Source organism: Vombatus ursinus, unplaced genomic scaffold (genome assembly GCF_900497805.2).
Source record: "Vombatus ursinus unplaced genomic scaffold, bare-nosed wombat genome assembly UNPS02014794.1, whole genome shotgun sequence".
NCBI classification, from domain to species: domain Eukaryota; kingdom Metazoa; phylum Chordata; class Mammalia; order Diprotodontia; family Vombatidae; genus Vombatus; species Vombatus ursinus.
Genome location: NW_020954572.1, coordinates 371,445 through 515,623, shown reverse-complemented (window position 1 = coordinate 515,623; position 144,179 = coordinate 371,445). Strand labels below are relative to the sequence as shown.

General features: G+C 37.9%; 2 protein-coding genes across 4 annotated transcripts in view; both read left to right on the top strand.

The window, feature by feature from the left end:
• The first annotated feature begins 56,184 nt into the window (after positions 1-56,184).
• On the top strand, positions 56,185-118,108 carry PPP4R3A (protein phosphatase 4 regulatory subunit 3A). 3 transcript variants are annotated; one of them, XM_027869938.1, is made up of 15 exons: positions 56,185-56,353; positions 79,343-79,398; positions 90,097-90,195; positions 94,705-95,322; positions 99,710-99,787; positions 99,871-99,987; positions 100,772-100,927; positions 102,506-102,637; positions 102,769-102,871; positions 103,702-103,860; positions 112,410-112,579; positions 113,318-113,460; positions 114,424-114,614; positions 115,332-115,558; positions 117,361-118,108. In XM_027869938.1, the coding sequence occupies exons 1-15, from the start codon at positions 56,257-56,259 to the stop codon at positions 117,469-117,471; spliced, it is 2,457 nt and encodes an 818-aa protein (XP_027725739.1). In that variant the 5' UTR covers positions 56,185-56,256; the 3' UTR covers positions 117,472-118,108. The 3 variants fall into 3 exon arrangements, with proteins under 3 accessions (XP_027725739.1, XP_027725738.1, XP_027725737.1); XM_027869937.1 differs by lacking the exon at positions 56,185-56,353 and adding an exon at positions 56,891-57,096 and having other exon boundaries at positions 100,772-100,888; XM_027869936.1 differs by lacking the exon at positions 56,185-56,353 and adding an exon at positions 56,891-57,096.
• Positions 118,109-132,278: 14,170 nt separating this feature from the next.
• LOC114048982 (heat shock cognate 71 kDa protein-like) overlaps positions 132,279-144,179 on the top strand; it is a 19,590-nt gene continuing 7,689 nt past the window's right edge. Inside the window, 4 exon segments of the mRNA XM_027870176.1 lie at positions 132,279-132,471; positions 132,474-133,873; positions 139,401-139,523; positions 139,690-140,034. Coding sequence (XP_027725977.1) covers positions 132,279-132,471; positions 132,474-133,873; positions 139,401-139,523; positions 139,690-140,034 — 2,061 coding nt within the window.

Sequence of the window (144,179 nt, the reverse complement as noted above, 5' to 3'; positions counted from 1 at the left end):
ATGAACTGTCTTTCCCACCTCTTGGGAGAGAGGTGATAGACTAGAGGTTCAGACTAAGGCATACATTATTAGACAAAACCAATAGATGGCTTTGTTTTGCCTTACTATATACTCATTTGCAAGGAAGACTTTTTTTCCCCCCAGGAGCAAAGTTATTTGGGAGTGAGTAGGTTAAGTAAGTAAAGTAGGTAAAGTAAGATTTTTAAAAGGATGAAATGAAATCAATGGATCATTTTTAAAAATACACAGAGGAGAACAGAGACATTCCAAAGAAGTCAGTGATGAGGATGATGTTGGAACTACCATAATAAGCTTGAAATATACTTTTTAAGAAACAAGCTTTAAGTAGTAGAGATTAATGGTTTCATGAAGATTCCTCTTTTTTCTTCTTTATACATGAAAATATTATTTTTTATTAAGTTCATAATGAAAAAAATTTAGAAAACCAAACAAGTAAAAAAAGAAACTTCATATAATTTTGACATCAGCAGTTCCTTGAATTTGCCACATTTAGCTAATCATTGGATTGCACAGAGGAAGAGATCACCTCACAGATAAGTTAATGTAGTCATAGAATTTGATCACAAATAATGAATTATTAATGCATTAACAAGGTAATCCATGCAGCTAGATGGTGCAGTGGATAAAACACTGGGCCTGGAGTCAGAAAGAACCGAGTTCAAATCTGTCCTCAGACACTTAATAGCCATGAGGCATTGGACATGTCACTTACCTGCTTCCTGCCTCAGTTTCCTCAGCTGTAAAATGAGGATGGTAATAGTACCTACCATCCAGGGTTGTTGTGAAGATAAAATGAGATAATATTTGAAAGTGTCTGGCATATTATAGGTGTTTAATAAATGCTTATTTGAAGGGGGAGGGACACTTCTCAGTCTCATTCTTTCTGAGCATTGAGAATGTCATAAAATTTCCTACTTTTTCTGAATAAGTAGGAGCTCCATTGCACTGAACAAAGTCTGATCCAATAGGACCTGTAGAAAAGGTTCTTTATTATTCTGTCATATCAGTTTCTTCATCTCTTAAGTGAAGAGGTTATACTCATTCTCTAAGGTTCCTTCTAGTTCTAAATCTATGATTCCATGCTTTTCCAAAGCAAAGCAAAACAAAACCATAAGACCTCAAGTTCATAAGATTCTTCGAGTATTTGCAAAAGCATCACACATCCATGCATTTCCATGAACAAAATAGTGTAGACATGGTAGCCCAGTGGCAGTCTTAACTACATTTGACCAACCTTTCTGTCTCTTTCAGTGCAGAGATGATGCATTTACTTGTGTGAACTGGGTAAAAAATATGAATGCTAAATTTGAAATGTGCTACTAGAACTGAGGAAGTGTTAACAATTTCTATAAATGTATAATCTTGAAGCAAGAAAGCTAGCAGTCCTGAGATGTGTAAATTTGTCTACATCCTCTTCTCCTTATGCTTTCAGTGTCTGTTTAGATGAAACAACCAGTCCTGAGATTTGTCTCTATTACTTGTATGTTTGTCCTTCATTCCTGAAGAGGACCATGACATCAGGGAGATGATAGCATGACTTGCAATTGACTTTGATTTGAGTGAGGGAGTGTTGTGCGAGGTCACCAGCCTCACTTTCTCCTCCAAAGCCATCAGGGTCCATTGGCCAGATATTGATCAGGATGACTGGAGATGGCCCAGGATGCAGTGGGAGACCTTGGTCCTTTTAACTTAAGATCTTTTCAGGTTCTCACTTTGAGTGAGACAATGCCCATTCAGTGAATAGGCCTCTTTAAGAAGTGAGTCAAGGGATAGCCTATAATAAAAAAAAAAATCAAACTGGGAGGGGAAGACCCTCAGGGTTGCTGGCCCGAAGAGAAACACTTACTATTTACATTCACTCAGCCAGGAGGGCCCAAAAAATAACCATTACATGATGCTTGGGCAGGGAGCTATTGTTGTCCAATCTATGAGCTCCTGAGTGAAGTGGGTTTAAGGCTTGGTCTTTGAGAGAGAAATCACTACTCACAACCTGTGAGTAGTCCAAGCTGCTGGAATGGGGACCCAGCTGGCCAACTGCAGTTGGGTAACTCAGCTCATCCTCTTCTCTCCTCTCCTTTCCTCTTACCTGAGGGTGTTCAACCCAAAGGAACGTAAATTTTGATGGCCAAAAGCTACCTACTTAACTTGGGGTTTACTGGCTAGATTTCTCTCCCTATGACTAGTGGATTAGGAGAGTTAAGAATTTGGGCTTTGTTATATCCCATAGCAAGTCATCCTCACAGTGTTTTATCTGCTCTTCCCTCTGAAGCTTATTTTTTAAAACACATGGAATAGTTACAGGAATCTGGGCTGGGTCTTGACCTAAAATAGAGTATAGGTTTCCTAATTTTCTTCCAATCCTCACCTGGCATTTGTAGTATGTTCCTCATTTTCGGCATTTAGTTATCTCCAAAGATTTGTGAATCCTCAATATGATATCCCTTTTCTCTTCTTTCTGAACTCTGGTAAGAGTCCCCTTTGATTTCAGCTAGATTTTGAGAGTGGAAAGACTTCTAAATAGCACAGCTAAAGACAAGAAGTATAAATTCTAGGAAATCCAATCTTAAGTTAAGAGTTTTGACCCGGAGAAAAACCTTTCTAGCCATGTACCAATAAAAAATCAAAATCCTGAAACATTAGTACTAATGCTCTTTAAGGAAAGATTGGGTTGAATGCAGGTCTAGTTTTAAATGAGTAGATACCTGAAGAGCAGAACAAAATTAGAAAAAATAGAAGAGGGGGCAGAGCCAAGATGGCAGAGTAAAAAGAGTGACTTACTTGAGCTTTCTCCCAAACTCCTCCAAATACCTGTAAAAAATGACTCTAAACAAATTCTAGAGCAGCAGAACCCACAAAAAGACAGGGTGAAACAAATTTCCAGCCCAAGACAACCTGGATAGTTGATTGGAAAGGTCTATTGCTCCAGGCTGGGAAAGAACCACAGTTTAACTTGGGTGCGCAAGCAAAGACCAGGCCTCAGTGAACCTGAAGCAGTCCTCAGGGGACTGAATCAAGGGCGGTTGTGGCAGTTTCCAGACTTCTCAACCCACAAACACCCAAGACAACTTAGAAGGTCAGTAGGAAAGGTCTGTTGGACCTCAGTGAGAGAGGAGCTCGAGTCCAATCCCAGTCCTGGTGCAGCCCCGGGGCGGCGGCTGCTTCCTGAGCTTCTGGAACACAGCCTGAGAGGGAATCAAGTGGCTGATCAGAGGGGGATTGCAGGGATCTCTTTGCTAGTGTTGAGGCAGGATTCTCTTGCTTTGCCTGTGCTTGGATCTGGGTTGCAGTTCTGGGTAGCGGTCCTGGGACAAGGAGGAGTGCTGGCGTGGCGGAGTTTGTGGTCGTGGTGGAGAGAGAATCCTTCTCACAGTTCCAAGGCAGAAAAGAGTGCTTGTGATCACTCCTGGCCTGAGCACAGGCCAGGAATGGAGTAAATATGTCTCCTTAGATCATACCACCTTGGAAGAACTGAAAATTTACAGATCCTAGAAGTATCTCTGAAAACAGCTGCACAAAACCCCCAAAGCTTGGGACAGTACATTCTCCATACTGGAAGCAGATCCCTACCTTAACAAAGAATTTATAACTCAAGTAATTGGATGGGATCATAAGAAAACAGTGCAAAAAAAAAGTCAGACCATAGAATCTTACTTTGGTGACAAAGAAGATCAAAACATACAACCAAAAGAAAACAACAAAGTCAAAGCTCTTACATCCAAAACCTCCAAGAAAAATATGAATCAGTCCCAGACCATGGAAGAGCTCAAAAAGGACTTTGAGAAGCAAGTAAGAGAAGGAGAGGAAAAACTGGGAAGAGAAATGAGAGTGATGCAAGAAAATCATGAAAAACAAGTCAGCAGCTTGCTAAAGGAGACCCAAAAAAAATGCTGAAGAAAATAACACCTTAAAAAAGAGACTAACCCAAATGTCAAAAGAGGTCCAAAAAGCCAATGAGGAGAAGAATGCCTTAAAAAGCAGAATTGGCCAAATGGAAAAGGAAGTCCAAAGGCTCACTGAAGAAAATACTTCCTTAAAAATCAGAATGGAGCAAATGGAAACTAATGACTTCATGAGAAATCAAGATATTGTAAAACAAAACCAAAAGAATGAAAAAAACAGAAGACAATGTGAAATATCTCGTTGGAAAAACAACTGACCTGGATCCAGGACAGAGAATTTAAAAATTATTGGACTATCTGAACGTCATGATCAAAAAAAGAGCCTGGATATTATCTTTCAAGAAATTATCAAGAAAAACTGCCCTGATATTCTAGAACCAGAGGGTAAAATAGAAATGGAAAGAATCCAGCAATCACCTCCTGAAAGAGATCCCCAAAGGAAAATTCTTAGGAATATTTTAGCCAAATTTCAGAGTTCCCAGGTCAAGGAGAAAATATTGCAAGCAGCCAGAAAGAAACAATTCAAGTATTGTGGAAACACAATCAGGATAACACAAGATTTAGCGGCTTCTACATTAAGGGACCGGAGGACTTAGAACATGATATTCTGGAGGTGAAAGGAGACAGGATTATAACCAAGAATCACCTACCCAGCAAAACTGAGTATAATCCTTCAGGGGAAAAAAATGGATATTCAGTGAAATAAAGGACTTTCAAGCATTCTTGATGAAAAGACCAGAGCTGAATAGAAAATTTGACTTTTAAATGCAAGACTCAAGAGAAACATGAAGAGGTAAACAGGAAAGAGAAACCATAAGGGACTTATTAAAGTTGAACTGTTTACATTCCTGCATGAAAGATGATATTTGTAATTCATGAAACCTGTGTCAGTATTAGGGTAGTTGGAGGGGAAAAAAAAAAAAAATATATATATATATATATATATATGTATGTATAGAGAGAGAGAGAGAGAGAGAGAGAGAGAGAGAGAAGGCACAGGATGAGTTGAAGAAAATATCTAAATAATAAAATTAAGGGGTGAGAGAGGATTATACTGGGAGAAGGAGAAAGGGAGAGTTAGAATGGGATAAATTATCTCACATAAAACCAACAAGAAAAGGCTTTTACAGCGGAGGGGAAGTGGGGAAAGGTGAGAAGGAATGGTGAATCTTATTTTCATTGGATTTGGCTTAAGGAGGGAATAACATACACCCTCAACTGGGTATGGAAATCTATCTTACCCTACAGTAAAATGGGGGGAAGGGAATAAGAGAGCCAGGGGATGGTAGAAGGCAGGGCTGATTGGGGGAGGGAGTAATCAGAAGCAAACACTTCTAAGGACAGACAGGGTTAAAAGAGAGAATAGAATAAACAGGGTGGGGTGGGATAGGATGAAGGGAAATATACTTAGTTTTTCACAACATGACTACTATGGAAGCATTTTGCATGACTACTCATGTATAACCTGTATCGAGTTGCTTGCCTTCTCAATGAGGGTAGGTGGGGAGGGAGGAAGGGAGAAAATTTGGAACCCAAAGTTTTAAAAACAAATGTTAAAAATTGTTTTCACATGCAACTGGGAAATAAGATATACAGGAAATGGGGTACAGAAATCTATCTTGCCATATAGGAAAATAGAAGGGGAAGGGGATAAGAGAAGGTGGAGAGAGATAGAAGGGAGGGCAGATTAGGGGAAAGGGTATACAGAATGCATGCCATCTTGGGGTGGGGGAAGGGCAAGATTGGTAGAAAATTTGGAACTCAAATCTTGTGGATGTGAATGTTAAAAACTAAAAATAAATAAATTTAAAAATATCTAATATAAAAAAGAGTAGAGAAATTAGTCATAATGGTATTCAGATCATGCTCGGTAAGGAAATACCATACAACCTTTGGGAATAAGATTGACATTGTCATAAAGAATAATCTTGCCTTTAAACACAATGTGATTCATCAGAACAAAGACTGTGACAGGGTTAAGATCTTGGGCCAAATCTGCAATTTTCTTTTGGGTCATCTTTTCCATGGAATCATTAACCTGCTTCAAGGCCCCTGAAATTAGCAAAAAAGGCATCTGACCCATACAGCATCTTGGTGTCTCCCAAAAACTTCTCAACAAACTTATAGTCAGATAGATCCTGGTGCTGAGGTGCCTGAGGTCATGGCTGAGATGCTGGAGGCTCTGATGGAGTCATACCTTTGAAATCTAAGGGTGGTTGAATCCTAGACACTCTAAGAGTTGAATTTAGTATCCAACTGGTCCCTGAGGGCTGGCAGCCTACAGGAGGCAGAGATGCTAGCTGGGGAGAAAAGAGCATCCATGGTATTAGATCTGAAAACTGTTTGTAGAAAAATCAATGTGACTTGAAAAGTATCAGGGAAGGCTTCATGGAAGGGGCTAGACCTAGGGTCATAACTGGGTTGGCAGAGAGGAAGGAAGGGGGAAGATAGTCCAAGAAGGGGGAGAGGCCTGGTTAAAAGTGGGGTGAAGGCAGCACTAAGCAGGTTATTCAAGATCCTGTAGCAGAACAGGATGGGGAAGATTTATCCCCTGAGTGACTGGACGTGTTGTCATGTTGTCTCCTAGGATGATATCCTCTGCTCTGACACTGTGGCTGCCACTGGCCAGGCTGTGGGCTCTGGCCCCTGGCCACATATCTCAAAACCTCTAGCATGACACCCTCCATGATACCACTCAACAAAGCCCGAGGAAGAAGAACTTTACAGGCAGCAAAATAGCCCCTGATTCTGTCGATTTTGCTTTCACTTTCTACAAGCAGTGAGTACTTACCTGTGTATCCTCAGATTTGAACCTGAGGCTTTTCACAAGGTAGGCCATTACTGTGTGTTCATTGGATGGAATGCATTGGAGTTGAATGAGTACTATAATCAAGTATGAGATTGTGTGCTGGAGGCTTTAAATGCTAAATGATTTCAGAGGAGGGAAAAATCCTAGAGGACCTGACAGTCTAGTAGAGGAGATGATATATAGACACAAATCACTACTCTACCAAATACAGTAAAAGTGAATAGGAGAGGGACAAAGTGCTCTCATGTCCCAGGATGGATTCTTTCCAGCTTTTGGGAAGAGGAAAAACTTTATGGAGGAAGTAGCATCTGAACTTGGTCTTTAAGGATAGATGAGATTTTAGAATATGGTTAAGGGCCAAGGAGAGGGGAGGAAAGAGGTAGTATGCTTTCTGGCTACAAGGATTGAAGATGTCAGCAGGACACAAGAGGCAGGAAAGCTCAGAACAGATTCTGAAACTGGTAAACAATTTTCCTCTCAGTCTTTTTCCTTTCCATCTCTGTGTCTTTCTTTGTCCTGCTTTGTATGCCATCCTCTCTATGTTTCTCTCTTTCCTCCTGTTTGGCCTCCCTTCTGCCTCAGGTCTTCAGTCTTCACCCTCTCCCCCTCCTCTCCCTATCGAACCCCTCTCAAAAAAGAATTAAGGAAACCCACTCATAATAAAGTATAAATTATCCACAAAATGAGCACAGTGAGCAGGACACACAGCTACCTGAGGGTCTTAGCTCCAATGACCCAGAACTTCCCAACTCTCTTGTAGCTAATAGCAGAGCAGTGTGGACAAGTTGGGGTACCTGCAGGACCCTGATGATCCTGGCTACCAAGCTGACCTTCCTCTCCTTTCTCCTTTCAGTCATCCTTCCAATGATCACTTCTTTCTCCCACTTTCCCCAGGCAGCCTTTGCCTACTGATCAACAATCTCTGCCCTCATCTTCCAAGCTGTGCTAAATCCTTGGTACCTTTAATATGAACAGGGGAACAAGGGAAAATGGTGAAATATATGTTAGAAAATAAGGTTTGGGATGAACCCTTGGCTCCTGAATCCTGGGAAAAGGGCTCCCCCTGGTGCCAGGAAAGAGAAGTAGTCTAGGGGACAGGAAATTTCAGTTCCTACTCTGGTTTTGCCATTTATATTAGTTGTGTGCCCTTGGGCCAAGAATGTCCTGGGTCCTATTCTACTATGAAAAAAAAAACCAGATCATTAAATCTTCAATGTGAGCATTTATACTTTAGAGTTCCACAAATGCTACAAATAAATTCTTGATTTATTGCTGTGTTGATTGTCTACACTTAAGAAAATGATGGGGCAAATGTTAATAATGCAGATTAAACTTAAATCTGTGTCCTGCATATATTTTTAAGGAGGAAAGAAAAAGGTAAAAAGGAATACACTAAGGAAAAAGTGAAGAAGAAAGCCAAGGAGAGATAATTTAAGAATCACTAGATTCCCTGAAAACCATGATTTTTAATTTTTAAAAAAGTCTGGACACTATATTTCAAGAAATCATAAATGAAAACTAAATATATTAGAACTAGAGAGCAAAGCAAAGACAGAAAAAAATTTACTGATAATCTCCTAAAAGGAACCCAAAAAAAGACAGGTCCCAGGAATATCATAGCCAAAATTCAGAGCTCCTGTATATTTAAAAAAATGCTGTAAGCAATCAAAAAGAAGAACCAGAGGAGATCTTGGAATACAATATTTCAAATGGCAAAAGAGATAACTTATAACCAAGAATATAACTTCCCCTGTGAATCTGAGTATAATACTACAGGGGGAGAATGGATTTTTAATGGAATAGGGAGCTTTCAAGCATTTCCTGATGAATAGATGAACTTTGAAATGCAAACATAAGAATCCAGAGAAACCCAGAAAAGTAAATTTTTCTGAGCAGTTGAAAGGAGCTGTACAACGATGTAGCATCCACATTCTAAGGGGGGAGAAGAAACTAGTGTCCTTTAAGAACTGGAGTGTCTTCAAAGGATATTGAGGGAGTTAAATAAGAAAAACAGATGGGGTGAAACAAGGTGGTTGGTTCTGATCTGCAGGTTTGAAGAGCAGAAATAGAAGGGAGGGTAAAAGGAGAAATACACTAAGATATGAACAAAGAAAGAAGGAGGTTAAACTTACTCTTTCATGTGATTAAGATTTGTGAGTAGGATTATACAATATGGTGGAAAGGATGGGGCCAGTAGGCATCAGATGAAACTTCCATGAGAAATGGAAAAAGGAAGGTTGAACCCACACAAACAATTTAGGGTAGAAACACATCAAAAGTAGCAGGGAGACAAGTGTGGGTAGAGACGGGGGATGTTAAAAGGGAGGATGATATTAGGAAGTGAATAGTCACAAATCAATCTATTTCTTCATCATTAAGCAGGGACTAAAAGAGAGATGAGGTGGGGAAGAAAAGAACTAGAATATAAGATGGTAGGTGCCTTAGATTACTTCTTAGACAATAAGGGAATAGCTAAACCAGTTTTGGAATATGAAAGTAATGGAATATGATTGTGCCATGAAAAATGACAAGAGACTATTTAAGAGAATCCTGGGTAGTATAAACTAGCAGAGTGAAGTGAGCAGAACAAGGATAACAATTCATACATGGACAAAATAAATTGTAAAGAAAAACTGCTTTGAAAGTCTTTAAAACTCTGATCAAAGCATTAACTGTATCTCCAGAGGAGCTAAAATGAAGCATGTTATCATCTTCTAACAGAGAAGGTGATGGACACAAGGTGCAAAGATATACATTTTTGGACGACGCTACTATGTGGCTTCATTTTGCTTGAACATCCTTATTTGTTATAAGGGTTTTTTTCCCGCATTCTTATTCTTAGTTAATATGGGATATAGGTGAGAGGGATAGAAATAGTAATATCCACCAAAAAAAGAGGGGCTTGTAATGTTTTTAAATGCATAGAAGGAAGTTCAGAATACATAGATAAGCTAGACAGTTTTAAAAGTAATATGTAGAACTTATATCCTTTTTTAAAAAGCAAGCAATATGAAATGGAAATTCATGGTTTCACATAGAATTCTCTTGGGTTCTGGGGTGTGTGTGTGTGTGTGTGTATGTGTGAAAATGTTCTTTTGGGGTATTTACAATTCATTATAAAGAAGAAAATTTTTTTAAGAGACAGAAGGAAATGAATACATGTTGGGGTTTTCTCTACCTGTCATGCTATATGGCAAGGAGCAAGGGTAGGACATGATGCCCTGTTGGTTATGAGCAAGGAAAGGTGAGATAAGACAGGAATAGAAGTGAGATGCTTACTTGACAGGGGGGGTTGGGGGAGTGGGGGTGGACTGGAGCCAGTTGGAGAAGATGAAAGTGAGGCAAAACCCAAAAGAAATGGGTGGGATAAGTTTAGGTCAAACTAGCTGATTCAGTTGATGAGAGCAAGCAAGATCCAGTCTATAGCTCCTTTCTCCCCAGTGCTTCCCTAGAGTGCTGTCATGAGAGATGCTCCTGCTCCCTTTACCTGCCTTTTCACTTTCCTTCCTGATTCCCTTCCAAGCAGGAAGGAAGAAGGGTAAGAAGATAGAAAAAGGAAAGAAGCCAACTCAATGTGATTGCATCCTGTCATACTTCTTCAATGTCTATCTGTGCTTTCTATGATATTTGATAATACTGATAAATCACATGGTCATTAACTGTAAATTATTAATCCTATAATTTCATGTGGTTGAGATTGAGGGAAGCAGGGAAAAGGGAAGGATGAGTGCTTGAGCTAATTAGGAAGTGCTTTCCATTTTAAAAAATATTTCCAAGTATATTCCAGAGCATAATTGGTAGATTGTCTTTGAACCCAGAGAGAAAGAAAGCAAAGAAATAAGTCTGGGTGGCTGAAGGGGTGGGGGAGGAGAGTGGAAGATTGGCATCTTTTTAGCTATTTGACATTGCATCTAGCCTAGTACATGACACATACCTGCATCAACACATGCACCCTTCTTCACAAGTAATTATTTTGTGTAGGATAAATATAAATTAGATTTGGTAAAGTCTACAACTAGGTCCTGACTGTTTGAATTCTGTCAATCAGTCAAGCATTTATTAAATGCTTACTATATTCCAAGCACTGTGCTAAGCACTGGGCATACAAAAAGAAGCAAAATACAGCAAAATGCCCTCAAGGAGTTCACAATCTAACGGGGAGACAACAAGCAAACACGCATATACAAAGGAAACTATATACAGGATTAATAGGAAATAATTAGGAAAGAGAAGGCACTAGAATGAAGAGGGGTTGGGGAAGGCTTCCTGTGGAAGAAGTGATTTTAATTGGGACTTAGAGGAAGCCAGGGAAGCCAGCAGGTGGAGATGAAGAGGGAGAATATTCTAGGCACAGGAGACGCCCAGGGAAAATGCCGAGAGAAGGAATGTCTTGTATATGGAATAGCATAGAGATCAGTATCACCAGATCAAAAAGCATGCCATGGAGAATAAGCTATAAGAAGACTGGGAAGGTAGGAGGGGACTAGGTTATGAAGTACTTTGAATGCCAAACAGAGGATTTTATATTAGATGCTGGAGACAATAGGGAACCACTGGAGTTTACTGAGTAGTAAGGTGAAATGGTCAGACTTGTGCTTTAGGAAAATCACTTTGGTGGCTGAATGGAGGATAGACTGGAGTGGGGAGAGTTGAGGCAGGCAGACCCACTAGCAGGCTACAGCAATAGTCAGGCACGAGGTGATGAGGGCTTCACCAGAGTGGTAGCAGTGTTAAAAGAGAGTAGGGGGAGTATTTGGGAGATGTTGCAAAGGTGAAATTGATAGGCTTTGGCAACAGCTTGGATATGGTGGGTGAGAGAATATGAGGATGACATCTAAGTTGTGACCCTGAGGGACTGGGAGGATGGTTGATTTATCCAGTAATAGGGAAGTGTGACATTTAAAAGGTTTGAGAGATGTATTTATGGGTAATTAGTCATTTTAATAATCATACTAGCAATAATTAATTAAAGGGGTCAGTGACACTCTTGAATGCCAAAGAGTCCTTATGGAACCCACTCAACACTTACATGTGGGTGTTCCTAAGGCAATTGACTCTGATTAGCTAACAAGTAATGAGAGAGAATGAATGTTATAATGAGAGGTGGACCTATTTTAATGAGGGGCTGGGGCACCTGACTGATTATATCATTTACTTCCAAACCACCCCCAGACTTGGGCAATTTAATCACAGAATTTATCTCCACCCAAACCTGAGTAGAACACATTCGGCTTCCTCACCTGGGTGGGGTCTGAATAAGATTGAGGAGAAAGTTAATCCAATGTCATTATTAATAGTGTCTTTCAGATGCTGGCTTGGCCTAGCAAAGACTAGGGTTTCAGAAAAGGATATATCTTGTGTCTCCCCAATATTTGGGGGGGGTGTGAGGCAATTAGGGTTAAGTGACTTGCCCAGAGTCATACCGCTAGTGAGTGTTGTGTGTCTGAGGCCAAATTTGAACTCAGATCCTCCTGACTCTAGGGCCGGTGCTCTATCCACTGCACCACCTAGTGGCCCCATGTCTCCCCAATATTAACAATTAGTTATTTAATAATCATTTCTCTTAGAAGACAGAAGAGGGCAGTGTTTGGGAAGAAAGATAATGAATTTGGTTTTAGATATTTTAAATTTATGATGTCTACTGGACATCCAATTCAAGATGTCTGAAAGGCAATTGGAGATGCAAGATTGGAAGTCAGCAGAAAGATTGGGGCAGAACAGGTAGATTTGAGAATTATTAGCATAAAGATGATAATTAAATCCATGACAGCTGTGGAGATCACCAAGTGAAGTGCTATAGAAGGGGAAGAGAGAGGGCTCAGGACAGAACCCTGAGAAATACCTACAGTTAGAGGACATGATCTTCATGAGGATCCAGAAAAGGAAACAGAGAAGGAGTGGTCAGATAGGTAGGAGGAGAACAAGATGAAAATTCACACTATATATTTCTACGGGGCTAGAACTAATCACCATATTTTCAATATAATATAATTTCAATATAATTCATATATAAAATATAATATATGTAATATAATTCAATAAAATTTCAAAGAATGCAAATTCAAATACATAAATTGGGACCTCGCTGTACTAGCTGCATATATCAAAAGGATGTCTGGAGCTTGAAATCTCATAGGGCAGAGAGGAAAAGAGAGGCATGTGTTTGCACTCCTGATACCTATGTGAGTTTGGACAGTTCATTTAATCTCCCTAGGCTTCATTTTCCCTATCTATAAAGTGAAAGGGTTGATCTGGATAGGCCCGAGGTTCCTTCCAGCTCTAGATAACATAATCTTACGATTTATTCCAGAAGATTTCCACCTTATCTCCTGCCACTAAGGGATGGCTGCAAGGAGGAGATTTGATAGAGGGAGTTTCAGAAGCAGCAGGAAGTGGCCAGAGCACTAATATATATTGTTGAGTAGTTTGGAGGCCGGCCAGGATGTTGTAGGTGTTCACCACTGGGGTGAGCGCCTCCTGAATGAGTGTTTTTGAACTTGGGGTATATCCTGAGAATGTGTATTTTAAAATTTCCCCGAAGGGTGAAAATAAGAGTGAGTGAGTTAGCAAGGAAGTTAGGCGTTTAGACCCATGTGTGGATGCCAAGACCCCTGAAGTTATGGTGTGGACTGAGAAGTGTGAGTGAATTCAGAAGCTCTGGAGGGAGAGGATTTGTGGCTTCAGGAACGGCGTCCCTTATATAGTGTATATCAAAGTGAAGCTAGAAATGTTGGAAGGGGGAAAAGTTAGATTTTGTCCAGTCCTACTTCTTAGTCATGGGCAGGTGAACTCACTTTCAAGTGGAGGAGGGAAAGCAACATAACAAGAGAAGGTAGGCAGATAAAAATCTTTGTGGTCACTTGCAAATTTTGTGCATATCCTGTGCTTATGTCTACAGTGGCTGGCTCAACTAGAAGCACAAGCATTTCCTCTTCTGCCTCCCACCGATGTCTGCTTTTCTGCCTCTTTTGCTATTTGGTTGTGTCTCTACTGAAGTGAGCTTATTTTAGCTGTCGATGTCTGCAGAACACGGGGATCAAAACCAGTGAATCTGAATCTAAAACCCATGGCAGGGGACTCCAGAGGGTAGTTTCCTGGATTTTCATAGATAGGATTTAGAGCTGGAAGGAACCTTGGAGTCTAGCCCTCTCATTTTAGAGATGAAGCCCAAAGGGAAAAGTGACTTACTCAAGGTCACTGAATAGTAAGTAGGAGAGCTAGAATTTTAATCTAGGTTCCCTGATTTCAAATACAGCACTATTTTTACTACACCATACTGCCTGCTTCATACCATACCATATTAGCAGGTTCAGACATCTTAGAATTCAGTGAAGCCACTTAAAGAAAGTTGAAAGAAAGGATGAGACCAGGAAACGTAGCTGGCTGCCTGTCAGCCTTGAAATACTCCTGAAAAGGACTCCTGGTTAAAAAGGAAGCATGAGGGGTTACACAAAAGACCAACTATTCCACTTTTACTCTAGCAATGATCAAGGAAAAGCACCAAATTGAACATTAATCAAGAAATCCAAACAGAAATATCAGAGTTCTTTCATCCAGCCCAGGAACACACAAAAAGATAGCTAGAAGCTGTGGGCACCATAGAGAGGTAACACAGAAGTACTCCCGTAGAAGACAGGACCAGCACAGTTAAAAAGAGCAGAAACCTGCAGCACCACCCTGAACTAGGAAGTCCACAGCAGCATCCTGACCAGAAAAGCCTTAAAGCAGAAAGAACCCCGCCCCGCCCCCAGCACCCTGATCAAGGAAGCCCTAGAGAGGACAGAAGGCTGCCTAGTGCCATGGCAATAGGGGAAACCCCGGATGGTACAGAAGTGGCAGCATCTAACTGGGGAAGTTCTCAGGGGAAACAGAAGATAAGTCAGCACACCGACCAAAGAATCTGAAGGGGAGGAAAAAACACTCTTCAGGGCCCTGATAAAGGAAGTGCCAAGGATGTCAGAGACCACCCAGTGTCCTGATCACATCATGACTTCTCATCTCTGGCCATCATTCTCATCTGCCTCCTGTCAAACCCTTGGATTCCATCTTTGAGTCTCCTGGCTCTGATAAGGGGGCTTTCACTTACTTTCTCTTGCCAGGGCCCAGGCCTCTATGCTGCTTCCGAGTCATCTCTTCACCATGCTGCAAAGGGTGCTGCCTCTCACTTCCCAACACTCCTATATGTGTATGTAGTCTTCAACCCTTAGAATGTAAGCTGCTTGAAGGCAGGGATTCTCCTGCTTGCTTGTACTGTATCCTCAGTGCTTAGCATGATGTCTGGGACAAAATAAATGCTTAATAAACTCACTTTCTCTCTCTCTTTCCTATCTGTTCTTCCATCAATCTGATCAAGAAAGCTCTGGGGAGGAAAAAAAATCATGCACAGGAGGTCCTGGGGGAGGACAAAAATGACCCATGATCATTACATGATCAAAGAAGCTCCAGGGGAGACAAATGGAAACTCAGTGCCTTGATCAGGGATAGATAATTATAGAACTTGTCCACAGTCGGTGAAGCCTGACAGTGCTCTGAGAGGAAACCAAAAAAATGTCAGCCAGAGAAACAGGAACCTAGGAAAAGAATGGCAGGAACAAACAGGGACTAGCTATCCCATTTAAGAGTTTAGGAAGGGAACAGAGTCTGGCCCTAGCACAAAGTCTCATATGAAAAACTAAAGCTAGAAATATGAATAAGCAAAAGACACTAAACACCAAGAAGAAATATTATGAGTCAAGAACTACCAAGAGGGACCCTGGGCAAGTCACTTAACCCTGATTGCCTCACAAAAAAAACAAAAAACAAAAAATAAAAAAAAGGAATTAGAAAACCCAGAAAAAGAGAGTAATACAACAACGCCAAGCAGAATGTCAAAGATGAAAAGGGCTTAGCCAAAAGGACTACAAAAGTACCTGGAAGATGTAAACCAAAGGATAAAAAATGAAATTATAAATTAAATGAGAGCTAAATAGGAAAGAATTAGGAGAATGAATAACTTAGAACAGAGGGTGGTAAACTTTATCCAAATAACAGACTCCCTGAAAATTAGAGTGGAACAAACTTAAATCAACAAGTATAAGACAAGAAGTATTGGAACAAAATCCAAAGATTGAAAAAAATAGAAGGAAATATAAATATCTATTATCAAAAACAATTGACCTGAAAAACATGTCAAGGAGAAATTATATAAGAATCATCTAACTGCCTGAAAACCTTGACCAAAAAAAAAAGCTTGGATACTACATTTCAAGAAATCATAAATGAAAACTACTCAGATTTATTAGAACCAGAGAACAAAGTGAAAAAATTTTTAAATCCAGTGGTTACCTCCTGAAAGAAATCCCTAAAATGAAAGTTCCCAGGAATGTCATGGATAAAATCCAGGCTTTCCAAGTCAAAGAGAAAACACAACAAGCAGCCAGAAAAGAATTCCATTAGGAATTCAAAGAACTATAGGCAGGATCACACAAAATTTGGTAGCTACTACTATTAAAGAAGAGAATATCTGAAATACAACATTCCAAAAGGCAAATATGGTCTTAGTAACTAAACCAGGGAGAGACAAAGCACAGAAAGAAAATATAGACACATATTCTTAATGTATATAAATAAAAAAAAGGATTAGTTAAAAAAAAAAGAGGATACAGTAACAAATTTAAAAGATTTTACATTATGATCAGGTTGGATTTATACCAGTAATTCAGGGTTGGTTCAATATTAGGAAAACAACATAGAATATTAATAGCAAAAGCAATAATGATTATATCAATAGATATAAGACTTACAATCAACGTGTGGATTTGTTTGTCTGACTGTTTATTTGTTACATGACAAGAGCATTTTGGGACAGAGGAGGAATTGGCAGAAGAGGAGCTAGTTGCAAGGATGCCAAAGAAAACAGAGAGACAGAGAGAGAGGGAGAGAGAGAGAGGGAGAGAGAGAGAGGGAGAGAGAAAGGGAGAGAGAAAGAGAGGGAGAGAGAAAGAGAGAGAGAGAGATTAGATAATGCGACATTTAAAAAATTTTGAAATACAATTTCAGGGTAATTTATCATTTTATTAATAATGCTAACACTTTATTAACAAAAGGAATGGTTGTTTGCCCATCTCTCTCAGACCAAAAACAACTCATGGTGGTGGGCTCAGAGTTTATATGCCCCTGGAAGAGTGACAACCAACTCTAATTGGCTAACAATTAATGAGAGAATGAATATTACAATGAGAGACGGACACATTCCAGTGATGGGTTGGAGGAATATAACCTTGATTATGTCATTTATTTCTAAATTGCCCAGCGTTGGGTGATCTAATAAAAGAATGTATCTCCATCCAAATCTGAGTAGAACACAATGGGTAGGAATTCACCTAGATAAAATGGTCTAGGTGAGGTAAATTTTTGGCAGAGGTCAGTAATGTCCTTCAATGACTGGGCTTCGAACAAGGAACTAGGACAGGGAAAAAGCCTGGATCTCCCTCATAATTGGTTATTAGTCATTTCTTTCAATGAGCATCAATAAAGTATTAAAGAAAGTACAGAAGAGAAAAAAAAAAGAGGTTCAGAAAGAGACCTAGACAAGCATAACAATGTTAGGAAACCAGTAGGCATAGTGGATATTCACAATTTCTTACACAATACTCTTTTTCTGTTCTTATTGTTATATGGAAATGTTTATGATAGTGCATACTGAGTTCAGAACAACAAAAAATAAAAATAAAGTAAAATAGTACAAAATTAGACTGGTGTCTTAAATAATTTTGAAGTACTGATGGCCAAACTTAAACTGGAATTTCAAGTGTGGTTTGTTTGTTTTAGTTTTTATGGCATGAACCCAACAAGCAGATGTGCTTGTTCAAAAAACAGAGCAATTCAAAAAAGGCATTTGCCATAGCTATCAAGAAACAACACATTATCCTGCATATTTGATAGAATATGTAAAAAACATTTAAGGCCCAAAAAAAGCGATACATACTCCAGCTGTTGCCATGGCAAGAACCATAGGAAATAAAATAAAACTATCAAGGAATACTCCTAAGAACTGGAATAAAAAATGACCATGGCAGAAATTATTTGAGAAAACTACTGAAGAACCATAGAGAGGCACTGGGTGATTATAAAATAATATCTAGTTGGTCCTCATAGTAGATTGGGTGGCGCACTAGATAGAGCATGGAGCCTAAAGTGAGGAAGACATTTCCTGAGTGAATTCAAATCTGGCCTCAGACACTTAGTAACTATGTGACCCTGGGGCAACTCACTCAACCCTCTTTGCCTTAGTTTTCTCATCTGTAAAATGAGCTGGAGAAGAAAATAGCAAACCATTCCAGTATCTTTGCCAAGAAAACCCCAAATGGGGTCATAAAGAGTCAGACACGACTAAAGCAAGTGAACAACACCACTCACAGTAGAAAATTGAAACTCTATGTAGACAACAATTAAAGACAACAAGGGGGTACCGAGGTGGCCCAGTGGATGGAGCACGGCCCTGAAATCAAGAGGACGTAAGTTCAAATTCGACCTCTGTGTGACCCTGGGCAAGTCACTTAACCCTAATTGCTGAACAAAAAAAAAAAGACAACAAAAAAGGAAATATATAGAAAGGAATATAGAAAACAAAAGTATACTGGGAATTCTAGATTCCCCTAATTAGCAACTGAAAACAAAAATCAAAAGGTTAAAGTGATACAAGGAGTTAAAGCAGCACAAAGAACAAAATAAACAATTCAACATCATTCAGACCCTTTTCTACAGAGTCTTGACAAGAAGAAAGAGGAAGAGCAGGAAGAGAAAGAAGAAGAAAACCCCAAGGATACAGGATGTGGAAAACTGCTGGTTGCCTATATGGTCACACTAAGTCCAACCCAACAAAAAAGCAAGGTGGATCAAATAAGATACAGAAAACTTGTGCACTATTAATACATGGACAACGGAAAGAAAAGCCAATGGGGCCTAATAAGCTCCATAATTACTGACTCAAATGCTTCTAAGTGGAGCGTAAATTATTGGTGAAGCACTTTACCAGCTTCTTCTCACATGCAAGTCTAACTGTATCTTTCTTTTTTTTTAATGTGTAATAAATTTATTTTACATTCTAGGTTTTGTTACCCAATTGCAAGGAAACCAAAGAATCCAGTTTAATCCAATTCAATTCAATAAACACTTATTAAGTACCTACCTTGGTTAGACACTCTGCTAAGTGCTAGGGATAATAAAAAGAAAGACAGTCTCTGCCCTCAAGGAGCTTACAGTCTCATGGAGTTCTCACCCCTGCCTCACATAAGGAGATAGGAAAGCAGGATAGGGAGTAGAAAACAGGGTAGACTATATCTTTCTTTTTCTTTTTTATTTATTTTTAGTTTTCAACATTCACTTTTATAAGATTTTGAGTACCAAATTTTTCCCTCTCCCAAGATGGCATCCAATCTAATACAGGCTATACATATATAATAATATTAAACATATTTCCACATTAGTCATTGTGAAAGAAGAATCAGAACAAAAGGGAAAAACCACGAAAAAAAGTGAAAATAGTATGCTTCCATCTGCATTCAGACTCCATAGTTCTTTCTCTGGATGTGCATAGCATTTTCCATCATGAATCTTTTGGAATTGCCTTAGATCATTGATTTGCTAAGAAGAGCTATGGCATCCCCTCAATTTCTAATTCTTTGCCACCACACTAAAAGCTACTATAAACATTTTTAGTACATGTGGGCCCTTTTCCCTTTTTTATGATCTCTTTGAGATACAACCCTAGTAGTGGTATTGCTGAATCAAAGAGTATGCCCTTTGGGTATAATTCCAAATTGCTCTGCAGAATGGTTGGATCAGTTCACAACTCCACCAATAGTCCATTAGTGTTCCAATTTTCCCACATCTTCTCCAACATTTGTCATTTTCCTTTTTGTCATATTAGCCAATCTGATAGGTGTGAGGTGGTACCTCAGGGTTGTTTTAATTTGTATTTCTCTACTCAATAGTGATTTAGACCATTTTTTATATTATAGATAATTTCAATTTCTTCATCTGAAAACTGCCTGTTCGTATCCTTTGATAATTTATCAATTGGGGAATGACTTGTATTCTTATAGATTTGACACCTTTTTCTATATAATTTAGAAATGAGGCCTTTATCAGAGACACTGGTTGTAAAAAATATTTCCCAGCTTTCTGCTTCCCTTCTAATCTTGGTTGCATTGGTTTTGCTTGTACAAAAACTTTTTAATTTAATGTAATTAAAATTATCCATTTTGCATTTCATAATGTTCTCTGTCTCTTGTTTGGTCATAAATTCTTCCCTTCTCCATAGATCTGACAGGAAAACTATTCTTTGCTCTCTCAGTTTGCTTATACTATCAGCCTTTATAGCTAAATCGTGGACCCATTTTGACCTCATCTTGGTATATAGTATAAGATGCTGGTCTATGTCTAGTTTCTGCCATACTGTTTTCCAATTTTCCCAACAGTTTTTGTAAAAAAATGAGTTCTTATCCCAGAAGCTGGAGTCTTTGGGCAGTAGATTAGTATAGTCAAACAGTAGATTACTATAGTCATTGACTACTGTGTCTTGTGTACCTAACCTATTCCACTGATCCACTACTCTATTTCTTAGCAGTACCAAGTAACTGTATCTTTCTTTTTTTTTTTTAAGGTTATACATGCTCGACAAACATTTATTAAACACCTATTGCATGCAGAGTGCTAGATAAGGTACTTGGAGAGATGCAAGGTTAGATAACACAAATACAGATAACAATCATCTAAAATATTCTGGGACAAGAAGTAGATTTCAGCACTGCAAAACTAAATGCTATATGAAATCCATGTCACTCTCCGGGGAGATCAGGAAAGGCTCCATGAAAAAGTAAGTAATTGAACTTGGTTTTAAAGAATGGGTAGGAACTTGTGTATCTTTCTTAAAAGAAGATATCACATATCTACTATTAAAAGATGGTAACACCAAGGACCCCTATAAAAATAGACCAACTGTGTGTTTATGTACTTTCCACAAAGCAATATATTGATTGAAGAGCAAAAAAAGACTGCCAAGAAGTCCTCAAGGGTGCCAAAGGTAACTTATTATTGATTCAATAATTATTGAACAGTACCTGAAGGTACATGTTTATACTGCCTTTGTTGATAACTGCAAGGGCCTGACTCAGCCCCATATCTATGACTTATCATGTACTGCAAACATATAAAATAGATACATACATAGTGAAAATGTTAGTGTATTTGATGTCCACATGGAAAACCATTCTCTATTTAAAACACACCAACATGATAATGTCAAGAACAATTGACATAAAACATGTCATTTTTTAGGGAGAGAGCGTAAGCTCATTATATCTTTTCCTAGCCTTAAATGTACTATCAACGTTCCTAAACAGAAATAAATATGGCTTCCAAATTAAAGAGACTAAAGAACTAAAGTATCTTATTAATTATTTGATGTACATGGATGAATCAATTATACGGCCCCACAAGAAAAAAAGGCAAATAAACATTAAACAGCTCATTCTTCTCATGGAATCTTTCTCCAGTGACAGAAAAGTGTCATTTGAACCTAATAAGTATAAAATTCTTAGTATACACAAAGGAAAGATAGAGTCTGAAGATGTCAAGAATGAATCTGGAGGTCACACTGAACCAACAGATAACTCTTCCAGAAAATACACAATGAGCATTAAGAGGTCAAGAAGAAGACTATAACTGAATGTGTTAAGAGGTTTACTGGTATGGTACACATACTCTGGTCCCCACTACCTAAGTGCTGAAAAGACCATATCTCCCCTCAGGGTTCTATGAAATAGTATAACTCTTTTGGAAAGCATTTTGAAATTGTGCAGATAAAGTGACTAGGATGTCCATACCCTTTGAATCATAGACTCCATTACTGGGCTTATACCCCAAAGAAGTTATTGATAAGAAGAAAGTCCCCACATACATCAAAATGTTTATAGTAGCACTTTTTGTAATAGCAAAGAATTGGAAACAAAGTAGTTGTGGCATGACTAAACACGTGGTATATGAATGTAATGGAATATTAATGTGCTCTAAGAAATGATGTAGGTGATGAATATAGAGAATCCTGGAAAGATCTATATGAACTAATGCAGAGTGAAGTAAGCACAGCCAAGAAAACAATAGACACAATATCTATAATATAAACACATAGAATAACCACACACCAAAAAATCAAAAGTAGATGTAATGAAAGATCAAACATAACTTGAATGAACATATATGAGAAGGCATCCCCAACCCATTCCGTCATGGAGGTGGGAGGCCCACAGATGTCACATGTTGTACATGTTTTCAGACTTTTTCAATGTATCAATCATACTGATTTTTTTCTCTTTAAAAAAACATACTATTAATTATATAGAATGACTTTCTGGGAGAGAGCAGAGGAAGGATATTTGAGATAAATGTGTGATGTAAGAAACAGAAAATATCAATAAAAACAATATAATAAGAGTAAACATGGCTCCCTGGGCTCTGCCCAGCACTTCAAGGACATACTTTTCCTTACACCACCTTACTCTCTGAGAGAGTAGGCTTGAGACTTAGCTCAGTTCCTACATAACACTGGCCCCTCTAGATGCAGCACCAACTTCCAAATGAGTCCACATCTCAGCTACCACTGGTCAAGGGTCCCAGAGGTCACTCTCAAAGGTTGCCCTTTGGGGCACTGATGCTGTGCTGACTGAGAAACCTGGCCTGGAGTCTGGCTCCTAGATTCCTCTGGCTTACTCTCCTGATCTTTCAAAACTCCCCAAATCAGCCTGACTCTTTACTAGATGCCATGAGCTGAAGTGTCACAAAATGAAGCCAAAAGAGAATGAAACAACAGAGGCTGAAGTTGACAGGCCTTTTGGAAGGCCTTCACAGCCATTAAAAGAGCCCCTTTTCCAACACATGGTAAACCAATCAAAACCAGTTACAGAACATTCACATTCTCTCCAAAGCACTTCCTTTATGCATCATCACAGTTTTCCTAGGTCTTCTATGTGGAGAGACACAACAACAGATCCTTTGAGCGTGCACCAGATCCTCATTGCACTGGCATTCTGAAATCAAAACTAAATGAGAAGAATACATTGAAGGCAACGAACACTTGTGCAACACCACTAGCCGCCCAATGAGGATATAAGAAAAAACAAAACAAGCTTCCTCAACAGGGAGCTCCCCAGACGTATGCAGTGACTTACTATACCAGTTTATGGCTAGGAGCTTGGAAGATTCGGCCTTGGCAGTGACCATACAGAGAAAGCGGTGCGGTTTGAGGGATATGGGGAAACCATCAAAGGCAACGGACACAAAGCATTGGAATGGGAACTTGTAGATTGGAGTTGGAGTCCTGACTTTGTTATCTACTAGCTGGATAAATTTAGTCAAGTCGCTCCACCAACATGGGTTTCTGTTTTCTCATCTACAGAAACTGATCACCTTCAAAGGTTATTTCTACCTCCAACACTGACTCTAGGTCAGAATTATAGAATCATAGATTCAGAGCTTGAAGGGACCTCAGAGACCATGTAACCCAACTTTGGCACTTTACAAATCAGGAAACTCAGACTCAGGAAAATTAAGTGATTTGCCCAAAGTCACACAAGGACTAAGCATCAGAGGCAAAATCTGAACCCAGTTCCTCTGACTCCAGACCCACACTGTTTGAGCCTGAGGGTGTCTCTGATTTTCAGAGCAGTCAATTGCATGTTTGGGCTAAATAAATTGTGAGTACTTTGATGCTTTCCATGATACCTAGTTTGTAGTTGGTATATCTATATCTATATATAAAATAATTCTATAATAATGATATAATATATACAATAAACATGTAATGGGAGGGTGGGACGGGGAGAAGGGCATTGGTCAAAAGGGCCCAGTCCATAGAGTATGAGCGATATTTGCCTGCTGCCAATCCACATGGAAGTTTAGAGAACCTGCTTCTAGTAATACTTAATGAAAGGACTTCCTCCTTTCCTGATTTAGAGCATGCACAAGCATAATATGACTATTTCCTGTTGACATGTTGCAAGATGATAAAATGCCATTCAGTGGGCTGTTGAGCTGGAACTAAGTGTGCATAGAAAAGGCTCCAATAAAAGACAAAGTCTCTCTCCTTCCTTGGTAGTGAGCAAGGCAAGAACTGTTCTAAGAGGCTTAGAGGGGAAGAGGTGGTAGAGACAGAAGCAACAGCATCTACCTTATCTCCCCCTTGTTGCCATGGGTCTCTGAACCCGTGCTGCTGCTATTTTTTCTTCCCCTTTTGTGTTCGTTCTTTCCTGATCTCAGGTGAATGGGTGTCAGAGATGGAATGAACCAAGTGACAGCTCTTTGGGCCTGGTGCCAGCGGAGGTGCAGCAAATGTAGTCCGTGTGGCCAGTAGCCACAACAACCAAGTCTGATGAGAAGCCAGCCCTCAAGAGCTGTCAGCAGGAGTCTACTAAGCACCTGCCATGTGACAGGCATTAAGGTTAAGTGCTAAGGATACAAAGAAAAGCCAAAATAGATCTGTTCCTTAAAGAGTTCATAGTTTAATGATGAAGAAGACATGGAAGGGACCATGTACAAATGAGATACATGGAGGATAAATTGGAGAGACTTACAGAGGTAAGGTATAAGCAATTAAGGGGGACTGGGAGAGGCTTCTTGCTGAGGGTGAGAGTTTAGCTGAGACTTGAAGGGAGCCAGGGAAGCCAGGATGGGGAGATGAGAATGGAGAGAATTCAAGGTATAGGAGATAGCCAGTGAAAATGCCCAGTGTTGGGAGATGGAGTATCTTGTATGGGGAACAGCAAGGTGGCCTGTGTCACTGGATTCTAGAGCACAGGGAGAAGAGCAACACATAAGAAGGTTGGAAAAGTAGCAAAGGGCCAGGTTATGAAGGGCTTAAGAACAGAAGATTTCATATTTGATTCTGGGGGTGACAAGAAGCCACGGGAGTTTATTGAATAGGGATGTGACGTAGTCACACCCAGGCTTTAGATAGATCATTTTGAAAGCTGGGTGGAGAATGGACTGGAGTGAGGAGGAATTCAAGGAAGAGAGACCAACCAGAAAATGATGAGGGCCTTCACCAGGGTGGTGGCAGTGTCAGAGAAGAGGAGGGGGCCACAACAAGAGACATTGGGAAGGGGGAATCTACAAGATTAGGCAACAGATAGTATGTGGGACATGGTAAGAGAGTGATGAATCAAAATATGACAACTAAGTTGTAAACCTGGCTGACTTGGAAAATATAGTAGTGGTAGGAAGAGGGGAAGTTTTAGGGGGAAAGATATGGTACATCCAGTCCAAGATGTCTGATAGGCAGTTGGAGACATCTTTGAGGACAACACAGCGCTAAAAGGTAAGTGGGAGGGGCACAAACTACAAATTAGGGAACCCATAATCTATTTTAGGTCATGACTCAAGTCTAGGGCTTAGAATTCCAATGGTTTTAACATATTCCTGACTGAATAGTTCATAAAACTATCCCATATTTTAAAAAAATAAACTTCACAGGGGAGGACAGATAGAACATTGTGGCAATATGGGAGACAGAAAGACAGACAGAGGGAGAGAGAGAAAGGAGAAGGAGAAGGGGTGTGTGTGGGAAGACTGACTTAAAAGCAAGATTCAGATTCTTCACACTAACAAACTCATATATTGGTGTACAAATTCACAAAATCTGTTAAATTCTTCACAGTTAATCACATGCCAAAATTTGTCCTCACCTACATAAGTATACATATTGTCAGATTTCAGTAGACAAACCAGCTAATTTTTTTTTATAATCAAAAGTTTGATAAGCTTTGACACATTCAAGGAATCAATGATGCTACAATTATAGTTCGCTGAACTATCACCTTCTTTCTCCCATCCCCCTAAACACATAGAGTCAGAAGGAGATAACTTGTTTTTCCCTCTTAGGTCTTTTGCACTTGGCAGCTTGCTAGTGAAAGAATAAGTAAATCATTAACCCAAATTAACTCTTAAAACATAGGGAGAACACATTTAGCAAACTCACACACATTTTGACACAGTATACTACACACACTAGACTTAATACTAAATCATATGCAGGCAAACTTCTACAAAGAGCCTTTCCTGATCCCTTCTTAGAGCTATTATCTTTCCTTTTTTAGTTATCTCCAATTTATCCTGTGTATTTTGCTTGTACATAGTTGTTTTCATGTCTCTTTCATTAGACTGTGAGCTCCTTGATAGCAAAGGACTAGCAGATAGTAGGGTGGATTAAAAAACAGAATCCTACAATATGTTGTTTACAAGAAATACACTTGAAGCAGAGTAAAAAACAGAATCCTACAATATGTTGTTTACAAGAAATACACTTGAAGCAGAGAGAGATACACACACAGAGTAAAGATAAGGGGCTAGGGCAGAATCTATTATGTATTAACTGAAATTAAAAAAAAAAAAGAAAGCAAGGGTAGCAATCATGATCTCAGACGAAGAAAAACAAAAATAGATCTAATTAAAAGAGATAAGGAAGGAAACTACATCTTGCTAAAAGGTACCATAGACAATGAAGCAATATCAATACTAAACATGCACCAACTTGTATAGCATCCACACTCTTAAAGGAGAAGTTAAGTGAGTTACAGGAGGAAATAGACAGCAAAACTATAATAATGGTGGACTGAAACTTTCCCCTCCCAGAACTAGATAAATCTAATAGCAAAATAAACAAGAAAGAAGTTAAGGAGGTGAACAGAATTTTAGAAAAGTTAGATATGATAGACCTCTGGAGAAAACTGAATAGGCATAGAAAAGAATATACCTTTTTCTCAGCGGTACATGGCACTTACACAAAAATTGACCATGTATTAGGACACAAAAACCTCATAATCAAATGAGAAAGGCAGAAATATTAAATACATCCTTTTCAGATCATAATGCAATAAAAATTACATTCAATAAAGGGCAGTGGAAAGATAGATTTAAAATTAATTGGAAATGAAACAATCTAATCCTAAAGAATGAGTCAAAGAACAAATCATAGAAACAATCAATAATTAAAGAGAATGACAACAATAAGACAACATGCCAAAATTTATGGGATGCAGCCAAAGCAGTACTTAGGGGAAAATTTATATTTCTAAACACTTACATCAATAAAATAGAGAAAGAGCACATCAATGAATTGGGAATGCAACTAAAAAAAAAACTAGAAAAAGAACAAATTAAAAATCTCTAATTAAACACCACATTGGAAATCCTGAAAACCAAAAGTGGGACTAAGAAAAATTGACAGTAAGAAAAATATTGAGTTAATAAAATAGGAGCTGGTTTTATGAAAAAAAAAAATGAGATAGATAAACCATTGGATAATTTGATTTAAAAAAAAAAGAAAGAAGAAAACCAAATTATCAGTATCAAAAATGAGTGAAGAAGTAAAACAATTATTAGAAACTATTTTGCCCAATTATATGCCAATAAATCTGATAATCTAAGTGAAATTGATTAATATTTACAGAAATATAAATTCCCCAGATTAACAGAAAAGGAAATAGAATACTTAAATAACTCTATCTTAGAAAAAGAAATTGAACAAGCCATCAATGAACTCCCTGAGAAACAATCCCCAGGACCAGATGGGTTCACAAGCGAATTCTTCCAAACATTTAAAGAACAATTAATTCTAATAATATATAAACTATTTGGGAAAAAAGAGAGTAAATAGGGGCAGCTAGGTGGCACAGTGGATAGAGCACTGGCTCTGAAATCAGGAGGAGTTGAGTTCAAATCCAGCCTCAGACCAAACACTTGACACTTACTAGCTGTGTGACCCTGGGCAAGTCACTTAATCCCAACTGCCTAAGGGAAAAAAAAAAAAAGAAAGAGAGAGAGAGTAAAGGACTGCCTGTTGCCCCTTTTTGTATCCTCAGCATAGTGCCTAGAATATAGTGGGCACTTAAAAAATATTTATATAATAACTGACTGACTGACTGACTTTTCCAACCCACATGTAATATATATGTGGATGAGCCATCTAATATAGATTGCTGGCCTGCATGTGATATAGATAGATATCTGATCTATCTATCTGATCTATGGGATCTGGCCCATGCTACCTAACACTGTGATTTCTACTTCCACAGAGAACAGCAGAAGGGATCATGCAGGTTCCAAGATAATCTCTCCTTCGCTCTCTACCTTCAAGAGGGATATCAGGCTAGAACTATATCTTTCCACCACATATCAAATATCTGTAGTCTAGAGGTACAATTCTTTTGAGGTTTAAGATAAAAACTTCTTTCCCTGGTCACTCTTATGGAGAAGGCAACAATTTACTCTCACTATTTTAGCTCCCTTCCACCAAAAACTTGTTACACAAAAGACAATCACAAATAGTTGGTAAACTTCTTTATTAAAGAAAATAGTAAATAGAAATTGGAAGTGTTATATGTATTAGACTAGACAACAGAATACACCAAGCCAAGTCAACAAGTGTCTGGTAAGCACCTACTACTTACACCAAAGTAATTCATCCTTTGTTTCAAAGAGGACCAATGACATGATGGGATGATGGCTTGTGTGTGAACTGGATTTCAGTGAGGCAGAGTTGCACAAAGTCGCCAGCCTCACTCTCTCTTCCAGAGTCATCAAAGTTCACTGGCAAGACAAAAGTCAAGATGACTGGTTGATGGCCCAGGATGCAGGGGATGACTGACCAAACTCTAAGCACTCCATAGCATGTGCTTTAGCAGCCTTTGTGGCCGTTTGAACAAATTGTTCTCATCTACCCATTCTGCTGGGGGAAGTCTTCACATGGGGTAGACATCCCCCAATTAACCAATGGGTTTATGGCTCATTGGTTACCCTCAATCTGATTTAGCCCATCCGCCAAGACAATTTTACCCTGCTGTGGCTGCTGCTCGGGGTATAGCTTCTTGGAGCTATAGGTGAGTGTTGGGTGAAAGATGGACACCAAAGGTGGATGGGTAACCCTGAAAAGTGCTCAGCAAGCCCTCATACCAGATGTTTTAGTCCTCTCTGAATACCCCATACATCCCGGAGTTCATTTATCGGACTAAATGGTAATCAAGGGACATGTTAGAGGTAGCCTTCCTCCAGATGCCTATTGCTCCAGAAAGATTTCCTGTGCTCCATTCAAAAGTTGGAGCTCGTCTTTTCTCTTTTGATCCTGTCTCTTGCCAGCACCCTGTCCACTTCTCCCAGTCACTTCTCTGAATCAGAAGAAATCTTTTCTCTACTTATACAGAGCATGACTGGCTCCAAGATCTCACAGCAAATTGAGCCACCTCTCCCTCTGTGTACTCCGTATGCAGCATCACAGGGCTGTCTACATGGAGTCCCGTGTGCACAGCACAAAGCATCACAGTGACGTCCCTCAGGAAGCTGTATCAAGCTTGGGGCAGAAGTCAGGTTACACATAAATCCAGCTTTCAAAGTCATTGTTTGTTTGAGGGAGGTTAAACTTTATCCAATTTTTCTAAACTAATATCACTCTTCTAGTTTTATTTTCCTGAGCTTACTTTTGCTCAATTCAGTGTTTTCTCCTACCTCTAATCTGGATTTGAATCACAGGGTGGAAGAAATTATTACACAATAGAAACATGGTTATGGAGTTTATTGGAAGGATACACAAGCCTTTATGTGATGTCAAGCTCATGGTTAAGACATCTATATTCTCACTCCTGATCTCCTTTACGTGACCAATGTCCTGTCCAAAGCAAATATCTTTTATCTTTCCTTAAAAGACCTACAGGTCCCTTATAACTCCATTATTCTACATTCTATTCTTTCTAGAAGTTCTAACATTCCATAAAAATACCAAGTCTGCAGAGGGCTCCTGTATCAACTATTGTTGCTCCACAATTAGTAATTTCAGTCAAACAGCAAGTCACCAGGCAAATAGCTGATTGATTTGTCGAATCATCCTAGCAAAAATTGACTGAATTCCTACCATGTGCTCAATGCTGTGCTATACCCTGCGGAGATCAAAAGAGATGTACATCATTGTCATCAAGGAATTTATGATTGTTAGAGACAAAACACCTAACAGCAGTAAAAAAAAAAATCAGAGAATGATGACATGAGAAAATGTAATAAAATGCAAGTTTATATGGCTCGGAATACAAATGCTAGAGGAGTTTAGAAAATGCAGAGATTCATGTGTGTTGGGTTATAGTAGTCAGGGAAGGTTTCCTTGAAGTGGAAGGAATTGTTCTTGGCTTTGAAGACTAAGTAAAGAATTGAAGGAAGGGAAAGAGATGTTCAGAGAACTGGCAACTTCCAGCCCCTAATTCTGCCCTGTCCTATTGGTCTAGTTTGTGGACAGGGTGGATTTAACCAATTTATATAGCTCTGGATCCCCCATCTCATAGGGAAAAAAACCTCCTCTGTCTTCCCTGTACCTATCACTGAGATCTAGTCACATAAGTAGGACTTATTGGAGTCAGACACATAGAGAAGTATGTTTATTTTACACTTCCCTAGTCTATTCACCATCCCACTAATCACAGCAGCTTTTCCAAACCTTTCATCCTTCCTTAAGCCTTCCATGGCTCCCCTTCCCCTCACCCTCTCAGCTAAGAACAATGCTTTGTATTTCACTGGGAAAAAAAAAAAAGAATGAAGATATTTTCCAAGAGTCCCCTCTCCTCCTTACCTCACATCACTCAGATGTCTTCGGTCGCAACCTCCTCCTTCACCCTTGTCTCACATAAATCAGTGACCCTTTGGGGCCAGGCAAACGTCTCTCCAACCACAGGTGATCCCAGTCCTGCCTAATTTCTCCAGCAGACTGCCTCTTCCACCACGCTCACTCTCTCACTGATATTCAATATCTGTCTACTTGCTGCCCACAAACATTCCCAAGTTTTTCCTCCAGCCTTAAAACAAAACAAAACATGGCTTAAGGAGGGAATGACATACACAATTGGGTATGGACATCTATCTTACCCTACAGGAAAATAAGGGGGGAAGGGGACAAGAGAGCAGGGAGATGATAGAGGGAGGGCACATTGGGGGAGGGGGTAATCAGAAGCAAACACTTCTGAGGAGGGACAGGGTCAAAAGAGAGAATAGAACAAATGGGGGGCGGGATAAGATGAAGGGAAATATACTTAGTTTTTCACAACAGGACTACTATGGAAGTGTTTTGCATGACTACACATGTGTAACCTGTATCGAGTTGCTTGCCTTCTCAGTGAGGTTGGGTGGGGAGGGAGGAAGGGAGAAAATTTGTAACCCAAAGTTTTAAAAACACATGTTAAATAAAAAAAAATTGTTTTTACACACACACAAAAAATTAAAAATAACAATAAAAAAGAAAAAAAAAAACAAAACAAACAAAACAAAAAACCATCATTTGGTTTGTCCATCCCAGCTAGCTATCATCCTTCATCTCTTCTCCCTTTTGTGGCTAATCTCCTTGAGAAAACAATCTATAATTGGTGACTCTATTTCCTTTCTTCTAACTCACTTCTTAACTCTCCCCAATATAGCTTCTGAATCTCATCATTCAATTGAAACTGCTTTTTCCAAATTTATCAATGATTTTTTAATTAACAAATCTTTTTTTAAGACAAGATGCAAGGAACTTTATTTTTTGAAATTGTTATTCATTTTGAACTTAAAGACAAAAAGACAAAAAAAAAATTTCCATGTACACAGCACAACATAAAAGAGGATTCAATATAAAGCCATGAATTTCAATTTCACAGTTAACTTTGTTTTGAAAAAAAAGAAAAACCGGGGCACCTAGGTGATGCAGTGGATGGGCCCTGGATTCAGGAGGACCTGAGTTCAAATCCGGCCTCAAACACATAATACTTCCTAGCTGTGTGACCCTGGGCAAGTCACTTAACCCCATCGCCTAGCCAAAAAAAAAAAAGAAGAAAGAAAGAAAAACCCACATAATAATTACTATGCATCATTTTCAAAGCTATCCTGCTTTTCTGTGCTTCCTTCTAAGTTTTCTTTTGTTCTCTGCTGTGCACTTTTTATTTTTTTCCTCCCTCCCTCCCTACCCTACCCCAAAGAAGGCTACTATTAGACACAAATATATGTAAAACCATACTATACATACATCTATTTACCAGTTCTTTCTCTGGGTATGGATAGTATCCTCCTTCACAGATCCCTTGTAGTTAACTTGGGTATTTATAATACCCAAAATGACTTAGTCTTTCAAAGTTGTTCTTAAAACAATATTGCTCTTACTGTGTACAATGTTCTTTGGGTTCTACTCATTTCATTCTTCATTTTTTCACATTAATTGTCAAATTTAATGTCCTTTTCTCAATCCTCAACGTCTCTCTATAGGCTTTGAAACTGTTGATCATCCTTTTTCTCTTGATACTCTCTTCTCTCCAGGTTTTCACGACACTGCTGTCTCCTGGTTGTCCTCCTATCTGTTTCACCACTCCTTTTCTGTCTCCTTTGCTGGATCTTCATTCAAGCCCTGCAAGCTTGGGGTGTCCCCCAAGCATCTGTCCCTTGGATCGTAAGCTCCTTGAGGACAGGGTCTGTCTTTTGCTTTTTTTGTATCCCTAGCACTTAGCACAGTGCCTGGCTCTATCCATACTTTCTCCAAAACCCTTGCTGCTTATAACCCAGGAATTTCAGGAAAGGCTCCGTTTAGTTGTCTAATTCTGCAGGCTGCTCCTACCTATGGTGAATGAATAAAGTTCTTACAGTAAAACACAATTCCTAAATGGTATTCCATTTGCTGCTTCCAGGAGGGTCCATGTCACATTAACTGAGGGACTTGAGAACTTGTAGAGACTCAGCACCTTTTCTTAGCCTGTGGTGACAGACTCAGCAAACCCTGTAACAGAGAAAAGATGCTCGGGTTTGCTTTCTTCTCGTCTATTTCTCTGCTCCAGTTCCCTCCAAGTTTCCTTACTTCCTGTTCTCTTTATAAATTAACTCCTCCCCAAAGCACCACAATCTTAAAATGGAAAAAGAGTCGCTATGCCAGAGCAGTCTGAGTATCATGGCCACGCCCATCTTTGAGGCTTCATGAGCAAGGGGCCACCTGAAGCATAGAACCTACCTGGTCAAATGGGGCATAATAAATAGACCAATTAACATATCTACTATAGTTTATCTGTTTTATATCCCCCTAATAGACTATAAGTTCCTTGAGGGCAAGTTCAGTGTCTTTCTTTGCATCACCCTTAATGGTGTAATACAAATCTTTGCACATAGGATGTATGAAACAAAACATTCATTGGTTACATTAAGGGAATTCCAACAAGCAGCAACAAAATCATAATTTCTATCAATGAAGCCATGTGTGGCCTTTCCCCAGATTAATACCCTCAAATTCCTTCCTTATATCCAGGGCTGTGCTGATGTCCCATGATTCTGAACTTCCTTTTTCTTTCTTTGCCCCCAAACTGTTATGTGTGTTTCATTTCCCTCTAGGTACTACATATGGTTATGCAGGACATCAAGGAAAATGAAACTGAGGCTTCAGGGATCACCTTCAAGAAAGAGTTTTCCAATTCTGTCTTCATCAAATTCCACCATCCCAACCCAATAATCGTCTGGGAATAGAGCCCACAGAATTGGTACTAATGTAGAAAGCTGTGAATCCCAGGAAAAAGTAAATTCTGGAATATTAGAGTTTCTAGGTTCCAATATTTTACTCTTCCCCTACCATGGAATAAATAAGAAACATTTCAATACATACGTGTTGTCCTCAATGAGATTTTTAATATTCTCTATGTCACATTATTGTTTGTCTTATCCTAAGTAATATCTCTTTTTAATCCCTTTTTTATTATGAACTTTTCAAAACAAAAACAAACATGCACAATAGAACAGAAAAGTATTATATATAAAACTGTGAATCTCTATTACTTATAGATTCTTTTTGAAAGTCTACATTGTGATGAATAAAAAGGCTCGAGAGACATAGTTTCTGGGTAATTTAATCATTTTATTAATAAGGCCACCACAGCATTAATAAAAGGCTGGTCATTTGGCTGTCTCAGACCAAAAACAATCATGATCGTGGGCTCACAGTTTATATACCCTTCAAAGAGGGGCAGCGAGGTGGTGCAGTAGATAAAGCACCAACCCTGGAGTCAGGAAGACCTGAGTTCAAATGGGGCCTCAGTTTACTTGACACTTACTAGCTATGTGACCCTGAAAAAGTCATTTAACCCCATTGCCCCTTCCATCCCCCACCCCCCTCCCCACAAAAGAGAAAGAGTAGGTGTTCCTGAAGGATGGCAAACAATTCTGATTGGTTATCACAATGAGAGGTGGGCTATATTAAAATAAGGGGCTGAGAGTGACATTATGTCACCTGTGTACTGATTATCTCTATACCCAGACCATCCCCAGCTTTGGGCAATCTATTCAAAGAATTTATACCCCACCCAAACCTGAACAGAGCACAATAGCTACCCTACCAGGGTGGAGTCTTAGTCTAATCTCATTATCAGCACTGTCCTTCAAGAGATTGAACTTTTAAAATTGGGACTTTAGAAGAATGGACTCTGGATCTCCCTAAATTATTGATAATTAATAATCATTTCTCTCAACATTAAATTTTACACAGTAATGCCAACACTGCCTTGTTTTTCATATATCCTCAATGTGAACTTTTTATTCCTCTCTTCTTGTTCTCTTATTTTTAAATGTCATGGATAATATTTTCTTTCTTTTCTTCTAGTTCCTGAGAGTCACAGTCACTATCTCTCTACTCCCTTCATAAATTGTCCCCTTTCCCCTCCCCCCAAAACTCTCCCTTGTAACAAATAAGTATTTGTTGCTGTTTAGTTGTTCAGTTTTGTCTCATTCTTCACAACTCCATGGACCATACTGTCCATAGAGTTTTCTTGGTGATGGGGTGGGATCTGAACCCCAGAAAGGAAAAACCCTGGATTTTCCCACATGGCCAAATCTCTGGAGTTCAACTGAGGCTATAATCCCATCAACTGGTCTATACCCAATCTCCCAATTGTGTTACCCTTAATCTAGCCTAGCCCTGCATTGTCTTACCTCCTTATGACCCCCACTCACTTCCCACCCTTAATCCTAGCTAGGCTCCATTCTTCTTTGGCCACGTGGTCCTGGTCACTGGCATTCTATTACCTCACAGTCCCAGCAGACTACTTGGCCACTCCTAGATCTCTCTCACAGTCTTTCTGTATACAAGGTCCATTTTGTCTCCATTAAACTGCTCAGATTCTTAAAATCTAGGCAATAGCTCACTAATATTCAGACTCCTTAAGAGTCAGGCCAATATGACAGATGTTATAATAAACCTTGTCCTTGGCTAAAAGAAGGCTTGGGTCGAATTCTTTCAGGCAGGACCTCCATGTTCTTATTTTGGGGTCCCAGCACTCCTAAACCCCTAAACTTCAACATTGGCAAAGATACTGGAGAGGTTTGTCATTTCCTTCCCCAGTGAACAATAAATAAATAAATACAGTCAAGCACAATGAATCCACACATTGGCCATGTAAGAAAAGGTATGTCTCATTCTACACCTGTAACCCATCACTTCTCTGTCAAGAGATAGAAAGCATGTTTCATCATCAGTCTCCTGGAGTCATAATTGGCTATCACACTGTTCAGAGATAGGTCATTAAAAGTTGTTTCCAATCACAATATTGTCATCATTGAACATATTTTTCTTCTGGTTCTGTTTACTTCACTCTGTACCAGTTCATACAAGTGTTCCCAGTCTTCCCTGAATCCATCCCTTTCATCGTTTCTTAGGGTACAATAACATTCCATCCATATTCTGCAAGTTTGTTTAGCCATTTTACAATGGAAGGGCACTTATTTTCTTTCCAGTTCTTTGCTACAAGAAAAAGTATTGCTATACATGTTTTTGTACATATGAGTCCTCTCCCTCTATCTTTGATCTCTTTCAGACTATGTGCCTAAGAGTAGCATCATTGGGTCAAAGGGCATGCATAGCTTAGTGACTTTGTGGGCATAGTTCCAAATTGTTTTACAGCGTGATTGAGACAATTCATAGTTTCACCAGCAGTAACTGAATATACCAAAATAATCATTGCAACACTTTTTGTGACAGCAAACAAAGATAACTAAGGGGAATAGCTAAACAAACTGTGGTACCTGAATGTAATGGAATATTACTCTGTTTTAAGAAATGATGAGTATAGTGAATACAGAGAAGAATGGAAAGACATGAGCTGATAAAAAGTGAAATAAGCAGAGCCAAGAAAACAATGTACAAAATGTGAATGGTAAAATGTGAATGGCAAAAGCAACCTTCAAGAAAATAATCCGAGGTGAATGTTATGAAATTATAAAGAACAAATTTGGCCCCAGAGATGAGATATAAGAAGACACCTTCCCTCACTCTCTTGCAGAGGTGGGGGGGTGGGGGTGGGGAGTGTCCACAGTTGTGGAATATTACATATAACATCCAGGTTTTTTATATATTGATCAGTTTTGCTGACTTTTTTCTTCTTCCTCTTTTTCTCTTAAAAAAATTTCATATAAGGGATGTCTCTCTAAGACATGGTAGCTGAAGGTTTACAAGGGAAATCTAGATGATATAAAAAAAATCAATATCAATCTACTTTTTAAATCCTTATGAGGACAATCTACTCATATATCAAGTATGTTCTTGATGAACATGTGAAAAGGGAGCAAATACGGGCAGCGAGGTGGCGCAGTGGATAGAGCACCAGCCCTGGATTCAGGAGGACCTGAGTTCAAATCTGGCCTCAGACACATAACACTTAGTAGCTGTGTGACCCTGGGCAAGTCACTTAACCCCACTACCTAACCGCCCCCCAAAAAAATAGCATTAGAAACAGACCAATTAAAAAATAAAACAATTTAAATTCTAAAAAAAAAAGGGAGCAAATAGCCTTTCACAAACTATATTCTACAACAGATATCATCTTCATAATCATACAACTGACTGAAAAGTTAAAAAAAAATAGATCCCACTTTGTCTATAGCTTGTTAACTATATTTCAAAACAAACATGATTTAGTTGGCCAAAATGCATCCTTAAAATTTCTCTTGTAACAAGAGATCTGCCATTCCTATGTTAATACTACTCAAAACAGACATGAAGCTCAGGCAAACTTGGGTCCCCCTATGGACCCCTCATTACGTTCCAGGTTCATTACATTTTTAGGAGTTTGTATCTATTTAAATCCACAGCTCTGGGCCCCCACCAGCGAATGGCTTTGTGCCAGGCATACCAGGTTATTAATAAAATTAAAGCAAAAGACATTAAAACAGAATGTAAGTTAGAAAGGATTATAGAACTGGAAGGGATATCAGAGATCATCTAGTCCAGTGGTGTCAAACTCAAATAGAAACAAATTCTGCAGGTCACATATTGACTTGGAAAACCACAAAGTAACATTATCTATGTCGTGTTGTATTTTTAAACCACAAAGTAACATTATCTATGTCGTGTTGTATTGTTAAACATTTTGCAATTACACTTATTCTGGTTCAGCTGCTCTCTAGAGCAGGTGCAAGGTTGGACATCTCTGATCTGGTCCAACTTCATCATTTTATAGATGAAGAAACTGGGGTCCAAGAATATTAAGCAACCTGCCCAAACTCACTACACAAACAGTTTACCATCAGATGGGTTATTTGAATCCAGATCTTCTGACACTTGAGTTAATGTTTCTTGAATCCATTTTTGTCCCCAACAAAATGTGGAGAGAAACACAGACCACTCAAGCCAGGATGTTAGAGTTTAGCATCTCTGGCAAGCTCTGCTTACTCATTTCATTTTCAACACAGCAACTAGTGAATATAGACTTCTTGAGAACTAGAGGTCTAGAATGTCTGCCTTGGGTCCATAGAACCTACGCCTCTGTCTCCATCTCTACCAGTTGCATTGTCTTCACTTCATTGTTGTTGAGTCATTTCAGTCATATCTGACTCTCTGTGACCCCATTTGGGGTTTTCTTTGCAAAATTACTAGAGTGGTTTGCCATTTCCTTCTCCAACTCATTTTACAGATGAGGAAATGAGGCAAACTGGGTTAAGTGACTTGGCCAGGGTCACATGGCTAGTAAATGTCTGAGACCAGATTTGAATTGAGGTCCTCCTGACCCCAGGGTCAGCACTCTATCCACTGTGTCACCTAGCTGACCCCTTTCAACTTCATTAGTCTGCCTCTAGTAATTTATATCCCTTTGCTCAGTATGATTTAGATGCAGCTGCCATTTTATCTTATCCCTATCATCTCCCTTCCTCTCCCTATTCCTTCTGGCTCATTCTATCCATGTCTAGCCAACTGAAGAAGACTTTCATATCCTATTAAAAAATCCTGTTTGACCCCAAGTCCACACCTTCATGGTGGTCAGAGGTCCATAAGTGTTACACATTGCACATGCTTTTGAACTTTTTCACTGTATTGATCAGTTGTACTGATATTTTCCTCTTCTTTTGTCTTTTTTTTTTTAATTTAAAATTGCCATTTGTTAAACAGAATAGCTCTCTAGGAAGGGGAGGGGGAGGGGGAGGGATTCTGGGAATAACTATGATGATGCATGATGTTTAAAAAAGAATATATCAGAAAAACTTATTTTTAAAAATCATGTCTTGCTTGTTTTTCTTTATTTTTTTTACCTTTTTAAAATTTATATATTTTTAGTTTTCAACATTCACTTTCACAAGATTTTGAGTTTCAAATTTTCTCCCCATCTCATCCCTTCCCCTACCCCAAGATGGCATGCATTATGTATATCCCTTCCCCTAATCTGCCCTCCCTTCTATTTCTCCCTGCTTTCTTTTATCCCCTTCCCCTTCTAAAATGAAACAATTATTGCTCTCAAAAAGCTTACATTCTTCTCTCTCTTTTTTTTTTTTGGCTAGGCAATGGAGGCCAGGGTCACACAGCTAGTGTCAAATGTCTGAGGCCAGATTTGAACTCGGGTCCTCCTGACTGCAGGGCCAGTGCTCTATCCTCTGTGCCATCTAGCTGTCCCCATTTCTTGCTTTTAAAAAACAGATATTCACAGTTTCATATATGATCTTTATTGTTCTACTTTGTATATTCATATGCTCATATTTGTTAATGATTATTAAGTTCATAATAAAAAGAACATTTAATAAAAGAGTATGATAAATAAAATAACAATATATTCTTTAGCAAAAAAAAAATCATGTATTAGAAGCACTTCTACGAAGATAAAGTCAAGATAGTGGAGTGAGAGTCAGTATAGTTCCCTAGCTCTTCCAATAAATCTCCCTCTACAACAACCTAGAAAATGCACCAAATTGAATTCTGATCTGGAAAGTCAAGAAAAAGTAAGGAGTCATCTTTCAAGCCCAAGGTAGCTTAAGAAAACAGACAGAGAGGTCTGTGGACTTTGGGGTTAGGGCTAGTGTTACATTAAAAATAGCATTAATCCGTTCTGTTCTTATCTACCATTTTGTAAAGTTTAGTTTCAACTTCTTGGAAGTCACCTAATTTTTGAGCAAAACTCAAAGTCACAAAACTACTCCCTCTCCTTCCCCCCACCTCAATATCTCCCCATTACCCTCCACCAATAAGAAACCAGGGGTCTCAATCCCTTAAATCCCATTTTTCCACTCCCTTCAATTACAGAATAACTATAGAAACAAATGGTCTGGATCCTTATGCTACTGAGAGCCTAGAACCTGATTTGTTTCTGCAACTGCATGCATTGCTAAATAAATCATTGTCCAGATATAACTATTCAGTGTCTTTATTCTACCATAACAGTTATGGTGACCACAAACAGATGGAGACTGAGAGTGACAACTAGCTCTTTGCCAAAGGAACTCTAGGGTGCTCTGGTAAGACTTCTACCAATGGACTTTCTAGTAAAGGAACACACATCCATACAGACCTTCAAAGTCCTCCCATACCACATCCACATGAAGTAAGTAGCCCTGACCAGGGTAGCATGGCTACTGGCTCTAGTAAACTGAGGGATACCCCTTTAGGAAAGTTAAATTTCCCATTATTGGCTTGGGATCGGAGAAGTTTCCCATTCAGAAGGGGATAACTAAGAATAGGGCTTTCAAATTATGCAAAGATTGGTCTAAGTTACATAAGAATCTTCATGTATCCCAAATTTAGCCTGAAGGAACTTTCAACTGCTGCAAATTAAAGGCTTTGAGATTGCTTTTAGAAAATTGTGTGCATTGACTTTTTGGTTAAACTTTCAGTGAGAGATTAGAAGGAAAAATTTCTACAGCAAGTGCTTCTATATGTCCGTCTTGTAGTATTGTTTGTGTTTTGTATCTTGGTAAATCAAACCGACTTCTTTCTGTGGCTTGATCAGTCAAAGGAAAAAAGTGCAAATGGTGAAATGACAGAGATAAAGACAGAGGGAAAGTAATCTTTCCCCCCAGCCTACAGAAATTCATGGCATTATAAGTTAATTAGAAACTAAATGTAAGTCCCCACTGTAATCACATTAACATAATTACATCTATAATAATTACATTACTGTAATATAAGTTCTCAACCTGTATATTTCCAAATTGTGGTTTCAATGTTTATTTAAATGCTGAAAAATCTTAGTGAGTTTGGGGGTACATTCTGTATTAGTATACTGTGTGGTACAGCGACTCTAACACAATTAAATTCAGAGACTTCTCAAGGTGGAAGCAAAAAGTTACTCTTTATTACAATCTCACAAGAAGGGGTATCTACTCCTCCAGTACACTACCAGCAGGAGAGAGGCGAGGCACAAAGTATAAAGCAAGGTTATATATCTTAACACAAACAAGAAACTCCCACCCCGCCACTATCCCTTACTCCCATTGGCTGAGAGCCAGGCTTACATTCTAGGCACGAAAATATTTCCCATTCCCATTCACTGGGAGGTGGGCTTACATTCTAGGTGCAAAAATCTTTTCCATTCCCAAAGAACAAGGAAACAGGGTATAGCCAATCCAAACATACATGTCCTTATTTAGTATATCTAATGCTGACGTGGCAGTGGCAATCAGGAGGGAGTTTTTAGGGCCGAATTCCTATAGGTTTAGGTAATTTAAACTTATGGCCTGTTGGTTCTCTCAGAGCCTATCTCTAGTTTCGAGACAGTCTTTTCATCACCACCCTGAGAAGTCTTCATAGAGGTTATATCTCATTCATACCTTTGGTCTGTTGATGGCAGTGTCCATATCAAGTACAGGGTTTCAGCAAGTGGTATGTAAAAACTGAAATTCTCTGAAGTTTTGGGTGAATTTTGGGTTCCTAATTTGATGTTCCTCTTATGGTTCTGTTGTTAATTGTATCAGAACCACAAGGCTTCAGATGGTTTTCACATGAACTAGTTGTTGGAAAACCAAATTTATGAGATGGTACTAAATTGTATTGAGTCTTTTGCAGGCAGATTTTTGTCAGAATTACCTAGGAATCTCTGCAAGGGACTTGGAACCAGATAAGTAGATGTACTAGGAGAAGCACCTTTCAGGGTTGCCCTGAGAATGAGACCTATTCCAGAATTTCCAAGATAAGATGTTTCCAGGACTAGACAACTAACTGGGACATTTGGGACTCAAGATGAAAGGAGCTGATTAAAAAGACACTGGTAATGAAGTCTAGAGGTTTAGGGGTGCTGGAACTCCAAAATCATGACACGAGGGTCCTGCCCAAAAGAATTCGACCCAAGCCTTCTTTCAGCCAAAGACAAGGTTTATTGAAGATCTGCCATATAGGCCAGACTCTTAAGGATTTTGTGAATCTGTGAGCTATTGACTAGATTGTAAGAATCTGAGCAGTTTAATGGAGAAAAGACTGACCTTAAATGCAAAAAGACTGGTAGAGATCTAGGAGTGGCCAAGGAGTTTGCACGGACTGTGAGGTAATAGAATGTCATGGACCTGGACCACATGGCCAAGGAAGAATGGAGCCTAGCTAGGATTAAGGGTGGGACTTGGGTGGGGGCCACAGGGAGGTAAAACAATGGAGGGCTAGGTTAGATTAAGGGTAACCAAATTGGGAGATTGGGTGTAGGTGTTAACAGAAAGCCAGTTGATGGAATTATAGCCTCAGGCAAACTCCAGAGATTTGGCCCAGTGGGAAAATCCAGCGTTTTTCCTTTCTGGGGTCCAGATCCCAACCCCATCATTGTGAGTGGATCACCAAATTACAAGGAGATTTGATGTTATTTAATATTGATGATCATTATTGTATTGCTTTGGCTTTCTGTTTCATAGTGTTTATATTTGCTAAATTTTCTTGGTTACTTTGGTAACATGTAAATCTCCCCTTTCAAATTAGTCTACGGTGAAACCTATAAGTAGTTTGATGGGTAACCTGATTTAGTTTACCTATAGAGTCTATTTGTGAGGGACTGTCTGATGTTGGCAACTGCCAGGTGGGCGCTGTAGCAAGATTAGGGTAAGATCTGGGTATTCTGGAAGTCAAGGCAGGGGCTATGGTAGGCGGAGTTGTGGTGGACTGGGATGGGCTGGGTACGGAGAAGCCCTGAGGCAGTGGGCAGTGCTATGTGAGATAAGCTGGGTGCAAGGAAGTAGCCGGAACATGTGCTCCTGAGGCAAGGGGCGGTGCCACGTGGGAGTGGGACGGCAGAGGACAAGTTCCCTTTGCTTTGTCCCCTCCCTATTTGCAACATCAACCCCAGACGCCTCCTTCCTGTGACCTTCCTGACTTCCTAGGTCACGTACTCTGTCTATGCACTAATCCCAGACGCCTCCTTCCTGTATCCGGTCCTAGACTCCTATGTCACTCCCTCTACCTTGGTGCGCTAAACTCAGACAGCCCCTTCCGGTATCTGACCCTACAATCATTGGCTAGTAAGCGGGCTGGGGAGGAGGGGCTAGGTAGGTACTTAGGAACGAGCATGGTCAGATCACGCTCTCTCTCTTGGCTCCTGCTCTGTTGCTCTGGCCTTGCTGCTTGGGCTTGCTGTGATGGCTTGCTGTGATGGCCTCTGAATAAAGCTCTGGTGTTGGCGCCTCCCGATGGCTCGTCTCTGTGTGTTTATCTGGTTGAGGACCGAAGACTTGTGAGTGAGTATGACTCTGGCAGCCTGCTCCTTATAAGAGGAGGGTACGGCGCGGCCGGCATAAGGTCGGCGCGGCTGGTACATCTATTTAACAAGGTTTGTCTCCTTAGGGGATATATAAGATTATGACTCTCATTATACTCTTTGTGCCTCTCACTCCACCTCTTTGATGCTCCTTAAGGTAGACTATCATTCCATCCAGAAATCCCTAATAGGTAAATCATTTAAATAAGCCATCCTAGGGGCTTATTAAAGGGGTAAATGTTACATTAAAATAGCATTAGTGATTCCATTCTGTCCTTATCCACCTAGGTGGCACAGTGGATAAGTCACTTGGCCTGGAGTCAGGAGGACCTGAGTTTAGATTTGGCCTCTGTTACTCACTAGCTATGCAACCTTAAGCAAGTCACTTAACCCTGTTCGCCTCAGTTCCTCATCTGTAAGATGAGCTGAAGAAGAAAATGGCAAACTACTCCAGTATCTTTGCCAAGAAAACCTCAAATGAAGTTACAAAGTGTTGGACACAACTGAAATAACTCAACAACAACAACAATTTGCCCTTCTCCACCATTTTATAAAGTTAAATGTAAACTTCTTGGAAATCACATGATTTTGGGAAAATCACAGGACTGTCACCTGATTTGAGAAGATCACAAAACTACTCCCTACCCCTCTCACTTCAATGTCTCTCAATACTGTCCACCAATAAGAGACCAGGTGTCTCAATCTCTACAATCCTGTTTTTCCATTCCTTTCAATTATTTAATAACTGTAGAACCCAATGGTCTGGGTCCTTGTGCTACTGAGGGCCTGGAATCCAATTTGTTTCTGCAACTATATACATTGCTAAATAAATCATTTCAGGATGTAACCCTTCAGTGTCTTCATTCTACCATAACACTAGCCAGGAGCACAGCACGGTGGCAATGGCAGCAGCTATGGGATCCAGTATGCAGAGATGGAAAGAGAACCAAAATAGAGCACTAGGGAAGGAAGTACCAGGGCAGAAAGAAATCCTAGGGGAACCTCTGAACTGGTGCTGAGAGCAGGAATGAGTGCCACCTGACAGCTCTGTCACCCATTACCCAGTTCTGAGTCACAGATCCAGAGCAGAGAAGAACGGCTGTGAGCAAGTGTGGAGCCCAGCTGAGTACTGAGCGCAAAACGAATTCCAGAAACTCAGCTGTGTGTCTCTGAGAATAGGAGCAGAGCAGTGACTCAGTTCTAACCTTCAGTCCCACACATAAGCCTGTAGTCCAAACACTAGGCTGGAAACCAAGACCAAAACGGAGCCAGCAGTTCAATTGCTATCAACCTGTAGAAACTCTGAGTGGGCTAACAGTAACTCAGGCCAGCAACAGTCTCATGAAACTCAACTACACACAAACAGACTCAAGCCCAGGTCACTAACTTGTAGAGCTCAAATCAGGAGGGCAGTGAACAGATCTCTCCCTGGATCATACCACTTTGGAGGCACTGAAAACTTACAGGCTACCAGCCCTAGCTGGGAAGGCAGCAGAAGCTCAGGCCAGACATCTACCCCGCTTCCCTCAGAAGTGAGCAGAGCCTAATGCAAACATAAAGTCCAAAGTCAAGACGTAGGCTGAAAGAATGAACAAACAAACAAAAAAGAATCCAAGCATAAAGAGCTACTATGGTGACCGGGAAGCTTAAGACTCAAACACAGAAGAAAACAATGATTCAAAAACATCTACAAGAAAAACCTCCAAAAAATTCAGACTGGACACAAGCCCACCAAGAGTTCCAGTTAAAGAAAGAGATTTTTTTAAAAAGAGCAAAAAAATCATTTTAAAAACCAAATAGGAGTAGTAGTGGGAAAAATTGGGGGAAATAGGGAAAGAAATTAGAGCTATTGAAGAAAATTATAAAAAGAGATTTAACAGTTTGGCAATATATATATATACATTTACACACACACAGATATATAGTTTTATTGAAGAAAATAACTCCTTAAAAATTAGAATGGGCTAAATGGAAGTTAATGACTCCATGAGACATTAAGGAATAATAAAATAAAGTCAAAAGACTGAAAAAATAGAAGAAAATATGAAATATCTGACAGGAAAAACAACTGTGGTGGTTAGAAAATAAATAAAATATATCAAAATATATCAAATATATCAAAAAATAGATCAAACTATACTTAAATAACCCAATCTTAGAAAAAAAAACTGAACAAGTCACAAATGAACCCACTAAGAAAAAAAAAGCCAAGACCAAATGAATTTACAAGTGAATTTTTTAAAAAAACAATCAATTTCATAAGCATTTACTAATGTCGACCTGAAAATTGGTTAGAGACAACAAGCTAGGTGATAAGTAAATTCATATTGTTTTATTCCCTTAAATTAGCAGCATGTAACATGTTACATGGAGCCAGAGGTTTAACTCTGACTAAATCAAGTAATTTTAGGAGGACATTTAAACTTTGACTCAGGATGTCTGCATTACTCCAAAAAAAAAATAGCCTCCATATGTTTTTTAACATACAGCATGGGAAAGGAAGTTTCTCAGTTGAATAGGTTGTAAATACAATAAAATAAGAGAATGTCAAAGTGTCAATTGAAATTATAGATCCAGGGTATCTGTGTTTCCACTACATAACATATGCCCATAGGATACCAAGGAAAGAAAAGTCCCACTATTCAAGAGAGTATCTGGTCCCAGGTATCCTGTCCTTAGTGATCACAAACAGGAAGAACATTTAAAGAACAATTAATTCCAATATTATAATAACTGTTTACCAAATTCCTTCTATGACACAAATACCTAAACCAATGAAAGCAAAAACAAAAAAAGTATAGACCAATTTCCCTAATGAATATTGATGCAAAAATTTTAAATAATCAAATATCACACACTGAGACTAGACTAGATTTATATCAAGAATTGAGGGCCAGTTCAATATTAAGAAAACTGTAAGCATAATTGATGATATTGATAACAAAAACAATAAAAATCTTATGATTACATCAATAGAGGCAAACAAAGCTTCTGACAAAATATAACACCCATTCCTATTAAAAACACTAAAGAGTATAGGAATAAATAGAGCTGTTTTCAAAATGATTAGTAGTATTTATCTTAAACCAAGAGCAAGCATTAGACTAGAAGCCTTTCCAATAAGATCAGGGGTTAAGCAAGGATGTCCATTATCACCATTATTATTCACTATTGTCCTGGAAATGCTAACTCTAGCAATAGTACAAAAAATATACTGAAGGAATAAGCATACACAACAAGGAAACAAAACTATCACTCTTTACAGACGATATGATGGTTCACTTAGAGAACCTTAGAGAATAAATTAAAAAAAAATTGAAACAAGCTAACAATTTCAGCGAAGTTGTAGAATATAAAATAAACCCACATAAATCATCTGCTCTTTTACAAATTACCAACAAAACCTAGCAGGAAGTGATAGAAAGAGAAATTCCACTTAAAATAACTACAGACATTGTAAAATACTTAGGAATATACCTGCCATCACACAAAGGAATTTTATGAATAAAGTTACAAAACACTCTTTATGCAAATAAAGACATATCTAAATAACTGGAGAAATATTAATTGGTCATAGGTATATAATAAATATATAATCACATACAATAATAAATATAATGAAATTATAATTTAACATAATAATATAACATATAATAAAATATAATAAAAATTACAGTTCTACCTAAATTAACGTACTTATTAAGTTCCATGCCAAACAAATTATCAAAGAATTTTTATAGAGCTAGCAAAAATAATAAAATTCATCTGGAGGATCAAAAGGTCAAGTATATCAAGAGAATCAATTTTTTAAAAAACAGGAAGGGAGACTAGCAGTACCAGATTTCAAACTATATTACAAAGCTATAATCATCAAAATAACTTGGTACTGAGTGAGAAATAGGTTGTTCAGTGGAACATATTAGTTACATAATATACAGAAGCAAATGAGCACAGTAATGTAATGTTTGATAAGCCCAAAGAGCCCAATTTTGGGGGACTCACTATTTGACAAAAATTGCTAGGAAAACTGGAAAGTAATTTGGCAGAAACTAAGCATAGATCAACATCTCACAACGTATACCAAGATAAGTTCAAAATGGATACATGATTTAGACATAAAGAGGTTTTCATAAGCAAATTAGAAGAACACAGTAGAAATTACCTGTCAGATCTATAAAAAAGAGAAGAGTTCATGACCAAGGAAGAGATAGAGAGGTATGCAGGAAGTTAAATGGGTAATTTTGATTACATGAAATCAAAAAGACTTTAAACAAACACAACCAATATAGCTAAAATTAGAAGAAAAGTAGAAAACTTGGGGGGGGGATCTTTTTAACAAGTTTCTCTGATAAAAATTTCATTTCTCAAATATATAGGGAAATGAGTCAAATTTACAAGAATATGAGCCATTCCCCAGTTGATAAATGGTCAGAGGATATGAGGCAGTTTTCAGAGGAAGAAATAAAAATTATTAATAGCCCTATGAAAAAATTCTCACTAATAACTAGAGAAATGCACATTAAAATAACTGAGTTACCACCTCACACCAAGCAGATTGGCCAAAATGACAGAAAAGGAAATGATACATGCTGGAGGGGATATGGTAAAATAAATACAGTAATGTACTAGTGGTGGAGCTGTAAATTCTACCATTCTACGGTCCACATAAATTAAATGATTTACCCATGGTCACAAAAGAGATAAACAGGGAAGCTTGGATTCATGCTTAGACTCTCTAGCTCCAAACTCATTGTTTGTACAAGTATACTATCCTGCCTCCCATCCCTATTTGTGCTCTGCTATAATACAGTGATGCCCCAGAGGTTTTGAAATATGTAGGTTTGTTCCTACACTCAATGATCTCAGACTGCCTTTTTATACATAGAATGGGTTCTATACATAGAAATCTGTTCTATGAGTTCCTGTGGCCGTGATTATCTGGAATAACAAATAAAATGGAATCAAATGGAAAGAGAGAGTAATGACAGGAGTGTGTGAAGGTGGTCCTTGCTCCTTAGCCAATTCTTGATGGAACTGGAAAGAACAGCTTTGATGAATATTCTCTGATATGATTAAAAGGGGCCAGTTTATCATAATGTAATAAAAGTTCCCATTATTATATAACCAGAAAGTTCAACATTTTAGCAGAACACGGAAATGCCATTTTGTGTGATTCTCACATTTCCCAGAAATCTCTGACTCCTTGGAAGTCAATAAAAACCCTAAACTTTTAAGCAATAACATTAAAACATCATAATTTTAAATAATGGATATGAAGGGAATCAAGAAAAGTGGTGTGGTGTTAATGAAAAGTACATTGGATTCAGAAGCATAAGAGGTAGGTTTGAAATGTGCCTTTGGTTCTTATGAATCTAACACCCACTCTCTCCCAGGAAAGGTGGATGGTTTTTCTGAGCTCTGTGACATGTGTTGGTTCCATTAGGAGATATAACTCCTGATTGGCTTAGAGAACAATGAGCCATGACACTATGAAAAGAGAAGGGATTTACTTCAGTTTGTTGGATACACTTCCACGAGAAGACCTCAAGACCTGTTTAGGGAGGCGAGGCATGAACTTCTGAATGGCTAATGAGAGCCCCCAGAGCTGCAGACATGTGGGGAAGCTGGCCCCCATCAAGTCCCTTGACTTCCATATTGGCAATCCTAGAGAGCAGACATCCCTTGGTAAGAATATTCCCACTCTCCTGGTTTGAGCTGAGATCTTTTCTCACTCCCAGCTGAAGGGATCATTTACTGTTTTGCATTCTTGTAGTCTGTTCTAATCTGCTTAACTTCTGTGATTTCTGTTTCCTACTTTTTTTGATAAAGAGGTTTACTATCTTTTCATGACAATCTTTTCAATTATCAGCATTTGGTGGGAAGGAGTCAAGTTAGCAGGTGTAAGCTAAAGCCTATCCTCCTCTGAGAGTGATCAGGAAAGGAACTTTCATTCTGACCAGATCCCTTTGCATTATATCCCTAGATCAGAGATATCTGAGGTGCAGCTGATTGATATTCCTGCCCAATAACCCCCTTGCTGGAGGAAAGATCATCTGGCCTCAGCCATCTTGGACATTCCTGCCTTGCTCTGACTCCCCCAACTAGGAAATTAGCAGTGAGGCAGGCCAGATCTCAGATCATAATTATCCATACTACTTGTGAACCTATATGTTTAAATAGCCTCATCTACATATATGTATATCTTATAGTAGTATTCTAGTATAGTTCTTTTTAGGTGCAGATGTAAGATGCAGAATATTTGAGGTATATGGGCATATCCATATCAATCCCTAGCCCTCTCCATTACTGGATTAGTTTATTAAAGCAAGCTAGGTGCAGTAGTGGGCCTCAGATACTTGGCAGCAGTGGGACCTAGAGAAGTCATTTAAACGCTGTCTGCCTCAGTTTCCTCATCTGTAAAACAGGGGTAATTGACAGTACCTGTCTCCCAGGGTTGTTCTGAGGGTATAATGAGACCTTTGTAATGCCCTTTGCAAACCTTAAAGCAATATATTAAGTCTCTTTTTTTCCAGATTCAAAGGCAGGCTAGTGGGCATGCTCTGGAATATCCTCAGAAATGACCAAAAATTGGAGAAATTCTTTAATTGACTAGGCCCCCACCCCAGAGTAAAATCAAGGAAATCTCTTCTACTATAGTCTAGCTTCCCCTTCCCAATCCCAAACCACAAACTCATACAATCTTGGACAAAAATCACTGTTAATGTAATTTATTAGCAGTATTAATTAACTTAGAAATGAAGATAAACATTTAAACAAAATATAGAAAACTACAACAGAACTCAGGGGTTACTATTTTTCTCCCTCCTCCCACCCTACTTCCAGGTAGTCTAAGGGAGACAGGTCTCCAAGGAAAGAGTTAAAATTTAAACATTGGGTGAAGTTTTCCCAGCATTAACCCAGGTTCAAAAAAAAAAAAGGGACAGGGAAAAGAAGAAAGGATCTGTTGACTAGACTTCACTCTAAGCCACAACTGCCAGTTTGGACTGATCTTAGCTCCAGTGCACTCCTGCCTATCAGCCTGCTGTATACACTTACCACTCTTTCCTCTCTACCCTCCCTGTCTGCTGTCCCAAAACTTGGAAAGAAGCCCCTTTTTCAAGGTTGACAGAACCTCAAAACAAACAGCTTTCCCAAATGCCTGTGAATAGTTCATTCCAAGAATTCTCCATCAGCCTAGGGAGGTCACCAGAATTCTCCCGTGATCCTGGGCCTCAGCAACTCAGAGCTACACTAATGTGATCCTTATTTCACCTGACACTCAGTTTCTTCATTCTTTAAAACCAATAAGCATTTATTAAGTGCTTACAATGTTCAAAACCTAAACTAGACGGTACAACTACAAAGTCAAAATGAAAAGGAGCTAATAGTCTACTGGGGGATGCAACATTTACATAGGAAGCAAGTACAAAATAATTTGAAGAGGGAGGGAGCACTGACAAAGAGGGACACCAGGACAGGATTCCTGTAGGGAGTGGCACCTGAGGTGAACCTTTAGAGCTAAAATATTCTAAGAGTCAGAGGTAAAGATGAAGTACATTTCAAGTATATGGAGCAGCCTATACATACGCACTGAAATGGGAAGTAAATTGCAGAGCTCAGGGAACAGTAAATGGGCCAGTTTGGAAGGAACATAGAGACTATGCGTGGCCTGTAATTTTAAATATCTGGAAACGTATGATGGAACCAAACATGAATCGCTTTAAATGCCAAGTGGAGGAGTTTCGTGATTTATTCTCGAGGGAATAGGAAGCCACTAAAATTTTTTGAGCAGAGGAGTGACGTGGTCATATTGGAGCTATAAGACTATTTTGGAAGTGGTATGGAGGATGAATTAAAGAGAAGGAAGGACTGGAAGCAAGGAGACCAGTTAGGAAGCTATTGTACCAATCTAGGAAATTAGGGCCTGGACTAAGATGGTGGCCATATGAAGGGAAAAGATGTGAAATATTTTTAAATTTGCATGATTTGGAAACTGACTGGATTGAAGGGGGCAGTGATTTACAACGAAGTGTTTGGATGACCCCCATATTATAAACCTGAGTAACTAACTGGAAGGATGATTTCAACAGAAACAGGAAAATTTGGAAGAAGAACAGGTTTAGGAGGGAAGATAATGAGTTCTGTTTTAAATGTCTTGAATTTGAGAAGCCTACAGAACATAAATCCGGGTGGACGTGTCCCATTGGCAGTCTGATGCCAAACTAGAGCTCAGGCGGGAACTTAGGGCTGAGTATATAGTTTTGGAAATCATTTGCAAGGAAATAATCATTGAACCCCTGGGAGCTAATTCAATCACCAAGAGGGAGGGTATACATACAGAGAAGAGGATCTAGGACAGAGCCTTGGAAGACACTTCTAGTTGGGACCATAATGTGAATAAAGATCCAATCAGGAAAACTGAGAAGGAAAATCAGTCAAGTAGTAGGATAACCAGGAGAAAGTACTACGATGAAAACTGAAGGAGGAGAGAGTTATATGGAAGAAGGGGGTGATCAACAGTGTCAAAAGCTGAAGAAAGGTCAAGAAGGATGAGAATTGAGAAATTGGCAGTTGGTATCTATGAAGTCAGTTTTAATCCAGAAGTAGTAATCAGAGATAATATTGCAAAGGATTGAGAAATGAGTAAGGAGTAAGGAAGTGGAGGCAATGGGTACAGATGGCTTTTTCTCTAGACCCTTGGCTGTGAAAAGGAGGACAGACATCAGGGAAAAGTGAAGGATTTTTAAGGATGAAGAAGTCTGACCATATTTATAAGCATCAGGGAATAAGCCAGGAGAAAGAAGAGGTTGATCAAAATCCTTTGGAGATTTGATCAAGGGTCAAAGTAAAGGGGTTGATTTTGGCAAAGTGAAAGATACTTCTTAGAAACTGGAGAAAAGGGAGAGAAGTGGGAAATAAAATATAGAGGAATTTCTACGTAAAGCTAGGAGAGAATAAAGGCGCTCACTATAGCTAGCTTCTGTTTTCTCAGTGAAGTAGGAGGTGAGCCTTCCTATTGGGAGGGAGGAGGCAATTGGTGACTGAGGATGGAAGGTTTGGGACAGCATGTGAGAAGTTCAATGAAGAGCCAATGGGAATAAAAAGGATTGGGATAATAATAATAACTGATATTTATATAGCTCTTTAAGGTTCACAAAACACTTTACAAATATTATCTCATCTTATCCTCACAACAGCCTGGGAGGTAGGTGCTAGAATTAACTTCATTTTCTAGATGAGGAAACTGAGACAGAAGGCCTCACTTAAAGTGTAACAGAATAGGAAAGGAAGTGGTAGAACAGACAAATAAATCAATTCTTACGTTGAAACTGAGTACCCAGTTTGGGGTTTACTCTGGTCCTACTCCCCCATGAAGCATACTTCAATTTGGTTCAGCAAGCATTCATTATCACTCACTTTGGGGAAGGCATTGTGTGCTAGATGCTGGGGAGGAAAGATGGTGGAATAAGAAGTCGCTCTCATCTTCCCTTATTAACCTCTGAAAGCCCAGAAAATATTGCCCCAGGAAAAACCCTGGAACAGTTGAACCAGAAGAAAGATGGGGTACAGCAGTTCAGTAGTCCAGGTAGCTTGAGGGATTAAACAGAAAAGGCCCCTCTTACCCTGGAGGAAGGGGAGCAATACAGAACAGGAGGCATCCCAGGAAGCTAGTGGAAAGCCCCCCCCTCAGCATACCTGGGGGAGATCATGAACCCCAGATGGTGGAGCAGGCAAACACCAACACCAGAACCCCTGAGTGCCTCAGTACGGGCAGGGGAACCAGTGAAAACCACCTTGGAAAATCACAACATGCTTTGGTGTTCTACAGCAGTCAAGTCTCCCAGTGCCTCAGCAAAACTCTGGGAAGTGCTCCAAGGGGGAAAGCCCCAGGTGGAGAAATATCCCGCATCTGAAAGGAGCTGAAGAAAGCTAAAGGAGGGAAAGGAAAGGCCCGGGTGAGCAGGCAACCTTCAGGGGCCAGACTACCCAATCTTACCCCTAGAGTTCCAGTGTTACTGATTCCAGCCCAACACCAGGTAACCTGCCAGAACCCTATAATTTCCAACTGCCAGCATCGGAGACCCCAGCACACAAAGCTAGTGACCAGGCCCTGGGCTCTCAGCACAAGAAGCTTGGATCAGTGCCCCCTGCTCCCCAGCAGGAGAGCTCAATCTTTTTAAAGTCCAGGAAATAAGCAAACACCATGAGCAAAAAGAAATGTACTATAGATATTTATTATGGGAACAGTGAAGATCAAGGCAGAAATTCTGAAGAGGACAACATTGTCAACAAACCCACATCTGGAACATCAAAAGGGAATATGAACTGGTCCGAAGCCCAAAAAGTCTTCTTGGAAGAGCTCAAGAAGGATTTTAAAAGTCAAATAAGAGAGGTAGAAGAAAAACTGGGAAAAGAAATGAGAGGTATGTTAGAGAGAGTCAATAGCTTGGAAAAGGAAGGACAAAAATTAACTGTAGAAAACAAGTCCTTAAAAAAATACAATTGACCAAATGGAAAAAAAGTACACTGAAGAAAACAACTCCTTAAAAAGCAGAATTGGCCAAACAGAAAAGGACACACAAAAACTCACTGAGGAGAAGAACTCCTTAAAAAATAAAATTGGCCAAATGGAAAAGGAGGTACAAAATCTAAAAGAAGAAAACAATTTGTTAAAAATTAGAATTGGGCACATGGAAGCTAATGACTCTATGAGAGAGCGAGAATCAGTCAAACAGAAACAAAACAATGAAAAAACAGATGAAAACGTAAAATACCTCACTGGTAAAACAACTGACCTGGAAAATAGATCCAGGAGAGACAATTTAAACATTATTGGTCTATCTGAAAATCATGATGACAAAAAGAGCCTAGAAAGCATCTTTCAGGAAATCATCAAGGAAAACTGCTCTGAAGTCCTAGAACCAGAGGGTAAAATAGGCATAGAAAGAATCCACTGATCACCTCCTGAAAGAGATCCCAAATTGAAAATGCCAAGGAATATAGTAGCCAAATTCCAAAATTACCAGGTCAAAGAGAAAATACTGCAAGCAGCCAGAAGGAAACAATTTAAATATCATGGAACCATAGTCAGGATTACACAGGACCTTGCAGTTTCTACATTAAAAGATTGTAGGGTGTGGAATAAGGTATTCCATAAGGCAAAGGTGCTTGGATTACAACCAAGGAAACCCAGAAAAAATGAGCATAATCTCTCAAGGGAAGAGATGGACATTCAACGAAATAAGGGACTTCCAAACCTTCCTGATAAAAAGACCAGAGCTCAACAGAAAATTTGATCTTCAAATACAAGACTCAAGTGAGACATAAAAAGGTAAATGGGACAGAAAAAAAAACAAAACATGTCATTAATAATGGCAAACTCTTTACATCCCTACAAGGGAAGATGACATTTGTAACTCTTGAGAACACTGTTACACCATTTTAAAGAGGTATACATAGAGGGGGTGGGTATAAGTTGACTTTGATGGAATGATAAAAAAAACCTAATCAAGGGGGTTAAATGGAGCTAAGTAAACGATTAATCTGATCTAACTAAAGGAAGGTACTGGGAGAAAAGGAAAGGAGGAGGCAGACAAGGGTAAATTACCATTATAGGAAAAGGCACAAAAACCTATTACAGTAGAGGGAAAGAAGAGAGGGAGATGAGCATTGTTTGAACCTTACTCTCATCAGATTTGGCTCAAGGAGGGAATAACATGATCAGTTTGGTATAGAAATCTAACTTGCCTGATAGGCAGGAGGAGGGAAAAGGAGGGGAAAAAAAGGGAAGGGGGATAGAAGGGAGGGAAGAAGTAATAAGGAGAAAGGGGAAAGAAAAGGGAGGAGGCGGTGGTCAAAAGCAAAACACTAGTGAAGAGGAAAAGGGAGAAAGGAGAAAGAAAAACATAAACAGGGGCGAAATAGGATGGAGAGAAAGACCCAGATAGTAATTATAACTGTGAATGTGAATGGCATGAACTCTAATAAAATGAAAGTAGCAGAATGGACTAAAAACCACAACCCTACAATATATATTGTTTACAGGAAACACATTTGAAACAGAGGGACACACACAGGGTAAAGGTAAAAGGCTGGAGTAAAATATATTATGCTTCAGCTGAAGAAAAAAAAAAAAAAGCAGGGGTAGATGCTGGGGAGGGAGGCACAAAGAAGGTTGAGACATAACCCCAAAAATTCCCAGGAAGACTTAAAATGTAACAAAGATAGGTGGGTGTGTGTATGTGTGTGTAGACCGAGCTGAAAGAGGTCTTAGGCAGGAGTTCTTAATCTAAAGCAAACATCAATATTTTGATGTTTGTATTTCAAATATAGTTTCCATTGTAATACTATATATTTTATTTATTTAAAAACATTCTGAGAAGGGGTCCACAGGCTTTACCAGAGAGCCAAAAAGGATCCATATTAGGAGAAAAAAAAGTTAACCTCTGCTTTAGAAATAATCTAATCTAATACCATTTTATAAATAAGGGCACTGAATCAGCCCAAGGAAGTGAAATGTCCAGCCTAAACGATGACAAGGCACAGCTGGGACTAAATCCTAGCTAGGGGTCTGGGCTCTCAACCTAGACTTTATTTCACCATATGACTCTCCCTCTCCAGGCAGGCACACAGATATTACAAAAATTAAAATGTGGCAAGTGTACTGAAAAAGAAACAAATCCAGTGAGATTCTGGAGTTTTGAGGGAAGAGATCACTATTCAGGGTTACTTAGTAATTCATTCCTCTGCTCTTTATCGCACTCTTAAAGATAGAAACCAGAATTCCGCTTTTACTTTTTGTTTGTTTATTGAGAAATGGGGAAGAGACAGACAGACGGAGAGACAGAGATCGGATTTTATTTCCAGGGTCACCTGCTCCTCAAGCTGCCCATCGTGGGGAGAAGGGTCTCACAAACTACCTGAGGCTTGGGAGCAAGAACCGGCCCAAGCACGCTAGAGCTTTGGAGTTCTGGGAAAATAAAACAGCAGGGGGGCAAAAGCACCTCGGAGCTGAAAAAACGTGGCCGCTGTGGGGGGAGGGGGTCAGGATGTTATTTGCAGAAAGTGGGGAGGGAGGTGGTCCTCGGTCAGGCTGCAGAACCGCCTGGAGCTTCAGCCCGCGAACACACGTGGGCGGAGCTCTGGGCAGAGCCGCTGCCGGGCGAAGCTTGGGCGGGCTCTGAACAAGAGTTTGAAATTCATCTGCCAGCCTGATGACGAAGGCAGGGCGCGACGGGAGGCGTCTCGGCGCCGACGGTCCCTTGGCTTAGCGTACCCGCGTGCGCAAGGAATCTCTAGGAAGTCCTGGACCGTCACTAGGGCGACGAGGCTCCTTTTGCATCCCCTGAGCTGCCGCGCTCACTTCCGGTCTAGCCTTGGAAACTCCAGTCCCGCCCTCCCCCTTCCCCTACCCCCCCGTTCTGACTCTTCCCTATCCGACCAGCGCCACCAGCTGAGGTGCCTGTACCTTTAAATGGCGTGGCCTCGGCGCGGCCCCTGCAGCTGTGAGGTAGAAGACCCCGCGCGCCTCTATTGAGGGATGAACCAAGATGGCGGCTGCTTTGGCTCCGTGAGGGAGGAGGAAGAAGCGGCGGCGGCGGCTGAGAGGGGACCTGGCGTTAAGAAGGGCGCCCCAGGTACGACTTGGGGGGCCCTCGCCGACTCTGGAGAAGCGGCGGGCGCAGGGGCTCAGGCCGGGGGCGGACACGCTCGAGAGCCAAAGAGCGCAGGGGAGCAGCGGAGCCGCCGGGGGAGGCCGCGGCGACGGGGCCCGGGTATGAGGAAGGAGAACATGGCGGCGGCCTGAGGCGGCGGCGGCTGGAAGCGGCTTGGCGAAGGAAGGGCATGGCGGAGGCAGGAGCAGGGCAGTGACCTGCGCCCGGCGCCCCGTGGAGGCCATTCCTCCTCCTTTCCCCGTGGTGGGCAGCTGGGCCTGGACAATAGATCCGCGCAGGAGCATCGGGGCAACGCTTGCAGGGGGGCGGCCAATCCAGACCCCCGGCCCCCGTGGTGTTCCCACCCCCCCAGCTTCCCGGGCCGTGACATGAAGGAGGAGGCCACCGCGCGTGGGAGTGAAGGCCCCCTGCCGGGAGGCCGCGGTGCGCGGCGCTGAGCGGAGAGGGCCCCGTCGGTCCGGGCCTCCCGCCTCCCCTCCCCCTCCCGGGACCCGCGGGGCGTCTCCCCCACCCTCACCCCTCGTCCCCTCCCCGGGCGGTGGCTGCGGGGGGGGGCGGCAGGATGACTGACACCCGGAGACGGGTGAAGGTCTACACTCTCAACGAGGACCGGCAGTGGGACGACCGGGGCACCGGGCATGTGACCTCGGGCTACGTGGAGAGGCTGAAGGGCATGTCCCTGCTTGTCAGGGCGGAGAGCGACGGTGAGTGCGAGCGGGGCGGGCGGCGGCGCTGGGCTGGGCGGCGGCGCCGGGGGGACCCCCCTCCGGATTTCTCCAAACGGAGGCAAGTTCAAATAAACGGGGGGGGCGGGAGGAGCGCATGCCACCTTCCCCCCTCCCGGAGGGACGCTTGGAGCTCCTTGGGGAAACGGCCCTCTGGAGGGAAGGAAGTTAGGAGACAAGCGCCCACTGGGTACCAGGCGCTTTACAAATAGCGCCTTTGATCCCCGACACAACCCTGGGGAGAACTTGGTGGGTGGAGGAAGGTCTCTGTTAGGGTATACCACCAAGTTAAGAGTGGACAGACCAAAATGCATTTCCAACCACACTCGCCCTCTTTCTTCCCCCTTCCCCCCCACGACGAGACCCTCTGTGCAAGAAACGTTTTCTTTCCCTCCCTGCCAAGGACCAGTCTGTTTTTTTGCTTAACACATGTTTCTGCTTTCTAACGTGCAAGAGGAGGCCAGCACAGCTGCCTTGGACCTATGGCCCACAGGTGTGTGTGCGCGCCACATGTGGACGGGGCTGAGGTGTAGGGAACTGGGTCCTCTTTCTCATAAATCAATCGGTAGACAATTACTGTGTGCTGTGCTAAGTGCTAGAAATACAGACAGAGGCAAAAGATAGTCGTCTGTTACGTTTCCAGGCACTGTGTTAAGTGTCAGGGAATAAATACAAGGGGAGGCAAAAGACAGCCTCTGCCCTCAAAGGAGCTTACTGTTTAATGGGGGGGGGGGAAATCTTCATTTGAGAGTGACCTTGAGAAAGTCATTGAATAATCCCTTTATGCTTATTAGTTTACCCATCAGCAAAACAGGTATGTAATTTTTACAAGGCATTGAGAGATTTATTTGCTATTTCTTACTCTTTGAAGAACTGCCATAAATGGATTTTGAAGTACTATATTTGGGAATACTATACACTTGAGCTCCAGTTTCACATCAACAAGAATTGATAGATTAATTTTGCATTTAATAAGATATACTACTTTGTTTTCAGAGACATGTATGCTGTTTACTTTTCAAAGTATTTTGTTAATATTGTTTGTTGTCCGGGAGACTTCCTATAAGATCTGATTTAATTTTTTTTGTACTTGCCCTTTTTCTTGTTTAAATGTATGGAGAGAAAGCATGGCATGATGGCAGGCCTTCAAGTATGGAGCATACCTGGGTTCAAGACTCATTTATAGCACATATGACCCTGGGTAAAATGCTTGCCTTTAAGTCCTGCTAGGCACCTCTCAAGTTTTTAAATCACAAAATGTTTCCAGTTTACTTTGGTGTGGGAGACTCCTCACTCAGAATTCCTAATCATAGGTTGGGACAAAACCAGATATGGTGGTACCTACTGGTAAAAAGTTCTATTGCCCTTTTGCTTTTTGAAAGTTTCTGGAGTACATCAGTTAATTTAGGCTTCATTGTTGCTTTTCAATTTGAATAGTTTCACAACCAAACTATAGGTTGTTTGAATATAAGATCTTGCTTAGATTTTTTTTTCAAATCACCTTTTGGTGACTGCTCTCCTCTCTGCAAGTCATCAATTTCAGTGAGCTAAAGGGGGCTATCTGTGGTCATTGAAGATTAAACTTAAAAAATCTTCACACCACTTTATAGTGAAGCGTTTTTAAAACTAGAAAGTTCATTTTCCGCTCAGGATGGAATTTAAATGGAGTCAGTTTGCTGACATACCCTTTAAAAAATAAGAAGCACCAAAAGAGAAGAAAAATTCGAGAAACACCCACACATAAGAAAAATAAGCATATTTTATGAAATTGAGAAGATTAACATGATGTAATAGAATTGTAAGACCAATAAAAGAGGTTGAAGAAAGTAAAAGTCACCTAGAGACTCAACTTAGAATTTAAACACCCTCCACCCCCACCCCACCAAAAAGAAAAAAAGATTGGGAAGAATCTGAAGAAAGTAGATAATGGAACACATGGTAGAAAACCTCAAAAAACCAATAGACTATCAATTTATGCACAGTACTCAACAATTGGATGTATTGGCTCCAAAAAAAAAATTGAAAAATTCTTAGAATCAAATGACGAACTTAAGGGATACTTCACAAGTTGACAATTTGGGAGTTACTGAAATCACAAAATTTAGAAAAACAATATGAACTCTTAAATCATCATAGAAAATTTCTCAGAAAAAGCAAAATCATACAGCAAAATAAAATAGAATCTGTTGAACAATAAGGAAGGCCCTAAGATTTTTAAACTCCAAGAATACAATAAGGAAAAAATATTTTGTACTACAAGGTAAAATATGGAAAACATCAGAATCATAGTGAAAATAATGGAGGATAAGGGATGGTCAGAGAAACTGGAATATAGTTACATCCAAAAATAAGCCAGAATTATTTGCCCAGCAAAACTTAGTGTACTGTTTAAGTTATGAATTATTAACATTTGCGAAGTATTGAGGCTTTGAAAAGTTTACAGTGAAACCTGTGGTTTTAAGGAAATCTTAAAACAGTCAAATCTCAGCCAAAAAAGGACAAGTATTTAAAATAATTTACACTTCTCAAATCAAGACAAGTTAGTTGCTGATGTTTGAATCCTCATTGTTTTGGATAATCACTGTTTCAATAACATGCTTCTGACAAAGGTACCCCCAAGTTAGAGAAACCTTGTTAATAAGACTGAAGAAGTTGGTTTAAAGTGCTTTTCTTAAGTTTAATGTCAAATAATAAGAAAATGTATGTTCCCTTTCTATAGAATGGTTGAAGAAAAGACAAACCTAACAATTTTATAATGCTAAATAAGAATGGATTAAGCTCTCCAATAAAATGAAGAAGGCACAGAATGGATTAAAAAGCAGAATTCAACAATGTGTTTGTTCACTGGAAACAGTTAATCCAGAAAATCCGGAATCTGTAAGGAACTGACACATATTTCTGTAAGACTGATTTACACATTCCTCAGTGGAACACTGGTCTAGGGATGTGACAAGACACTTTTCAAAGATGAAAATACAAACTGGTTAACCACATGAAAAAATTCTTAAATTCCAATGATCAGAGATGCAGTTCTAGATGGCCTTGGAACAGTATAATAGCATCCACTATAGTAGCAAAGAATATTTGATTTGGTGGGTGGACTGTGGGGAAATGGGTGCTTACTCTTGGGCCTGCAGACTGGCACAGACATCTTACACATTTAATATGCAAGTGTACAATAAGTCATGGTTGTTTATTTTGAGCAAGTGATCCCATTGATAGGGCTTTATTCTAAAAAAACATTATGGAAAAGGAAACAGTTTTCATGACTGCTTTGTTTAGGGTATCAAAAAATTGGAAGGCTCCTATATGTCTAGCAAATGGAGAATAGCTGGATACTTTTTGGTATGTTAATGTAATGTAATTTCATGGTGTTAGAACTAAATATGAAATACGAAATACACTGGAACAAGTAGAGGTACCTTGTATAAAGCAATAAGGAGATCATTAGTGCCAGAACATATATGTTGATTACAGTTAGGTTTATAAAAATAAAATAAAACTCATGGTTATAGAATTTCAAAAGGACTTGGAAGTAGGGACAATGAATGGAAACAGTGTTTAATTTATTTGGCTCTACTTTGTTTAATAATAAGAGTTACATGTGATATCCTGATTTTGTATATTTATTTCATTATTTTTGTTGACAGTTCAAAAGTTTATGATAATTTTTTTTTAATCTTGAAAGTTAAATGATTAGGCTTTGTCCCACTACATAAGAACATATTTTTAAATTAAATATTACTTTGGAATTTTGTACCTTTTTATGGATATTCTCTCAACCAGTACAGATTGCATCCTATCCATGCCTCCTCAGTCTGAGTAAGTGACTCTTATCCATGGTTTCCTTTAAGTCTTCCATAGGGCATCCCATCCTACGAGCTGGAGGCCTTCTCCTAGATCTGTTTGACATTGCATAGATACCAATACCACTGTCACGAAAGAAGCATAGCACAGTCATAGCATCAAAGATTTAGAACTGGAAGAAACCTCATAAGTTATCTAGTCCAAACCCCTCATTTTATGAAAGGATTCCCTAGAAATGATTGCGTCTGTTTGACGAAGTCAGTGTGCTGATTATATTAAAGCACAAAAGTTGCAAAGACTTGTGTGCTTCATAATCACTCAAAAGAGTTCAACCTTCTTGTCCACCTGGGAAAAACTGAGTAGGTAAAGAGTGCAAGTTGTCCTGTGATATACATTTGAACGGACAACCTATGGAGCATAACATAGATCTTGGATAACCACTGTAAATAAATGATGAACTAAGTTCAGAGTTGTACAGGACACGCAGAAAAGATTAAATTGCCCTTGGGAAATTGCACAGTGCTTTTGTTAACTGCTCCCCCCTTTTCTCCCTGAAACAAAGGCCATCTTTTGTACGTTATAGTTTGGAAATAGTTTCCTTCTATCTGCCTTATTACATTGTGTTCTATAGTTGACACAGCTAAATTTTTAGTTAATTTTTCTTTGTATAACTCACATTGAAACTAAATGATTATACATTTCACATAAGAGATTAGTATATCCCTCAACTAGGGATTGTCCACAGCACCTTGCTTCCCCCCCCCCAAAAAAAATTATAAATGTATCAGTCCTAGAAATGCTGATGCTCTGTTATTTTAATTGAAAAGGGGTATTTTTCAGAGCCTTGTAGATGAAAGTCACAACCATTTCATGCTTTGTTTTGTGGGCAGTACTTCATGTATTTCCCAAAATTTTATAAGATGGTAGAGACATTTTTTATTCAGGATTCATTATTCTTTTATTTAGGGGAGGGGTATTGAAAAGCATCTGTGGATATTTCAAGCCTTTACTTTGTCACTCTATTTATAGATAATTTACAGTGAATTCTACATTACATGCTAGTTGTCTACCTTTATTTGCCACCATACACAGGTTCAGAAGTGAGTTTGGGGTCTTCAAAAGCAATTTTTTAATACGCTTAAACAAGTGTAAACGTGAAAGAAAAATAAATGGTCATAATGCTAACTCAGTATAAGACATTAGGAATTATCTAGTTCAAATACATTATGCTTCCGTAATTTTTGATCACCTATAGGAATATAATCTATAGGAAAAAGGTAGTGGGAGTCAGAATCAGTGGGAGGAGCAAGAAGCAAGGTGGAATTTTTAAACGTTTTAAAGGTTTTTGAGAAGGACCTTTAGCAGCGGAAGTCTTGCAAACAAGTAAAAAGTTGCTGGAAACAAGCAGTGTAAACACTTAACATTTTTACAGATGAGAAAACTGACGCCCACACAAGTGAAGTTGACAGCTAAGTTCTAATGACTCATATTGGAGCCCTAACTAGAAACTGAGTCTTCTGGCTCCCAGGGCAATGCCATGATACAATACAAAGCCAGGCATGAATTAATTTGTTAACGGGGGTAATAGATAGTTTGATTGTTGATCAAGAAAAAAACAAAGATTTGTAAAACTCCTTAAAGCTGCTGCCTGTAATATATATTGAGAATTATCAGTATTAGTTATTGTGATTATAGAGTATAATCAGTAGTGAATCATACTGTTGTTATGTTTAATTTTCTTTACCCAAAAAACTATTTTCTAGTTACCTTCTAGTTTTTAAAATTTTTATAGTCTCCATAAAATCAAATAAAAATTAAAATCTTAAAATTTTTAAATATTTAGAGTCATGTGGGTATGGGGAATAAACTAAGTATTCCTCTGAATATGGTGAGGTACTCAACATGTAGAACAAATTTTTCCACCTGCTGAATGTTCCTATCACTGATAAAATCTCTCTTCATTAATACAGGTTCATGTAAAACAGGTGAAGTTGTGTGTTTACTGTGACTTATTTAATTTCTTCATCTCATTCAAAACCTGTATTGATGTTACAAATACTCTAAACTGCATTACAAAAAGAGAGAAGTTTGTGGTGCTTGCCTTGTCAGATACACCTGTGAATTTGCTGGAATGTGAGAGATGGTCATCTATTTTTTGTCCCCTTCCACAAATAAACTAATTTGTATGTGATTGTATGTAACTTATGAAAGGAGTTAAGGAAAGGTGAATTTCAAAGGTGAACTAAGTATAACTAAAAATGCCTTCAGAAAGTACTTCATTGCACAGATTAGGAAAACATGTGAAGTTCTTGTTCTATACTGTTTGAAAGGATCTAAGGACAGATATTCTGCTTTGCTTATCTTTTAACATTTTGGATTTTTTTTTTTTTAAGACTAGGTGTCCCTGACTAACCTGGCCTGGAAATGCAGGGGCTCCTCACAGGCTTGATCCACTGCTTATAGACACAGGAGTTTTGCCTTACTTGTTTCTAACATAGGCTAGTTTGTCCTTTCTTAGTTGCTTGGTGGCCCCCTGCTCCTGGGCACTCACTCCTGAACTTATTTAGGACACCTAGCCCACTTCAGCTTCTGTCTTCTAAGATCTGCCAACCTCAGCCTTTCTAGTACTTGAAATTACAAAAAATGTGCCACCACACCTACCTGTCATAAATTTTGTACAGTACTTTTAGCTCTTAAAAACGTATTTATATTCATCTTTATCCTCAATACAGTTCTATGAGTATAGTATTTCTCTTATATCTATACAAAGAAATAGACACAAGATTAAGTGATTTGCCCAAGGCCATATAGTTAACTAGTGGTAGAACTGAAATAGAACTACTGTTTTTTTTATTGGACTCACTATCTTATAGGCTGATATGTTTTCTGTCTGTTACCATTAATGTGCTGTTAAATTTGTCAAATTATTTTTGCAGGGCCAGGAAGGGGATAGGAAGGAAATAAGCAGTCATTAAACACCTATTATGTGCCAGGCATTGTGCTGAGAGCTTTAGAAATATTTTTTTATTGTCATAACAACTCTTTGAAGTAAGTGCTATTATTATTTCAGTTTTACAGTTGAGGAAGCTGAGGCAGATAGGTTAAGTGTCTTGCCCAGTGACACACAGGTACTAAGTATCTAAGGCTTAATTTGAACTCAGATCTTCCTGATTTCGGACTGAACAACTTATCTACTGGGCCACCTGGCTACCTCAGCAAAGGTTTTGTCAACTTAGTCGATGATAGACCCATTTACAACAGTAAATTTGCCCAATAACCTAATGCCTTATGAATGATTTTAAGTCATATTGAGTATTCAGCATCTAGCACAGGGCCATGAGTAGTATAATTTTAAGGAAGATGGGTACCCAGTATTGGGAAGGTTTTTATTATCAGAACTTCATTTAAAAACCATTTATATTACTGTGTAAACATGCCTTGATAAGGAAATTGTGATGGACTGGGGTGGCTAACCTTATTGGTCATCTGAGTTTTGTGGAGGTTTTTTTCTTTTAAGAGTTTTCGGATCATAAGTGGGTTGAGATTTGGTAAATGAAACTAATCGCAAGACTAGAGGTTTTGAAAGATAATCATAGGGATTTTCTGAGGCACCCATTATTCATTTTTAAAATATTGACAATTCTTAGAGTAGGGTACAAAGTACTAGAAAAGAGGAATTCACGATAGGTATACCATGAGTTCACAGTAAATCTTCAACTGCAATATCTTCTTTGTTGTGGTTTTTTTTAAATTTTGTATTCATTTCTTTTTAGTACCATTTTCTCCATTCCATGCACTTTACAGTTTGACAAAGAATCAAGAGTCTCTCTGCCCTAACAGCTTAAATTTGAGTGGTGTGAAAGAGTAAATTGAGAGGCAACATAGTGCGATGGAAAGAGTATTGGATTTGGAATCAAAGGACCTGAGTTTAAATTTTGTCGCTTCCACTTTCTCTCTCAAGAAGTAGATAGCATATTTTATCATAGGTTCTTAGGACATATGCTTGGCCACTACATTGATTAGCATGTTACTTGCATATACAAATTCTTCTGGTACTATTCACTTCAATCTATATCAGTTCATAGTAACATATTCTTTCAGTTGTCTTTTTTGACATTTCTTAAAGTGCAGTGATATTCTATTACATTCATACCACAATTTGTTCAGCCATTCAATGGTCTTTGGTTCTAGTTTTTATCTTTTTCTCTTTTGAATTCCCTCTCCTCCTCCCCACCCCCACTTTTCATGAACAGGAAATTTGTTTTGCTTATTGCCACTCCCTGGCTGCTTTTGTCCTCCCTCTTAATCCCATCTTCCCATCCCGACTTGTTTCTCTGTTGAATTTGATGTGTCTTGGATAATACTGAAGCTCATCTGATGCCTACTCCTTCCACCATTTCCTACATGTTTGATTTCTCTTATGAACTTTAGTTAGGAGAAATAGCAAGTTCCTCCCCATCCTACTTTTTTACATTATTTGTATTCGAACACCACCTTTCTCTTTCTGCTTTTTGGAATATTGTATTCCAAAATCTCATCTCCTTTTTAGTAAATGCTTCCAGGTTTTGTGATGTTTGCATTTCTTTGATGCTTGAACTGCTTCTTACTAGATACTGATAGTGTTTCTTTGATATGGAAACTCTAGATTTTGGCTTTGTCATTCTGGTAACTTATATTTTTTGAGTTTCTTTCAGAAATGATCAGTGGATTCTGTCTTTACTTTGTTCTATAATTATAATAGATCCAGGCAGTTTTTATTTATATTTTCTTGAAATACAGCCTTTAGGCTTTTTTGGTTTTGAAGGGGAGTTTGAGTCTTAAAGTACTTCTCCTTGACTTCTTTTCCAGGTTGATTGTTTTCAATGGCAGATACCTTTTTTCTTCATTTTCCAGTCTTTTAATTTTGTTGTAATATTTCTTGCTATCTTGTGGAGTCATTAGTTTGTTTTTTGTTTTTTCCTTTCTAGTTTTCAAGGAGTTATTTATTTGGATTATTCGCTACTTTTTCTTCTAATCTAATCTTGGTTGGTGTTTTCTTTGATTTACTCATCTCTCCAGATTTAGTTTTCTCATTTGAGGCTTTAGGTCCAGGTTCAGCATCCTCCTGCAGTTTTGAGTGGGGTGGTCAGCACTGTTTGATCCCACCTTGGTTGGTTTCCTGCACTGATCTCTATGCTGTTCCTCTTCTCCCTATATGTGATGCTCAGAGGTCTGGATCCTCAGGACCTTATAGCATCTCATAATAGAATTCCAAGAGATGCTGGAGCCCTGGGCACCTAGTCTGTCCTACTGTGCCACTGATTGCTGCTGCTCCCCAAGGGAGCATGTGAGTTGGGGCCTTTGTGGAGAAGAGGTGTTTTACTCTTGCTGCCCATAGTCAGAGAGTGTTGCAGTCTACACATGTCTCAGGACCTTCTCTGGACTTCCTGGGAGACCATGGGATTGTTTGCCTGCAGTGAAGGTGGCTTTGCCAGCAGCCCTCTTCCATATTGCCTATGGGTTTCTGACCAGCTTTTTGTGCAGTTTTTGAATGAAAGAAATCAATTATTGTGTTCTTGTATTTCTTGATTATTATTCAATCAGTTAGGAATTTCACATTTTCGCAGCAGATGTAGGGGAGCACAATAAGCTTTCCTTTGTTCAGGCAGCCATCTTGGCTGGAAGTCTTTTTCATTTTAAAATAAAAAACTGATTTCTGTTTATGAAGCATTGAGAATGAAGAACTTTTCCAATAGAAACGGTACATCATTGAAGAAGTTTTTTAGCTTGGTCTCAGTATTCTCTGTATTTTGAGGTTCATCTCTTTTTCTCAACACCACGTTCAATACTTGAGACAACTCTCCACGATGACCTCAGAGCTCCTACAACATTTTTGTAAGCAATTCACCTCCTTGTGTGGTCACAAACTTCATTCAGTCTGTCATGTCATAGCCTGCTCAGCCAATTTTATGTAATTCAGCAGGTCCCTTTTTTTAATTTAATCACTGTTTCCAAAGCAAGTACCAATGAGAATGATGGACAATCTCCAGGGCAGCATCATTGGACCACATTTTTTTATTTTTTATTGGCATAGTAGTAGTCTATTAAATTCATGTATAACAACTGATTTAGCTTTTCCTCAGTCAGTGAGTACTCACCTTGTTTCCATTTCTTTGATACCACAAAAAAAATGCTGCTATGAACATTTTAGTATATATGGAATCTGTTCTTTTTCTTTCTTTGCCTCTTTGAGATATATGTTTAATCCCCAAGTCAGTGGAATCTCCAGGTGAGAAGATATGGATGTTTTAGTTACTTTGCATGGTACTTAATTGGTCTTCAGAATAGTTGGACCAATTTATAATTCCAACAGTGTGCATCTTTTCCCATAACTCTTCCAACATCGATTGTTTCCTTTTTTGTCATTTTTGCTCATTTGCTGGGTATGAGGTGAATGAAACCTCAGTTATTTTGATTTGCACTTCTCTTATTTTTGAAATTAAATAAGAATTGATGTCTTTTGTTTTTTACATCATCCTAATTTTCCCCAGGATTCTTCCTATTACCTCTACCCAAGAGAGCTATCCCAAGTAAACTACAAAATATGTGCAATGTACAACATCTGTGGAGTGGCTTGGATGTCCCTTTATATGTCTTCATTCTATTTCTCTCATTAGTCATTTGGGGCATTCTTTCATAAGGTTATAGTTTACAATTCTCCTTTTCATATCTTTTGACCATTTATCTATTGAGAAATGCCTCTTAATCTTACAAGTCTTGTTAATTTCCTGTACATCTTATATATCAGATCTTTATCTGATATTTATCTGATATTTAGGATATTTATTGTAGTTTGCCTTCTTATCCTAGTGCTGCTTTATTTCTTGTTGTATCTTTTTTATGTACACAGCCTTATGCAAGGTTTTAAGTACAGGACTGAGAGGTTTCTTTTCTATTTTCTCACTGAAAATAATTCTTCCCTTGCTAGTAATTACTAAGGAAGCACTTTTTATGAATTTGATTAGGACATGTTTTTATAATTACAAAATAATGCAATGAAGTCTTCATCTAAATAGAATTTTCAGGTAATTAAAGCTTATTCTGTATATGCAGAGAGCTTTTAAAATTTTTCAAGACTGATGGAAGTTTTTCTAGTATGACCAAAACCTTTAAGTTTTGTGTGGCATCTTGAATGTTTGACTTGGTCACACAGATGGCTTGGGCCATCTGTTTTCTTTCTTTTGGTGCCTCTGTCACCATTCTTTCTTGTTGTCCTTGCCCAAGACATATACATTTTCAACATTGAAGTATTCTGCTTTTAGTTTGCAGAAAAAGGAATAAAGGTGGGAGGATGGGGAAGTGAAGGGAAACTATTAAGTGGTTGATTCAAGTCCAGTACAGGGCTGCTGATGACTTCAACACAGTAGAAATAAGGAGGGGGTGGACTGAAGAGAAATTAAATTCTTTTTTCCCCTCTCCTGTCAGTTTCCATAGAGCCCTCCAAATTGGTGAAATGGTACCACCCTTAAAATCTCTGAATCTCTGAAACTGTCTTTGGAGAAGCATAGCTCTTGCACACAGAACAATTGTAGTTGGGCCTGTCTTTTGGTAGCTTTGACAAAAGTCATGGAGCCATCCAGTATGGTTATGTTGGACAAATAGTATCCTTCTCTACACTGATGTTGAGGATCCATGGAAAAGGAGAAGGAAACAAAATCTTCCTGTCACCTTGAGAAAATACTAATGTATCTACAGATAACACAGGCAAGGGCTTTCACAGGGGAACAGGTGTATTTAGCTGCAAGGTTTCCTTCAAAATCTATAGGTCATCGTGGTTTTCCTTTGCAATAATCCCGACATGTAACATCACTAGACAATTTCAGAACAACTGCAAAAAGGATAGGCATTTCAAAATTAATTAGTGGTCCTTTGACATCTAGGGAGCTGAAAATGGAACACCATCAGTAACTTTTTGAAGCAACTGCTAAGTGAGGTATATATGTCTTTCTTGCAAATCTGACTCCAAATGATATATAGCTTTAGGCTCTGTCTCTCAGGTTGCTGACTCTTGCTTTATAGCAGATGTGAGAATGCTAAGGAAAGAATCTGAATTGACTGCTCTAAGACAACTGTGCTCTTAACTTTTTTAAAAGATAGTTTGACCTATGTGTATTATCCCCCTCCTCTCTTTACTAAACTCTTTGAGGACAGAGATCATTTCTTAAATAGGCAATCCCCAACTTAAAAGCTGTACTCCAAAAGTTTCTAAGTTGGTACACAGTTCTCCGTAGAAACAAATCTTAGATAGTAATTAAACTAATCTACAAAAGCTATTTAACCTCTAATGAAGCTGAAATACCATGCACTTGCAGCTGAAAGCCAAGAAAAGCCAATATTGTTACATGCAATGCTATAAAACTAAATAAAATCTACTGAATATTTTTTTCCCCATCTTGAATAAAATGAAGACCTAGCTGGAGTTTTGTAGAGTCTGAATGGGTGTCTGTAGACTTTCAGGGCTTTTAAAGATTAATACTGATTTATCATGTCTTATTTAGAAATTTAAGACCTTCCTTTTCTTGTATTACTAGTACTATAAATAGCCATGATCATAGATTTAGAGCTGAAAGGGATCTTAGAGCTCATCAGGTCCAAAAACTCTTGTCTTATAAATGAGAAAACTGAAATTTAGAAAAATTGAATGACTTGTCACCTAACTGGTAATCATCAGAAGCTGGATTTGAACCCACGTCTTCCTGACACCAAGACTAGTACACAGTTCTATACTTCCTCATGAAGATTAGTTATTTGGAGTGTAGGGGGCAATCTCCCAAAGCACCTGAGCAGAAATTGTAGAGGAAGAAGAGAAAATAAGTGTATCTGGAAGAAGAAAAAAAAGAGTACTTGACTAAGACTTTCACTTATGAGCATCAAAAGATGCAGAATGGGGAGAACACAGTATATGTTTGTCCTCTTGGTAATTAGAAAAAGACTTTGGATCATCTTTTCCCCATGTTTAATACGAGTTGAGGGAAGGAGGCAGGCAAGAAGGAAATAGTTTTGAAATGGGGAGGCAATGTCATTAATGAGAATTTGTAAATTAGGGAATGTTTGTACTTCTGTATCCTCAATAGCATCAATTATATTACCAATCTTAGATATGTGATAAATCTCTGAGAAACTAATTCTTTTTTTTTTTTTTTTTTTTTTTAGCAAATTTAATTTGCAGATGTTAGGATCAAGATCATTTTTTTCTATATAGATTATTTAGAATGGGTTAAAGTTAAAGCAGTGAACTTTAAGATAGATGCCCTTTCTAGGAACAGATAAAAAAATGGATGTCTAGAACGTATACGGTAAGAGAAAATTTGTAAAGAATAGAATACTTTGGATTGGTAAAGTCTTTCTCTGAAAAAGATCTGTCCTAGATCATTTGACATGAGTTTAATTTAGATCAGCAAACATTAATTAAATGTATTATGTGCCTGGGGTACAAAGATAGTCATTCAGGCCTCCATCTTAAGGTGCTTGTAGTCTAATGGGATAAGATGTGAGCAAATAATCATAGTCCTTGTCCTCAAGGATCTTAAATTCTTTTTATTGGAGGAATATGGTGTGTAAACATCTTAAATTCTTTTTATTGGAGGAATATGGTGTGTAAACAAATAGGGGTGTGTGGGTGTGGATGTGAACGTGATTTTTTTTTTTTTTTTTCATTTTAAATGTTTTAACTGACAAATACCTGTATTATACCTGTCACATCCCAATGAGTTGTGCTGCCCCCTCGGAATTTACTTGCAACATAAGTAAAGAAAAACAGGTCCTCAAAAAGACTATTTGAAAATGCCCACTCCTTGTTTGCTGAGTATTGGGATGTATCCTTCACCATCAGCACTCTGAAGTCACAATTATAGATGTAGTATTAGCAACTAGAAAAATAAGGAAAGGCTTCCCTATAATGTAGCACTTGAGCTGACCCTTGAGGAGATTTGTGGATTCTAAGAAGCAAAGTTGAAGAAGTAGTACATTCCAGAGATAGGGAACAGCTTTGTAAAAGTGTGGAGATGGAAGGTGAAATGCCAGATTCAGGAGAAAGTAAATGGACATATTTGGCTGAAACATAGAATGCCTGAAGAGGAGTAATGAGGAAGTAAGTCTAGAAAGGTAGGTTGGAGTTAGTTTGTGAATGACTTTAAGTGCCAAACTGGGAAATTTAATGTTTCATCCTACAAATGTACTGAAGTTTCTGGGTAAGGTAAGTGATTTGGTCAGCTTTGTGCTTTAGGAAAATTATTGTACTTCTTAAGCACATAGAAGAGGTCAAATAGAATATAGATTCAGAAATTCAAGATGGGGAGGGGCTCACTTATAACTGGAAGACCAGGCATGCAGTGGAGCTCAGATTGTACCTGAGCTATCCAGAAGAAGAGAAGAATGTCACTAGACAAAGATGGATGGGAAGGAGTTCATTCCAGGTTGTTGTTCTTCATTCTCAAAGAGGACCATGACATCAGGAAGGTGATGCCATGACTTGCTTGAATTGGATTTAAGTGAGGGAGGGCTGTGCAGAGTCACTAGCCTCCCTTTTTTCTCTGGAGCCAGTGGCAAGATACAGATAGGACAACTGGAGTTGACCCCCCATTCCAGATATTGAGACGGCATTAGTGAAGTCACCATGACAGAAGAGGGCATAAACAAGATCAGAAAATAGCACTTGAAGTGTATGCACAAAAAGTGGGAAATAGTTGATATGGCTGAAAAGGTAGGTAGAAGCCAGATTTTGGAGGGCCTTGAATGACAGGTTAGGTGTTGGTATTATATTCGGTGGCACTGGAGAGCCACTAAAGTTTTTTGAGCAGGGGAGTGAACCAGTCATACCTTTATATTAGTAAGATTACTTTGACTGCTGTGTAATGATAGGTGGGAAATCTAGGGGATTTAACTAGGAAAGTCAAAAAAGTGATGATGAGAGATTGACTTGATTGGGTAGCATTTGTAATGGAAAGAGTGACACAGGGACATTGAATTATAATAAAAAGGGAATTGACTTTGGAGTCGAATGATCTGGATTCAAATCCTGCCTTTCATCGTCTGTGTGACCTTGGACAAATTACCTACCCCTTTGGGCCTCAGTTTCCTTGTCTGTAAAAAAAAAAAAGGTTAGATGAAATGGTCTTGAGGTCCCTTCTAGATCTAATGTTACAATTCCTCAGATTTGAGAGATGCATGGAATTAGAATCAATAGCTCTTGGCAACCAAATGTATGAATTAGAAAGGCAATTGTGTCTTGTTCCAGAAATCTTATCTCCAGTCTCAGATTTTTTTGACTTTGAAAATGGCACATCTAACTGCCTGTTAGAAAATCTTTACCTTTCATAGTGTCATACATAATTTTAGAACTGTATGGGACTTTAGAACTCATCTAATTCAACACCCTCTTTTTTTTTTTTTTTAAACCGATGAGTAAACTAAGCCAGAAAGAGTAAGTGACTTGTCTAAAGTCATACAGGTAAAAAGTAGCAGAGTGGAGATTTAGAACCAAATCCTCTGGACTTGTTTTAAAAACCTAGCATATTTCATCTAAAACCTTGTGACTTCATCATTTCTGTCTGTGGCACTAATTCACCTAAGTTTCTTCTGTTAGAAATTTGGTTATTAGCTTTCCCTCAGTTGTCCAGGTAATTATCAAGGCCTGTTGGTTCGACTTGTATAGTAACTCTGCTGCTCTTCCACAGGCCCTTGTAACCTGAACTTTAAACAATTTTTCCTTATTATGAATTTGTCAAATATAAAAAAGGAGCATTTTCCTATATACAAAGAACAGAAATAGAAGACAACATATGAAACTGTCAGTCTTCACTACATAAAGCTTTTGATTTGGTTTTGGTTTTGTTCAAATTTAACATGCTAGTTCTGACACTGCCCTGCTTCTCTGATGACTGGAACTATCCTAGTATCTTCAGGCTGATAGACATTACTTCCCCTACTACTGTACAGCCAAACTGGCCTGTTTGTTGTTTCTCATATACAACATTATTATATCTACCACCTTCGTACCTCTACTTCTTGCCATTCCAATTCCCTTTAAGTCTCAGCTCAAGTGTCACGTCCTTCTAAGGATGCTTCCCACTTACGGCCTGCTGTTTTTCCATTGTGTATCAGATCCTCTGCACAGTGTCTTGAACATAGTAGCACTTAACACGCATACGTACACATTTGTGTATACATGTGGTGTGTGTGGGTGTGGGGGTGTGTGTGTGTGTGTGTGGGTGTGTACACAGAGTTCTGTGACTGTGGGCAAGTCATTTAACATCTTTGGGCCTCAATTTCCCCATCTATAAAATGAGGGAGTTGGATTAAATGACCTGTAAAGTTTTTTCCTGTTTTAAGACTGTGATTCTATCTTTTGTTACAGTTCTGTTTAAACCAGGTGTCATATTCCACTTCTAAAAAGTAAATGCCATAAGGGGCCTATGCTAATCTAAATTCTCTCCCCCAGTGCCTAGCAGAGTGCTTTGCTCAGGCTTAGTGCTTAATATGTGTTTGTTGGGGATTAGTAGGTGGGGATTAGAATGCTGGCATTGAGAGATTGAAAAGGAAAATTTTGCAATCTCTGTTGTAATAGTACTCTTTGTGGAGAACTTATATAATCCATTACATAGAACTTCATTTGATTTTATAGATGTCATATAATTTCAGTTTTAAACTTAGGTTATAGTCAGTTATTAAGCCAGCCAAGTTTGTTTGTCTTAAAATCTGATGATGTACTTTTTCTCCTGTTCTGAATCAAGGGTGACAAAATTTTAATTTTAGTATAATGAAACAACTTCAAGACTGATAAACTGTACATTTAATTTTATAAAACAGTTTGTGTTTGCTAATCTTGTGGTGTTGAAAATACTTAGATTTCAAGGGAAAATCGTTTTTTCCGGCCTTTGATCATTTTTCAAATGCCTCTGCAATTTTCAGTGCCCTGTGCTAATGACTTAACCTGTAGTCTTACAAACTTGTTGAGTCCTTGTGTTGAAATTGATCTCCTGTCCTATACAGTTGTACCCTATAACTAATTCAGAAATTTCTATATTCAGAGATTAATTTGTACTGAGCCCAGGGGAAATTCTAAGTGTTAATAGAAGTTATCCTAGCTATATACATTTAAATGTTCAGTGCCAACTCCATTTGTTTTGACACTCCCCCACCCCCCACCCCCCTTTAAGAAAGTAGGTTTAGGTAGTATATTTCAGCTAAAAGGGAAAGAAAATCCAGTTCTTCAGTTCATTGAAAAAAAAAATAAGAGAAATTAATATTCCCTTTGTTTTTTTAAATGCCTAAGCTAATTTTTATTAGTGTTTTAATAACTATGTCAGACTTTATTGTGTTTCTCTGATTGCATTCAGAAAATAAATTCTCACTTTCAAACCAGGAGAATGTTGGTATAGAGAATATTTTTAAGTAGTTTTGTATAGTCCTTATTGATCTCCTTCATGAAAATAAGATCACTAGCAGTTAATCTGTCCCCAAACACTTATTAAGCATTGTGCTAGACACTGGGGATACAAATACAAAAATAAGACAGTCCCTGCTCTTAAGTACTTTACTTTCTATTTAGTGGATTCAGATCAGTAAATACAGGTTATTTACAAAATTATTATACTATGAAGAGGAAGCAAAAATGGAATAAGCAAAGGCCTCTTGAGAGAGGTGACACTTGAGTTTAATCTTGAAGGGAACTAGGGGGGCCAAGAGTCAGAGATAAGGAGGAGAGAGGATTTTATGCATGGGGGATAGCCTGTGCAAAAGGCATTTAAATAGAAGCAGGCTTATTTGTTGGGAATGGACAATGGATGATGTATAATCAGCCCTAAGAGATAAATTGGAGCCAGATTGTGAGGGGCTTTAAATGCCCAAAGAGTTTGATTTTATCCTAAGGTCTATGAGAAACCCTGGTAGCTTCTTGAAACAGGGAAATGATATAGTTAGACCTGTGTTTTAAGCATAGCAATATTATCTATGTGTAGAATGGAATTTAGAAGGGAAAGACTAAGTGCAGGGAAGCCAGTTAGGAGACTATTGTAATAATCCAGGGAAAAGATGATGAAGCCATAGACCAGGTTGGTGACCATAAGAGTGAAAGGGAAGGGGAAGGGGAAGGGAAAGGAAGAAGCATTCATATAGTGCCTACTATGTGTCAGGCACAGTGTTGAGTACTTTTTACAAATATGTCATTTGATCCTCACAACAACTTTGCAAAGTAGGTGTATTATTACCCTCATTTTACATTTCGGGAAACCCAGGCAAATGGAGGTTAAGTGACTTGCCTAGGGGTCACACAGTAAGTGTCTGAGAACAGCTTTAGACTGAGTCTTCCCTAATTCCAGGTTTTTCGATCTATTTACTGTGCCACCAACTGCAGTGAAGGAGATGTCTCATTCGTAGGGTAGAATAGAAAAGAATTTGCAACTGATAGGATTTGAGGGATAAAGATTGAAAGATAACTTTAGCCTCCTCCATTCTGTGTGCCTGATAGAATAATGGTACCCTCAACAAAAATAGTGAAATTAGGAGTGGGGCAGGTTTAGGAGGAAAGTGTTCAGCAGGTGGTTGAAATATATAAAACTGGAGCCCAGGAGAGAAGAGGGTCAGATGTGCAGATTTAGTAATCTTTTATAGACATAATTATTAAAATACATAGAAGCTAGTAGAATTACCAAGAGAAGAGTATAGAGACTAGGAAAGGAGCCCAGGAGAGTATTTTAGAAGACAAAGGATGTTGAGAAAAATCAGTTGGTCAAGTAGGAAGCAAATGGAAAGAGTGCACTTTTCATGAAAACCTAGAAAGAGGAGAGAATCCAGAATACTATTTAGCAGTGTCAGAATACTGGGGGGTGTGAAGGAAGAGTTATTTGACTTAGCAATTAAGAGATCATTGGTGAGGCAAATTTAACATTTTATTAACAACCCCCCCCCAAAATTGTTTTGAAGTTTTTTCTTTTTTAAATATATATTTTATTTTCAGTTCAGTTTCTCTCCCTTTTGCTTCCCCCTCCCACCTGAGAAAGCAGGAAAAACAAAACCCCTTAAAAACATATTAGTCAAGCAAAACAATTTCCTGCATTAGCCATGTCCATAACACATATTCACATGTATATCTGTACATACATAAATGTGTGCCTCAGTCTGCACTCTAAATCCATCCTCTCTATCTAGAGGTGGTGGGTAGCATGTTTCATCTTGACTCCTTTGGAACTGTAGTTGGTCTTTACTGATCAGAGTTTGTAAGTCTTTCGAAGTTGTTGATATTTACAATATTGTTGTCAAATATAAATTGTTCTGTTTTTGCTCACTTCTTTGCATCACTTCATTCAGATTTTCCCAGGTTTCTCTGAAACCATCCCCTTCATTGTGTCTTACAGCACAGTAGTATTCCATCCTAGTTATATATACCATAATGTGTTCAGATATTCCCCTATTGATGAGCCTCCCTGTTTCAATTTTATACCACCATGAAAAGAGCTGCTACAGATATTTTTATATGTATGGGTCCTTTTCTTTTTTTTCTTTGATCTCTTTGGGGCATAGAGCTAGTATCTTTATCAGTAAGTCAAAGAATATATCCATGGTTTAATTGTTTGAGAAGCATAGTTCCAAATTTCATTCCATAATGAGTGGATCAGTTCACAGCTTCACCAGCAATATATTAATGTACCAGTTTTACTAGTCCCTCCCACATCTTTTATTTTCCCTTTTTTGGTCAACTTTGCCAATCTAATCAGTGTGAGGTGGTATCTCAGAATTGTTTAATTTAAATTTCTCTTAATTTTTAGTGATTTCAGAGCATTATTTCACGTGGTGATTGATAGCTTGGATTTCTTCCTTTGAAAACTTAATGTTTGATTAGTTAGGGGGGGAAACTGCATAACATAGTATTATGGCTGTCCAAAAATGGAATGGACTGCCTTGGGAAATCACAGGTTTCCTTTTCACCAGAGGTCTTCAGGCAGGAGCCTGAATGACCACTTGTTAAATATAGTGGGGTAATGTTGGAGTAGATGGCTGCTGAGGTTTCTGATCCCAAATTCTGTCTTTCTCTAACCTTGGAAAGCAGTCTTAGCCTGCTTCAGTTTAAAATTCACAGTTTGAGTGGGTTTAAAAGTTAGTTAAAAGTGATGAGATGGAAGCAACCAATAAAGGCAAACTTTTTCTGATTTGGATGTTCAAGGGAGTAGAGAAATTGGTTGCTACCTTGAGCTGATGACAGTAAAGTCTTTTTAGAGGAGGTGAGATTGCTGAATGACTGTGGTAGAGGAGAGTTGCAGGGAGTGGCAGTGAGAAATAAGAAGCATGTCTACTCCCCATCCTCTTCTAGCCTTTTGGGAGTGTGGGTGATGACAATCCAGTACTGGAGAGGGTGGCCAGGGGTGCAGTCTGATAGGTGGAGCCAGATTTTCATGATTTCAGAGGTGTATGGAATATGAGGGAAAGAGGCATAATATGACGGGTAGTTTATTAACAGAAACATGGTTTCAGAAGACACGATGAAAGAAAAGAATAAATTAGGATAGAGGCACTTGAGGGATAGGACTGACAGGGCTGGTATGGTATGAGGGAGCTGGGCATAAAGTCCAGGAAAGAAAGCTCAGCTTTTGTAGCCTAAGACTCAGAATCACAGCGATTCGGAGTGGAGCCTTAGAGCAATTGAAGAGTTGCATCCTTGCAATGGTAATATTGATTATTTACTGAAAAAGATGCGAGAAAGGGATGGGAGTGGGGGAAGAGATTGTGGTATAGGGCATATGGCAAGATGCTGGCTAGGCCTTGGTGTCCTGGTTAATGGCTAGAGAAATAGAGCTAGTTAAGATGAAGTTTAATCTGGGGGTTGGCTAGTTATAGAGGGGTAGAAGTGTGTTTTGATGTACATACCCAGTTAAGAGCCAGGTTACCCTCCACTTGCAGTTTGCTCTCCTGTTCCTGGAATGAAAAAACTCATCTCTACCTGTCAAAAAAACGTTCTTTCCTTCAAGATTCATTTCAGGTTCTACTTCTACTCCATAGCATTTTCTGATTCCCTCTATCTGAAAATATTTTCTTCCTCCCAGGTTTTTCTAGCACATTTTGGATATCTCTTCACACCCATTCATAGTATCTTGTCTTATACTTATTATGGAGTTTCTCTGAAACTTCGTATATTCAGCTTGTAGCATAATGCCTTCCGTACAGTAGACACTTAATACTTGTCCATTGAATGATGTTCTGTAGTATTCTTGGTACCTGAGATACTAGGAGCAAATCTAATCCCTTTTGAGGGTCTGAACATACAAGGGAAGCAGTTAATAATAGGAGATCTGTTCCTTTCCTTTGCTGTTCCAAATCTGTGATATCTTTCTTTAGACTAATCTGTGTACTTTTTGAGAGTAAGGTGAGAGAAAATTAGAGGCAGCTGCAGTGGAAATCTGTCTACCTACTACCTAGGTGGTTATGACCAAGTCTTTTGTACTTTATTCTTGGTCTTAAGTTCAAGGCTTTACGTATTTTGGTAGTCTTAGGATATGGTGTAAGATATACTTTACTCCTTCTCTCCCATCAGGCAGTTGTTGTCTAAAGGTGGTTCTCTCTCATCTCCCCCTCCCCCCTTATATGGTAGGGGGGAAATTGAGAAGTACAAATTAATATAGATGATCTTTTTTTTTTTTTTTAATCAAATAACAGTTACTGCTTCAAGGCTTTAGAGAGCCAAAACCAATTCCTATTATTGGCTAAATCATGGTCTAGAATAAGGATTTCTGTTGCTTATACCATGTTAAATTACGTGCTTTAGATTTTAGTCCAGTTCATATTTTCTCTGCTTTTGTAGAGTATAATGCATTATCATAATTCATGAAAAATGCATTTACGAAGTACCTTTCTCATACCAGCCATATTAAGTAGATAACATAAGTATTTTCTCTATTTTTCAGAAGAGGAAAGAGGCTCAGAGAACATAGGTAGACTTGGCCATGTCTACGTAGTTTTAGAGCCTAAACATGAATCGTTGTTTTTTTTTTGTTTTGTTTTGTTTTGGGTGAGGCAATCAGGGTTAAAGTGACTTACCCTGGGTCACACAACTAGTAAGTGTCGAGTGTCTAAGGTCAGATTTGAATTTGGGTGCTCCTGACTCCAAGGCTGGAGCTCAATCCACTGCCCCACCTAGCTGCCCCGATGAATAATTTTTAAAAGGACATTCAGGTATATGCATTTTTAAGGTCACACATTGATTTTTAATTGTGTAAAATCTCTTAAAGTGGGTATTTAGCTAATTTCTTCTGATTTTTGTGTTTTATGTAAATTTTAAAAATAGAATGTAAATTATGAAGTATGATCAGCTTATAGTGACTATTTAAAATTATAACATAATTGAAGAAAATGTAAACTGTATTAATTTTTACTTTTTCCTCTACCCTAGGTTCTCTACTTTTGGAGTCGAAAATTAATCCTAACACTGCATACCAGAAGCAGCAGGTAATGTTTGAAATTCATTTTTGTTTTTCTTATCTTAACCTGAATTAGTTGCCATGAAATAGAAGGTAATTTCATTGCCTTACTTTTGCTGAAAGTCTCATAATGGATAGCTACACAATTAATGGTTTCTAAATCCTGATATGGAAAGAATTCCTGTTTAGCATTTATAGCAGATAGGTTGGTTATGTGAAATTTAAAATGATCCCCAAATTTGGATGAACTAATTAATATTCTGGATTCTCCCTGAAATTCCTGCTCTGGTGATTCCTTTTGGTGTAACGATGACTCTAAATTCTCCGAGGTACATGACTGAAACAACTTCAGGAAATTCTGCTAAGCTTTGAGTATGGATCCAGTAATAATTTGTATGCCTGTCATCCAATATCCATTCTGTCCAGGTTTAGAGGATCTCAGCACCTGATTGAGTGCAAGGTGACTAATTTTTGGCCACCAGTCACTTAATGAATACTATTTACTCTAGGATTGGAGGGCTGCTCTATCCACTTAGTGGAGAAAAGCACCCATCCCAAGAGAATCGTAGATCCTTGAAGAACTTAAATAATATTCAGGATACATTATCAGTTGAGACCTTCGTGTCTAGATTTTAAATAGGTACAACCATTAGGCAGAAGGGATAATAAAGCAGCTACTGAAGTGCTAATCATTAGTATCATTGCTCAGAGATTTGGACTTGGATCTCTCATTAGTACCTCCTTAAAACAGGAGGTTGGCAAAAGCTCTGCTCCAGAGCACTAGAGGGACTAGAATCCATATATACTGGAAGTAGAAATCAAAACTTAAAATTCTTGCATGAAAAAATTCACATTGATCCACATGCGGTTGCTAACCACATATATTATAGAATATTGCAGCCTTTGTCTGCCAGTGTTACAGCACTGTAAATCTTGATAAGCTTGGCTGTCAATTTGAGTATATCAGAAGTAAATGCAATCGCTATAATCAAGTAGTGTTGAAGTACACATGGGCATCCATTAACCTGGGTACCCTACAAAGTCAATGAAGTAAGTTTTGTTCTTTGCATTTTGTTTATTTTTTTTTTTCAATTAACAAAAATCTATTCTCTCCCTTTTGCTTTGCCACAATTGAAAAAAAAATCCTTTATAGAGAATAACGATAGTTAAAAAATAAATTCCTGCATTAACCATGTCCAAAAAGTATTTCTTACGCTGAGTTTGTCACCTCTATTAGGTGGTAGATAGCATGATTCATCAAATCTGTGCCCCTTTAGGAATTAAAATGTAAAATAGATGATAGTATAGACACTATCTGACTGGGAGAAAGACTTTCCAAGATTTATTATTTATCCACCTTAATATTTTACAAAGATGTTAACAGTCCTTTCATTCTTCATAGAATGCCATCCTCCCTTTCTTATTTTATATTGCTTACTCTCGTGCACTCTATATTCTGACCGATGTCCTTATTTCTCCTATCTCAATGCATTCTTGCAAGCTGTCCCCCATGACTAGAATCTACAGTTGTCTCTGCCTATTGAAGTATATCTTTGCCTTTAAGGCTCAGTGCCATATCCTCCTTGATGCCTTCCTTGAATTTCTCCCAACTGAAAGTGATATTCTTACTTTTTTTTTTTTTGGTGAGGCAGTTGGGATTAAGTGACTTGCTCAGGGTCACACAGCTAGGAAGTGTTATGTGTCTGGTACCAGATTTGAACTCAGGTCCTCCTGACACCAAGGCCGGAGCTCTATCCACTACGCCACCTAGCTGCCCCTTTACTATTTTCTTAAAAGACTTTGAATCTGTCCTTTGGATCTGACACAGTAATTTTTCTTAAACATCTTCAAGTATCTGTTGTATCTTCCCTCATCTTCCCCCCCATTAGACTGTAAGCTCTTTGTGGGCAAGGACTCTTGTTATTTTTTATCTTTGTATTCCTGACAACTAGCATGTAGCAGGAATTGAATCAAAACAACCTTGTGAAAACTTGTTGGTAGTATTCATGTTTTAAATGTGGAATTGAGGCTTATTGATCATGACTTGTTGACATTATGCAGCAAGGCAATAGAAAAGATGGTATTGCAACTCACAAGTTTTTAGTTGGATGGTGGTATCTTTGCTCCTTCAGCATGAATGCTTGCCAAAGTAATTTTTCTGTTTGGGTGATTAAATGAGCTTTTATCAGTCGTCAGGACCTCAAGAGTTGGAAGGGCCCTCAGAAGCCTATCTAGTCTTAATACACAGTTTACCTCAAAATCCCCTCCACAATATTCCTAACAGATAGTCTTAAAATCTTTGCCTGAGGACTTCCAGTGAGGACAGGATTACATATGTTTTATTTGGCTCAACTAGTAGTAAGAGTTGTAGAGAGGCAATTTTCTGCTAAGGTAAAATTTCCTAAAAATCATAGCTGACCTAAAGTAGGATGGGATGCCTTAGTAAGTTCATTATCAGAAATTGTAAGTTCGTTATCAGAAATTTTCAAACAGATCTGTCCTGGGAGGGAGGTCTCTTCCAAGTCTGAGATTCTTTGATTACATTATATGACACTACCAGATACCTCATAAATAACTTACCTAAGTTTATAAGTAAGGAAATTGTATATACCCATTGTAATAATAAAAATTTTTCCCTCAAATGATTTTGTATACACTTTGTGTATACACTTAGGGCATAGCTTCCTGATGTACTAGACTCTGCATATCAGCCTTTGTCATATCCTTTGGTAGCTCATTTTCTAATCTTTAATGGCTTATGTTGAATTGAATAGAAATATATAAGTAGTGATTATGATTTGATAAATTCCATCTAAAATTTAACTTTCTAAAATAAAGCGCTTATCTTCCTGTTCTCTAGGAATACCATTTATTTCCTACTTTAAAAGCCATTTACTTTTGCACATTCCAAGATGTTTGCAATAGTTTAAACTAACAGAATTGTTCATTATAGAATTAATTTGTAGCTAAAAAGGTACAAGGCTTTATGCTTTGTTATGCTGGGGTTACAAAGTGAGCAAAACATGGTACATGTCCTCTCAGTTTATGTTCTGTGATTCTCAGTAATTAAATTTATGGTCATAGCTGTGAAAACACAGTGTAAGTATTTTGTCATTAATTTGGTTCAAAAAATTGAGGTTAAAAATTTTTGAGGTTAATTTATTGAGGTTTAAAATTTTTCAACCAGCAGATTATAATTCTAAAACCAACCCACATTAGCTGCCCCTTATATTGGTGAATTCATAAAAGTAAACCGCTAAATCCCAGAAATGTGATCATCTTTATGAGGTTAGACCTTTTCTAATGCTTATGTAGAATGCTACAAATTGTGAATAACCACATATTTTTAAATAAGTGTTTTTGATACTTCCCCAGTGCTTACTGTCCTCTATCCCTTAAACCTTCCCTTATAATAAAGAACTATGATTAAATCCCCCACCCCCCACAAAAAAAAACCCAAAACAAAATCAAAATGTATTTTGGCCATGTCTGAGAACATAAACCTCACTTTCATGTCTGTAGTCCTCTGTGATTCTAATAAGAGGACGGGGAGTATATTTCACTCTCAGCCCACTGACCTCCAGATTATTTGTTTCATTGATCAGAGTTCTTATGTCCTTCATGTTTTCTTTATTTTATGGTGACTCATTCTATAAATTGTTCTCTTGATTCTGTTTACTTTGCTCTGCACCAGTTCATATATATCTTTAAAAGTTTCTTTAAATTCCTTTTATTAATAGAATCATAGATTTAGAAGTTAAATGGACCCTTACCAGTGATGTAGTCCAACCTTCTAATTTTATAGATGAGGTCCAGGATCATTAAGTGTCCTAAGTCAATTGTCATTTCTTATTCTACTTCTCTTCCCTTATACTTCCAATGCTACAGTTTGTTGAGCCATTTCCCAAATGATGGACTCTTAGTTTCCAGCCTCTACCACAAAAATGTGCTGCTATAAATATACATATACATATATAGATATGGCATTACATTTTTTTTTTCCTTGGGGTATATATGTTCATTAATGATAATCTGGGTCAAAGTGCAGTTTAGTGACCAGCATAGGACTTGTTGCCACTTCGTCAACAATGTATTATTGTATGCTTGTCTTCCCACAGCCCCTTCAAAAATGAAATTTTCATCTTTTGTCATCTTTGTCAATCTTATGAGTTTGAGGTGAAACTTCATTTATTTTAATTTGTATTTCCCTTGTGAGCAATTTGGAGCATTCTTTCATGGTTGTTGAAATATCTTTTAAATTCCTTAACCACTTAATTATTGAAATAACTATTGCTGTTTATTTGTATCAATTCCCCATATATCTTGTATATCAAACCTTTATTAAAGATATTTGATATAAAGATTTCACCTAAGCAGCTTATTCTAGCTGTATTGATTTTTGTTTGTGTACAAGTTTTTAAATTTTTGTGTAATTGATAGTGTTATCTTTTTTATGACCCCCTTACCATATGAACTCTTTTTTCCCCGCTTGCCCATAATTCCAAAAGTTACCTTGCCATTATGAATATTCATCTAAGCAATAGAATCAGAGTTGGAAGTAACACTTTTCAATTTAATTTCCTATATAATGTGCTAACTTCTACAGGATCCCTCATATCCTATGTTTGAACATGGGAGCTTGTAACAGGGAGCTCACTTTCCTATAAGGCAGACCGTTGTATTGTTGGTCATCCCTGTTAAGTGTTTTGTTTTTTCTTATTTTGAAGTGAAATTAGCCTTTATAATTTATCTCTGTACTAGTTCTTTGTTGGCCTAAAGGATGGGACTATTCTACTTCCTCTTTTGGGCAATAACTTTTGAGGCCATTTTATATTCAAATTAACCCCCTATTCCATTCCCAGTACCTTCATCTTTTTCCAGAGCCCTTATCAAACCAGAAGCTCCTCCTTTGAGTACTGCAGTTTGTTAGGGTCCTTCTTATAGCTTGCATTCAGAATTGAGCATAATACTCCAAGATATGGTCCAATTGGCAGAATTCAGTAGAAATCATACTGCTGTCTCAAAAACAATTTTTATTAATATAGTGTGATAGTACAGTAACATTTTTAGTAGCCAAGTCTGTTGGCTAATGTTAAGCTTGTGGTTAGCTAAAACCTTAAACCTTTCTGGCACAAATCATTGCAAATCCAGGTCTTCTCCATTATATGTATTTTGTTTGCTCAAAGCTAATTACATTACTTTAAATTTAATCATTGTTGAATTTAAACTTGTTTTTGTTCCAATTCCAGACTTTAAAAACTTAAGCCTGACATTCCTCCTAGCTTTTTGTCATCTGTAGAATTGATAAGCATGCCTAGTGTCTTTATTGAAGGCATTCTTTTTTTAATGACTAAATAAGATGAGTCTTAAGGCAGAGAGCCTTTTGGCACTCCTAGTGACCTCCTTCCAATCTCATTAGCACTGTGTGTGTAGTTTGTCAATCAGCTACTTATCTACTGGTAATATTCAGCCCACGTTTCAGTCCTTTATCATGGGAGATTTCTCAAAAGAGAAATTACATGTCATAAGGGGAAGCATGGTATACTGGAAATAGATGGAGGATTTAGGAGTGAGGAGATCTGGATTTTTATTCCATGTATGCTACTAACTAGCACTCCAACATTTGGCATATTACTTCATTTCTTTGGACCTATTCTTCATCTATAAAATTAGTTTGAAATAAGTGCTGTCAAAGTTCCCTCTTAGGTGGCACAGTGGATAGTGTCAGGCCTGAATTCAGGAAGACTCATCTTCCTGGGTTCAAATTTGACCTCGAACACTTCTTAATTGTGTTACCCTAGGCAGGTCACTTAACCCTGTTTGCCTCAGTTCCTCATCTGTAAAATGTTCTGGAGAAGGAAATGGCAAACCATTCTAGTATCTTTGTCAGACAAGCCTCAAATGAGGTTATGAAGAGTCAGACATGATTAAAATGACTGAACAACACAAAGATCTGTCCTAGATCTCAAAGCCTGTTCTATGAAGAGGTTGTTAATTCCGTATCAATATGACTCTTAAGGCTTAAAGTATTTTATAATGGTCTTACAATTTTCTTAGATGATAAAGGTATCTCTTGATAGTTGTAGGGGGAATCACGAACCAAACATTATTTGGATAGTTAAGATATCTTTTAAAAAACCTCATTTTTATCCCAGACATTTTGCTGAAAGATCAAAATTGATTGGTTTTAAGTTTTATTTCCTTGTATTTCTGTTGTGTAACTAACCATTGCTAAAGATGTTAATGATAATAAACTGGACCAAAGGATAAGAAATAACCAAGGTTTCAGCTGATCTACAGAGCAAGTAATGAAAGAAACTGAAGAAAAAAATTTGCCTTAGGTTTTAGGAATTAAACTTTTAAAAATTAAATTGAATTTTTTTCAATTAAGCATCATTTTTTCTCTCCTTCTGATGGCCCCCTAAATTACCCCAGAGAAGGAAAAAGACAAAACCTCACAATAAGTATATATAGTTAAGCAAAAAGTGTTCCCACATCAACTTGTCTAGAAATGCATGCCTCATTTTGCATGTTTAGTCCATCACCTCTCTATCAGGAGGTGGCAGAATTGAAAATCATCAGTCCTCTTGAATCATAGTTGATCATTGTTAGTTTTCATAATGTTTTAGTAAAAATTGTTCTCCTGGTTCTGTTCAAAGTAAACTTCAAGTAACACCTATTACTCCTCATCTTTTGTATAGACTTGTTCCTCTCTGATTATATGCCCCCTCCCTCCATTCTTCCCCTTTCCTTGGGTATCCTTTTTCCCTTTCTTTCTCCTTTTAAAATCATCAGAATATAACAAAAAAAAAAATCTCTCCCAGGCCTGTCATGGTTCTTAGAGAATGCTTTTTATCATTTCTCCTAGGACCCTTCCACCACTTACATTAGAATGCAAACATTCCATTCTTATAAAGTCATTTTTGGTTGCTTGCATTTACTTTTTTAATACTTCTCTTTATTCCCTTTTTTTATTTCAAAATTTTTCCATATTAGAGGAGCAAGGAAATTTTAGATCTATGGATTAAGACAGCTCATGACCTTGAAATGAGGTATGGAGATCACAGAAAGATGAAATGGACAATTTTGATTACTTAAATTTAAAAGATTTTGCACAAAACCAATGCGTTTTAAAAGGTAACTGGGAGAAATCTTTGCAGTGAATTTCTCTGATAAAAGGTCTCATATCCAAACTATATAAGCAACTGATTTAAATTTATAAGATAAATGGCCATTCCCTCAATAGATTAAAGGATATGACCAGGCAATTCCCAAGGAAAGAAATCCAAGGTGTTTACAGCCGTATTTTTTAAAATGCATCAAATACTAATAATTAAGGAAATGAAGATTAAGTAACACTTTAGGTTCTATCTCATACCCATCAGATGGACATAGATGACCAAAAAAAGGGAAATGACAATTATCTTGAAGAGCTTTGGGAAACAGGCACACTAATGCACTTGTTGCTGGAGCTTTGAATTGATACAGAGATTCTAGAAATCAATTGGGGACTATTCCAAAAAGGTAATTAAATTGTATACCTTTAACCTAATGATGCCACCTCAGGCTACTATAGGTTTCAAAGAATGAAGAAAAGTACCCATAGGTACCAAAATATTTAAATCAGTTCTTTTTATGGTAGTGAACAGGAAACTAAAAGAATGTCCATCTATTATGTAGTGGCTAAACAAATTATGTTATTTGAATGTAGTAAAATAGGAACTGAAGCAGTGAAGTGAGCAAACCAGGGGAAAAAATTCCTATACTAACAGCAACATTATAGAGGCAAACCATTTTGAAAGACTCAGGAACCCTGATTGATACAGTGACCAACCATGATTCCAAAGGTCTAGCAAAGCATGCAGTGCACTTTTCTACAGAGAAGTAACAGATTCAAGGTATGGTATTTTGAACACAGCCAGCATGGGAGTTTTTTATGTTTGATTGACGATGCGTATTTGTTGGTAAGGACTTTGTTTTTCTTTTTCAGTTTCCTTCACTCTTCCATACACCCTACTCCCCCCACCCCCGGCCTGCCCTCCTGCCTCTCTCCTGAAAATATCCATTCAGTTTCCAAATTTTGTAAGTTTATCTCTACAGTGTTTCTAGCATCCATTCCCTTCTCTCCTTAAGAGAAGATGTACTCTCACAAGAGTAGTATATTTAAGAGTAGGGTCTTGACTACTATTTTCCTGGACTATTGCAGTGACCTCTTAACAGCTTTTCTCTTTAATCCAATCCTCATACAACTCCCAGGATAATCTTCTCAAAGCATAGATTTGACCACAGAACTTTATTTATATCATGTTTGGTTTGGCTTTTGTAATTCTGATTTGTGAATATTATTAGTAACCACATGTTTCATCGACTTAGGACTATCATTTGTCGGAGAAACTATAATTTACCTGATAAAATAAGCTGAAAAAAAACAAACCAAAAAATGTATTTCTAACCTTTTGCAGCATTGTAACAAATCATGTTTTGCTTCTGATCCTAAGCTTCTCATTGTGGCCTGTGGTATAAGCCTATTGGCATATAGATAGCATAATTGTATTTTCTTCTGCACCAATGTTCACAAGTCTTTTTCTATTATCCACATTGTCATAATTATAGCTGCAGCTGTCCAGTATACCTGTAAACATGACATATCCTATTGTCTGTGATCTTTAGTTTTTTCTATCATATGTAGACAGATCTCATTTCATGTACCAAATATGCCCCCGAGATCCTGCACATGTTGATATATTTATAAATTTTGCATGCATGCACAGGCACACACGCACAAAGAGCTCCTGGAGTTAGAATATTCCTTATTCTTCATTATTACTTTAAGAATCTCCTTTGGCCATCATCACTAAACAAGTTCTTGAAACTAGTTTATTAAATTTTCTACTCTGAATTAAAATTATGTTGGCTGTTAATGTGCCAACTCAAAGATCATCCTCTCTCCTTAAGAAGTTAAGCATCTGGCTCATTGTTTACTTCCCTCCTCAACTCTAGCTCTTATTTTAGGTTATTTCAGTGTCAGTGTTGATGTTCCCTCAAACTCTTTAACTTCTTAATTTTTAAATAGTCTTAAATCTTGTGACTCATACATAGGAATGGTCACATCCTAAATCTCACTGTTACCTACACGTGTTCTACTTCTTAAAAGTTCTGGAATACTTCTATCTGATTATAACCTATCATTTAATTTCTTCCTGTGCCTCACTCCTAAATTCCCCCCCCCCCCCACCGTGGCAGCTTTCAGTTTCTTCACCCCAAAGTACTTAAGAGTATCCTTGTTCAGACTTCGTTTTCTGCCCTTTCCAATCTCAGCCCTTTATTTAATCAATTCAAGTCCACACTGTCCTCTACTTTTCAGACTCTCACACTTTTGTCCTGTTGCTGCTTATCCCTTGCCACCCAGCTCTGGATTACTCCTACCATCCTCTCCTTTCCTCCTATTCATGTGCTGCTAAATGGAGCTGGAAGAATTAAACCCATCCCATGACCTTCTCCTTCACCTCACCTACACACAGAGATGGTCATACACTGACTCTCACCGTTACCGAAGTGTGTTGCACTTCCTTAAAAGCAATGGCATACCTCTTGTGACACTCCCCACCACCATCATTCTCTGCCTATTTCTGGCCATCTGGCTAGAAGGACTTCTGTTTTTCTTTATCATTTACCTTTATTTTCAGATAAGCCCTTCTCAGATATTTTCTGGGGTTTTGTGGGAGATCTGGGCTTCTTTATGACCTTTCATGTCACCATCATTACTAAAATATTGATGTCTTTTGTTTCTTGTTACACTCACCCTCCCTGAGCTCTCCCTTGTAACAGAAAAAACAATTATGCAAGATAGACCAACAAAATTATCCATAGAACCACTTTTTATGACAACATATATAGCATTCTGCCTCTCTAGTCCACTTACAAAGAGAAGAGAATGTGTTATATCACCTCCAGGACCAAGATTTTCATTATAGTTACATCAGAGACTTGTACAAACTGTTGCATAGCAAAGACAGTAAAACCAGAAGAACATAATACAATAAATGTGTATGTTCTTCTGGTTTTACTCTCTTTGCTATGCAACAGTTCGTACAAGCCTTCCCATGTTTCTTCAGATCAATTGTTCATCTTTTATTATGCATAATGACATTCTATTATATTCATTTGCCAATGCGTTTCAGCCATCCCCTAATCAGGAGGCACTCTGCTGTGAATATTTTGCTGTATGTGGAACTTGCCTTAAAACCTGAATTCCTTGCAGATCATTGTTTAGTGACTTTTCTCACATAATTGCAAGTTGTTTTTTCAGAATGCCTAAACTCAAACCCTTTTAAACCATTTCTTAACAAAGCTGCATTATCCTCTTGAATTAGAGAAGTCAGTAAAAACCAGAAAGTTGCTGCTGCTTTTTTTTTTTTTTTTTTAATAGTCCAGGGAGAGACAGGAAGAAAAGAATATATCTGGTGTATCGATCTGATACCAAGATGCTTTTAAAAAAACCTTAGTACAGGGAATTGAAAATACTTACTACCATCTATTTACATACCAAGAAGTAGAATATGGTCTTATTCTCAGTTGTTAGTCTGTAACTTTACCCATTTAACTTCATTCTTTTATTTTGCACATTTTGTAATTTGTTTAAAGTCATTTATGATAAACCTGATCACAGTTAATTATTTGTTCAAGAACATGATTACTTAATATATTCTTTCTTTTATCTTTCAAGGACACTTTGATCGTGTGGTCTGAAGCAGAAAATTATGACTTGGCCCTTAGCTTTCAAGAAAAAGCTGGATGTGATGAAATATGGGAAAAAATATGTCAGGTAAGTTTTAAAACGGACAATTTTTGTTAAACAGCCTTCCTGCTTTATTTAGTAGTACAGCTCCAATAACTGGAGACAGAAAGTAGAATATGAACATTCAGATAGCTAATTGAACCAGGGGGAGAATTGTATGCACTGAAAATATCTGATTGTTAGAATCAACACTGCAGCTTAGGGGAAAACACTTTGGCAGCTGTGTGTTTGAGACAAGGGAGCGTGAGAAATCAGTTAATACCAAAGTTGTAACCTGGGAGACTGAAGGAGAATAAGGTTTGAGGGAAAGAGATGATTGCCATTTTGGACATTTGAAGTTTGAAATATGTCTGGCACATCTGATTTGTAATGTCTACTAAGGAGCTGGTGATGTGGGACTGAAGCTAAGAGGAGAGAGATTGGGACCAACTATATATAGATCTGTGTGTCATCTGCATAGAGATGGTAAGTAAATCCATAGGAGCTGATGATATCACCTAGAGAGCAAGTATAGAGAAAAGGGAGCCTAAGGCAGAACCTTGGAATGCCCACAATTGGGAGGAGGTGATAATACCAGGGAAGGACAGAAAAATGGAGTAGTCTTATGGATAGAAGGAGAACCAGGAGAGATAAGCATCAGGAAGCCAGAGAGAAGAAAAAGGCCCTAGAAAGAGAGGGTCACTTCTTCATCAGAGACTGGGAATAGGAGGAAGGAGTGAGTGATGTCAAGGGATTGCAAGATTAAGAGATAGGAGAAGTGGGAATTTATGTTGAATGGTAACATTTTACTCAGTAAAGTAAGAGGCAGGGTCTTCATGGGCGTATGGAGCTGTGTGGAAGCCTAGAGGAGGGGAAAAAAAAGTTTAAAATAGCTTCTGTGGGGAACCAGATAGGAAATCAATTAGGGAGGAAAAACAGCACTGCCTTGCTGTAGGGAAGTCTGATTGAAGTTGGATAATATAGATTTATGATGTACCCAGTCAACACAGCTTGTGAAACTTCTTCCATCTCTGTGAATAGCAGTGGAAGACAAGGGTAGTGAAAGTAATCCAAGACTGGTTTGGTAGGAGACAAATGGTCATCGGACAAGGGAGTGAGAGACTTAAAAGCAGAAGACAATATAAAGTTAAAATGGCGAACTCTAGGGGCAGGATTAGAGAGGGGACAAAAGGTAAGTCATAGCAGGGGTTATGCCCTAAGAAAGAATGAAGAAACATGGAGGAATTGGAGGTCTTAATGAAGATGAAGAGGAGGTTTAGGAGAGGTGAGGGATAGAGAGAAATGGAATGAGCTAGATTACATACTTTTAAGGTCTACGAGCCTTTTATTTACTCATTTGTTCTTTACAACAGCCCTACAAAGTGAGAACCATAGGTACTTTAATCCCCATTTCACAGATTAGCAAACCAAGGCACAGAGAGGCCATATCACTTAGTAAGCATGGGTCAAAGGCAAGAACCAAATCATTATCTCTCCTGGCGTTAATAGTGGGACAGGCAGAGGTACATATGTTGGATTTTATATTTTTCTCTGTGACTGGTTTCTGGATGCATCTGTCTTGGACCATTAAATAATTTGGTCATGCAATGAAATTTTATTAAGAGAATTAAGGATTCCTGAGCTGTACTCTACCTGGTAGAATGGGAGATGGCATGGGGGGACTAGGTGTTGAGGGTGCAATTCTTTTATCAGTATGCTGGTTGGCCCTGTTCAGAGGTGGTGAATGGGAACTATCTCTAGAACTAATTAGGCAGTGGAGAGGTAGTGTTGGACCTAGACAAGAGAAATTTGGGTTATGGGGCGTGAGCTCAGTGAAGATCCCTAGAAAGGGAACATTAGTGCCAACAGTTCCTGTTATGTAACCTCTCTCCTCTATTAGAATGTGAGCTCCTTGAGGGAGAACTGTTTATCCTTTTCTTTGAATCCCCAGGACTTAGCACAGTGCCTGGCACAAAATAAGCACTTAATAAATACTTGTGACTGATTATGGTTGATTTTCAAAGTGTCATTCATGTTTCCCCTGGGAGATCCTGGTACACTTACCAGGCATGGTATGTGGAACTCCTAGCACTTGACTGAGCCTGCTACATCTCAGTTGGTCCACTTCAGAGATTTTCTTAGGAATGTTAAGAATTAAAGCAAATGTTTAAGCCAGGGATAGATATATTAACACCCATGACTAAGGAAGAAATGATGGTCAGTCTTTGTTTGGAATATTAGGTGGCATATTTTTTTTTTATCTCCTGCATCCTAATTTAGTAACAAAAGCTGTTTCCATATCCTCTTCTGCAAGGAACCTATCTGATATGCCATTCATATAAATAAAAATTCCATATATAGCTCTAATTAGAATTATATTAAAGGTCAACAATATTTGACAACCAGTTGGATAGAGAAGATTAGGAAGAGTCAAGAGTCAAGGAAGAGTCATGGATCTTTCTACCTGGGGTAATGGAAGGGTAGTTGTGAGGAAAAGATAAGAATCCACGGTATTTTCCTACAGGGAGTATGGTGGACAGTGAAAATTAGCATTTAAAAATTCATAGAAAGAATAGTTAAGTAAATTAGATTTCCGTATCAAGAAAGTAGACTACAACAGAAAAAAAAAATTGTTTTTAGCATTCTTTTAAAAAAAAAAGTTCCAAATTCTCTCCCTTCTTCCAGTTCCTCCCCCCACCCATTGAGGAGGCAGTCAGTACATCAGTTATACATGTAGAGTCACACAAAACATTTCTATATTAGCCATGTTGCAAAATGGGGGGGGAGGAGTAAGAAAAATAAAGTGGAAAAAAGTATGTTTCAATCTGTGCTCAAAAGTTCATCACTTTTCTGGAGGTGGATAGTATTTTTCATCATTGGTCCTTTGGATCATTGCCTTGAACAGCGTAGCTAAGTCTTTCGCAATTGATCATTACAAAGTCTTCCCAGGTTTTTCTGAAACCATCCACCTCATCATTTTCTACACTATAATAGTATTGCATCATAATCATATTTTACAACTTGTCCAGCCATTCCTCAGTTGATGGACATCCCCTCAATTTCTAGTTCTTTGCCACTACAAAATAGCTGCTGTAAATATTTTTGTGCATATAGGTCCTTTCCCTTTTTCTTTCATCTCTTTGGGATATAGATTTTACTAGTGGTAATGCTGAGTCAGAGTATGCAGTTTTATAGCCCTTTGGACATAGTTCCAAATTCTTCTCCAGAATGATTGGACCACTTCACAGCTCTACTGGTAGCGCATTAGTGTTATCTGTTTTTCCACATCTTCTCCAGCATTTATCATTTTCCTTTTCTGTCATGTTTTAGCAGTCTGATAGTTATCAGAGTTTTCATTTGCATTTCTCTAACCAGTAGTGATCTAGAGCATTTTTTATGTTCATATATCCCTTGACCATTTATCAATTGGGCATGATTCTTAATTTTACACATTTGGCTCAGTTCTCTATATGTTTGAGAAATGAGGCCTTTATCAGAGAACCTTGCTATAAATTCCCCTCCCACCTCCCAGTTTCCTACTTTCCTTCTTATTTTAGTTGCGTTAGTTTTCATTTTTGCGAAAGCTTTTTAATTTCATGTAATCAGAATTGTCCATTTTACTTCCCAGGATCCCCTCCTCTCTCTCTTGTTTGGTCACAGATTTTCCCCTTATCCATAGATCTAATAGGAAAATTTTTCCATGCTCCCCTAATTCACTTGTGATATCGCCCTTAATGTTTAAGTCATTCTTATCTTATTTTGGCATACATTGTGAGATGTTGGTTTATTCCTAGCGTCTGCCAAACCGCTTTCCAGTTTTTTCAGCAGTTTTTGCCAGATGGTGAATTCTTGCCCCCAAAGCTGGGATCTTTGGTTTTGCATCAAATACTAGATTACTGTGGTCATTTAACACTGTTGTGTAATCTGTTTCACTGATGCACCACTCTATTTCTTGGCTAGTACCAGATTTTGATAATTACCACTATATATTTTAGTTTGAAATCTGGTAATGCTAGGCCTCCTTCCTTCCCTTTTTTTTTTTCCATTTATTTCTTTGATACTGTTGACCTTTTGTTCTTCCATATGAATTTTGTTATTTTTTTCTAGCTATATAAAATAATTCTTTGGTAGTTTGATATGGCAATGAGTAAGTAAATTAATTTAGGTAGAATTGTCATTTTTATATTATATTGGCTTGGCCTACCCATGAGCAGTTAATATTTCTCCAGTTGTTTAGATCTGTCTGTCTGAAAAGCGTTTTGTAACTGTGGGTTTGTCTTGACAAGTAGAATCCCAAGTATTTTATAACGTCTGCAGTTATTTTAAATGGGATTTCTCTTTCTACTGTGCAATGGGAAAAATTAGGAATTGTTTGATGTTTCAATTTAGTTTGGAGGCAAATTGAAAATTATAGTCATTAATTTCTTCTTGATAAGAAGTACCTCTTGTAAAAGTCTAAGAATGTGTTTTTATCATTCTTGAGGTCTGTTCTAGAGCATAATTTAAAATCACTAGCTATAATTATATATACTTGATAGAGTTATTTCTTTTTAACAGGTTCAAGGAAAAGACCCTTCCGTGGATATTACTCAGGATCTTGTGGATGAATCTGAAGAGGAACGTTTTGATGATATGTCATCACCAGGTTTGGAATTACCATCTTGTGAATTAAGTCGACTTGAGGAAATTGCTGAACTTGTGGCATCTTCTTTACCCTCCCCCCTTCGTCGTGAAAAACTCGCACTAGCACTGGAAAATGAGGGCTATATTAAAAAGCTCTTGGAACTTTTTCATGTGTGTGAGGACTTGGAAAATATTGAAGGACTACACCACTTATATGAAATTATCAAGGGAATCTTCCTCTTGAATCGAACTGCACTTTTTGAAGTTATGTTTTCTGAGGAATGTATAATGGACGTAATTGGCTGCCTAGAATATGATCCTTCTCTATCACAGCCACGGAAACACAGGGAATTTCTTACGAAAACAGCCAAATTTAAAGAGGTGATTCCAATATCAGATCCTGAGCTAAAGCAGAAAATTCATCAAACATACAGAGTTCAGTATATACAAGATATGGTTCTACCCACCCCTTCAGTTTTTGAGGAAAATATGTTATCAACACTTCACTCATTCATCTTTTTTAATAAAGTGGAAATTGTTGGTATGTTGCAGGTGAGTCAGATCAAGAATTTAATGGGTTAACTTTGTCTACTTTTTTTTTTAAGTGAGGCAATGGGGTTAAGTGACTTGCCTAAGGTCACACAGCTAGTAAGTGTCAAGTGTTTGGTCTGAGGCCGGATTTGAACTCAGGTCCTCCTGACTTCAGGGCTGATGCTCTATCCACTGTGCCACCTAGCTGCCCCCAAACTTTGCCTACTTTTTATTGGGTGCAAGACAATTTATTTGTTGTTTTAAAAGAACCTGAAAAGATGCCCTGTTTAATTGGAGGTTTTTATTAATTGGCATTTAGCTCCAATGGGGAAATGAGTTATAACTCTTGTAATTAGTTCTTCGTTTTTCAAATAACTGGCTTTTGCTTTTGATATTTTACATTTTGGACGGTGTTATAACTCTAATTTTGAAATATATTTCTAAGGAATAGTTGAATTTCCTTCCAAGTTTGACTATACTTCTAAAATGGTGCCATGTCATGGTAGAACAGAAGTTATTAATACTTTGTATTTTTTGTTAGTTGGACATTTTGAACTGGGTCCCATAAGCATGTTAAACTCAGCGTGACCAAAATAAAAACTCATTCTCTTTGCCCTATAGCCTTTCCCTTTTCTGAACTACTATTGAGAGTACCACCTCAGTGTCTTCTTCACTCTACTTTCTTGCTCACTCCTCAGATTCAGTCAATTGCTAAATCTTGTAAATCTTTTCTCTACAACTTCACTCACTTATGTCCCTTCTCTCCACTCAAACAGCCACCAATTAGACCCACATCACCTTGTCTTGGACTATTGCAATAATCTTCTATTTGTGATCTCCATGTCTCATGTCTCTGCCTACTCCACTCTGTCCTCACTTAGCTACCAAAATGTAAGTCTGACTGTGTCACCCTTCCAATACTCAGTAAAGTTCAATGACTTCTGTTATCCCCAGGATCAAATATAAAGTCTTTTCACTGATTTTTAAAGCTCTTCACAACCTGGCCCCTTCCTACATTTTCAAACTTTTCACATTCTTCTCTCCACATACTCCATGAACCATCCATACTAGCCCTCTTGTTTCTCTCAAAAGACATTCCATCTCCTGCCTCTCTGCCTTTCTACTGCTTGTTCCCCATGCCTGGAATGCTTTATTTCCCAACCTCCAACTCTAAGAATCCATGGCTCCCTTTAAGACTCAGCTCAAGGACCCTGTGCAGGAGGCCTTTCCCAACTGCCAGAGCTATCTTTTAAGCTTAACTTCTCTATACTCTGTATTTATCTTGTATGTTCTGATTAATAATTTTAACTACATGAAATTGAACAGATTTTGCACAGGCAAAATCAAAGCACTGTCAGATAGAGCATGGGCCCTGGAGTCGGGAGGACCTGAGTTCAAATTCCACCTCAGACACATGATATTCACTAACTGTGTGACCCTGGGCAAGTCACTTAACCCTGATTGCCTCGCTCAACCCCCCCCCCTTCCCCCCCCCCCAAATAGAGACTGGGAAGAAGGGCTGAAGAGAGTTTTTTTTGATGGGGGGTAGGGGTAGGGGGAGAAGGCACAACAAATCTGTTAAGTGATATCCAAGATTAATAGGAAATCAACACAAACGTGTGTGAATATCTTCATTAGAATGTGAGATTCTTGAAGACAAGGACCTTTTTTTGCTTTTTCTTTGTATCTCTATACCAACGATTCTTAGATCTATTAGCACTAACATCTCTACTGACCTCCATTTTTTTGTATCTCCTACTGTCTATTGGCCATCTCAAATTAGATGTCCCATAGACATCTTAAACTCGATTTGCCCAAGGCAGAACTCATTATCTTCTTGTTACCTGCCCCTCTTCTACCTTATTACTATAAAAGCAGTCATGTAGGCTCGAAACTTGGATGTCATCCTCAATTCCTCACACTCACCCCACACGTCTAGTCTCTCCTCTTCTGACAGTCACTACCCTGATAGATAGGCCCCTCAGTTCCTCATAATTGCTCTTATGGTAATAGCCTTTTGGTTTTTTTTGTTTTTGTTTTTTTGTTTTTTTTTGGTTAGGCAGTGGGGTTATGTGATTTGCCCATGGTCACACAGCTATTTAGTGTTATGTGTCTGAGGTCAGATTTTAACTCAGGTCCTCCTGAATCCAGGGCCAGTGCTCTATCCACTGCACCACCTAGCTGTCCCTATAACAGCCTTCTAATTAGTCTCCCTGCCTTAAATCTTTTCCCTCTTTAGCTGCCAAAGTGATTTTCCTAACACAAATTTCTGACCATTTCTCTCTTTCTCTATCTCTCTGTCCTTTTCTCCCTCCCTCTCTTCCTCTCTCCCTGTTCTTGCCAGGATCAAAAATAAAGTACTTTTTAAACTTTTAATAATATTGCCATTTACTATTTTCCAATCTTTTTACACCCCTCTGCTTATTCTTGTGATGCAATATTAACCTTTTTACTGTTCCTTGCTCAGAACATTCCATTTTCTACCTCCATGCTCACGTCTACCTCCTGGCTCCCTTCAAGACTCAGTTCAAATCCCACTTATACAAGAGGCCTTTCTTCCCCACTCACTGCTAGTACCTGTGGTCTGAGATTATCTCCTGTTTACCCTATGTATGTGCATTGTTATTTGCACGTTATCTCCCCCATTAGACTGAACTCCTTGAGGGCAGGAACAGTTTTTGCCTCTCTTCGTATCTCCAGCCATTTGTGCAGTGCTTGAAGCTCTTCACAACCTGGCCCCTTAATTTAAGTAATCACTTAAATAATGCTTATTGTTTATTGATCGTTAGTGATGATATTTAGCCATTTAGATAATTTTCTAGCAATGTGGAAACTAGTTCTGTCATAACTTTCTAGAAAGAGTATGTCTAAAGTATGTGAAGTAAATGAAAAATGCATCTGAAATACAATTTTCCAGCAAGGCACTATGTTAACAGTGATATGTAGGTCACAAAATCTCAAGAGCTGGAAGAGACCCCAGAGGTCATAGTTCAGCCCATACTTGAACCAGAAATTCCCTCCAGCTTAAAAGAAAGTTATCAGTCCAGCCTTTGTTTGAAGACCTCCATTGAGGAATAACAGCTAATAATACATACCTTGAAGGCAACTGATTTTACCTTTGGAGAACTCAGATTTTTTTGAGGAACTTTATCCTTATTTCATTTTCTACTCATTGCTCTTAGTGCCATCTGGAGAATAAATCTAATCCCCTTTTCACTTTACTGCCCTTCGAGTACTTAGCTATCATGGCCTAGCTATATCTTCTCTGGGCTAGATATCCCTAGTCCCTTCAGCTGATCCTGGACACCATGCCCCTCTTAATGTATCTGAAGATTGAATTAGCTTTCTTGGCTGCCACATTGCACTGCTGGCTCATATTAAGATTGCAATACAAAAACCCCTAAAACTTTTCCAGGTTAACTGCTGTTTTCTTCCCCTTTTATTGATGGCACTGATTTTTTTAAAGACTGGTATTAAAGACTTTATCAGTATTAAATTTCATCTTATACTGATAATGAATCATGCTGCCTACCTTTCAGAAGAGAGCTGATGAACTAGATGTGCAGAATGAGTCATATATTCTCAAATACAGCCAATGTGTAGATTTGTTTTCCTTGAGTAATTTTTTTTTTGTGAAAACAGGGCTTTATTTTGTGAGGGAGGGGTGTTTATGGAAGGTATTGAGGGGGCAGTGGTAGTGATGCCAAAAAGCAAGTGTCAATGAAAACATTTAAAAAATACACAGAGGAGAGCAGAAAGACATCCCAGAAGGATCTCAATAAATAGAGCTATGTTGGAACTACTGTGTCATATATACTTTTAAAAAAAATAGTGTGTAATAGTTTGTGTTATATACAATACTCCCTTTTCTGGTTTTTATGTAAAGGAATACTCATGTTTGTCAATCATAATAGTAAAAAAGGAAAGAAAGTTTCATTAATTTAGGTCAACTTTTTAGCTTATTGAGATCTTTTTTTAATCCTGTCATCTGGTATTGTTGGCTATCCTCTTAGTTTTCAGTCACCTGCAGATTTGATGAGTTTGCCACCAGTGTGCTTACCCTTGGAGTATTTGATAAAAATATTTTATAGCTAGTAACAGAGTAGTTCTTGAATTTTGCTCCTTGATTATTCTTTCTTCAATTTTAATTTAGTCGAACTGATATAATGAGAGGGGGGTTACTTTCCCAGAAAATGATTAAAAGGAAATGATTCTGTTAAAATAAAAATCTCAGCTAGAGATTTAAAGAAGTCATGTTCGTTGGTGAAATTGGCATTTTGTTGTATTCCACTATCCTTTGTTCCCCACAGTAGTAATTTACATTTTCCATGATAACCTTACATTGCAGCTACTATCTTAAGATTAATTTTGAGCATTAATTTTTAATGGTCATCATTTGGTATTATAGGAAGATGAAAAGTTTTTGACAGATTTGTTCGCACAACTAACAGATGAAGCAACAGATGAAGAAAAGAGACAAGAATTGGTAAGAATTTATATGTTACGAAAATAATGTAAACCAGTTAACATTCAACTTTTCTATTCACTAATATTTTTTCTTAATTTCAGGTTAATTTTCTTAAAGAGTTCTGTGCATTTTCCCAAACGTTACAACCCCAAAACAGAGATGCTTTTTTTAAGACATTGTCAAGTATGGGCATTCTACCAGCTCTAGAAGTCATCCTTGTAAGTTTAGTTCATTTTCTCTAAATCCTAAGTGTTATAAACAGGAACTATGTTTTTAATGTGTCAGTTCTACTAAAACCTTTTAAACTGGATTTATGAAGAGCTTTTGACTTTTCTATGGATTATATATTTTGAATTGTTTTCTGTGAATAGTATATTGAATCTGTTTATTTAATTTGAACTGTCAGCATTTATTAAGCACTAGGCACTGTGATGAGCTCTGGGGATACAAAAACAAGAAAACAAGATGATCCTTACTCTCAAGAAAGTTATATTCTAATAGGGAAGACAGAACATAAAAAGTGACAGATACCTATATATGGACAGCAAAGCTGGTAGAGAGGTGGAGTAGACCAAAGAGTCAGCTGGAAGTGAAGTGAGGATCCTTATTGGGGATCCCCAGGCAAGGACTCACCAATCATTGAGGAGGCATGAGGGCAGAGTCATCTTTAGGTAGGCAAGGCAACTTTTGGGGCAGTGGAGCAGCCTGGAAAGAGAGCTGGAATCGAAGAAGTCTCTGAAAGTAAAATTATCAACTGGATAAAATTCTACTACTGTTGATTATTGCATATTATTTTGGACAAAAGTCTTGACTTACTAAATTGACACTCATTCAAAAATCTATTAATAATGATTTTTCATTTCCAATCCTGAAACCTAGTCAGCTGTGATTTTAAAATTGAGGAACAAATGGACATTGAAGTTAAAAAAGAATGCCCGAAATATATATGTCTCCCATATTCCGTATTTTTTTAGAAAAAGAAAAGTACTTTTTAATCCACAGGGTATGGATGATGCACAGGTGCGAAGTGCTGCTACTGATATATTCTCATACTTGGTTGAATATAATCCATCCATGGTACGAGAGTTTGTCATGCAGGAGGCACAACAGAACGATGATGTAAGTAAGAAGTTAACAGAGCAAAAAATAACCAACAAGGTAAATATTATTTGCACTAATAGTAAATATTTCTTAAAGATTTAAGTACTGGATATTTTTAAATGGGAAAGAGGAAAGTGTATAGGCCTTACCTAACCAGTGGTAAAGGAATCAAATATTGTTTTCTCTCCTTGTACAAATTTAATACTTATCTTTTGGGTTCATTAAGATGTTAATTCATGTTGTCATTTTAAAAATCCTGAGAATCAGGTTTATTTCTTGTTCTGCCATTTACTTGCTTTTCTGCCTTGTCCATATCATTTAGTCAGTTTCTAATTGTGCTTATGAAGATTATTAATAACTTAACAAAGAATATGTTCCTAAAATTTATAAAATTTTTAAAGGAAGCATTTTAAAATTTTAATGACATTTCTGATTCTGCTGACTTAACCCAGAGAGGAAATAAGAAATAATGGGGAATGCAGATCTCTTTTAAAGTGACTAAAATGATTTTATATGAGAATGTGAATTATATAATTTCTTTCCTTAGTAATACCATTATAATAACAGAATGTCCCTTTGGCAGTTTTAATGAGTTCAAAAAATAAACTAGAGTTTATTTTGAATGCTCTTAATTTGTTAACTTTCATTTTTCTGTTTGTGAATCATTTCTCCTTGCTGTTAATCCTAGAACCAATTTATTTGGGGGAACCTTTTAAAATATCCTTAAATTACTGTTAATGTTTTTTTTTAGGATTTTATTTAAGCAATAGCATGAAGTCCATTTAAACTGTTTATAAATAATGTAGTTTGACTTTCTTTTTGTCAAGCAGTCTTTAAAACTAAATTATTAGTATTAATTATTGCTGTAGGCCACATCACATCTAAATCAAGCAAATATTTATTAAGTACTTAGAATATACTGGGCACTGTGGAAAATGGGTCATACCTTTTCCTGTTAATAACTAATTGTTCATCAGTGTACCTAATGTAGTTAATGTACTATTAGCATCTACTCCATATATAGCACACATGTTTACTTCCATTCTCTACCCTCTTTTCTGCCTGGCTTTTATAAGAAAGGCTATCCTGCTTCCATACCAGTTCTCCCCATGGTATGCAAGAGTGAACAGGATTTTTCTACTGAACCTCCTACCCTCTTTTTTTTTTTTTTTTTTTTTTTGGTAAGGCAATTGGGGGTTAAGTGACTTGCCCAAGGTCACACAGCTAGTACGTGTCAAGTGTTTGGTCTGAGGCCGGATTTGAACTGAGGTCCTCCTGACTTCAGGGCTGGTGCTCTATCCACTGTGCCACCTAGCTGACCCTGAACATCCTACCTTCTTTAACAATATATGTGATTTACTGGCCAAGGCCACACAAAAAGGCATTGGAAAGGTCAACTATTAGTTTTCTGTGGTGTTTTATCAATATCATGTAACTATATATTCAAATTATAGACCTATTAAAGATTTAAATCAATTTCCCCCTTTATTACATTGTGTTAACAAGAAGAGGAAACACTGGAGTTAGAAGGGTGATGAAAATTAATGTTGTAGCTTATATTTTAATGTGTTTTTTTTTAAACTATCACTTTCACCTCAGAATAATGGGTCTTTTTGTGTGTATTCTTCTCAACAGGATATTCTACTTATCAACCTTATTATAGAACATATGATTTGTGATACAGATCCTGAACTTGGAGGAGCAGTCCAACTTATGGGTCTGCTACGAACTTTAGTTGACCCAGAGAACATGCTAGCCACTGCCAATGTAAGCACTAGTTATTTTTTGCACTTCCTGGGTTTTATAACCTTTATAGTTAAAATATTCCTGTTCTTAGTGGTTAAGACTCATATCAACCTGTTCAATTAAATTTCCTGAAATTTTCTTTAATTCCTTAGAAAACTGAAAAGACTGAATTTCTGGGTTTCTTCTATAAGCACTGTATGCATGTTCTTACGGCTCCCTTGCTAGCAAACACAACAGAGGAGAAACCTAGTAAAGGTAAGATGACTCAGAGACATAGTTATTATTTGTTAATTGTTTCGAAAAAGAAATATTTGTTAATTATTTCTAAATTCTGTGATTTAGGGTTGGTTATCTGTTAAAGTTCAAAGTAGCTATTGAAATTTGTTAAATTCTAATTTCCCCCAGAATCATTTCAAATTAAGATTTCATTGATCTTAATATTAACTTTGCCATGAAAATTGAGATTTACAAGATAGAATAGAATCAAAGGAGAATAACAAAATTTGTTTTAGTTATACTTCTTTTGTGATTTCCTTTTAGAATCTAGAACTAAACTTTTTTTGGTAAAGTAGTACCACTTTGCCAGCATTTACAAAGGCAAAGTAAAGTGGAGGCAAAGGAGATGAATTTGAGCGCTTATAGTTTAGATAGTTGTCTTATACTTTCCTTGTAAGGACAGTTCAGTTTTCTTAATTTGTTTAGCTTTTCTGCATTGTACATTGGGGAACTTTGTTGTTTTCTTTAAATTACCAAGAACTTCAACTGAATTTCCCAGTATCTTACTCAATACAATTGAATTATTTTATCAGATCAGTTAATACAAGGAGCACTTGACCTACTTTTACAATAAAAATTTAAATACAGCTATAAAAATTTTTGTTAAATTGTGACTCTTGAAACTTGAATGAGCTATTTCCCTTTCTTGTATTCCTTTTAATTAAAAGTCAAGATGCTTTTTCTTTTTTTCCTCTATATTTTCCTTTAGTTATTGGATTTAGGAGATTTGAGAAACTTTCTCATAGTTTAGGAGCAAAGAAATATTGTTACAATAAAGAAATTTTCATGATCACATTTATTTATTTTAGATGACTTTCAAACTGCCCAGTTATTGGCACTTGTGTTGGAATTGTTGACGTTCTGCGTGGAACACCATACCTACCACATAAAGAATTACATTATTAATAAGGATATTCTGCGGAGAGTACTAGTTCTCATGGCCTCAAAGCATGCTTTCTTGGCATTATGTAAGTGTTATTTCCAGTAGGATCAACTATTACCATAGTATAAAGGTTACTGCTGTATTATTGGTATCAAAGTTTTGTTTTTTCTCCATAATTTTATAATAATAAATATGTGTGCAGATTATTGATTACTTTTAGCTTTCTAGAACAGACAGACTACAGCGACCACAGAATGTTGGGTGAACTAGGGGCATGTTTTAGTTAACCCTAACCCTACTACCACACCTCCCACCCCGTACTTCCAACATTATAGAATGCTAAAAGATGGGGACCCCAGTAACCTACTCAGTCCTTTGCTAGCAGATTTATTACTCTTATTTGCCTAATCCCTTTCATTCAGAGTTACTTCCTCAAAACAAACAAACAAAAAAACAGCCTTCCTACTTCTGATTCTCATCTTCATCCAGTTCTTTCCCTCTTTCCCCTCCACCCCCTCAGTCCCTTTGTTCTTTTGTTTCCCACCACCACCACCTTTCCATTCTACCTGTAAAATCCTATCTCTATCAGTAACAAGTTCCCCTTCATCCTAGATAACTTCTTTTCATATTCTCCATCTCGCTGGCCACCTTCCCCAGTACTTTCATTTCCTTTAGTATGTTAGTCTAGGATGAGTTCGCATTCTTGTTTCTCATTACCACCCTCATGCTCCCTATGTTAACATCACTCAGCAACTTTTCATACTTTGAAGTTTATTTACTTCGTGTATTTCTGTTACCCTGCCTAGATCCTTGTGCTTCCAGCCTCTGTCACTCTTCCTCCTTATCAAGTTCAATATATAATTTTGTGTTCCTTGTAATATTCTGGCCTCTAATTCATAAGTCTTCCCTGCTCCTGTGGCCTACCTCTCTTCATTTGAACTTAGCCATCTGCAGGAATTTCACCAATAAGCTGCCACCTCCGTGATTTTGAACTCTTGAGATTCTCCAATCTGATTATATTTTCTCTTTCCATTGCTCTCCTGCCTATTTTGTTGGTGCAGATGCCAGCCCCTCTTTTCTTGGTTCTCTCGTTCCTCCTCTGTCTTCCCATATTTTCTTCTTTTCACAATCTTGACCAAATTAAACTAAAATCCTTCTACCCTTGACCCTCATGACCCCTTGTTTAAAACCCTGATTTACTCAAACTATTTGCCTTCCTTTTTCATACTGTTCAGTCTTGAAAAAAGTTAGGGAAATATGTTAACTGCGTCTAGTAGAAATTATTTTAGCAAATTTCAACTGGACCGCCACTTCTGTGTAGAAATTCTTTTATTTTTTCTTGACCCTGATCTCCCTTAGAGGCTGTTTATACTTCTCTCAGCTCCTATCCTATCCTCTCCTCACCATTACTACATGCACTCCTTTTCTCAACAGAATACCTTACCTTTTTATCTTATATTTTACTGCAAAATTTGAAGCTATTGGTTAGAGCTTCATTGTCTGTTCTCTCTGTACCTTTTTTGTTGTTGTTCAGTCATGTCCAACTCTCCATGACCCTATCTTGGCAAAGATACTGGAGAGGTTCGCCACTTCCTTCTCCAGCTTATTTTACAGATGAGGAACTGAGGCAAACAGGGTGAAGTGACTTGCCCAGGGTCACACAGCTAGTGAGTGTCTGAAGCCACAGTTGAAGTCAGGTCTTCTAACTCCAGGCCTGGAGCTCTGTCCACTTCACTACTTAGCTTCCAGCTCAATATCTTAAAACTCCTCTGTGTCTTCACCCATACCTCCATTGTTTCAGTCTCAGAGGAGATAGACTGTGTCTCTCTCTCTCTCTCTTTTTTTTTGTTTTGTTTTGTTTTGTTTTTGGCTAGGCAATGGGGTTAAGTGACTTGCCCAGGGTCACACAGCTAGTAAGTGTCAAGTGTTTGGTCTGAGGCCAGATTTGAACTCAGGTCCTCCTGAATCCAGAACCGGTGCTGTATCCACTGCGCCACCTAACTGCCCCTAGACTGTCTCTTTTGACAAGGCTAGACTTCTCTACGTGAACCCTTTATCCTGTCCTTTCCCCCGTTTCTCTGAGGTAACCTGGGAGCTTTCTCCTTTGTGCTTTCCTCCTTCCCTCTCCAACCCTTCCAAATCTTCAGTCTGTTCACTGGCTTGTTTTTAATTACCTACAAACATGGTCAGTTGTTCTCTCGTCTTAGAGGGGATAAAACCTTCTTTTGAGCCTGCTGCATCCTCTCATGTGCTACTGTCTTATAGCCCTCTTCCTTTTCCCTTTCAAACCTAAAAAGAGTCTTCTATGCCTACTGGCTCCAGTGGTTCACCTCTCACTCCACCTAGGCAGGTGCAGATCAGCCTTCAATTAGCATAGACCTGAGTGCAAACCCAGCCTTAAACACTTAACTAGTTGGGTGATAAAGAGTTGGTCTGCCTCAGTTTTCCTAACTGCGGGATGGGGGTAATAACACTACCTCCCAGGGTTGTTAGGATCAAATGAGATAATATTTGTAAAGTGCTTAGCATAGTGCCTGGCACATAGGTACTTAATAAATACTTCTTCCCTTCTCACAGCCTCTTGCAACCTGGCTTCCTACCATACCACCCCAATGAAACTTCTCTCTTCAAGGTTACTGACAATTTAACTGCTAAATCTAGTGACCTTTTCCCGTGTTTTCTGATCTCTCTACAGCTTTTTGATACTTCCTGAATACTGTCTCTTTTGGCTTTACTGATACTGTTCTTTAGTGGTTCTTCTCCCCATCTGACTATTGCTTAGTCTCTTTTGCTATGTCATAGGTCTTTCAGCCACTGCCTTGAGTATTTCCAGAGCTGTATCCTTGGTCCTAATCTCTTTTTTGTTCTCTTCCCTGGTGATCCTCTCAGCTTCTTTGGCTTCAGCCATCACTGGTGTACAAATCACTCCTGAATCTATATATCTAATCCTAATCTATCTTCAGAGCTTTAGTCCTGTTTTGTCAGCTACTTGCTGGGCATCTGGATCTCATCTGTCATCACCTCAAATTCAGCCTGGTCAAAATCATTCATCTTTTTTTCCTTAAACAACTGCTTCTCTAGGCTGCTGCTTCTTCTTCTTCTTCTTTTTTTTTTGTTAAGGCAATTGGGGTTAAGTGATTTCCCCGGGGGGTCACACAGCTAGTAAGTGTCAAGTGTTTGGTCTGAGGCCAAATTTGAACTCAGTTCCTCCTGACTCCAGGACTGGTGCTCCACTGCGCCACTTAACTGCCCCAGTTTTCCTGTTTCTGATGAGAGTGTTATGTCTTTCCAGGTATCTAGGTTTATAACCTCAGTTATTCTTGACTCATATCCAGTCAGTTGCCAACTCTTGAAGTTCTACCATCTCTTGACTCATACGGGGGAAGGGAAAAAATAAACATTTATTTAGCACCTACTGTGTGCCAGGCACTGTTCTTAACACTTTATAGTTATTATCTTAATTGATCCTCACAACAACCCTGTGAGGTAGATTCTGTTATCCTCACTTTACAGTTGAGGATATTGATCAGACAGAGGTGAAGTGACTTGACCACCAGGGCCACACAGCCAGTAATTGTCAAATTTTCATTCAGGCCTGATTTCAGGTCTAATACTGTGTCTGTTCCATGACCAGCTGCCTTACCTAACTAATTCCATTTCTGTCAAGGCAGCCACTTGAGTTAGTCCCTCATTACTTATTACCTGGTCTTCTTGCTTCCATTCTTTCCTTCTCTCATCCATTTGCCATGTAGCTGCTACAGTAATCTTTGTAAGACAGGTTTGATTGTAACTCCTAAGACAGATCTGACTGTTACACCTTGCTAAAACATATTCATTAGGTGCCCACTTCCTCTAGGATAAAATTCCAATTCTTTTGCCTGGCATTTTAAGGCCTTTTGAATTCTGACCTCTTCCTACCTTACCTGTTTCCTAAAATTCCACTTCAAGATCTCAGGGCTGCTCCCATTTCCTGAATTTGGCACTCTATCCCGGATCTTCATGCATTGGTATAAACTATCCCCCTGGGCACGGGAGCCCCCCCCCCCCCTTCCCTGTCTTCAGTTGCCAGAATTTTCTTTCAAGGCTCAACTGTGGTGTCACCACTTTTCCAAAGCCTTTACTCCTGACCCTACAAAATGATGCCCTACCTCTTCAAATTCCACTGGATTCTACTCACTAGTGTGTGTGTTTTATTTATCTTTCCCCTTTTTTCCCCCCTTCCTCCCAGCACACATATATAAACATCAAGTAGAATGTGTAAGTGCTTTCAGGGTAAGGGCTAGTTCTTGGTCTTTTTCTTTATCCTTAGCATCTAACACAGTACCATTTTATGAAAAGTGAGTGCTTAATAAGTGTTTGTCCAGTTGATTTTTCAAAATTCATCATCTGTCAATACTTGGCTTGACTGTAAAGCACAGTTCTTAATTCTGAATGTTGTTTACAATAAAGTAGTTCATGAACATGTAGGTATTAGTCTGTCAAGTAGTTAATTGACATATATAACACTCCTAATTTTTAAATGATTGAAATCCAGAACTATCCATTCCTAGAGGCTGATTTTATTGACTTATTTGTTTTTTTGCCATTTTATTTTTTAAATGTGTTTTTAAAAAAGTCAGATTCAATTCAAGGGATTCAGATTTAAATACTTGTCTGCTGTATTGTTGAACTTAGAACTTAAATGGCTTTAATTGGTTACTTTTTAAAAAATGTACATGAAGAAGTAAAAAAACGTGGTTTCTCAAGCTATTTAAAAAATTTTACTGTCAACATTTTACTTCTGAGTAATTATACATTATTTCTCTCAGGATAATATTTTGTTACTTGGTCTGTATGCATAATTAAATGTAATATGTACATATATATGTATATGTACACATTATTCTGAGGGCACATATGGTCAGTTCTCAATCACCTACTTTGTCTTTCTGTCGTATTTATAGTGGAATTATTTCCTGCTCTGCATATTTGGGTTCTTTATTGATGCTATCATGTATATATGCTCCTTTTAGCCGTTATTTTAAGTATTTCACTAGCACTAGTAGCTTTGATTTTGCAGATAAGTCACCAAAAATGTACAATGCATCTCTTTACTATTATATTCATCCTCTAGGTTAGTGGAATATATAAAGGGAAGGTCCTTTAAGAATAAGTATATTATTTGATGATGTTCCCCTTCCAAAGGGAAAGGGCAAACCAAAAGGACAAAGAGAAAGAATCTCTATTTAGGTTTGTAATTTGCATCATTTCAGTATTTGGAGCATGGAGATATTGACCAGTGTATCCAGATGGAAAACTTGAATAGATTTCCAGGTCTTACTTAGTCCAGTTTTGTACTGTGGCTTTATTGTTTTGTTTGAAAGTTGTTTTTAAAAATTTTTGTCACATTTTAAACTACTTTCCTATATAGATCAGGAGGAAATGTAAAAATTGATGTGTCAATTGAGAAAAAGCAATTAGGACATTGTTATACTTCAATATCAGCAATAATAAAGCATATTACAAATGCTGACTGAGTCAAGTGATCATTATACATTTTCTTCATCTTAGGCAACCAACAAAACTGTTTAAAAAGGATAAGTTAGTACAGGTCTTATCTTAGTGTTAACCAGATGGCAAGTATTAATAATCACTCACCTACTTTAACAGATCTCTCCCCTCAGAATTCCTATTAGGGAAGCTTAGTATCTCAAAAGTAGTTCTTAAACAGTCATTTGGGATAGCTATCTGCTAAACATTGGGAATGGTGACTTAATATTTCTTCAAAATAGTTGCAAATTTGGGGTATTGTACACTGGCCAATGATGCTTGCTTGATATATTGGCACCATGGGAAATTTCATGAGTCTGAAGGATAAAGTATAAATTTCAAGAAAAAATTAACTACAATTTATCAGAGTGTGAACTCTGAATTCTCAGAATTTATTAAAATTAAGTATATCCCACCCATATACAAGTATGTAAGATTCCAAAATTAAATACAAAAATTACTTGAATTATTTAGTTGGAATTTTCTTTACCATTACTATACTCTGTTTTTATCATTATTCTACCTATGTGGATACAATCATAGTTTGTGAATGTGGCTGAAAAAAATGAATAATACCTCATTTCCACACTAAGTACAGCACATGTACACATTGAATATTTTATAAACAGTACTGTTGTTTTCTTATATATTCTGCTTAAAATCAAGAAGTTTTACCTTGTATTGTTTCCAGCTATAATCATTTATTCTATCTTTTTTTGTTTTGAAAAGTATAAACATTTGTTTTATAATGAAGTAAAGAAAAATATTCAATAACAGAGGTTTTCATTTAGTTACTTAAAGAGAGCCAGAAAACCATATGGCGATTATATAACTAATTCTCTTGACCTTCTTGTATGCTAAAAAAGACAAATTATTCATTTTATAATGAAACAAAAAATGAAAAGTATTTTAGTAATGAAAGGGAAGAGTTAAAAGTGATCCTAATTATAATCCAGTGTGTATGTGATACATAAAATTTTACTTTTTGGTCACTTAAATCCAGCTAAAACCACAACTTGACCTATTCCAGGAGCCCCCTGAAAATCTTCCCTTTCTTTCTTTCTTTCTTTTTTTTTTGGGGGGGGGTAGATAGAACTCTGGAAATTTTTTTAAAGTAAGTTTGGCAGAAGATACTGGTTGAATATTTGCATAATTGATTTCTTAATAGGAACAAGTTGTAGGTCATCTGGGGAAATTAGGAAATTTTATTATTAGGACTGCCTTCTATCGTATTAAGTTCTAGAGGTATTCAAGTCCCCTTGCTTATACTACGACTAGTAACATCCATATTGCAAGTGGTCAGAACCTTATAAATATGAGATGTGAGATTTTGAGGGAGTCATCTACTTAATAATTGCATACAACATCTGGACAATTGGTTCACAGTGATTATTGAAATTTGGAGAATTTAGAACCATAAGTATTTCTTAATAGAGTACAGGTTTCCAGTCAGGTTCTGTCCACTGATAACATAAAAATCCCAACAGTTCTACTTTTATTTAGCTTGACCAAATTTAAAACTTTAATCCAAACCCTAAATATATTTGAGGAACATAGCACATCTTATCTCTGCCTCATTACATTTCATTTGGTTATCTGAAGTAAAAACACTTAATTTTTAGTGTTGCTACTTTGGGAAAATTAAAAAAAAAAAAAAAGCTTGTTAGATTTTGACTTACTAAACGCAGAAAAACGTCTCCCTGTCTATCTTAGTTTTAAACTGTCTACTTCACCATGCTTATGTATTTGAAAATATTCAGTAGTTAAAAACAAATTAAATGCAGTTACTATTCTATAAACTATTTTTAAACTCCCTATCCAGAGTGTCTTTCTTTTGTAAGAGACACTCTTGAATAAGTTTGATTGTTAGAGCAGTTTATAATCACCTGTACCTAATTTGGCATTCACTTGTGGACCTCTTTTCTGCCAACTGAAGAAAAATTGAGCTGCTTTACTCCTCTGCCTTCCCACCCAGAAACCGTGTCAACATGGTTACCTGGCTACCTGCTCATGAAGGACTTGATTAATAACAAATTGGCAATTTAACGAGCCACTTCCATGATCTCCAAAGAATCCAAAAAACAAACACAATATTTAATCTTGCCAACCGAAGACGATGTGACTGCATGAAGTGAGTATGCTTTTTTAAACTGTTTACAATAACTGGGGCATTAACTTACTGATGATTCGGTTTAGGAAAAGAGGGCTTTGTTGAAGTCTAGTTGTCAGAGTATATTTGGATCTTGACGAATGGTGACTTAATTGAGTAACTCCCCATACTTCAAGATGTGAATATACCTCTTGATCTGTAAGTTAAAGCCTAATTAATTGTAAAAAAAAAAAAAAAAAAAAAAAAAGGAAAACTAGAAAAAAAATTTTTAAAAGCATACTCGCTGAGATAAGAGTAGATTAACAAATTTTAACGAGTAACCTCCAAGTTTGTTCCTAAATTGTTGGAAGGCAAATTTTTTTTGGTTTTATTGCACCTTACCACAAGTAAATTATGTAAATTTATATCTCAGGTGAAGTACAAAATAACGAATGTCCAAGTTGAAGCCGTTTTGAAACAGCCTATAAAGTCCGTTCATCAAATTTGCTAGTCAAATACCCTTCTAAAAATAATAGGATAATATTAGAATATGCTGGTGTTAGGTAGGAAACACAATAAGTAAATATGTCAGATTTTCGTCACTGTTGATTAAAATATAAACCATATTTTGTCCACGAGTGTAACAATTTTGTCTGTTCGTAGAATTTTAATCACTGACAAAATTCATGCTTCGAAAATAGCCCTAGGTTTGGATTGTCTGGTTAACTAAATATTTCAAAGTATTTCCATTGAAGAAACTTGTGTTCAATAAAAACTGTTCCATATAGTTTGGACTTACTTTTAGAGATTGTTTCTCTGTAACATGTTTGATATGTGTGTTTGTGTGTGTTAGTTTTTTTTGTTTTTTTTTTTTTACTTTAACTTTTACAGAAATGTGAACTCTCTGACCAAAGAATGCGTAATCTATAGTTAACATACAGTAATTTCTTTCTCTTTTTAAAAGCATAAATCATGGAAATGGTTTGTGGTTAAATAGTCTTGCTTCTTTGTTGCAGGTGCCCTTCGTTTTAAGAGAAAGATCATTGGGTTGAAAGATGAATTCTACAACCGATACATAATGAAAAGCTTTTTGTTTGAACCAGTAGTCAAAGCATTTCTCAACAATGGATCCCGATACAATTTAATGAACTCTGCCATAATAGAGATGTTTGAATTTATTAGAGTGGTGGGTCCTCTAATTTTTTTTTGATTGACAATTTTATTTTGATAACTTAGATTTATTAATTTTATGGTTACAAAATGTCTTTGCATCCATGATCTTGCTGTATTACACTATTAGGAGAATGTGTTTCATAGGCTGTATGTTGGGGTTACTTAAATTCTAGATTTTTTTTGTTTTAATATTTTTTTTGTAAATTTATACTCTACTCAATTCCAAATTTAGTAGAGACTAAACAGTCTTATTGGAGAAGTCGTTATTCTCTTTTATAGGATAGTTTTCAAAACATTAATTTTAATGATAGATGGCAAAGTAGGTTTTTTTTAAGAGAATAGGAAATCAATTGAAAGCAAGTATACTGTTGACCTTTAATTGCTTTGCTTTTATTAATTTGTTTCCTGGATTTTTTAATTATTTTTTAAAATAATGAATTGACTTTGTCAAGTAGACATCACAGAAGTAATTTCAATAGTACATTTTCAACTAATATTCCCTAAAGTTGGTATTTTGACACTACATTTCAACACTTAAAGCTGATAATCTGGTGTTTCTTTTTACACATATTTAGTGATAATTCGGTTAAAACCTGACTGAAATTATTGCTCTTTAGTTAAAAGGAATTCACATAGATATTTTTTATTTTAATAAATTGCTATATTTGCTACATTTCAGCCAGATATAAACTTCAGAATCCTAAAATAACATTTCCCTCTTTTGGTTTATGATTATAATTCTTTTCTGTAGGAAGATATAAAATCATTAACAGCTCATGTAATTGAAAATTACTGGAAAGCACTGGAAGATGTAGATTATGTACAGACATTTAAAGGATTAAAACTGAGATTTGAACAACAAAGGGAAAGGCAAGATAATCCCAAACTTGACAGGTGAATACACGTTTGGCTCTTCATTGTTTATTCACTTTCATTAAAGGGAGAAGGAGGGATGCAAAGGGGCTTGACATTTGGGGGAGAAATGAACAGAGAGAGATTCCCTAATCTCTCTCTGTATGAGATATATGAGATCTTAGGATTTTAAGATTTAGAACTGGCAGGGATGACCATAGATGCCACAGAGTCTATAGATTTCATTTTATAAATAAGGAAACTGAGACACAGAGAAGTGGTAACTTGGTTTAATGTCACACTAATAGTGTCTAATGTGGGATTTGAACCCAGGTCTTCCTGACTCTAGGTCCAGTGCCTTATCCACTGCCATTCATGTTTGTATGTTGGCATGATCTACTGACCTATAGCTTCCAAGCACATTTATCAGAATAGAAGCTGAAAAGTTTTTTCAGCTTCATTTGTCAACAATAAAATCAGAATTCCATTCCAGCACTTCTATTTTGAATTCCAACTTTCAGATTTTCCAAATTTACCAAAGTAATGTCAGAATTTCTGTTGAACAAACATATGTGCCTACTTCATTAAAAAGACCTTTCACAGTCATTATCCATTACAACAAATTATACTGTTGATATAAAATAAGTCTAGAATCCTGTTAGAGAAAATGGGAAATAATGGGGTATATTGGAGGCAGTGGGAGGGATTAATAGTTTTTTCTTTAATGTAATGAAAACAAGCTAGGACAGAGGCTGTTAGTGTATGTATCTAAATATTCTTTATCATGTAAATCTATATAATATTAAGATGATTTTAGATCATTTTATATCTCTTCACCAACCTAAGTGTTTTTATATCTAAAGGTGGTGGGTTTTGTTTTCCATTTTCCTTTTAAGACTACAGCTGATTGAATTGGGCATTGGACTTTGAGGATAGTAAAAAGTTATCTGACTGAACTACTTCCATAAGTTCATTGACTGTATTTTAAATTGATTTTGTTTACAGTATGCGTTCCATCTTAAGAAATCACAGATATCGGAGAGATGCACGAACCCTAGAAGATGAAGAGGAAATGTGGTTTAACACTGATGATGAAGATATGGAAGATGGAGAGGCTGTGGTACCTCCATCTGACAAAACAAAAAACGATGAAGATATTATGGAACCAATCAGTAAATTCATGGAAAGGAAGAAATGTATGTTAAAGGGGTCAGATATTTTAAAAAAAAAGAAAAAGCACCCAGAGGCATGGCTAAATATAGCAAGTTTGTTCTTTATTTTTAGGCACATGAATGTGGCCTGCTTAAAATCTGTTGTAGTTGACCATTTCTTTAGACTTAGCTGCCATTTGCTAAGGTAATTTGCCTTGGTTTTGGGCCTTGGCATCAGAAAAACCTGGGATCACATTCTGCCACCTCTCTGTGCCTAGATCAGCTTCCTGGGACATATCTATTAGTCATGGGCCAGTTGCAGTCTGTTTAGATGAAAGGGCTTGCCACAGCCAGGATTCCCCTATGCTGAGGAAATTGCAGATCTTTTTCTGTATTCACATAATTCCTGAATAGGATATTGTTTGTTTTAAGGAACTGTTTACATCTGTTGTGAAGTTACAGATTTGTACATTTAGATAAGTTTCTTAGTTTATGGGGAAAATAATAATTGAGGGAGAGAGAGAAGTAATATGAAACACTCTAGGTCTGTTTCTGTGATCCAGTATATAAAAATATATTATTGTATGCAAACTTCTTCTGCAAACTCCACAAATCATAGCCTACTGGCACAACTAAATCCATTTTTTATGACTAAAATTGTTAGGTAGCATTCTATTGAATTATTCATGCTTTTATGCAAGGATATATGAAAATAAGCACAGTACATGTCCCAGATTATTAAGAATATTATTTCCTTCTCAGTAAAAGAAACCGAAGAAAAAGAAGTGCTTCTGAAAACTAATCTTTCTGGTCGCCAGAGCCCAAGTTTCAAGCTTTCGCTCTCCAGTGGGACAAAGACAAATCTTACTAGTCAGTCATCTGCAACTAATTTGCCTGGATCTCCAGGATCACCTGGGTCTCCAGGTTCACCAGGATCTCCTGGATCCGTTTCTAAAAGCACATCTCAGACGGCAGCTATTACTACAAAGGTATATTTTCAACTTTCAGACTTAGTAGCTTTCCCCACATAGTTATTTTCTTTGCCTGATATACCCCTACTTGAATTCTCTTGTAGGGATTACTTATCAAGTTTAATATTTGTTACTGAAGTTTTGTTTTTAATTTTTCTTGTCCCAAATATAAGCTTAATGGTTAATAGACTTTGGGAACATAGATGTTAAAAAATAGCTCATCCATGAGATAAAGAAGCAGCTATTTTCCTCATCCTCTTAAAAACTGGAGACAGATAAAGGAGTAACTTTCCTGAAGGAATTGAAATTCTTTTATGCTCTTCCTATGTTATTTGCATGTATATAACCTTTGTGTCAACAACATCTGTGGAATTTAGGATTTGGGTAAATTTGTGCAGAATTGAGAGGGACAATTGAATCTCAGTCCAGAAACCTGGAAAAATCTCTTAATTGGATAGCTCAGTATATTGCCACAAATTTCATACTTGCAAATGCTTGATTTGTACTCTGTTATAAAAAATAAAGTTTAAAGAAGAGTCAGAGTATTGCTCACTCCACAGATGAATTACAATACTCCCAGAAGTTCCATACTGAAATTTCCTGGTATTATAGCCCTTTTTTGACAATGCCTCTGGGGTTCGTGGTACAGGAGGCCTCTGCTATGGCCTCTCCAATGACTTCAGCTGTGGCTCTCTGCCGCCATCTGCTGGAGCATACCTTCACAGATCTCTAGCAAACATTTGGAGGTATTCTTTTGATTCCAGGCAGGGTAATATAAAGGGATTCCTCTTCTTACCTGGCTACTGTCACAGCTTTCCTCTAACAGGGCTAATAAGCACCAGACCAGAACTTTGACCTTCCGGTGTTTGAACCAAAAAGTAGTATCATCATTGGGTTACACTTAGAGCTCTTACTTTGGCACTCCAGTCTCTGCTGATCCAACAGTGTGAATTTTTTTCACTTATCCCAAATATAAGCTTTTTAAGACTGTGGAACCACTTCTACTTTGAACTAGAGATAGTTAGCCAATCTGGAATAGATAAATGGTCACTAAAACCATTTTGGCCTAAGACATCTGCCATTCCAGCTATCATTCTCCTAAGTCATCTTGGGTGAAGAAAAAGACAAGCTACACATATGACTTGTTCTTTTGTCTGTATTAAACAGTTGGACTAAATGATTCACCTATAGCCAGTCCATTTGTAATTAAGTTTGAGATACATTTTTATTCAGGTAAAACTCATCCTGCTACCGTGAAACTCCTGCCATACAGCCTCTATTCTACCCAGCCGTGATGTGGCAAAAGGCTATGGAGAGAGAAAACTTCCACTTCATTTCTCACTCTAGTTTTCCCATCCCCAACCACCTTAGGGACTGTGCCTCAAATCATAGAAACCACTGCCAGTAATTGAAGGAGTCCTTGGTTTTTCCAGTTCTTAATATACAGAGAAATGTTTTTTCCTTTGTTAACCCAAATTAGAGCTCTGGGCACATCCCACTCCTCCTACCCCCCCAGATGGATAGTCACAATAGTAATGGCTAGGGTTCTATAGTACTAATGGTATTGTAATTCCGGCACATCATGGGTTAATTAAGCTTTTGTGGGTTGACTTGGGGATCACCGTTTACATTATTTAGGTAAAACTGTGTTCTAAGTTCTTAGGACTAATTTAGAAATGAACTTCTGGAACATAATCTAGTTGGAAGTTGGAAACAGTACTGTGATTAATAATATGGTTGTCTTGGGTGATATATGTGCTATCAGAAGGAGTGCTGTCTTTTTGAAAAGCAATTTTTAAACCCCTTATCTTTCCAAACAGGGAGGCCTTGTGGGTCTTGTAGATTATCCTGATGATGATGAAGAGGATGATGAAGATGAAGATAAGGAAGAAACTCTACCATTGTCAAAGAAAGCAAAGCTTGAGTCATAATAATGGCAACTGCCTAAGATCAGTTCCTGTTGAAAAAACTGGTTCTCTACTAAAAGCCCCTCCCCCTCCCCCCCAAAAGATCCACAACAAAGCAGCAGTCTCTTGTGAATGACTGACATAGGTCAGCCTTATACACTTGGCTTTCTGCTAATCAAGTGCCAATTCAATGGAGCAGAAGGAGGGGGAAATTATACATTTAGGGGAAAGACTTAAGCCTTTGAGCTTTCCAGCTTGGACCACACATTGCCCTTTTCTCAGGGAAGGAAATGGAAACAAAAAAAAAAAAAAACCAACAGGGCAGGAGTTTTGTTAGTGGAACTCTGGATTGGCTGGTCAGTTGCTACAATCAATATATGCTTTCTTGGACCATGTATGAGACTCAGAAGAATGGGCTTTTCTGGTCTAATTCTTCACTAGTAAGAATGCCAGCAGTTTCTTTGTATAAAGAGACCTGCCTTTGAAATCATACATTCTGAACATTTTAGTCAAGCTACAACAGGTTTGGAAAAACCTTTATGGGGGAGGGGCTAAGTATAAAGTTTCCTCTTTTTTATCTGTTCCCTTTGCCCTTCAAACTGCAAATTTTTTTTTAAGTGGGGATTTGTCCTTACTTGATTAAAGATTGAGTGGAATTCTAGATGTGGTCATTTGTGTCATAATTTTTTTGTTTCATATTTTGTTTATTTTTTCCCTCCTCTGGGTGTATGCTTAACTATTGAGTATATATTTGGGACCATTGAAACTTTTTTTTTTTATGTAATATTACCTAATGTGCTGGCACCTGTTTCACCCTGTGTAATTTTGTTCTACATCACAGTTCTTAATTTGTTTAGGATTTATGGAAAATGGTATAGTTTTTATTGACAGAAGCAAAGTAATCTTGCAACAATGTGCATACAAAAGCAATACTATTTTGTGACTAAATATTTTATATTAAAATTTACATCAGCAACTGTCTTGAAACGATTCAGGGAACTAGGGTGGAATTTAAAATTTTAAAGTTTTGTTAAACCTAGAAATATGAAATTAGTATTCCAAAGAGATCCTGAAACTTCATATCTGGGGAAGATAATGGTACTTTAATCAAAATTGAGGATGAATGATTTAAGAATAACAACACATTTGACTTTTGAAAAATAAAAAAAGGTGAAGATTAAGAGAAATTGTATTAGTCGTATTTTTTTAACCTCTCCCTTTGGAATACCAGCTAGGGATATGTGATGGTTTTAAGTTACCCACTGTGCCATCAGACTTTATCTCTTATTCAAAATCATCATTAAAATTCAACATAATGTACTCTTGCCCCTGTTTTCCTTGGTGTAATAAACTTCTTTTGGGGGAACAAAGTTAAATGCTTAACCTCTACATAGCACCCATACCCCCAATCCCCACTCCTGCCTTTTAAAAGCAAAGATTTTGTAGCTTTAAGAATGTATCTGCAAATGTGAATAGCAATTCATGTACAGGAAAGGAGGATCCATTTTAAGGATTGCATACTTTTCTTGATATTCTAGCACCATGTGCTTTTACAAACTTGGCATTCATTTTTGCTTACTCTTCAGTAACTTTATTACTGTTCATTGCAAATTAAGAGGTTATATTAAAGCAGAATAATTTGTTAAAGATCTAGAAATTGGTGGAATGCTATAGTCCTAAAAAAGAACTTCATCTTTGGTGAATTTTTCCATGGTAAGAGCTTTGGATATGTTTTAACTGTAAGGGGTCAGTTATGTATATTTTATGTAATATGTTACTGCTGAGTCTCCGATTTTCATTGAGTTCAAATGAAGATGGTATAACTTACAAATAAAGGGAGAAAGATACTTTTGTACATTAGGGAGACAGGTATATTGGAAATTAATTACCTTAAAATGGTTTTGTTACTCAAAAAGTCCCATATGCTTTCAAGTAATAAGTTTGCAGCTTTCAAGTTAATGTAGAAAAAACAAAGATGCTAGTTATCTTAATGGTTTAAAAATAATCTAAACTGACCCTTTTGTAACCTCTCCCATCTATAGCCTGGTCATTACCCTGAGGTTACATGGAAATGTTGACCCTCTAGTGCTTAATTTTTCAAGGTGGGGAGTAAGTACAAATATTTGGCTTCATAAATTTGGTGGTACAGCATATAAGCAAAGGGAAATACTGGTCCCATTCACCTTTAACAGCTTCCTTTTCATTGATGGGTTGTTTAGTAGCCCAAGTCATTGATGTTAATGATCACTGAAGCAGAGACTAGACATACAGATGCTCCTGCAGGAGGAAAAGAAAGTTGACAACTTCAGTTTGTCATTGTCTTGAAAGATATATTTAAGTTTAAATAAATTACTGGAAATTCAAAAGCTGAAACTGCCAAACAATTGTTGACTGAGCTGTCAGATTATCAGTTAATAAATCATCATGCTCCAAATTATTCAGTTTCAGTAGTTTTAAGTTTAAAGCACAGAACTCCAACCTCTAAGCAACCCAGCACTGCAAATAGCCGTTCACTCACTTGCCCAGGGCAATTAAGTAGCAAAGATGCATAGGTATCCTTTCTGTGTTACCTCCTTTAATGAAATTATACATTGCCTGGTAATTTTTTTTAAATTTTGTTGTTACCTTTTGTTTTTACACTAATCATTTCCCCTTAACACCTCCATAATTGGATTCCTTAAAGCAAACAAAAAACATTCACACAAAGCCATCTGGCAGCCATGTCTGAATATTCTCCATTCCACACCAAAATTTCCCTCTTCCGAAAGGATAAAGGGTTTCATAATCAGTCCTTCATGATAGAGATTGTTCATTACAATTCATCAGACTAAGACTGCTTCTTAGTGTTACTTATGTTATTGTAGATGTGTATATCATTCTCTTCTGTATCCTTTAAATTCAAGTCTTCCCAAGTCATTTTGAATTCCACATATGCCTTAAATCACAATGATATTCCATTAACATGACTCTTAACAGTTTTTTCAGCTATTTTCCAATTAGCTTATTTTGTGTCCAGTTTTTTAGTCTGGTAATTTTTAAAATAGCTTTTCAAATAAGTTCCAAAGCAAAGTAAAGCCCAGGACTTGAATTCCTCTTTTATCTTTCAATCCATTTTTTTAGTGGAGATTTTATCATTGTCTTATTTTCATCACTTTTATCACAGTTCTCAAGAGTTAACAAATACAGGATTTTGAGATTCCATTTTACCAGTGGTCTCATATACCTGAAACTGGGCTGTTTTCTGGATATACTTATATATATATACACTTATAACTTATATACACAAGTCTGAAGGACTTCAAACCATGAGATCTGAAAATTCAGGCAAAACTTTTTTATTAAAATACTTTTCCCCCCAAAACATCGCTATACAGGTAGGTGACTAAATTCAGAACAGAAATTTAAAAGACTCAAATGGTTACCCACTTATTCTAGGAAATAATTGCTGGAGCAAAATTCATACGTAGTCAAAGGACAGTCAAATTCTTTCATAATTCACTTTAATGAGATTTGATCATTCCCCTCTAAAATGTTTGTAAATTGTTCTTTTCCTCTTTTATGGGACCTTTTAAAGTTCTTGCTTTCAATGGTTCTTTTAAACTTGGAAAGTTTGAGGAAGTGGGAAAACATTTCCTTTTTCCAATATAGTTACCCAGATACTTGTGGAGAGAGATTGGAGGAAATGTGTGACAACTTATCTTTTTTCACATTTTTTTTCCTTTTTTTTTTTTTTTTTTTTTTGGCAATTGGGGTTAAGTGACTTGCTCAGGGTCACACAGCTATTAAGTGTCAAGTGTTTGGTCTGAGGTTGGATTTGAATTTAGGTCCTCCTGACTTCAGGGCCAGCGCTCTATCCACTGCGCCACCTAGCCGCCTCCCGGCAACTTATCTTGACTCCAGATGCTGTTGGATATCTTTCTAGTACCTAAGGATTTTGAGATTGTCCCGAGATGTTTAGAGCCATAGTATCACGTTATGCAATATGCCCTAGAACTCTAGTTGGAAGGTGAATTTTTAATGGATCAGAATTGAAAACTGATAGCCTTATCAGTAGGACACAAGGTAAGGTAGATAAATTGTTGACATTTCTTCCAATGTACTTAATAAAATATTATATTCTTCCAATCCTATAAACCTCTAAAAGGACCACTACTTGAACCAATTGGGAGAAGAGAATCATAGATTAGCTATGGTGGGACCCTTTAGTGCAACTCATATTTTCCACATAGGAAGAGAGCAAACTTTTCAGCATGTCAGTTAAAAGTTATTTTTAGTGAGAGAATCCAGCCAGGAAAGAAAATCAATTTTAAGTTTATGCTAAGCAAATTTTTGCTTTTTGGTGAGGCAATTGGGGTTAAGTGACTTGCCCAGGATCACACAGCTAGTAAAGCTATTAAGTGTCGTGTGTGAGGGCAGATTTGAACTCGGGTCCTCCTGACTCAAGGGCCGGTGCTCTATCCACTGCGTCACCTATCTGCCCCTAAGCAAATTTTTAAAATGCTAATTTCATTTGTTTTTATTACCTGTATTGCTTGGAACAATGGGGTCAGTGAACTGGTCAAATAAATGTGTGGCTTTATTTTGATTCAGTGTTGTAATGTACAACAAAATGACTGCCAGGCAGCAAGTTTATAACAACCTGAATGCACATTGTGTATTTAAGGTAATATGGAAGTAATGGTTCAGTAAAACACTTTATTTCCTCACTACTTCATTCCAGTTACTTAAATTCAGAATACTTGATCTGGAATACACTTCAGGAAATCCTTTCCTGGTCACCCATAAGTGAGTGCCCAAGCCATTCAACATAAATTTAAAACCATTCAAAAAACATTAAAGCAAATAATGAGCATTGTTTTTAGAATAATCACCTTGTTTCTATTCTCTTAAAAGGTCATGGCTCCTTGGTCTTCCTACCCTCAAAGTTACCTTAGGGGAAAGTATTGATCCTAAGATTATAGTTGTATGATAACAAATGTGGGTACAGACACACAATTCAATAACATTGTTTTATTAATTTATTTTGATTTATCAACAATCACTTCCATAAGCTTTTGAGTTTTAAATTTTTCTCCTCCCTGCCTACCTCCCTCCTCAAGACGGCGTGCAATCTGATATAGGCTGTACGTATACATTTTATTAAACATTTTCACATCAGTGATGTTGTAAGGAAGAATTAGAACCAGTAGGAGGAACCACAAGAAAGAAAACAAAACAGAAGAAAAAAAAATAGCAAATAGTATGCTTTGATCTACATTCAAACTCCATAGTTCTTTCTTTGAATGTGGATAGCATTTTCCATCATGAGACCTTTGGAGATGTCTTAGATCCTTGCATTGCTGAGAAGAGCTAAGTCTATCAATGTTAGTCATCGAATAATGTGGCTGTTACTGTGTACAATGTTCTGCTTCTCAATAACCATTTTAAGTATCTGGGTTTTGGTGTCATGCATGCAGGTTGCTTCTCAGATTTTTGTTTTTTATCTAGATGTTTAGGCACTATGTAGCCATAACCCAAGGAAATTTTTTGGATCAACTACAAAATGAAAAAAACTTTTGGCAAATTCTCTAAAAAATATAAGTGAATTGGATTCATTCAACACAGGAATTATGTTGTTGAGATTTGTTCCTTAAAAATTGTTCATAAATGAAATGGGTGGTGAAAAAAATAAGTGCATGACAGTTTACTTTTTAAAGAAAGCGAGTTCTTTTATAATGCTAAGAATTATTCCCCAATTTATACTTTGGGTAAATTGGATTTTCATAATTACAGGACTGTAGATTTAAAACTGGAAAGGACCTTGGAAGTCTACTTCAACCCCTTCATTTTACAGTTGAGGAAACAGGCCAGGTGACATTCGAGAGTTTACTCAGATAGTAAAGTAGCTTACTGGGAATCAAACTCAGGTTCTCCAGCTTCAAATATAGCATTCTCTAGGGTTTGCTTAAATTTATAAACCTGTTATGAGGTGATGTTCTGAACCCATGTACTTTGAAGTGAAATTCTTAAGACATTTGCAGTATATTGCATTGTCTTAACCTTGATTATATAGCTGGTGGTCTCATATTGAAATATTAGGACCCTACTGTCAGGTGGTGAGTGCTTTGGTGATGCTTCTAGCTGTTGCTAGAAACAATTTAAAATGGGTAATGCCGGTTTATTTTCAATGTTAAAGTTTGGAAATTCCACAGCTGAAAGTCTTATTTCAGTAATTAATGGTAACACAGTTATGACCAAGATGTACTTGACTCTTGTAGGTTTGGCCTATTTTTAAGGTTTTCCTGTTTAAAAAAAAAATCATAGTTTAGAGTAATTGTTATTTTAAAATGTGAAGAAAACCCGTACGTATATTTTGATGTGTTCTGATTCATCACAATGTTAACTATTGGGCTAGCCTAAAGTCTTATGAAGGAAAGAATGCTTTTTGCCAAGTTTGAAAATAAGGAAGGAGAAATTGAAGAGGCACCCTGGTATAATGAGAAGTGCACTAGATGGGAAATGAAGATGCTAGTTTATATATATAGTCCCAGCTCTGTTCCTAATTTTGTGATTTTTGGGCACATCACTTCTCTGGGGCCTCATTCTCCACATTTGTAAATAGGACTAAATCTGTAGATTGGACTAAATGACCACTGTGATTCTAGTTGCACCAATGTTTGATTCAATTATTTGCTTGATTGACCAAGCTATCTGAAGTATCTAGCTAAAAATAGCAATACACTTGAGAACTTTCACATAAACATGGTAGTAATCCACAGAAAAATGTCACCCCTGAAAAAAGGATGTTTTAAAGTTTGCTCTATCATGATTATAACTGTTAACTTGGGCAAGCCTCTTGCTTTGTTTCCTCATTTATAAAATTAGAGGGTTGGACTAGATATCAATCATCTTCCCTCTCCCTGAGCCACTGCCTTGTTAATAATTTTCTAGATCCTGGAGGTGTGATGAATCATGTATTTGCAAATACTTGAGAGGGGTGGGACCAGGATAGGTCAGAAGGTTCCAGTAGTGTTCTCTGGCTGCCTATTCCAGTGGGAAGGACTAACCCTTTGTATATAAAAGTGTGGAAAGTTGTCTAGCTGGTGCTTTCCTATGGCCTGGCTCCCTGGAATGACCAGGCCTTCTGTGTGACTTTGAACTTGATAGAAGAAACCAAAGACAACACTTTCCCTTTAAGCATCATGGTCAAAGCCACCCCATAGAGCTACAGGACCCCATTCAAAACACTACCAAGATAACCCCCATCATATAAACAGTTGTTAAAATTCACTTCCTCCATAAAGGTATCCTGGACTGCCCAAGAAGTGCTTCCCTTTACTATGAAACATTAAGTTCCTATGCTAGAGTTCTTGATTTTTACTCCAACTTGGGATTGGCTTTTGTGTTCCCCCTCTAAAATACATATCTTTATCCAAATGTAAATAGCTTAGGCTCCATGCATGTATTGGTTGGCTGTTTCTGTGCTGCTGTCTCTATGTTCTGTACACATGCATGCATATATACATGTCTTAAAAGTGTAAGCTCCTAAAGAGCAGGGTCTGTGTAATTATTTGTATAATTCCCAATACACTTCTGTGCAATGGGGTATATTTAATAAATGCCTAATGATAATGATGATGATGATGATGACAATGACAATGAGCACATGTGTTCTCTGCCATGCAAGGGAAAGCAGGATCGCAGTTTTCTTCGACCTCAAACCAACTAGAAACGTTAGGTCCTGAAAAGAAAAGCAGTTGCGCAGTTGTGCACACTATAAATACATTGTAAATTACTATGGGTTTTAACAGGGAAATATTCTGATCCATTCCAGGAGTGAGGCTCCTGGCTGCAGGACAACATTAGCGTTAGAACTTTCTCAGGATATCTATTCAGGATGTCTGCTTTGGTCACCACTAGAGAAATAAGCAAACTATGCTTAAAAGTTAGCATTTCCTAATTCAATACTTTCAGGTTATAGTGTTACATCTATGACTATTTCCTCCACATCTTTATTGAAGATCATGAGATGGTGTGGTTAAAAAAATTTCATCACCTGATGACTAACTTTTTGGCAATGAAATTCTGTAATTAGCTAGGCTAATTACATTCAAATTACAAGCATTACAGTCAAAACAACCCCATAGAGCTTCAGCACCCCATTCCAAACACTTCCAAGGTCACCCCCATCCTGCAAACAGTTCCTAAAATTCTACTTTCAGCAGACATGGTCCACAGTAAGTATGGCCTTCTCCTAGACTACAATGCCTTTCCAGCATGGTAGGACCTTTCTGAGCTGGAAAACAGGGTCCTCTTTATGCTATAATGAAGCATCAAATCAACACTTTAATTGACATAGTATTTTATCTATTTGAATACCTCAACATAGTAGAAATGTTGGATTTGTAGCCAGAGGACCTGAGTTCAAGTTTTACTTACTTTCTGATGCTGAGCAAGTGGATTCACTTCCCTGGGCATTAATTTCCTCATCCATAAAATGAGCTTAGACTAGATTATCTTTAAGGTCCTTCCCAATTCTAAACGTATGATTTTTTAAAATCTGTGATCTCATTGGCATAGATGCTTCTTTGATGTGTATATTGCTACCCATTCAGAACTTATACTGTACACTTTTTGGGGGGGGGGGTGAGGCAATCGGGGTTAAGTGATTTGCCCAGGGTCACACAGCTAGTGTCAAATATCTTGAGGTTGGATTTGAACTCAGGTCTTCCTGACTCCAGGGCTGGTGCTCTATCCACTTCGCCACCTAGCTGCCACTACAATTTTTTTCTTTCCATAAATCCTCCATAGGTCAACTACAGGCTGTCTCATTGTTCCTTTTGACATTTTTAAGCCAAAACTGTGGCACTTAAGCTGTCCATCCATTATCTCCTAATTTTGCTAGGGGATAGATGTTCAGTCCACCACCTTTGCCAGTCCTGTGTGTCCTTGATGTCTTTTATACCACTATTAAGCCATATGCCAGTCATCACTGGTAATATGTTTAGCCTATTTTCAATTACCCTTTGGGTCACCTGCAATTCATATTTTTTCAAGATCATGGTATTGTAGCCATATAAAGTATCACTCACCAGGAGAACATTGGTGTTGAAAAGAGGCTTTTATGGCAAGAAGCAATTTAGAATCATTAGAAGTATCACACAGTTTCCTAAACTTAATCCACCCCATTCTTCTATTTAGTTCTGCAGTCAGTTCATTATCCACATGAAGCATCTTCCCAAAGTATATGTGTCAATACATCAACTCAGGGGGCTGCCTATCCAAACGCATGTAGTAATCTGTTCAATATGTATTCATCTGTTTGGCGTTTCCTGTTTGATGTCAAGACTAGTCTCTTTTGTGTGGCAATGGAGCTTACTAAGGAAGTGATGGAACACTCCTAGTATTGATTGTACCACATCATCCACAAATAGGAGCTTCTGGAGGATCTCACCATTTACAAGGAAACCTCTCTTCTATTTGGACTTTGCTCAGAACACTGACAAGTTTCCATGACACTGGCAAGCCCCAATGGTGAGCATATATTTCTCTATTTTTTTCCCCCATTGATATATGTTGTTCTAACTACACTCCCTTTGGTATTTACTAGGAAAAAAAAAATCTGTGTCAATAGAACTTAAAATCACTGAGAGCAATTGGTTAAAATACCCCTTTCATGATCCTCCCCCTGCTACCAAAACCTTATTCCAGTTGAGTTCCTTTCCATTCCGTTTTTATCTTTTTTTATTTTTCTTTGAGGAGTCAGAGAGTCCTTAGCATCTCTACTAATTTTTGAATATAATTTATTTGAGGCTGAAATTCTAACTTTGAAGACTTCTTTCAATCTAACCCCAGTATAGGCCCATTATGAAGCCCCATGGTAAAGTAGAAAGAACAATGGACTTGAAATGAGAGGACACAAGTTTAAATCTTGTCTCTGTTTATTACCTGTGTAACCTTGAACAGATCATTTAATCTCTCTGGGCTTGTCTCAGTTTCTTCATTGGTGAAATGAAAGGGTCAGACTAAATGATTGCTAAGATCTTTTCCACCTCTCAGTCTGTGATTCCTGTGCTCCAGGTAAGCTGGCCTCCTGTCTACCATGGTCCGGGAATCCAAATTTCCTCTGTTCTCATTAGTCTCCATACCTGGAATGTTCTGCTGCCTTGTTCTTCCTAACTAAACTTACTGGGCCCAGCTCAAGTCCCAGAAGTTTTCCCTCACCACTCAATCTATAAGCATTTATTTTTTTGATTGTTCAGTCATTTCAGTCTTTGTGACCCCATTTGGGATTTTCTTGGCAGAGACACTGGAGTGGTTTGCCATTTCCTTCTCCAGCTCATTTTATGGATGAAGAAACTGAGGCAAACAGGATTAAGTAATTCACAGTTAATGAGTGTCTGAGGCCAGATTTGAATTAAGGAAAATGAGTCTTCCTGACTCTAGGCTCAGCATTCTATCCACTGTGCCATCTAGCTGCCCACACAAGCATTTATTAAGTACATACTATATGCCAGGCACTGTGCTAAGCACTAAGGATACAAAAAAAAAAAAAGAAACCATTCTTGCCTCCAAGGAGTTCATCATCATCATCATCATCATCATCATCATCATCATCACACCAAGCCTTTATGTAGTGCTTTGACGTTTGCAAAGTACAGATATCTCACTTGATCCTCATCAAATCATCAACCTAGGAGGTGAATGTTATTATTATTATTATTATTATTATTTTACAGATGAGGAAGCAAAGGAAGACAGAGTTAAGTGACTTGCCCGGGGTCACATACTATCTGAGGCCAGATTTGGACATCCTGCCTCCAGGTTCAGTGATCTATACACTTTCACTTAACTGCTCACAATCTAGGTAGGAGAGACAACATGTACATATATAGGAGTGAGACGGATGGGGGTGATATGGGCATGTTTATAGGTAATAGGGATGAAACCTGTAGTTAGGGAAATACTGAAGATTAAATAGAGGGAAGGGATGATTGTGAGGGCAATCTGCTGGAGAAAGAAGAAAGGGGATGTGATTCGGTTGAGGGTACATGTAATAGAGTTGATCTTGGCAAGGAGAAGGACCACCAAATCATCAGAGATTGGAGTAAAGGGAAGAGAATGGGGGAGGGGAAATGATGTCAAGGCGATTTGAGTTGTAGAGAAAGGAAAAACAGGAAGTTTGCAGAGAAAGATGTTATTTTTTTTAAGACCTTATTTACCCGGTCTTCAACAGAGAGAGTGGAGGTAGCTTAAGGAGAGAAGAGGTTTAGAACAACTTTTAGGAAAAGAGGAATAGAGAATCAATTATAGAAGGAAGAAAGGAGTGTATTCCTACAGTGGAAAATTTTAGTGTATCCAATCAGCATAGTTGTGAGACTTCCAGTTCTGATCGCCAGCTTGTGAATAAGAGCAGAGGAGTCAGATGGTGGGGGGTAATCCAGAGATGGGACTACAGTGTTTAAATATGAAAAACCAAAAGTGAATGGGAATGCATGATTTAAGAGTAGAGGTAATAACTAGCATTTATATAGCACTTTCAAGTTTGCAAAGTGCTCTATAAATAGTATCTCATTTGATCTTCACAACAACCCTGGGAAGTGCGTGCTATTATTATCTCCATTTTACAGATGAGGAAACTGCCCAGGGTCACAGATAGTGTCTGAGACAGATTTGAACTTGGGTCTTCCTGACTCCAAGTCCAGTGCATTATTCACTATGCCACCTGGATGCCTAGTGAAGACTTGGATTAGCTAACTAAAAGATAGGAGATTAGAAAGGGAAGCCAGAATGGGGGTGATGATAGCCTAGAAGAATGGCAACATAGGAAGTTACAATGAGGATAAAGAATAGGTTTAGGAGAAGTTACCTCCTCACCTCCTATGAGCTACCCCTTCACTCCACCTCAGTGGCACACAAAGACGGTCATACCCTTGATCTTGCCATCACCCACGAACGTACCACCTCCTTGTTCAAGATTTCTGAAATCCCCTTCTCTGACTACAATTGGCTTTCCAACTCTACCCTGCCCTCTTTTGAATCTCTAGTCCCCTATCATATTGTTGATTACACCCACCCAAGCCTCAGTCTTGGATTTTTCCCATCATCCATCACTCAGTCCTACACAGGTGCTCCTGAAAGGAAGTAGAAAAAATAATGGAACCATTCTGACTGGGTCTACTACAAATTCATGTTACACCATCTCAGCTGGGCCCTTACTGCTGCTAAGCAATCTCACTATACCTCCCTTACAAATTTCTTATCCCACTTTTCACGATGGCTCTTCCAAATCTTTTAATCCTTCCTCAAATCTATTATAGCTCTCCCTGCCTCTCTCAGTTGAGAACCCTGCTTCATATTTTGACATTTTTTTTAATATTTAGGCAATTGGGGTTAAGTGACTTGCCCAGGGTCACACAGCTAGTAAGTGTCAAATATTTAGTCTGAGGTCAGATTTGAACTCATGTCCTCCTGACTTCTGGGCCAGTGCTCTTATCTACCGTGCCATCTACCTGCCCCCCTGCTTCATATTTTATAGAAAAAATTGAGGACATTTGGCATAAGCTCTGTCTTCCCTCTGTCTCATCTATCACTCAAAATGCCTTCTGCAACTATCTTCTCCACCTCTGGCTCACATGATGAAATGGCCTTACTCCTGATTAGGTCTAACCTGTCTCCTTGTTCCATCCCATCTCCTCCAATAGATTACCCCCTCTGTCATCCCCACTTTCATTTATTTTCAATTTCTCCCTCTTTATTGGCTCATTTCCCACCGCCTACAAACATGCACATGGTCTCCCCCTATCCTGAAAAAAAATCTCCACTTGATCTTTCTGCTAATTATTGTCCTATATCTCTTTTGCCCTTTATAGCTAAATTCCTTGAAAAGGCCATCTACAATTAGGTCCTCCACTTTCTCTCCTCTCACTCTCTTCTTAACCCTTTATAATCAGATGAAAGTGAGGTTCAAGTGATGCCTTTTCCCCACCAAGAGGTATGCTAGAGCAAGCTTGTACTAACTTGTAAGAGCTAATTATTATGTTTTCAGTGTGAGTGTTTACACTTTGGAAATAGGTACATGCTATAAATCAGGACTTGATTTATTATTTTGTTGCTTGTCTAGACTTATGAAAGTCATGGAGAAAATATACAGATTAAACTTAAAAATGTGTCAGTTGTATATTTTTTCCCACAGAGAGCTGTCAAACATTTACCAGTACACTCCTACATTTGTACACATTTCTACTTGTATACCCTAATTATATGAGATCACTTCCCTTATTCTTTCTTCTTCTCCCAGTTATCCCTTTTCTCTCTTTTACTTCCTTTTTAAAAAAATCTTCTTTCCTTTTTTCTTTTTCTCCCCTTTTTTTAACATCATCAAAACATAACAAAACCATTTCCAGACCTTCTATCTCATTTGACTCCCTTAATGACTTCAAATGATATTAGCAAACAAAAGGGACCTTTGTATCATCCATTAGACTGTAAACAATTCATCCTTATAAAATCCCTTCAGATTGTTCACTTCTATTTACCTTTTTATCTTTCTCTTGATTCCCACATATATATTTCAAAGTTTTTATTCACTCTGCTTAGAAGTCTTCTACTTCATTAAAAACCCATTTTTTTTCTTGAAAAATTATTCTTAGTCTCACTAAGTAAGTTATTCTTGGTTGTAGGCCTGCATCTTTTATCTTTTGGAATATTACATTCCACACTTTCTATTCTTTAATGTCTTGTGTGATCCTGACAATGGTTTTTTTTTTCATTTTGTGGTTGTTGTTTAGTTATTTTTCAGTCATGTCCAACTCTTTGTATCCCCATTTGGGGTTTTCTTGGCAAAGATACTGGAGTAGTTTGCCATCTCCTTCTCCATCTCATTTTATAGATGAGGAAACTGAGGCAAACAGGGTTAAATGACTTGCCCAGGTCACACAGCTAGTAAGTATCTGAGACCAGTTTTGAACTTAGGAAGAGGAGTTTTCCTGACTTCAGGCTTGGCACTCTATCCACTGCACCACTTAGGTACCCCTGGTTACTCATTACTTAAACTCTTTCTTCATGTCTTCTTGCAATATTTTTTGTTTTTATTTGTAAGCTCTGACATTTCTTGGAGTTTTCATTTGGGGGTTTCTTTCAGTAGGTGATTGGGGGATTCTTTGAATTTTCACATTGTCCTCTTGTTCTAATATGACTGAGCAGTTTCCTTGAATGATTTCTTTTTAAAAATTTTTTTATTTATTTATTTTTGCATGATTTCTTAAAATTGGATATTTAGGTTCTTTTTTTGGGTCATAGCTTTTCAATTATTCTTAAATTATCTCTCTTTGATCTATTTTCTAGGTCAGTTGTTTTTTATATAAGATATCTTACATATTCTTCTATTTTCCCAATCTTTTAACTTTGTAATATTTCTTGTTGTCTCATGGAGTCATTAACTTCCATTTGTTCCATTCTGATTTTTAAGGAGTCTTGTAATTTACATGAATAATGTCTTATGACTCTTGTGTTAAGTTGTTAATTCTCTCCCCAAATCTCTCCTCCATAACTCTCATTTCTTTTGCAATTCTTTCTTCCAGTGCTCTTATTTCATTTATAATATCATTTTTATGGGTATCATATTGCTTGCCTTCTCAATGGGTCAGGGACAGGCTGGAAGGACAGAATTTCAAACTCAAAATTTTAAAAAAATGAATGTTAAAAAATTCAATCTCATCACTTTGAACAATCAAAAGATTAGATATAGGCAGTTTAGAAATGGTGTTGCTACTCAGTATAGCAGCAGCCCTTCTTCCTCCACAGTGGTCAGCTACAACTCCCCCCACCCCCGCTCTGACTCTTCAGCAACCATGTCGAAGGGATCCGCAGTTGGCATTGATCTTGGCACCACTTACTCCTGTGTGGAAGTCTTCCAATGTGGGGAAGTGGAGATCATTGCTAATGACCAAGGAAACAGGACCACCCCAAGCTATGTCGCCTTCACTGACACAGAACATTTAATCGGTAATGCTGCAAAGAATCAAGTTGCAATGAACCCCACCAACATGCTTTTGATGCCAAACGTCTCATTGGTTGCAGATTTGATGATGCAGTCATACAGTCAAACATGAAGCATTGGCCTTTAACGGTGGTGAATGATGCAGGCAGGTCTAAGGTCCAAGTGGATTACAAATAGAAGACCAAAAGTTTCTCTCCAGAAGAAGTATCTTCTATGGTATTGATCAAGATGAAAGAAATTGCTGAAGCTTACCTCAGGAAGACTGTCGCAAATGCTGTGGTCACAGTACCAGCCTATTTCAATGATTCCCAATGTCAGGCCACCAGAGATGCTGGAACCATCCCTGGGCTCAACGTGCTCTGAATCATCAATGAGCCAACTGCTGCTGCTATTACTTATGGCTTGGACAAAAAGGTTGGTGCCAAGAGAAATGTGTTGGTCTTTGACCTTGGAGGTGGTACTTTTGATATCTCTATTCTTACTATTGAAGCTGGCATCTTTGAGGTCAAGTCCACAGCTGGGGACACCCACTTGGGTGGAGAGGATTTTGACGACCGAATGGTCAACCATTTCATTGCTGAGTTGAAGTGAAAGCACAAGAAGGACATCAGTGAGAACAAGAGGGCTGTTCACCATCTGTGCACCACTTGTGAACGTGCAAAGTGTACACTCTCTTCTAGTACCCAGGCCAGTACTGAGATTGACTCCCTCTATGAAGGTATGTACTTCTATATATCAATCACCCAAGCCTGTTTTGAAGAGCTGAATGCTAATCTCTTCCGTGGCACACTGGATCCTGTGGAAAAGGCCTTACAAGATGCCAAGTTGGATAAATCACAGATTCATTACATCATCCTGGTGGGTGGTTCCACGTGCATCCCCCAGATCCAGAAGCTTCTGCAAGACCTCTTCAATGGCAAGGAGCTCAACAAGAGCATCAGTCCTGATGAAGCTGTTGCCTATGGTACAGCTGTCCAGGCTGCCATTTTGCCTGAAAATAAATCTGAGAATGTGCAAGACTTACTGCTGTAGGATGTCACTCCTCTTTCCCTTGGAATTGAAACTGCTGGTGGAGTTATGACAGTTGTGAGCAAACGTAATACCACCATCCCCACCAAGCAGACACAGATCTTTACCACTATTAACTATCCTGATGTGCTTATTCAGTTTTATGAAGGTGAGAGAGCAAGGACAAAGGATAACAACCTGCTTAGCAAGTCTGAGCTCACAGGAATCCCTCCAGCACCCAGGGGTGTTCCTCAGATTGAAGTAACATTTGACATTGATGCCAATGGCATCCTCAATGTTTCTGCTGTGGATAAGAGCACAGGCAAGGAGAAGATCACCATCACCAATGACAACGGTCATGTGAGCAAAGAAGACATTGAGTATATGGTCCAGGAGGCTGAGAAATACAAGGCTGATGATGAGAAGCAGACACAAATAGCAAACCCAATAATTGATAAGTTAGAATTTAAAAATTCTAGCTCCTAACCCCTCAGAATATTTATATGAGACTAAGTTAAAAATAGTCTGAATTTTTCACAGCTAGAAAAAGGGGAATGTGATTAGGTTTAGGATGGTGATGGAGAAGGTTCCTTCTAAGCAAAGGTATGGGAATGTTCTGATGAGTTCCTGAGACTCCCTCTTCTCACCTGCATGATGCGTAGGGACAGGCCTGATGGAAACAGTCTGACAACATAAACATAATACAAAGCCCTTGCACTCTACTGCAGGATTTTCAGGCTGTTAAGGAAATGTTTGCCACCTCAGGGCATAGAGAAGATACTGAAAAAAAAAATACATCAGAAGTGAACTCAGAAAACTGCTGCAGAAAAACAAGAACTTGATGGATTCAGAATTGATTTATTAGTGTAGAGAAGGGGTCACAGCAAGAGTCAAAATGAGATTGCATTATTATCAGGCACTAATTTTTATATAACCAAATGTGGTGTTTTAGTGCCTTTTTGACAATGTATAGTTGGGTTTTTTTTGTGAATTTAGATTTCTTTCTTTCTATGTTTTTAGGACCAATCTCATTTTTAATAAGGTTGAAAAGGAAAAAAAAAGTCTAGAAAACTCCTGTTGTTGCCATGTGATGTTCCACAAGTGCAGCTGTAGAAAAAGCGCTTATCAGTTGAATAAAAACCACATTTGATAGAGGAGAAAAAACATCCAATAGTATATGCAGGATTCTACACCTATAGCTCCTCAGTGCTACAAAAAGGGGAAGGAGTATGTCTTCCTATCTCTTTTTTAGGACCAACCTTGGCCACTGAAGCTCCTGTTGGTGGTGGTGGTATTTAGTGATTCCAACTCTTCATGACCACATAGACCATACCGTCCATGGGGTTTTCTTGGCAAAAATACTGGAGTGGTTTGCCATTTCTTTCTCCAGGGGATTAAGGCAAATACAGGTTAAGTGACTTGCCCAGGATCACACAGCTAGTAAGTATCTGAGGCTGGATTTGGACTCAGGTCTACCGGACTCCAGGCCCAATCCAGAGGTGAAGAACCTGTGACCTCAAGGCCACATGTGGCCCTCTAGCTCCTCAAGTGCGGCCTTTTGACCAAATCCAAACTTCACAGAACAAATTCCTTAATAAAAGGATTTGTTCTGTAAAACTTGGTCTTGGTTAAAAGGCTGCACCCAAGGACCTAGAAGGCCACATGTGGCCTCAAGGCTGCAGGTTCCCCACCTCTGCTATCCACTGAGCCACCTAGCTGCCTCCGTTGACGCTCTACCAACACTATACTAGTTTCTTCCTGCAGCTCCAATCCTTTTACTCCTTTTTTCGTAAACAGTGTTTACTGAAGATCACAAACATTTTTTAATATGAAAGACAACATTGATGTATAATGACTTTCAGTGGAGTTTGCCCTCGGCTTAACACATACAAAGGCACAGTCTCTTTTCTTTTTCATCCAGATTTTTCTTTCCCTATTTGCTGTTGTTCAGTCGTATCTGTCTTTTTGTGACCCCATTTGGGGTTTCCTTGACAGAGATACTGGAGTGGTTTACCATTTCCTTCTCCAGCTCATTTTACAGATGAGGAAGTGAGGCTCACAGGGGTAAGTGACTTGACCAGAATCACACAGCTAGTCAATGTCTGAGGCCAGATTTGAAATCATGAAGATAATCTTCCTGACTCCAGGTCCAACAGTCTATCCACTGTGCCACCTTCCTGCCCCTTCCCTATTTGTACATAATTTTACAATCAGCCTGGCCTTGAAATAAATAAAGCATATTCTTCTGCTTGTTATTAATTCCTCTCCCTCCCATCCCCCCCACCTCCCTTAACCCACCTACCTCATGAACTTCCCTGTTATATCTAGGGCACCGCCATCTTCCCAGTTACTCATCCTCACAACCGAGGTGTCATCCTTGACTCCTCACTCTCTCATTTCCCCATATACGATATGTTGCTAAGTTCTGCTGGTACTCCCTTTGTAACATCTCTCATATATCCCCCTTCTCTTCCATGACACTCCCACCACTCTGCTACAGGCCCACAATCACTTTACTCTCTGGAACTACTACAATAGTCTTCTGGTTGGTTTCCTTGTCTCAAGTCTTTCCCCATTCCAATCTATGCCTCACTCAGATGTCAAACTGATCTTCCTGAAATGGGAGTCTTAACATGTTAGCCTACTTATGAATCAATTCCAAAGGATCCCTATTACCTGCAGGATCAAATATGAAACCCTCTGTTTGGCCTTTAAAGTCCTTCATAATCTGGTTTCTTCCTATCTTTTCAGTCTTCTTACACTTTTCCACATACTCAGCATTTCAGTAAGATGGGCTGGTTCTTTGACTATAACACTCCATTTCCCAATTATGAGCATTTTCACTGGCTCTTTCTTAAGCTTGGAATGCTCTCCCTCTTTCTCTTAGCTTCCCTGGCTTCTTTCAAGTCTCGGTTAAAGTCACACCTTTTGTAAGAAGCCTTTCCCAGTCCTCCTTAATCTTAGTGCCTGCCTTTTGAGATTATTCCAAATTTATCCTATTCATATATTTTGTTTATCCTATTTTATATTGTTTTTACTTTTTTATTTAAATTTTTTCTATTTTACTTTTTTCTGAACTTAAGAAATAAAACAAGCATGTCCATAATAGAACAGAAAAAAACATGATTACACATGAAACTGCAAGATATTACTTTTAAGTATCTAATAAAGTTATCATGTAACTTTTTTTTGGCCTTTCCACCCCCCACCCTAGAGGTAGCTACTATTAGACAAAAATGTGTGTGTGTGTGTAATCATTCTATACATACTTCTATTTATTAGTTCTTTCTCTAGATGCAGATAGCATCTTCCTCCATAGGTCCTTTGTAGTTAATTTGGATATTTATAATAATCAAAATGACTTAGTCACTCAAAGTTCTTCTTAAAACAAAATTGTTGTTACTGTATACAATGCTCTCTTGGTTCTGCTTATTTTGCTCTTTGATATTTCATGCAAATCTATCCATGTTTTTCTGAGATCATCGAGCTCATTATTTCTTATAGCACAGTAGTATTCCATCACAATCACATACTGCAACTTGTTCAGCCATTCCCCAATTGACAGGTATCCCTGCAATGTCCAGTTCTTTGCCACTACAAAGAGAGCTGCTACAATACTTTAGAACATAGAGGTAATTTTCCTTTTTTTGCTAATCATCTTTGGAAACAGACTTAGTAGTGGTATTGCTGGGTCAAAGGGTATGCACAGCTTAATGACTCTTTGGGCATAATTTCCAGATTGCTCCCCAGAATGGTTGGATCAGTTCACAGTTCTGCCAATAGTGAATGAGTAGCCCAATTTTTCCACATCCCCTCCAGCATGTGTCACTTTCCCCTTCAATCGTTTTAACCAATCTGATAGATGTAAAATGATATCTCAAGGTTGTTTGAATTTGCATTTCTCTAATCAATAATGATTTAGAGTATTTTTATAATATATAATTTGTTTTGATTTCTTCATCAGAAAACTGCCTATCCTTTGGTCATTTATCAATGGGGAATGACTGGTATTCTTATAGATTTGACAAAGTTCTTCATATATTTGAGATGTGAGACCTTTATCTGAGAAATTGTCTATAAAGTTTTTCCCCCCAGTTTTTTACTTTTTTGCTGATCTTGGGTACGTTTGTTTTATTTGTACAAAAACTTTTAAAATTTAATGTAATTGATGGCGCAGTGGATAGAGCACCAGCTCTGGAGTTAGGAGGACCTAAATTCAAATCTGGCCTCAGACACTTGACACTTAGTAGCTGTGTGACTCTGGGCAAGTCACTTAATCCCATTGCCCAGGGAAAAAAAAGAAAAAAAATTAATGTAATTGAAATTATCCATTTTGTACCTCACATTGCTCTCTATCTCTTATTTATTCATAAATTATTCACTTAGCCATAAGTCTGATAGGTAATATGTTCCATGTTTTTCAAATTTTCTTGTAATATTTTTCTTTATATCTAGGTCATGTATCCATTTTGACCATATCTGGGTAAATGGTGTAAGATGCTGGACTCTGCCCAATTTCTTCCGGACTGCTTTCCAGATTTTTTTTTAATATTTAATCTGTTTTAATCAACCAAGATCTACCTGATCACCCTTACCCCCCAAGTCCTCTCTTTCATTAAAGATCCATTTTGTGCCCTGTAACATCATATTTAGTTTTGCTGGATAAGTTATTCTTGGCTGTAAGGCTTTGCTCTCCAGAATATCACATTCCAAGTTCTCCATTCCTTTATGGTGGTAGCTGCTAAATTGTATATGGTCCTGACTGTAAGCTCTTGTTGTTTGAATTCTTTCTGTCTGGTTGCTTGCAGTATTTTTTCTTTGACCTGGAAGCTCTGGATTTAGGCCATGGAAATTTTCATTTTGAAGTTTCTTTCTGGAGGTGATTATGTATTCTTTCTATTTCCATTTTGCCATCTGATTTTAAGAGATCTGGCCAGTTTTAAGATTTCTTGAAATAGGATATCTTTTTGATCATGTATTCAGATAGTCCAATTATTCTTAATTTTATTCCTCCCCAATCTGTTTTCCAGGTTAGTTTTTTTTTTTTTTTTGCTATGAGATACCTTACATTTTCTTCTATTTTTTTTCAGACTTTTGATTTTGATTTAATATTTGTCACCTTATAGAGTTATTGGCTTCTATTTAGTCCATTTTAATTTTCAGAGAGTTTGTTGCTTAGGTAAGGTTTTGTATCTCTGTGCCAAGCTATTAATTTCCTTTCCAATTTTTTTCTTCTATAGCTCTATTTTCTTTCCCAATTTTTTTCCCCCTCAAGCACTCTCATTCCATTATTTTTCTTTTCTTTTTTTTTTGGAGGCAATCAGGGTAAGTGACTTGCCCAAAGTCACACAGCTAGTAAGTGTCTGAGTCCAGATTTGAACTCAGGTCTTCCTGACTCCAGGGCTGATTCTCTAGCCACTGAGCCGCCTAACTGCTCCTTCTCATTCCATTTATAAAAACATTTTTAATGCTTTAAAAAAACAACTCTTGCTTCATCTTTCCAGGAATTGTAGTTGAGTTTGTGGCCAACCTCTGTTTTTCTCTGAGGCTTTACTTTTAGATGTTTTGGAGTCATTCTCTTCCTTTGTGTTTCGAGCATCTCCAACAGCATAACAGCTCATTGTAGTCAGGTTCTTTTTTTTGTTTGCCAATTCTTTTTTTTTTTTTTTGGTAATGGGATTAAGTGACTTGCCCAAGGTCACACAGCTAGTAAATGTCAAGTGTCTGAGGTTGCATTTGAACTCAGGTTCTCCTGACTCCAAGGCTGGAGCTCTATCCACTGCGCCACCTAGCTGCCCCTGTTTGCCAATTCTTCCAGCCTACTTCCTGACTTCAAACTTGATGTGACCACTCTGCCACACTTCTGGAGGAAAAGTCTGGGCTGGTCCTGCTGCTTTCTTGGGGGCATTGAACATTGTGTTATTTCAGGATCTCAGGGACAGATTAGAGACCTGTAAGCTTTCAGGGCCCCCAGAGTGGTCTTACCCAGGGCAAAGTCCAAGCTCTGCAAACTTCTAACCTGGGTTCGGGTCTGTGCAAGATGAGACTGTTGTTGGATTCTGTCCCCATTAGCCAGCTGGAAAGTTCTGTGGGTTCAGAATGGCAGAATTGTAGTTGCTCTTTGATTTGGAATTCTTGCCTTGGTTATTCCTTTCCAGGCTGGGCTAGATGTTGGAAATGAGATCCTGCTCTGTGCCTGGGGTCTGAGCCATTCTGCTGCTAACTTCTGATCTTCCTCATTTCTCCTTCGCCAGGAGTACCACTGCCGGAATGCCGCTATCATGCAAACACAGGTCCCCTTCTCACTGTCCTGTATCTGTGACCTAAAATTGGGTTGTGGGCAACAAAGCTGTCAGTTCACACCTGTCCCTGCCCCCATACCCAGTTTGGGTCTGGTGGTGCCCCCATATGTTGCCCCACCTCTTGCCCTGGTTCATAGCCTTTCCCTTGGTGCTGGAATACTCAGCCTGTGGAGTACTCCTGGCCCAACCCTGTCTCCGGCGTCTGCGGACTTCCCTCTCTGTCTCCTTATGTCAACCTGGGCCAGAGAAAGGACTCACTGTGACTTTTTCCGCATTTCCTCATCAGGACCCAGTCTGGTACATTTTCTAGATCTGTTTGGAGGAGTTCAGGAATGGGAGCTCATCACAGCTCTGCCATAGAGATATCTATTATTTGTACATAGTTGTGTGTTTGCATGTTATCTTTCTTATTTGAATGTCAGCTCCTTGAGAGCAAGAACTGGTAGTCCTTTGTATCCTCAGCCCTTCGTAGTATCTGACATATAGGAGGCACTTAAATAATATATCAAATAAATGCTTATTGACCTGATGGCATGTTTAATTATACAAGTTTCTAGGATTTCTTCCAGCTCTAAAGTCTGTGATCTATACTAGTAATAGAGAGTGTATGGAAAAATGCCTATTATCTAAGCTTTATTTAATCATTTCAGTTTTGCTCGAATCTTTGTGACCCCATTTGGGATTTTCTTGGCAAAGAAACTGGAGTGTTTTGCCATTTCCTTCTCCAGTTCATTTTACAGATGAGGAAACTGAGGAAAATAGGGTTAAGTGACTTGCTCAGGGTCACATAGCTAGGAAGTGTTTGAGTCCAGATTTGAACTCAGGAGGATGAGTCTTCCTGACTTCAGGCTTAGCACTCTATCCATGGTGCCACCTACATGTCCACTACGTAAACTAGAAGTTTCCAAACATTTTTGAGCCCACACTTCATTATTAAAAAATTCTGAGTTCCATTTCCAGGAGCCAAGATGGTAGAGAAAGAAGTAAGTCTCTGTCACCCTCCCTTATTGACCTCTGAAAGCCCAGAAAATATCACCCCAGGAAAAACCCTGGAACAGCTGAACCAGGAGAAAGACAGGGTGCAGACATAAAAAGGCACAAAAACCTATTACAGTAGAGGGAAAGGAGGAAGGGAAATGAGCATTGTTTGAACCTTACTTTCATCAGATTTGGTTCAAAGAGGGAATAATAATCAGTAAAGTATAGAAATCTAACTTACCCTGTAGAAAGTAGTAGGCGAAAGGGAAAAGAAAAGGGAGGGAGGTAAATAGAAGGGAGGGAAGTAGTAAGGGCAAAGGGGAAGAAAAGAGAAAGGGCTAATAGAAGGGAGGTGGGACTGAGGGAGGTGGTGGTCAAAAGCAAAACACTAGTGAAGAGGGAAAGGGAGAAGGGGGGGGATAGGATGGAGAGAAAGACACAGATAATAATCACAACTGTGAATGTGAATGGGATGAACTCTCCCATAAAACCGAAGTGGATAGCAGAGTGGATTAAAAACCATAATCTTACAATATGTTGTTTACAAGACACATTTGAAACAGAGGGATATGCACAGGGTAAAGGTGAAAGGCTGGAGCAGAATATATTATGCTTCAGCTGAAGTAAAAATAGCAGGGGTAGCAATCCTGATCTCAGACAAAGCAAAAGCAAAAATAGATATTATTAAAAGAGATAGAGAAGGAAATGACATCCTGCTAAAAGGCACCATAGACAATGAAGTAATATCATTACTAAACATATATGCACCAAATGGTATAGCATCCAGATTCTTAGAGGGGAAGTTCAGGGAGTTACAGGAAGAAATAGACAGCAAACTATGTTAGGGAGGGACCTCAACCTCTTCCTCTCTGAATTAGAGACATCTAACCACAAAATAAACAAGAAAAAAGTTAAGGAGGTGAATAGAATTTTAGAAAAGTTAAATATGGTAGACCTCTGGAGAAAACTGAATGGGGATAGAAAGGAATATACTTTTTTCTCAGCGGCACATGGCACTTACACAAAAACCGACCAGGTACTAGGGCATAAAAACCTCACAATCCAATGCAGAAAGGCAGAAATACTAAATGCATCCTCTTCAGTTCATGATGCAATAAAATTACATGTAATAAAGGGCCATGGAAAGATAGACTAAAAATTAATTGGAAACTAAATAATCTAATACTAAAGAATGCATGGGTCAAAGAACAAATCATAGAAACAATCAATAACTTCATGCAAGAAAATGACAATAATGAGACAACATACCAAAACTTACGGAATACAGCGAAAGCAGTTCTTAGGAGAAGTTTTATATCTCTAGATGCTTACATAAATAAAATAGAGAAAGAGGAGATCAATGAATGGGGCATGCAACTAAAAAAATTATGAAAAAGAACAAATTAAAAATCCCCAATTAAATACCAAATTAGAAATATTGAAAACCAAAGAAGAGATTAATAAAATTGAAATTAAGAAAACTATTGAGCTAATAAACAAAACTAAGAGTTGGTTTTATGAAAAAGCCAATAAAATAGATAAACCTTTGGTTAATTTAATCTAAAAAAAAGAAAGAAGAAAACCAAATTACCAGTATCAAAAATGAAAAAGGTGAATTCACCACCAATGAAGAGAAAATTAAAACAATGATTAGGAACTATTTTGCCCAACTGTATGCCAATAAATTTGACAATCTTAGTGAAATGGATGAATATTTACAAAAATATAAATTGCCCAGATTAACAGAAGAGGAAGTAAAATATTTAAATAACCCCCTCTCAGAAAAAGAAATTGAACAAGTCATCAATGAACTCCCTAGGAAAAAATCTCCAGGGCCAGATGGATTTACAAATGAATTCTATCAAACATTTAAAGAACAATTAATTCCAAAACTATATAGATTATTTGGGAAAACAGGTAAAGAAGAAATCTTACAGTAGAGGGAATTCTTTTCATGATAAAAATATGGTACTGATACCTACACCAGGAAGAGTCAAAACAGAGAAAGAAAACCATAGACTACTTTCTCTAATGAATATAGATGCAATAATTTTAAATAAAATATTAGCAAATAGATTACAGCAACTTATCATAAGAATAATACACTATGACCAGGTAGGATTTATACCAGGCATGCAGGGATGGTTCAACATTAGGAAAACAAATTGATCATATCAACAACAAAACTACCAGAAACCACATGATTTTCTCAATAGATGCAGAAAAAGCTTTTGACAAAATACAGCACCCATTCCTATTAAAAACACTAGAGAGCACAGGAATAAATGGAGTCTTCCTTAAAATGATAAGTAGCATCTACCTAAAACCTTTAGCAAGCATCAAATGTAATGGGATAAGCTAGAAGCATTTCCAATAAGATCAGGGGTGAAACAAGGATGTCCATTATCACCACTGTTGTTCAATATGGTACTAGAAACATTAGCTTTAGCAATGAGAAGAAAAAGAAATTGAAGGTATTATAATAGGCATAATAAGAAACAAAGTTATCACTCTTTGCAGATGATAAGATGATATACTTAGAGAATCCTAGAGAATCAAGTAGAAAACTACTTGAGGTAATAAACAACTTTGGCAAAGTGTTAGGATATAAAATAAACCCACATAAATCATCAGCATTTCCATATATTACCAACAAAGCCCAACAATAAGAGATAGAAACAGAAATTCCATTTAAAGTTACTGTAGACATTATAAAATATGTAAGAGTCTACCTGCCAAAACAAACCTGAGAACTATATAAACACAATTACAAAACACTTTTCACACAAAGTCAAATCTAAATAATTGGAAAAACATCAGTTGCTCGTGGGTAGGCTGAGCTAATATAATAAAAACGATAATTCTACCTAAGTTAATTGACTTATTCAGGGCCATACCATTCAAACAACCAAAAATTATTTTATAGAGCAAGCAAAAAGAATAGCAAGATTCATTTGGAAGAACAAAAGGTCCAGAATATCAAGGGAACTAATGGAAAAGAAATGCTAGGGAAGGTGGCCTAGCCATTCTAGATCTTAAATTGTATTATAAAGCAGCAATCATCAAAACTACTTGGTACTGGCTAAAAATAGTGTGGTGGATCAGTGGATCAGTGGATCAGTGGATCAGACACAGTAGTCAATGACTACAGTAATCTACCATTTGATAAACCCAAAGACCTCAACTTCTGGGATAAGAACTCACTATCTGACAAAAACTTCTGGGAAAACTGGAAAAGAGTATGGCAGAAACTAGGCATAGATCAAAATCTTACACCATATACCAAAATAAAGTCACAATGGGTACATGATTTAGCTATAAAGGCTGATACTATAAGCAAACTGGGAGACCAAGGAATAGTTTACCTGTCAGATTTATGGAGAACAGAAGAATTTATGACCAAACAAGAAATAGAGAACATTATGAAATACAAAATGGATAATTTTGATTACATTAAATTGAAA

Bases quoted from the DNA above. Each gene is read 5' to 3' on its own strand.
- PPP4R3A (XM_027869936.1), top strand. From the start codon at position 56,955: ATGACTGACACCCGGAGACGGGTGAAGGTCTACACTCTCAACGAGGAC. The intron at 103,861-112,409 runs GTAAGTGTTATT...TCTTTGTTGCAG, and splicing joins GCATGCTTTCTTGGCATTAT to GTGCCCTTCGTTTTAAGAGA. The intron at 115,559-117,360 runs GTATATTTTCAA...CTTTCCAAACAG, and splicing joins CGGCAGCTATTACTACAAAG to GGAGGCCTTGTGGGTCTTGT.